Below are 144,179 nucleotides of genomic sequence, written 5' to 3' on the forward strand. Positions count from 1 at the left end.
ACAGTTACGTGCAGGTCTACTCATGAGTCTGTGGAGCCATTTCCTGCATTTACAAAGTATCCTTCACAGCTGAATTGAAGGAAAGCCAATGAGGAATTGAGAACACACATGGGGATAGTCCAGCTATGGCACTGCAGACGTGTTATGAGACTGACAACAGGGCAACCTTGGTGTGCTGACAAAGTTAATGGATCAGGAATTTTAAACTGGCATGTTTCCTCACAACATTTGTAAACAGGTTGGCCTCTAAAATTCCCACTGCATCCAGGAACATCAGTGTCTCTGTGCTGATTGATGTCACAGCTATTCACCACGCAAGCCCCAACAATATGTTGGGGGCAATGTGAATCAGCGTGTGGACTGTCAGGGTCCTAACATGTGTTGACATTTCATGCACTATTCATGTCACTATTTGTCACTCATGCATACATGAAACCCAGACAAGGGATGGGCCATGATTAGGCAATTTGGAGACAAGTTCCACCCCATGGTACGATAAGTAAACTGATTATGCTATACAATGTATTTGAGTATTCATTGTAGACCCACCTGACACAGTACCCCAGGAGGAAGACAATACTAAACAGCAACCTGAGGGTAATAAAAAGCACTGGGAGAAAAAAACAACAGACACCTAAAAAAGAAAGGGGAGAATCTCCGCGTGCAGAGACCCCGCGGACTAGGTATAATCTCAGAAATAGGGATAACTTGAAAACGCCTGATAGATATCAATACACTGATACACGCCAATCTCATTCCTTTCAGGACTCATCGGAAAAGAGAAATGGGAAAGCAACTCTGATACAAATGTAGGCACAGGGAACCTTTATGGTTACGCAAAGACAGGAACCAGTCAGGCTAAGAGGATGCAGGGTCAATCAGTATCAAAAAATTTAACAAGGCAAATACACAGTGAGCAGACTGAGACTGGTCAAAGGTGGAACAACACTGTGGAAAATGAAAACTGTGTTTGTCCTGTGTGTTGGAACGTAACACAATAACCCAAGGCCTGTGTTACACAAGTGATTTATATGGCAATGTATAACAGTGTTATATATAAAATGGCAGCTTCTATGCTGTTCCATGCAGCTGCAAGGTCAGTGCATGTTCAAATGGCTGGTCTGCATGGAGGTGCTCACAGGTGTGTGCAGCTTCAGTCTCTCATAAGTCCTGTAGGTGAGAATCAAGTTCAAAGGGCCAACAGTACCTTTCACATGGGAAGCAATGTACAGGTGATTACAGGTCTTACAGACTACAAGGCAGTGCATTATTTAACCAGAAGTCCATGCAGACAGAAGTACAATGACTGTGGCATACCATATTAAAGAGGGAAGCACACTGGATTCAGAGTGTGAGTCTGGGTGTGTGTAGAGGAGGGATTATCTGGGTACACATATTCCCTTTCCAGGAACCTCTGAAGAAGGGTGGGATGAGACAGGGAACATGGGTGTGGCAGGACTTAAGACCTGGGCTGCCATGTGCAGGGGATGTCTTGTGAGCAATGGTAGTCATACCTGGGGCACTTGTGCGATCCATTTGCTGCTTATATGGAATTCTTGTCACACATACTCCTTGCAAAGATAGCTGATGTAACACTTACTGATGTCAAGGGTCTGGTCATACCTTCTTGTCACCAATGCAATAGCACATCCACTGCCTCATGTATGAGGCATTTTTTTCCATTATTGACTGATGGTGTCTTAGTTGTGTGCCATATGCTGCGATGAACCATGTTGCCAACATGTATGTGTGAAATAGCTGTGGTCCTCTGCTATTGCCCTTCAAATGTGAAATGTACAGGATATATGTCATTTACAGTGTGTGTGAATTTGGCTGTACATTCATACGCATCAAATATGATGTGGATTTTTCTGTATCCTAATCTGTATTTCTGCAATGCTCCATGAAGCTACACTCTGATTCTGATAGTTAGGGATAATGTTATGCAAAAATGATTATCCAGACCATGATATAGCGATTAGAATAGGTGTTTATTGACATATGATAAGACAGTGGTGATGGATGAGTAGAGTTAAAAGAAATTTTGGACAATATGTTGTCTCTGACGCAATCCTGCAGCTGTGTTTGGATGGCCCCCCTCATGTTGTTGGACAGCATACTCATCTTCCTCCTCTTCAGGCATTTGTGGGTGGGTTCATATAGGGGAATGTTCCTTCTTACACATATGTTGTGCAGGATGGCACAGGTCAAAATGATTTTGCACACCATTTCAGGTGAGTATAGGAGGCTGCCTCCGGTGATGTCGAGGCACTTGAATCTTGATTTCAGGATGCCAGAGATCCTCTCACCTATGGTGCGTGTCTTCTAATGTGCCTCATTATAGGTACGCTCTGATGCTGTGCTTGGGTTTGCTAATGGAGTCAGATCCATGGTTGGATCCCATACCCCTGATCAGCTGAAAGAGAAAATGAGTGAGAAAATGTTGATGTTGCTTGCACCATGAGTATCACTTTACATGGCAGTTGTTCTCTTGTGTTGTCTGTGACTCATCTGTGTTTGTGTTATTGTGTGGAATCCTAAGCTTCTAGGATGTACCATCAGCATTGGGTTGTTTCCTTATCTGAACAGGTGTTTGGCTGATTGACCGGATGTCAGCAGTATTTTTGTAGAGTTGCAGTACATTGTGTACTCCCTTGCATTATGTGAAAGAGGTGTCCATGTGTCTTAACTGGGGGTGACATGATACTTCGATACAAAGAATCAATTCCACAGTGGTGATAATACGGTTGCATCTATATGCCCTGGACATCCCATCCAATTTCACATATGCAATTGAATTATTTAAACATCAGTGAGACCCTTAGATTTGGCAAGGTGACAATGTACAACACATCTCCGTACGTTGTCAGCACTGGCGTGTTGACATTTGACTAGGCACAAATTTCACATGTGCGACAATCTCTGCAGACCTATTTCTCTGCCCTTGCCAAGTTGACTCAGGTTGTAACGTGTACCTATACTACTGAACATGTTCTAGTTCAGCTGGCTAACTTGGTTGTAAGGTTGTCATTTGGAGTGTCAGAAGGTCTGTATGCCTGTATATCTGTTGTGTGTGTGTGAAATTGGCTCAATCCGTATGTGTAGGAATGTGCACTTTCAATATTGTCCCATCAATATGTGTTCTTCGCACAGTCCACTTGCTTATTGGTAGTGGGCAATGTGAGAGCAGGAGTGATGTGAGATATTGGTACAGGCTCAATGATTCCATGTCACCTTCATTGTAGTCATCATCATGCTATGTGTCATGGTGTTTGGCCTGCAGCATAACACATTACACACCCCTTACACAGTACGTATTGGTTGGAAGGGTGTTTGATTGAGTGTTATTGATGTGATATTGAAAGATTAATCTTCCAAGTTGTACTGCCAGTTCAGGCCATGTCATTGTCATTGTGTTGTTTTAAATTGTTCCCTTGTGTCTGTGGAGTGGCATCTGTTGTTATTTGGTTCCGTCATTTGTCCATAGGTGTATATCCAAATGGGTCAGGATATCACACATGCCTAGCAGTGTCACAACCTCATTGTCTTCCTGGCCACGTGCCAATGTAGTGGTGTATGTGTTGTTTGTCCTAGAGGGTTGCTGTGCTTTGTGTATATAAGTAGTTTTCTGTACTTACCAACAAGTAGGCCATTTCCATATCGTCCATCCTGGAAGTGTTGATTGATGGTGCAGTGATGGAATATGAATGAATCATGTACACTCCCAGGATACTTTGCCACGATGTTGGTGATCAATCCCCGGTGATAGACAATGGCCTGCACATTGATGGAGTGTGTGTGCTTCCTGTTGCGGTATAGATGTTCGGTTGCAGCAGGTGGCACAAGGCGTACATGTGTGCAGTCAATGGCACCAAAGACATGTGGGAAGCCGTTGATTTGTTAGAAGCCCTGTTTTGTCTCCTGCTGCTTCTGCTGTGTGTTGGGGAAGCTGATGGGCGGGGTGTGAGGGAGATGATGGCATCCAATACCTTGGGTAGGAAGGTGGAGAATGAGGGCTGTGAGATCCCGGCAACCAGGGCACCAGTGGTTTGAAAGGAGCCACTTGCCAACATGTGGAGTACATAGCAGCTTGGTTTCTGGTGGAATGGTGCGGGTGTCTGCAAGCTGGGTGCCAACTGTGGCTCAATGTTGCGCAGCAGCTGCTAAATGGCTTGCCAGTTGAGCCTGTACCTCTGGATGATGTCTTGTTGGCGGAGTCCCAGAAGGGTTGTCCTGGTGCGGAATATCCTCGCCTGCCTTCTGGTTGTCTTTGGGGTCCCTGCTGGTGTTGTGAAAGCTGCTGTTGTTGGTCCTGTGCTCTGTGTCTGTGTGCATGCTGGATAAAAAGTGTCTCCATGTCTTCCTTTTGGAGCTATGCTGTTACTTCTGTGTGTTTTCATTAAGGACAGGTGTGTTTGCCCCATTTTAACTCCTGCCCTGACCCAGGCGTTAATTTTTTACGCAAATTGAGCTGTGCGTCATTTTCCGACTCCGCCTCCCTGCCATGCGGGATTTTTGCACGATTGGATAAATAGGGCGCACTGGTGTTTAAGTCATTTTTTGGACGGGAATGCCTACCTTGCATGTCATTAAGGCAAGGCGGTTTCCCGCATCCAGAAAATGACGCACACGACGGAATTCTGGCGTTCACGGGCGTCAAAGTTTAAATATGGTGCACAGTTTGTGCCGAATGTGCATCAAAACTTTTGACACACATTCGACGCAAACAGAGTATAAATATGCCCCTATATCTGCACCTTTACATAGATGATATCCAAAAATCAACATTTGTTTGAGTTGTATTAATCATGCAATTACCAGTGTTAATTATCGGGATGTCATCTGGATCAAGAACATGTGACATATCACTGCCTAGGAAGATTCAAAGTCAAAGGTTATATAATGTCAGTTCATGTGAATTCATTAAAGTCAAAGCGTATATGATGTCACTGCCCCTACATTTTGGTGAATCGAAGTCTATGTAATTCAAGCATCTCTTTCCTTGAGGGCCATGTCCATGTCCCAAGTAAAGCAGAGTTGAGAATGATCTGACCATGGAATAGCTTCCTCAGTTCAAACTACAGCTACCCTATTCAAAAACATTTGGGTTAATTATGTGCCCAGCTTGATGATTCAGAGTTAACAAATTGATTCAAATTTAGGGATGACAGCTTTTCCAGCCAGGCATTCTCTTGCACATCTGTAGGTTTATCAATATGTTTATTAAAGGCCCCCAGAAGAGTGACATTCAAGAACTGCACTAGTTGATTCTCACTAGCATCATCCAGAGACTTAAGAAAGTATCCTGTGTACCCCAGGGGCCGATAGACCAAGGCTCCTGCAAGGGATAGTTGTGCTGATATAGGTATGCAAAACCATTGGGCCTCAAAAAATCCATTCACCACTTTGGACAAGGGATAACCTTGCATTCTGACTTTTTGTCTCAGCAGTGTTCTACTCAGTTAAACACAATAAATCTTTAACCAGCTTGTTGCCAACTGTGCTGTTAACATATTGGCTACTGAATTGTATTTTATTGTTTTTAACCAATAGATCTCATAAAGTACATTGGCTTCTTTCATTTCTGGCTTGACATGCATCACTTGCAGATACTCTGAAGAATCATCTCTTTGTGGAACCTTTATCAACATCTGCCTGATACCACTCACAAATGTCTTCAAGACCACAACTCTGGCTGTCATATCTAAGCTGAAAACACCCAAATTCACCCCAAAGCTTCCAAGATCCTGGCAGCTGCTTAAATGTCAGTTAATGTGTTGAAAGCACACAAAACTGGATGTATATGAACTGGCTTTGTCTTAACTCCTCAAGACTACTATCCTGCTTCATGGTTGAGGTGAGTGGCACTGATTAACATTTACCACCTTCTCCCCCACAACCCAAGAATTGTTTCTTAGTAATGATCCTTCTACTGAAAATGTGTCTAAAACCCTATATCTGATAGAGACTTCTAGCTGCAGATTCCTTACCTTTAGAATTTCCTGGCACCAGCTTGGAATCCAGAACTTTTGCCGAGCAAAACCCTTGCGCGCACCATCGGGTGGCGTTGTTCGGATCCGTGTGGTGTCGTTGGTGTCATTGGAGCCGTCTGTGATATCACCATCGCTTATAAAGGCACCACCAAGGAGCGCGTATGTCAGTTCTTTTCCTTCCCCATCGGTTAAAGCGCAGATTTGGAATCGAGCTACCCTCTGTCTTTTTTTACAGGCCTTTTTCAACCTTTTAGTCTAGACTTTTTTGCGTCTGTGCAGGAATGGCTTCTAGGAAGACGGGTTCAAGCTGTGTGGCACCTGCCACTGCAACATGTCAGTGACGGACCCCACCAGGTATGTCTCTGGTGCCTAGAAAGAGACCACGACTCAAAGTTGTGTTCGAACTGCCGGGCCATGGCTCCAAAAGCTTTGACGAAGCAGACCCTGATGCTCATGGCGGCCCAGCATTCGACGTCAGCTGATGCAACTCCTCGGAGGTCCCAGTTGAGGAGGAGGTTGCGGACTGATCCAGGAGCTCTAAGTCCTCTTCATCCCATTGGAGGTCCTCTAGGCACTGAGGAAGAGGCACAGAAAGAAGAATAAGTCCAAGCGGACTTCGTCTTCACCTCGTCCGTCGACTGACAAGACAAGTTGGGAACGTCGACGTTACAGGCACAGTTCAGTGAAACCGTTTTCAGGGCCAATTATGAGCCTGCCCCCCTTTCCGGGAGCCGGAGCAACCCCAGCTCAGCTCAAAGAGTTTTATGAGGCCATGGGTCTCGTATTTGAGTGGGCTGGCCCTGCCGGAACACCTTTGGGCCCTGTGGAGTCAACAGAGCCCCATCATGTTCCACTTTGGTGGCTTTGGTATCAAATGGGTCTCTTGGATCCAATATCGGATCCAGAACATTGCCGGGTCAGTGCAGTCAACCTCCTCCAGCGTTGCTCCTGACGTCGACACTCCCGGCACCCACCAGTGGCTCGAGCCCTATTCTAATAATCGATGATCCTGAACGGTCACACGATGCCGATTCCGGGGCCGACAGCGCCCACGGGGCCAGATCATTGCCTGAGCATTTTTACAAACAGCCAGGCACTGGTGAGGAATTGGAGGGGTATCAGGACCTCTAGAGTCCCTGTTAGAGTCTGTGGACTGGAATGAGGAGCTGAGAGAGGCCAGTGGACTGGACACCTCTCCAGATACTGGCATGCTCTCACCTCCTACAGTGGCTACGGAGAAGGGTGCATCATATGCAATGGTGGTATACAGAGCAGCTGAGGTCCAGAGCCTTGAGCTTTCCTTGGTGCAGGTCAAGACTAACATCTTGATGGAGGTGATTCAGCCAGGGGCTTCGTCATTGGGAACCGATGTTGCCCTTTAATGAGGCCTTCATCAATGTCCTGCTGGGGACGTTGTCTAAACCCAGCACAGGACAATTGGCCGATGCCATCGCCCAGCTCCAGGCAACCCTAGCTTCCTCACGCAGCACCCCCCACCCCTAGAGAGCTTGGTGGTCCAGGCTGCTGAATAGGCATTTTAGTAATGTCTTTAGGCATGTTATTTTAGCAACTAGGCCTGCCGCTTGTGCGTTACATTTTATTCTGCTTCATTTTTATTATTTCAGAATAGGCCACATTCATGGTGCTGTTTTTTTTTCTTTATCTAGTTGTTCTTTCACCTAAAAAAGCACTGCGTTTTTTAGCAAGACATTCTTTTCACCTTGTGCTTTCCTCAAGACTGCAGTGAGATAGGGTTGCCGGCAAAGTGGTACACTGTCTCTCCTACATTCACAGAAACACACACATCCTTACCTGGAGACATTTTCTCAGAACATCAGCTGTTTTATTATAAAAATACTTCTCTGTGACATGCACATTAGAGGGAGATTCCAACCAGATGACCACAACTGCATGATGATTGACTTTGCTACAGCTGCTTGCTGAGACTACCGGTCCCATGGCCTACGTGAGGATGGTGTCTCTCTAGACAACAAGCTTCCTGGCTCAGGTATGAGCGATGATGTCTTCCCAGGGGGGAATCCTGAAGGGTGGGTTAGGGCTCACACTGTGCTCTAACATACCTTAGTTAGGAACTACATATATGACGCATAGTGACAGTATGGTGGGACTTTTCTGGTGTTTCACTTTCCTTGTCACCATTTTGCTTCTAGCGTGTTTTTGATCATTCTAATTATTGCAATTCATGCCATTTTATGTAAGACGCAGCTGATTCAATAAACCTTATTGAACCATTTTCTGCCTCTGTTTGTATTTGCATGTGTGAGACTAATGTAGCTGAGAGAAATGGATGAGATCTGATAAACCACAATTACCCTGAGAAGTCATTCTTGTCATGCGCCGGTTGCCACAGATCATTCCTGCTCTTGGGTGGAGGTGAGGCACTACTAGGTGGCTGGAAATGGATTAGGCCGACAATTGTCACATGGTGAGGGACTGGTCTCAGTTCCCCAAAATTCAGGTGATGCTGCCGTCCGAATCCAGCAGCCGCATTAGGATAATGAGAGCCCACGTGACATGTCGCCGCCAACGTTTTGGTCACGCACTACTTTTCGGATCCTCCTGAGTATCTCTGTCTCACTATGTGCTAAAGGCACCTCAGTACTATATACAGAGATGTCTGTGGTATTGAGGATTTCCTCCTCAGCTAGGTAGGTAGTACCTATCCAATGCTGTAAGTTGTTCAAGCTTGAACCTGAAAAGGATCAATCCCCATTCGGTGTCCTTATCTCTAAACAGATATATCTACCTTGGCAAACCCACAACGGGTGATAACTGCATTAAACATGCAACATCCACTAACTGCTCATTTGCTAGCAAATGGGCTCAGAGCCCAGGGGGGTCCTGTAACATTTGTAGTTGTGGCTCGTCCTGACAGAATATTTTTCCAGAACAGAAATATTCTACTCTTGGGTCACCTTTCCAGTAGTTGACAGGAACACTAATACATTTCATCATTACACCTATGCTAACATACCTGCACAATACAGAGCATATGCATACTTAGAGATACCTCTATCTTTTCAAGACTATAATAACTGGCTTGATGGCGCCCTACCATACAAAATATTACACATTAGGTATTCACTTCCCATGGTGCCTTCCCGTCCGAGGCCCCCCCACTCCCGGATAGGGAATACAAGAGGCTGGACCAATTGGGAAAGAAGATTTTTCTTCCTATATCCTGGCATTGAGGTCCATTAACAACTCATGCCTATTGGGCCATTTTTCCCATACTCTGGGATACTGTGGGATACAGTGGCGCAGGTGCTACCTCAGGTCCCGGAGGACGTGAGGGCCACTCTCTCACAGGCAGTTAAAGATGGGAGAGATGCGGCCATGTCTACCATCAGGTGTGGTCTGGATATGAAGGACTCGCTGGGTAGGGCGATTTCCTCGACAGTGGCCCTTCGACGCCACACCTAGCTACGTACCTCTGGCTTTTCAGGGTATGTCCAGGTAAAACTTATGGATATGCCTTTTGATGGGACCTGCCTTTTTGGGGAAAAGGCAGACTTGGTGCTGCAGTGCATCAAGGACTCCGGGCTGCGGCCAAGTCCTTTGACCTCTCAGCAACCCCTCGCCGACAGTCTGCCTGTCACCTCTTTTGAGGCTTCGGAAAGGGTCAGGTACCACGCCATCCACAGACCAGCCACCATCCTCCACCAGGTCAGCATCCTGTGTGGGGAAGAGGTTTGTGGTTCTAAAAATTCTGGACCCATGTAATTTACTTTGCCACAGCAGTACGATTTTAGTATCAAAAGACCGATAATGACTAGTACACTAAGCATGAGCATTTTCGCTCAATTCCAGCAGCGTTTTCACCTCTCAATCGCCATTTTCATCCTGCACTCGTGGCTCCCATTTTATACACAGCAGCCATTTTTAAAAGTTGCCCTCACATAGGCTTATAATACAGTCAGATTTGATTCCAAGGACACGTACACCTTGATTGACTTCTCTCTGGCCTGGGCAAGCTGGAACCATTGCCTCAGGCCAAACCTGTTTGGTCAGTCCCTCTCCCAGTGGCCGAATCAGATAGCATCAAGGCACACCATGCCATAAAACCCTTATTATCGCTCACACACCCTGCCTAATCTTGCTCACACCTGCACCTGCTCTTTTCTTCTTCTTACTTTACGAGGGGGAGGTGCCCGTTTTTATTGGGGGTCCACACTTATCTGATGTAAAATACTAGGCCTTGCCGGGTAATTTATTATGGGTTGGATGACATGAAATATAAGGTTTCATCATGACACTGTTTTTTCCTTTGTAGTGAAAACATGTGAATGACCAACCAAAATGTCAAGAATGTTTGCCTGAAGCTTAAAAAACTGTATATAAGGAAACCTGACTTTGCATTGACACACAGTCTCCTGAGAACATACAAACCGTGCTGTTGTACTTCTAGGACGCTTGTCACTTGGTTGCAGCCAATAAATTCGATCTTTGACTTCACCTAGAAGACTCTGAGTTTCTGTGATCTGAATCAGGAAAGTACCCGAGGTCTTTGGGTGTACCCTGGCACCGCTGGGTTACCGGATCAGTACCGGTTCTGAAAAACCCTGTACCTCAGTTGGCGCCCAACGTGGGGCGATACCAGCGGTACCGGTCCAAGCCTGAGGTCCGTGGGGAGCTTCGTGTGAAAATTCTGGAGGAAGGCCGCCACTTCATCGACCCCTGCATGTCGACGTGGTCCGAAAGTCTTTGCTGCGAGGTTCCCCGCTTCCCGACGGCTATGAAGGACTGCTGCCCTGGCTATCGCCCTGATTTGGACCCTTGATGTTTGGTAGAGCGAAACGATAAGACGAGTCTTCTGGTGACGTCATCGATATTTTCAGTTAAGTATAAGTGGAGCGTCTCCCAGTCCTTAGTTGGACACTTGGTTTGGTCCTTAGTTGGACACTTGGTTTGGTCCTTAGTTGGACATTTGGTTTGGTATCCCTTTGGGATCACTTTGATTTGGAACTTGCAAGTACCAAAGCCGAAGGACTCGTGTATTCACGAGACTATCGTAAACGATAATCCTTTGAAGTTTGAAGCTAGACTAGTGAGCGAAGATGCCTGGTCTTAGCAGACTTGGAAATTTGTTTTGTCTTGGTTGTAAAAGGGACTCCCGGTTGGAGGACTCATGTCCGGTTCCTCCGATTGGAACTCCAACCTATGAACTATATGTGAAGCACGGAGTAGGCCCCATCACGTTTAATAAAGTATGGGTCCGCTGTTCTTGGAAATAATTGAGAAAAGTTTTTTTTTTTTTTCTTGTAAATATGACTTACAACTAGGATCTGCAAACGGTTCTGTAAGTAAATTGCGACGGCGCTATTTATGAAAAATGGCTAAAGCGCGCTGTATTGTGTGTACTGAGTGTTTTCTGTTTATATCTGAAATGAGCTCAATGTGTGTTTGTGGGTCTTCTTGATGTTTACAGTTTGTTAAGTAAAATGTTGGTTAATTAATATTAAGTAGAAACTTAGAAAAAATCCAGAAATGAACCATGTGATGTGCTAACATAGCTATATGTTGCTCTTTAATTTATAGAATGAGCAATTGTGCACATATACAAAACTGCCGTTAAATGCTTAATAAATTAGAAAACACATTCAATAGATATAAATAGGGCCCCCCCAAAAAAAAAAACGAAATTATCTATTTTCAATTCAGCCAGCACTTTCCCAGTTAAACATGGGTGGAATTTTGCATAACCTTCCTTTTAAATGAAAGTGGCGCAAAAATGTGACGCATTTCAAGTTAGGCTTATGCGCTTAGGCTTGTGAGTTAATGTATCCCAAATAATAGGCAAGGGATGCAGCTTGCTTTTATATGTGGAATTATCACACAAAAAAAAAAAATTGGGTTTTTATTTTTTTTTAAAGAAAATTATTAATTATGGAAAAATTATTTAAAAAAATAAGTGCCTTTCAAAATCGTTTTTTAATATTTATAAAGCTTAATACCTATACTATGACCTCCTAACATTAAAATTTAATTTAAGTTATGTTGCACCGCTAAAATGACATTTGTATGTGCAATTTTCCCTTGGCGCAGGAGCAAACAAGCTCATTTCTATAAAGTATAAGTTAATATTTTCAATGGCTGACTCATGGATTGTGTAATAGACATTCTGGTAATGCATATTATGCAAGAAAATTGTAGGATATTGATTTTTTAATGCCTAAAATATCAAAGTCGATTTTGGGCAAAAGCACTGTTTAAACTGCATTTTCTTTCATTCAGAGTACTTTTTAAAGTGTCTCAGGCTTCAGTAAATGCATACATTTAGGTTTGATATATATTTGAAGGTTGTGCCTTCTTATGATTCAATGAGTCAATGTGCCAGTACAAAGGCTTGTTTTAATATCAAGGTTGAAGGTTCTAACTTCAGCTGGGCCTACTGAGACGTTCATTCATTCGAGGTTGATGAAATATGTACCATTGCATGGGATTGCAACAAGCATTTATTCTAACAACTGGTATGTGTGTTATTAAGGTTTGTGAATTATTCACAGTAAATGTAGTTTAATAATCTGGAAATAGAGATAATTTTTTTTAGCGCCTAAAAAGGATTTTTTTTTTTTTTTTAAATAGAGTGAATTATTGCAGGTTAGAAGGAAAATAGAAAGGCCTACTGTCTTTGACAGATTCAGAGTGGCAGAAGCTAGGAGAGCTACAGAGGCTGGCTCAAGTCATGCTGCTAGGATGCTATCTTTAGTTTTCCCATAAACAATGGAGGAGGCTGTTGTGTTGACACTTGTGACCTTTTAAATTAGGGCCTTGTCTCTGTAAAATGCAGAATGACCCTACGGGCCTCTAAAAGTGGGATTTCTGGTTTCTCCAGAAGAACATCAATACAATTAAAGAACTTAATTCCAAAGGGAAAATATAAAAAAAGGGGTTTCTTCGAAAGTCCCAACATCATGTTAAATGCTCTGCAGAACTGATACATTTGTGTCTCCGCTCTAAAAAAATTAAATGATGCCTGCTAGTTGCTTTTATTTGACAGAAAACGAAGTGTTGCATTAAGTCTTAGACAGAAAATAAAATGCAGCCCTTTTCTCAAATTTTGAAGGCTACATGCCTTAATGAGAACGATTTGCTAATTAAGACTTATTTTTCACAGTGGAAATTGTAGGTGCCAAATTAATATGGAGTGTCAGTGTAACAATTTTTACTTTTAGAAAGGTAAAACTAAGGTGGCTTGATGTTGCGAAGTAACTGACAAGAGGGTAACAGTTAAGTAATGGAAATTTATTTTCATGTATTTGGTCCTATCATGAATTGTTCTTGCTGGTCCTGTATGTTAGAAGAGAAACAGTAAAGTTATATTTGACAGCAGATTTCCATTGCCTGGTGATCTACTGTCAAAAGGAGGGTAAGGATTTTAAACCTGACAAATTAAACAGGCCCAAATATTGGGTTTTGGGCTGCAGGTTTACAGTGCATAAAGTACATGACATGGTGTTGTGTGTCACCGCTTATTCACACATGCTATTGTTTTGTCTATGCTTTTTGTGCTTGATACACAGCAAGTATATCTGATGGCTTGACGTTTTGTGCGTTTTTATTATTTTTTTATTTGTTTTTTGCATGTTTGTTGCTGCTTTTGATACTATTACAAGCTCCCCTGTGTTGTGAGGGGATGGTCATGACGATGCCCATCGCTACGCAACAGTTGGTTGAACTTGTTCTGGTTACTAAATTCCACAGATAATGATATTTCATGCTGTGAACATAAAAGACAACACCTCACCAGTGAATGTCTATTTGGCTATAATGGTATTGAAGGAAAATAAAAAGAGATATACAGGATCAAAGTGTGTCACCTGCAGTTAGTCACGTTACTGCCCCTTCCCTTAAAGGAACAGGCAGCCCTACATTTATGTATCCTTGATTGGACCTAAGGATGAAATTATAGATCTGTGACTCAAGGTGGCCTAATTTCTATATTACATTAGTTAATGATGTTCTGTTTCCTAAGTAGCATATGGCTTTCGTTCCTTAAAAGAAAACCAGGTTTTCGTTTTTTCCTGAAGAAGGAACTGAAACATTAGCTAGGAGTACCGTATATGTTGTAGTCGCCAACGGTAGAGTTAAAATTTGTGTAACTTTGGCCTTTGTGTATCACCCGTACTCTCGGTGTTGTGTCACATGCTTGACTATCACCCAAATAATTTTTTTTGTTCTTCCTATAGATTTTTTCTTTTGTTACTTCCCCTGACCAATGTCGCATCATGCTTAGTTATTGAGATTTTAGCTATGTCCTAGTCCCATTTCTCTTTTTCGAATTCCTTTCACCAGTCAGCCCTTTTATTATTATTGATGTATTGTTCAGGTTCACATTTCCAGACTGCAGTGATGTACCAGGGACCCCCATGTTATGTATAATTCCCTTTGGTATGACCAGACTGGTTTTCAAGAATTTGCCTTAGGCCTGCTTCAATGTTTTCCAGCCTGACTGTCAGGGTAGCGATAGACTGGTTAACTGACTCAATATTATAGTAAGACAAGTTTTCCATCTCAATAGGAGATATCTTATGTTTACCTTTTTGAACATGACGAATTTTCAATGTCTATTTTAATTTGGTTTTCGGTTCCCTTCTGTTCCTGCTACTTTAATTTTTGGTGGGATCAGATGTGTCCTAATCATGCAAATATCAGGACCCTCTAGTTCTTGTCTTTTTGTTTGCACATTTGACTATTAGCCTGTGTATTGCATAGTGCACCTGATGCACAGTTTTTAAAGGAAGGTTTCTACATGTCCCTGATAATCGGTATCATGTGATTTCTCTATTGAGATGTTCTAAGGTAAGGAGGAACACCTAGACTTAATCATTGAGGCAAATATGTATTTACCCCATTAGACAATGCCACTGTGTGAGGAAATCCATTCAGATAGAATTCTCATGTAGCTATAGATGGCAGAGAATAATGGAGAGAACCCAATTAAAGATGCTAGAGACCCTGTTTTGCCCTTCTGCCTTTGTCTTTGTATTTTATGCCCATGGTGTATGGCTACTCCTTTGAAGATTGCAAACCACCTGCTTGCAGTCCCCTTGTTAAAAACCATGAACTGTTTTTTTTACTAAATTGAAGGAAACTAACAACTGTGGCACATTTCCTACGTCACTAGATTCTGCGGGTATCAAGTCATAATAACCTGCAGGACATTGATTTAAGCCTAATTCCCATCAGTGACAGCTACAGATGAAAGACGGACGTCTTGGCCCTACAGTCTCAGCACCCAGAAAGTAGCAAAGCTGGACAGCGATCGCCAGCGCATGGTATCGTACTTGCTCCATCAGACGGCGTTGGACATCACAAAACCAAAGTTTCAGTGTAAAAGAGCTAAAGAGAAGGATTCCTGTTGTTGATGGCAGAGCTGTTTTGAGGTTTCATTTCTCTACCTGTCATGTGCTGGTAACCTCTGACAGTGTGCAATCCCTTGAGCCCCTTGGCCTGAGTTTTGGCCACACACCCCCTTTTCTTTGCTCCAACGGAAGAAGGGCAGTGCACCGGAGATTTCAAGTTTGGAAAAAGGCACTATATTGTGGTGCCCATGAAAGAGCAGCTTGAGCGTCCTCTGACACTAAATAATGAGTGTTGGAGTCTAAAAGTGCTGCTGAGCTTGAGCTATTTCCCAATTAATGGTGCTTGCGTCTGCACAAGATGATTTGTGCCCTTGATCAATGAAGAGCACATTGTTTGTAGTGTCTGCCACAGAGGAGAGACACTGGTGCATTGCTTTAAGACATTGAGACTTTCGAGTGAGCTGTGGGTGTTTGCCAGGAGGGCACTCCAACTAAGCAGTATTTTCTCACGAAGAGGCCTGAATTGAGAGGCCCATGCGAAAGAAAGCAACAAAAGAAAATTTGATGGACAATAGAAGCCTGCCAGAGAGGCTTTTTGAACGGACTCTGGGCATAGTTGGTTTCACAAGAGGTTTCCGTGTGATTGTATAGACTAGGTGTTAGGAGACTGATTGTTTTGCTGGCATTGTTTTAAAGTACTATTCTGTTTAGTAAAAGCAGAATAAAGTCCATTTTCTGTGGAAAGAGTACCCCCTTTTCACCTTAGAGCATTGATGAGAGTCACCACTGTTCCACCTGAACATACAAAAATTACTGAAATGCAGAGGAGCCCTAAAAATGTTACTAGATTATTTTAGGATTTGCTTTTTGGTTAGGGTTGTGAAAAATTATTATTTCATAGTGGTCACTACTTTCTCCCGTTGTCTATATGTTCTTAATAACGTGTTTTCTAGTGTCTTTTAAACATGACGTTGTCATTTATGGGTAGGATTGTTTTTCTCTACTCAATTGACTTCTGCACCCCCTTCCCAACCTATGTCTTTTCCTACTATTGTTTCTTTGCACTCTTTTCACCCTTTTCCTGAACATTAGCAGGTTAGAAGATCAGAATTCGTAAGCAATTCTTTTGTACAGCTTCTGCATCAACACTAGTTAGTAGTGAACATCACTAATTGTTGGGTGTGTGATCTTATGCCACCTACTGCAGATAGAGGTATTCCTTATTTTGTCCTGCCATATGTGGCCTTTTTGTGCTACTTCATGTTCGACGAGACCTGTCCAGAGAGAGTTACCAAGTACTAGAATTTTGCTCTAGCAACATCTCCATGGCCTTATAAACATAGACCTGGACTCAGATTAGCATGAGAATAGGTTTATTGCCTATGTAAGGGCAAAAGGAGGGTTTGTGGTTCTAAAAATTCTGGACCCATGTAATTTACTTTGCCACAGCAGTACGATTTTAGTATCAAAAGACCGATAATGACTAGTACACTAAGCATGAGCATTTTCGCTCAATTCCAGCAGCGTTTTCACCTCGAAATCGCCATTTTCGTCCTGCACTCGTGGCTCCCATTTTATACACAGCAGCCATTTTTAAAAGTTGCCCTCACATAGGCTTATAATACAGTCAGATTTGATTCCAAGGACACGTACACCTTGATTGACTTCTCTCTGGCCTGGGCAAGCTGGTACCATTGCATCAGGCCAAACCTGTTTGGTCAGTCCCTCTCCCAGTGGCCGAATCAGATAGCATCAAGGCACACCATGCCATAAAACCCTTATTATCGCTCACACACCCTGCCTAATCTTGCTCACACCTGCACCTGCTCTTTTCTTCTTCTTACTTTACGAGGGGGAGGTGCCCGTTTTTATTGGGGGTCCACACTTATCTGATGTAAAATACTAGGCCTTGCCGGGTAATTTATTATGGGTTGGATGACATGAAATATAAGGTTTCATCATGACACTGTTTTTTCCTTTGTAGTGAAAACATGTGAATGACCAACCAAAATGTCAAGAATGTTTGCCTGAAGCTTAAAAAACTGTATATAAGGAAACCTGACTTTGCATTGACACACAGTCTCCTGAGAACATACAAACCGTGCTGTTGTACTTCTAGGACACTTGTCACTTGGTTGCAGCCAATAAATTCGATCTTTGACTTCACCTAGAAGACTCTGAGTTTCTGTGATCTGAATCAGGAAAGTACCCGAGGTCTTTGGGTGTACCCTGGCACCGCTGGGTTACCGGATCAGTACCGGTTCTGAAAAACCCAGTACCTCAGGTTGTGGTGCCTTAAGACCCAGAGTGTCTGGCCAGAGGTTGTCCACCACACAGCCCCCCTCCTCCACAGTGTCCACGCCCTCCCAATATGATTCTGCAAGACCATGTATATCCAGTTTGACCCGATGCAGTTTCGGGGGTATCCTCCCGAGCAGCGAGTCCAGGATATTCAGGTTATGATTCCTATGTTTTGGCCTCTATCCTGGATTTTGGTGAGACAGGCTCTGCGGGTGCTGGGCCTCATGGCCTCCTGCATCTTGTTAGTAAAACATGCCAGATGGCATATGAGGGTTCTGCAGTGGGACCTGAAGTTCCAATGAGCACAGCATCAGAGAAATCTCACTCACACGGTTCAGATCTCGGAGGGAACTGCAAAAGATCTGCAGTGGTGGTTAGTAAACTGCGATTGGGTCAGAGGCAGATTCTTCTCCCTTCCCCAACTAGATCTCACAGTAGTGACAGATGCGTCTTCAGGTATTCTGGGATGGGACCGCCATCTGGGAGAGGTGGAGATCAGAGGCCTCTGATCTCTGGCGGAATCCAGGCTCCATATCACCTTACTGGAGCTCCGGGTGGCCCGACTAACATTGAAGGCATTTCTTACTGTTGTCAAAGAGAAGATACTGCAGGTGTTCACAGACAAACACCACCGCAATGTGGTAGTGCAACAAGAAAGGTGGTATGGGGTTGTAGACTCTTTGTCAAAAGGTCCTGCGTCTCTGGACATGGCTGGAACAGAAGGGCATAACCTTGGTCGGTCAACACCTGGCAGCTTCTCTAAACACCAGGGCAGACGAACTCAGCCGTCGATGCCCAGAGGATCACGAGTGGCGTCTCCATCCAGAGGTGGCACAAGGACTCCTTCAGCAGTGGGGAGAGCCTTGGTTAGATCTGTTTGTCTCTAAAGAGAACGTGCAATGTCAACAGTATTGCGCATTGGGAGTTTCCAAGGCAGCAATAGCTCGGTGACGCGTTTCATCACGAGTGGAGTTTAGGCTTCCTGTATGCCTTTCCGTCCATGCCACTTCTGCCCAGAGTTCTCAACAAGATCAGGAATGACCAGTACCAGGTAATCCTGGTAGCTCCAGACTGGGCATGGAGAGTTTGGTATCCCGAGCGTCTGAAAATTAGCATCAATCCTCCAATCAGTCTGCCCCTTTGGGAAGATCTTCTGTTGCAGCAACAGGAGAAGGTCCTCCACCCAAATCTGTCAACTCTGCACCTTCATGCGTGGAGATTGAGCGGCAGCAGTTGACAGCCTACGACCTTCCTCCCGAGGCTGCTGCGCACTGGCCAAGAAGTAGCCTCCTGAGGGCTTGAGAGCTCATTCCACCAGGGGCAAAGCTGCTGCCACTGTATTAGCATGGGATGTTCCGGTCCTGGATATCTGTCAGGCAGCAACATGGGCATCCTTTCACACATTCGCAAGACATAACTTCCTGGACAATCAGGTCTGCAGAGACGGGCCCTTTGCTCGTTAGGTCCTGCAGGACTTTTTAGTGTGAAAAGATCTGTCCGCAGCCCACTGCCAAGAGGTTATGGCTTGAGTATATATTCTAAAGGTATGAAATCTTCAGCTAGAAGTCTTTATCAGATTAACAAGTTACTTACCTTTTGTAACAGGTTATCTGGCAGAGACTCTATCTAGCTGCAGATTCCTTATATCCACCTTTGCCTCCCCGCTATGTGGACACGTCTGCTAGGGTTAGGGATTGTCCCTTTCAGGGCCCTAGTTTTTTAGCACAAACTATTAGTTCTTTCCATGGTTCTGCGCTTCTGGCGTGGAAGTTTGTGGAAAAAGAACTGAGGTACACGTGCCTGGGTGGTGCCTTTATAGGCGACTGTGACGTCACATATGACTTCAACAACGACACGATCCAAACGACACCACCCGAAGGCGCACACAAGGGTGTTGCTCTGCAAAAGTTTCGGATTCCAGGCTGACGCCAGGAAATTCTAAAGGTAAGATATCTGCAGCTAGATAGAGTCTCTACCAGATAATGCATTACCGAAGGTAAGTAACACGTTCATCATTAATTATGATGCTCATAGTCAATCCTACCTCTGCTGCTTTTGCATCAAAGGACTCTCCTAGCCTTGCAGCGGTGTTCTCCAAAATGGCTCATGGCAATGGTCTCCTCGACAAAACTACACCATAAATTTCAGCGAGTTCAAAATTTGCCAAACCTACAAAATAGGTCCAGAATTTGACATAGCTACCACATAAACTTAAGTGAGTCCACAATTTGCCAAGCCTACCACATAAACTTCATTGGGTCCAGACTTTGACAAAGCTACCACATAGACTTCAGTGAGTCCAGAATTTGATAAAAACTACCACATACACTCCAGAACTAGATTAATCACCTCTTCCTCAGACTGAAGCACACTGACCACATCATTCCTGTTCTTATGCCAGTTCCTGGGCTCCTGATAAGACAAAAGCTTGAGTCTAAGACCTTATTCCTTGTGTTTTCATGGCAGAGCTTGACACTGACCTAAAGAGTGCTGCCTTACCTACTGACCATACGTCCAGGGTCAGCCAAAATCTTTTCTGCCTTACACCTGTCAAGATACAAATGCTCGATGATGGATGATTCCATACTCTAAGATATTTATTTTGTTACTTGCTTCCTTCATGCTTTCACTCAGAAGTTAATTTCCTCAAGTCCAGAAAATACCAGAAGTCTGAGCACTTCCCTTTGCCTTGAATGGACAGGCACTGGTTGACTGCACCTTTTCAATTTAAAGGTTAGGGTACCTAGAGCACAACTTTTAATGGGAGAGGATGTGCTCTTCTTCTGAGCAAATTCATGTGCTGGGTTACTGAATACTCACACTTTTATATTGCCATGTCATGCACTCCCCTCTTCTGTTCCTCTTAAATCATTTGACTTTCATATCAGCTAATTACCATTCTGCTCGTTTTTTTGTAAGCCCGCCTTTTATTGTGGTTTGAAGTGATGTTCAGGCTGTCCAAATCCCATACAAACAAATGTAATGAAGTAAATGTAAACACGCAAAAAGAAGAGATTATGGACAAATGCTGAGAAGTTTCAAACATTCACTTCCCTTCACAGATCCAGGCCTAAATCCATTGTTTCTTGATTGCCATGACTTTCCTGTTTGGACCCAGTCATATGAAAATCAGTCGTGACTAAGAACAGTCCATCCCGAACTTCCAGGACAGGTCCTCCATGCCCCAGAATCAAGCATCATGAGAATCAAAACATGACCTTATAACTGCACTACATGAATGAAGGAGGCAGATGGTTTTGAGGAAGGTTTCTCGTCTATCTTGCTGGAAACTCCCTTTGACAAATCACTGATGTTTTCTACAGAGCCATTTGGTGTATATAGGTATTTGAACAGCATGGCCCATTATACATACGTGGTGCCTCTTAGTCCAAATGGTAATAAATGCGGTTTGCACTGAACAGTCGCAGCTCAGTATCACGGAAGAGGACACACCTCAAAGGGGTGGGATCATGGGACACATGACCCCCTTCCAAGGGGTGGACAGAGATGCCCATGTGCACACTGATTATGCCATGTGAAAGACAGTCTGTAGATGGGTGTTTATGAGACTGCCACCAGCATGTCAAGACTTCAGACCTCCTTTAAATCACAGGCAATGTTGCGCTAGGTGACCATCCTGAAGGAGTGGGGTGAACTCTGTGGTCTGTGAGAGTACACTGTCCTCTCTTCCGATGCACACACATTCACAGAATACTTTATCACAAGCAGCGGCATGATAGTGGTTTGTACATGCCACTGACTACTAGTATGTTAATTTACGCAACAGTTAATCTGTGTACAGTTAGGACAAAGAGACCTCGAATGGCTAGCAATACCAACAGAATTAATTGTCACTGCTAGAATGTCCTCCGTTGCATTTCAGGTATCGAAACTCCTGCAAATAAATCGAGTATGAACCATTTGTAGTTGGTAAACTAGAATTTCTACCAGAGGAAAACCGTGGGATTATCTCTACATTCTATGGGAATGATAGGGTGTGTTTTTGGAGGTAGGGGTGCAGTGTGTTGTGCCCAGACTCTTAGATTATCTGCACACTCCCTCGCAGGAGGAGCAGCGTGATTTTGTTGGGCAGGGTCACTCAGACGTTATTGAAGGGTAGGTGGTTTTGTAGGCGGGCGCTTTTAGGATTAGTGAGGGAGATGCACTACCGGGTTTTCTAGGTAAGGTTGTATGATCAATGAAAAGCTTTTGCGTGCTGTAGGCCAGCAGCTACTGACGCTGGGAGTGGATTATTCTCTGATTAAGGGCGGGGGTGCAGGTGCAATGCTCAGCCTCTGGTGGGACATTCCACCCTCTTCTCCCTCAGAGACTAATCCCATCCCTGCTGCTCCTGATAGTAGTGCACGGCTCACTTGTGTTTGTGTGGGAGGGGCTTACTGAACATTCTAATGCAATCCCATAATTCGCAGTTGTGGGTTCAGACCTGATCATCATTTACCTCTGCTCAAATATCTCTGTTCCGGATGTGAGAGTTCAGAGTATGCAGGGACCCTTGGGAGATAACACTGGGTCTCCACTGAGCGATGCCTCATCCCGTACAGCCCAGGTGCCACAAAGGCCGTAGGTTGAATACTTACTTGCTCTGTAGTGCAGTATTCGGACACTGAGCATAGTCGCACAGCTTCTAACTGAAACACCCTTGGTTCATACCATACACGTGGCAGATATCCCCATGCCTCGCGGTTTATAATGGTGTGACGTCTTTTGCGGGAAGAGGGGCCCGGGGGTCCTTCGCTGGCGCTGCCTCGGGCCTGGCGCACATCCCGCGGGCACACCTGAGATCTGGGCCTGGTAAACAAGCCGCCCGATGACAATGGTGAGGAATAAGGCAATCAGTGCTCGGTGTTTGCTCAGCCTTATCGAGAGCCCGCGGCCCTGCTCTGTGCTGTCAATGCCGTCAGCCTCCCGGGGTGAATGATGAGATTCCCAGCGCCTAAACGGAGCTGTCCTCGCTTAATAGGGGCTCGATGGATGGGGAGCTCCAGTGCTGGCCAGGTGGGGCTACATGCTGGAGTCTTACCCAAAGACCGGCTCCTCCGCTGGGTAATTTATCCTAATTTATCTAAATCATCCCCTCTGCTTTTTATTTTATGCCCTTAAGTTTTATTCGTCCGTCTACACCTGCTTCAAGGCGCTAGAATTCAATCACGCCGCTCCGTTTGGTTAATGCCCTTGGTTCAGGTTTCTAGCCTTGGTTCCTGCTCATGCTCTTCCCTTGTGTTTGTGCATGTTGGCGGTCCTGGTGGAGTCTGCAGTAGGCTGGACATTTTAGAAGCTTCAGAAATCTTGCATCCATCCCTCAAGGACTTCCCACTCTCCTGACCACCACAACTGGGAAGGTGTCAACAAAGAGCATCCCAGCATAGGCCAGAGGAGAGAACCCGCACGGAGGATCTCCTCTTGATGTCGGCCTCTGGGTCCGGCATGGGCACGTGGCTGCTTTGTGTGTGGCTGGTGGTGTGCAGGCCAGTCCTCATGCTGTGGGTGACCTTGCAGGACCCCAGGAAGGAGTCTGTAAAGAGTTCCTCAGAATCGGGGGTTATTTCTGAGGCCATCCAGATGCTACACGAGGTGTTCTCCATTGGAGAGATGCCCCCCAACACCATACCTCAACGGAAGCCCCCTCAGTTCATGGTAGACCTCTTCAACGCTGTGGCGGACCTCGATGGCATCACCAAAGGCTACGGGCTGCAGCAGGGCAACGTGGTGCGGAGCTTCGAGGACAAAGGTAAGGATCGCTTCTTGGGTTAAGGTACGAGTGAGGGGGTGTCAGGAGCACCTGCCTCATCCTGGGTCGGACTGTGACAGAACACAGGTCCGACACCAATGTAAAAGTGGCCCCTATTGGTGAATCAAACAGATAAAAAAGTGCTCCACATTGGCATATCGGGACAGTTTCGAACTTGAAAAGACTCGTGTTTTGCAAGGTATGGAACAGTACATGCATTTCTTCACTGGCCTCATCTGTCAGCAATCAAGGGCACCTCAGGTTATTGCACGTTGGTTTTCTGGAGTCCCCACTGAAGAGCACTTAAGGTCCAAATATCATGAACTCTGTACCCTGCTTAACGTCCCCCTCCACCATATCAATCAGGGTGGGACTGGGACAGAAAAAAGGCCCGGGCACCAGAATAAAAGTAGTCCTCATTATCGAATCAAATAGCTAAAATATTGCCCCACATTTGCAAATCGCAGCAAGTTCGAACTGACGTGTTTTGCAAGGTATTTGGGACTGTCTGCATTTGTGCTTGCTGCACAAAGCCTTTGTTATGATATCGGGGAAATCTGAAAAAACAGCACACCAGACCATAAAACAGGCCGCAAAGCAGCCATAAATCCGACCCATGCACTGACCTGTCAATCTAGCCCTCGGGGCACTGCCAGATTGCCATACAGATTAGAGCCCCTCTACTCACCATCGAAGAGTTCGACACCAGCAGGTCAATTAGGTTTTGTTTTCTAAATTGGCAACCTGTAGGTACTGGTGAGGATTTATTGACTACAGGATACATTGTGTACCATCTATCACTGTTAGGGTAATGCCGAGTGTGTGCAAGTAATCTCTTAAAATAAAAGGTGATTCCCTTTTATTCACCATATGTCCCACTTCAGATATAGATCTCATAATGCGCTATTCTTTGGTGACATGTCACAACCAGATAACACGGATCCATAGAAGGGTGCGTGGGACCCAAGGTTGACACCTCGCTCCATGCCAGAAGGACGGATGCACGCACAGTCACTCATGTTCGCTCTCACCCTCAGAGAAAGGATGCCCACTGAGAGAAGCACGGCGGTGCTGTACACAGGCGTTCTGCCTAACGCACTTACTTTAGCTGAAAACTATTCACCTTGCCTGGTTTTTATCGTAATGTTTAGATTTTTTCTTCTTGGGGAAATAAGGACTGTCAGTTATAATGCATAGGTTTATTAAGCGCCTGGCCAGTACTGCTGGAGTCACTAATCCCACGGTATTTCCCATACAGGCATGCATATTTGTGATGCGTAACGATAGCCTTTGTTTTGCTCTCACATGAACCCTGGGTCTCCCTGCACTCCGCCCCCTTTAGATGTGAACATTAATGTGAGGCGGCGTCACAGCATTTTAAGTTACGTCACTGCTCTGACCACCTGTGACCTCCTTTCTTCCAGTACGTGCGCAGGACCAGTCCTATTTCTACTTCAACATTTCGTCGGCAGGGAAGGGTGAAAGGATGTTGAAGGCAGAGCTGCGAGTTTTCAAACTGAGACAAGTATCGGGGTCTGGAAGATTCCACCGACATCACTTTTGCAGGGTAAGGACCTCTTCTTCGCTGCATCCTCGTAACATCCAATATTATTGTATTGTACTTGCATACATATAGCACTTCAAACCTCTGACGAGTTGGCAAAGCGCATTAGCACACAAGTAGCTCGAACATCGTTAGATTTCTTGGATGTTGAAATTGCGGGAAGACCAACAGGGAATGTGTTGAAGTGTGCGCGAGTGCCCAGGGTGAGGGGCTTATCTGGTCGCCGTGCCGATTTAACGAGTCGTAAACGATAGAGCGCATGTTTTTTAAAGTTGGTCTGACGTTACCTAAAACCTGCTGATTTGACTACAGTTGAATGTGTAACATACATATGTATAGGGGCTTCAGCAAGCGCCCTTTGTCCGTTGGGTTATTGTGTAATTCATATCTTGGCTGCCTTTGATAAGGTTGACCATGACACCCTAATTCAAAGACTCCACGAAGCCACCATACAAGGGATTGCTCTCGACTGGATTACTTCCTATCTTCAAAAAAGATCGAATATCAGCCACTCGCCCCCTTCTCGTCCGAACCCTACCTCACAAAAGCAGGGGTCCCCAAGGGTCAATCATCTCACCTTTGCTTTTCAACATCTACATGATATCTTTACCAGAACTGATCAATGATTTCCAACTCACATGCTACAACTATGCAGATGACACACAAATACTACTTAAATTAGAATGCCCCTAAAACATTGAAAACTCACAAATCTTCAGTTGCCTCAGAGCCGTTGATCAGTGGATGACCTGGAGCCATCTCAAACTAAATATCTCCAAAACAGAAATACTCATATGTGGTGACTGGAAAAGTTATGACCCTCTGTGCATCTGGCCTGATGATCTCGGACCGCCTCCTCAATTATCCAAGGAAGTTAAAAACCTAGGAATCACAATGGATTCCAAGTTAACTATGAATGCCCAAGTGGACAAATTAGCACGAACAAGCCTCATCACCTTGAAGACTTTACAACGCATCTTCCCCCACCTCGGATTTCCACACAAGGTGCAAGCTACTATCTCGCTTGTACTATCCAAACTGGATTATGCCAATGGCTCTACCATGGATCATCTCTATCTGTTATGAAAAAACTACAACGTATCCAGAATTCCGGAGCCAGGCTACTATTTATTACATGTAAAGCCGCAAGCCCACATCTCCCCTGCCTTGAGAGCACTACACTGGTTACCCGTTGCCAGAAGATGCACTTTCAAGCTGCTTTGTATCACCCACAAAGCTATACATGGAACAGGACCGCTTTTTATTAGAAACGAAATAACCAAATACATCCAACAAAGAAACCTCCGCTCAAGATTGGCATTTCGCCTTAGAACACTACTAGAACACTACCATACAAGAAAAAGACTATAGGTGGTACATCTTTCTCCGTTAAAGCAGCCAAACTATAGAATTCATTACCCCCAACTATAAGAGCCACAGATAACTTTCTTGACTTCAGAAAACTACTCAAGAGTTGGCTCTTTCCTTCATAATCACCATATTCAAACAACTATGAATTGCATATGCCTTTATTGATAAATATTTTTTTCAGATTATGTGTATATTTCTAGTTATGTATAGTTTCTATAGAAAATATGTATCGCTACTATGTCATACCAATAAAATACACACATACTCTTTAAACCTGTTTGACTAAGTATATTTTACCACTATAATGGGTAGTCAGGGTGCAAAGCGGCCGCACTCATGGCGAGTGTACATATGAGTTATAAGTCTTGAAAGTAGGGTGTGGTGCAAGTGATCATATGCCCTACTACCCTTAGGCAACAATACTGTGTAGGGTTGGTACACAATTAATATAATACAAGAGAGATCACAGCACACAGTATACAGTGGTAAAACATCAACAAGATTAAGATATTTTGTCGTTGTATGAAATGGTCAAACAGATAAGAGTTAGAGTCTTGTCTTCAGAGAAAAGTTCATTTATTCGGAACGAAGTAACGTTCAGTGAGACAGAAACCGTTTTTCCAAAAACAGCCAAGCAGCCAACACGTGTTTCGTCACACCAGTGACTTTTTCAAGGCTGTAAATAAACATATATATGTATACCTAATATAAGTATAGTAATTCAGTACAGAACGCAATATAAAGTGTGACTTGATAGTGACATTATATACAGAGAACAGATGCGTGAAAAGTGACAAAATTAAAGGCACTGTAAAAGAAGCAAAACCTTGAACCGTAGGGGACATGGCTTCAGCGTGCACCAGATTATTACTGGAAAAATGTTACAGGGCACCCAAGTCAAAAAGATAGTCCAAAAGAAACAAACGAAGAAAAAGAAAACAGCCCAGGTGACCTAAAAGAATCGAGAAGAGAGTATAGTGAAGACAATTATCCAAATGGAGGTAGTCACAACAACTTTTACTGTAGTGGTGAGAACCCAGCAAACCAAGAGGTGTAGTGATGAGAAAATGTTAAAAAGTATATGTGTACATCTCTAATCATACCCGAGAGTTTGCGGAAAGAGTTTTGCGAGCAAAAAATCCACTGCGTCTTAGAAGCTTTATGAAGTCCAAATAATACTTAGTTTTCTAAAAGGGGGAAAAAATATATAATGAGAAAAAACAAATGGGAAAAAGTAAAAATATATGCTTTCGGTGAGAAATATTGTGATGAGCTCAAAGTATTAGTTTGAGTGGAAGATAAATAGGAAAAAGATACCTTTAAGTAGTTTTTTCAACGCCGAAAATAGGCGATTCAAGGGAAACGTGGGAAATGATCCATCTATGGTAAGGGACCCTGGTAAGTCCGCATGTGATTTTCTATAGGTAGATAAAAGATAACAAATGCACGAGTAAAAACGGGGGAAGAGAAGGAAATTCCATGTAAGCTGAATGGAAATATGAGGCACCGGGCTTGTACCTCTAACGTTAAGCCTTACTTTAAAAAGGGGGGGGGGGGAAGAATGATGAGAAGGTAATTCACCATTCAGTCGGTATACTCTGGGTAAATGTCCAGGTTGTGTAAAGAAACTGGTTATGATATCCCAGTGTGAATTAATCGTGATTTAAAAAAGGTAATGTTTTTAAACTTTGGAAAGGCAGTGATAGTGACATGGGTGGTAGTTGTCAGAAGATGTTAATGCTGTCCGTAATTTCACAAGGGTGTGCGGACACTTATCGTAACTATTCAATAGGACAGAGTCATATAGTCGGCAAATAGCTGCTACACGAAGACACTCTAACAAATAGACTATAAAAATGCCTACAAAGAGGTACTGGGGTTGGAACAGACCGGGGTTCAAATTCCCCGTAGGACAAATGTAAATGTCCAGCCGTGTATCTAATTCACGCGCTAGAGACGTTACAAGTAAAGACAAACAAAAAACTAAACACTAAGAGATGCCCTCAAAAAAAAAAAAAAAAAAATTTTAATATGCGAGTTCAGTAGAAAACGGGGGGCCAATTAACTGTAATGCACATATTAATGTCCGGCCGGATGCCTCGAACATGCGCACACAGGCGTAACGAGGTAACCAAACTAAAGCCGTCAGGATTAGAATAGTTACGAGTTCTGACTTACCAATGGTTGAGAAAGGGGCAGCCGCCCAGTCCGTGTGCCGGTGTTGTGATCTCTGAAGCGAGATCAAACGTGGTGAGTATGTTGAAGTCTCGTGTGAATTAACACGTGACTCACAGCATCAGCGCAATGAAAAGGGGACTACAACCATCAGCGCAATGAAAAAGGACTCCGTAGGCAAACTCAAACGACGGGATGTATAAAACATATTTAAGAATGAAACCATATTATTTTTGTATAATAATTATTATACAAACATACTAAGGTGTAGAACATGGGTAAACTTAGTTGAACATGCAAGTATAATAGTAAAATGAAAATTGTAATATAAGACAGAGTAACAGAAAAAGGGGGGGGGCCCGTGACCCACAAACTGAGGTGTAGAACACGGGTAAAATTAGTTGAACATGCAAGTGTAATAGTCAAATGAAAATTGTAATATAAGGCAGAATGACAGAAAAGGGGGGGCCAGTGACCCAAAAAGGAAAAGGCCATTAGTCCTAAGATTCACCAGGTTTCTTACAGAGAAATGAAAAATATCTTTGAACAAAGGTTAACATTGGCGTAACATATCCACAGGTAGCAACAATGATATTTATACATGTAAAACAGGTCAGGTTGGTAACAAACATCAGTGGTGATTGCTGTTTTATTTCAGAAAAACACATAATTCCCTGTCCACATTAAGACCCATCTCTACCGCCCTAAGTTTCAGTATCCATTTCGCTTCACTTTTTCGTAGGTCCAGTGTCCTATTTCCATACCTAGGTGCAGTAGCGACATGTGTGATACCATGGAATCTGATGTTACGGATGTCATCCTCTCCATGTTGTTGATTGAAATGTGTGGCAAGAGGGTACAACTGATTCTGATTTCTGATGGCCCTAATATGTTCCTGTATGCGTTCCTTCAGAGGGCGGATTGTACTGCCCACGTATATTAGACCACAGACACATATTATGCAGTACACTGTGTATTTGGTGTTGCAATTAATGAATTGTCTGATATGGTAAATGACCCCAGTATTGTAGGAGAAAGTTATGGTTTTGTTGAGGGCCAATGTGCACGAGATGCAGCAGCCACATTTGTAAAAACCCGCTGGTGCATTGGGGAGCCAGGTACTCCGGGCTGGGTTAGTAGGTGAAGTCAGAAAGCTGAAGGAACGCATACAGGAACACATTAGGGCCATCAGAAATCAGAATCAGTTGTACCCTCTTGCCACACATTTCAATCAACAACATGGAGAGGATGACATCCGTAACATCAGATTCCATGGTATCACACATGTCGCTACTGCACCTAGGTATGGAAATAGGACACTGGACCTACGAAAAAGTGAAGCGAAATGGATACTGAAACTTAGGGCGGTAGAGATGGGTCTTAATGTGGACAGGGAATTATGTGTTTTTCTGAAATAAAACAGCAATCACCACTGATGTTTGTTACCAACCTGACCTGTTTTACATGTATAAATATCATTGTTGCTACCTGTGGATATGTTACGCCAATGTTAACCTTTGTTCAAAGATATTTTTCATTTCTCTGTAAGAAACCTGGTGAATCTTAGGACTAATGGCCTTTTCCTTTTTGGGTCACTGGCCCCCCCTTTTCTGTCATTCTGCCTTATATTACAATTTTCATTTGACTATTACACTTGCATGTTCAACTAATTTTACCTGTGTTCTACACCTCAGTTTGTGGGTCACGGGCCCCCCCTTTTTCTGTTACTCTGTCTTATATTACAATTTTCATTTTACTATTATACTTGCATGTTCAACTAAGTTTACCCATGTTCTACACCTTAGTATGTTTGTATAATAATTATTATACAAAAATAATATGGTTTCATTCTTAAATATGTTTTATACATCCCGTCGTTTGAGTTTGCCTACGGAGTCCTTTTTCATTGCGCTGATGGTTGTAGTCCCCTTTTCATTGCGCTGATGCTGTGAGTCACGTGTTAATTCACACGAGACTTCAACGTACTCACCACGTTTGATCTCGCTTCAGAGATCACGACACCGGCACACGGACTGGGCGGCTGCCCCTTTCTCAACCATTGGTAAGTCAGAACTCGTAACTATTCTAATCCTGACGGCTTTAGTTTGGTTACCTCGTTACGCCTGTGTGCGCATGTTCGAGGCATCCGGCCGGACATTAATATGTGCATTACGGTTAATTGGCCCCCCGTTTTCTACTGAACTCGCATATTAAAATTAATTTTTTTTTTTTTTTTTTTTTTAGGGCATCTCTTAGTATTTAGTTTTTTGTTTGTCTTTACTCGTAACGTCTCTAGCGCGTGAATTAGATACACGGCTGGACATTTACATTTGTCCTACGGGGAATTTGAACCCCGGTCTGTTCCAACCCCAGTACCTCTTTGTAGGCATTTTTATAGTCTATTTGTTAGAGTGTCTTCGTGTAGCAGCTATTTGCCGACTATATGACTCTGTCCTATTGAATAGTTACGATAAGTGTCCGCACACCCTTGTGAAATTACGGACAGCATTAACATCTTCTGACAACTACCACCCATGTCACTATCACTGCCTTTCCAAAGTTTAAAAACATTACCTTTTTTAAATCACGATTAATTCACACTGGGATATCTTAACGAGTTTCTTTACACAACCTGGACATTTACCCAGAGTATACCGACTGAATGGTGAATTACCTTCTCATCATTCTTTCCCCCCCCCCCCCCCTTTTTTAAAGTAAGGCTTAACGTTAGAGGTACAAGCCCGGTGCCTCATATTTCCATTCAGCTTACATGGAATTTCCTTCTCTTCCCCCGTTTTTACTCGTGCATTTGTTATCTTTTATCTACCAATAGAAAATCACATGCGGACTTACCAGGGTCCCTTACCATAGATGGATCATTTCCCACGTTTCCCTAGAATCGCCTATTTTCGGCGTTGAAAAAACTACTTAAAGGTATCTTTTTCCTATTTATCTTCCACTCAAACTAATACTTTGAGCTCATCACAATATTTCTCACCGAAAGCATATATTTTTACTTTTTCCCATTTGTTTTTTCTCATTATATATTTTTTCCCCCTTTTAGAAAACTAAGTATTATTTGGACTTCATAAAGCTTCTAAGACGCAGTGGATTTTTTGCTCGCAAAACTCTTTCCGCAAACTCTCGGGTATGATTAGAGATGTACACATATACTTTTTAACATTTTCTCATCACTACACCTCTTGGTTTGCTGGGTTCTCACCACTACAGTAAAAGTTGTTGTGACTACCTCCATTTGGATAATTGTCTTCACTATACTCTCTTCTCGATTCTTTTAGGTCACCTGGGCTGTTTTCTTTTTCTTCGTTTGTTTCTTTTGGACTATCTTTTTGACTTGGGTGCCCTGTAACATTTTTCCAGTAATAATCTGGTGCACGCTGAAGCCATGTCCCCTACGGTTCAAGGTTTTGCTTCTTTTACAGTGCCTTTAATTTTGTCACTTTTCACGCATCTGTTCTCTGTATATAATGTCACTATCAAGTCACACTTTTTATATTGCGTTCTGTACTGAATTACTATACTTATATTAGGTATACATATATATGTTTATTTACAGCCTTGAAAAAGTCACTGGTGTGACGAAACACGTGTTGGCTGCTTGGCTGTTTTTGGAAAAACGGTTTCTGTCTCACTGAACGTTACTTCGTTCCGAATAAATGAACTTTTCTCTGAAGACAAGACTCTAACTCTTATCTGTTTGACCATTTCATACAACGACAAAATATCTTAATCTTGTTGATGTTTTACCACTGTATACTGTGTGCTGTGATCTCTCTTGTATTCTAAGTATATTTTACCCATGGTTCTAATTATGTATTGTATGTGCATATGTGTGTGTATTCGTGTGTGTATGTATATATATATATGTATGTATGTGTATATGTTGTTTCTGTGCTTGGCATGTTCATGGGTCATTGCATGGCTCCTGTGTGGGTTGTTTTACTAGATATCTATGAATTCCTGCTCTCATCTTATCATACTTATCTACCCATCATCATATGTCATGTCTCTATCAATCTATCCTCCATTCTCACTCTGACTCATCCCAAATCCTTTCTACTACTTTCATCTCCTAAATAACTCTGCCTAAGCTCTTCCTTCCGCTTCCACATATAACTCACCAAACCTCACTCTACTACTGTCACCTCCCACAAACCCTACTAAATTCTCCAGCATTTATCTCACCCTGCTTCTATGCTCTCCCTAACCCTTCCACATACTCTTCCCTCCTCCATCCCCCTTTACTCATCCCAAGCCTTTGGGTTGAGTAAATTAAGGAAATACTCCCAATTAACACTTCTGGATTTCTTTCCTCCTCCACCCCTCCATTACTCCAGTCAAACTAACTAACAAACTCTCATATTCGCGGCTCAAATTAACTCAGAATAATACTAAAACTGTACTCATTATTTACCGATACTAATGCATCACTAATTCTTGTTGGGTTCCAGAGTACCGTGCTACTCACCGAAAAGCGCTTCGACGCCTCGTCAGGGGTAGTAAGCGCTATATAAATACCATTACAATACAATACAACAATATTGTTTCCGCCTACAAGTAGCATACAGGATGGGGCAGTGAGTCAGTCAACCTCAGCATTTGGCAAACTTCACTATGAGTAAGAATATTCTGTTGTTCCATAGGGAGCATAGTCACACACATACTATGTATTTAGCCTCAGTGCCTAGGAATATGGCATTATGTGTATTTTGACACCAAAAATATTTATTGCTTTCAGTTGATATTGTTTTACTTTTCCTCTTTTGAGATTGGCAGCTTCCTCAACAATACAGTTTTGCAAAAACAAAAAAGCATTCACAAAACCAAAGTCCGGGAGTCAGCATCCTACTTATTGGTTTTGCCAATGCTTGTTATTACTTTATTGTTGAGTGTGCTTGACTCCGCTCAGAGCCACTGGAATTATACAGCAAGGGAGGACTAAATTATGCAGCAGAGTTTACTGAATTCGGCAGCAAGGACATACTTTTATGCAGCATAATGCTGCACAGTTTGTAATAGTATTAATACATTATTTTCTCATTTTTACACAATAACACTATCTGCGCAAAGGTTTCACCACATTAGTACTAGTTTAACATCCAAATACAGCAATATGCAACTGAAAGGTGAACAGTCTACGTTTTTGCTGAGGGCCCTCTGCTGCGCAGCAACACATGTTGGCACATTTTTAGTAGCGTTTGACCCACTAAAACAATATTTGTTTTTGGGTAGAAATCTGTAAATTATGCATCAGATTATGGATTATGTGGCAATTCCATAATTATGCGAACCCTCCCCCCCCCCCCCCCCCCCCCCCAGCCGCAGAATCACATAATTTCAGTGGCACTATCCTTAAACTCGTGGAAGAAAGGGGAGCTGCCCTTGGTATGGACCGTAAAAAGGCAGTCATTGAGAACGGTCTCTTTAATCCCTTAAGGGCCTCTATGTGAGTTATGGGAATATAGCTGCTGGGGCACTGAAGGGCTGGAATCTGTGATTCCAGGTGATATCCCACCACCTATATCTGGGGGACTACATTTGTTTCATCCGGTTTGGGGAATTACAATTCTGTGTATATTTTTCCCCTTCCAGAGGAAATAACAGGCCTCATCTGTACAGTTGTGCCACACTTGGTGATGGACTGTGGCATCCTGGGGGCTAGGAAGCCTGAAGTAGAAAACTCCTGAGGAGGGAGGAGGGTTTGGTTTCAGCACAGGTGCAAGGAAAGATGTCTAATCATGGAGAATCTCTTTGGGGCAGTCAGAAAGCCAGCACTCACAACACTCCATTGCGGATTACTTTCCAGTAACTGTAGTTACTGAGGAGATCATTGCAACCAGCGGGAAAACTGGCACTGGTGGAGGAGGAGGGAGCAACACCCCTATGGAGACAGGGAGATACCAGGTAACTACCTTCCCTCTGTGGTGGCGGGAGGACACATGAAGGCTGCAAGCCACTGCACTCTGAAACGGGTAAGGAGCTCCAGGATGTCCCGGGAGGTTAGATAGGGATGGTGGAGGGAATGCTGGCTATACGTACTTTAAAGATCTGCGAGGGAGCCACCCACGCACAAGGGTCTAATAGAAGCAGCATGCTGACCCCAACCTGGCATGCGCAGATTTGTTGGTGCCCTATGGTGGCTGGGCTGGAACGTGGAAAGGCCAGTAATCATACTGTAGCAGAACCCAAGTGGACAGAAGGCCAGGTTTTCTGCATGCTCTTGGATGCTCAGAGCCAAGCGATCTCTACACCAAGGGAAGGCGAACCAAGTTATGGTCTGGTCCCTCAGCAGGATTTAGTGGGTTGCTTCCCAGAACATGTGGACAAATTCTTCTCCCTTACGGATGACTCCAAATCTTCTAGTGCAGACCCTAGCGACGTGGATACCAATCTGTTCTCATTTTCCTCTAGAGTTTCGGAAGTCTAAAAAACAAGTTCATATAATAAGGAGGAAGAATCACGCACCGTCGAACGAAAGAAACACCGAGGCAAGAAAGAAGAGCAAATGTAAAACAGTCAAAGGGTGCGCGGAACAGCTCTCTGGTTGCCAGAACGCTGAAATGGGACTATTCTGGCACAAGACACACTTACCCCAAAGACGCCCTGCAGCAAGGAGATTTATCCACTCGGGATCCAGACTATCAGGCTTCTGCAGGCAAAAGGGAACCCAGTCTTAGCCTTATACTAATTTCTATAAGGCAGCTACAAGAAAAGGCTCGCAATGAGAGTCATAGGGCCCGCCTCGACATTAAAAAGTTCAGGGGGCTTTAAGGAAGGTAATAAAAACATGTGCAGAAATTGGTGCTCGGATATCGGCTGTGGAAGAGTGTGCAGAAGTGTTGGAACGTGATGTAGGGAAGCTTCAAGGTGAGGCTAGGTTGGGGACTGGCTTGCGAGGTGGGTAGGGAGGGAGGGGTGGTGGTGGTACATTGAGCAAAGTTCTAAGATTACAATGACCAGGATGGAGAGTTGTTGAAGACTAGTTAAACAAGCAAAACCCATAGGTTTATTATTGCAGAATTCGTTTTGTGTGAAAAAAGACAGGTAAATTATGAATTGCATCTGTCAATATCTGCGTGTTGAATGATAGTAGGAAAAGGAAGAGGGTGGCACATGATCTCAAGGTGTTGCAGGCTAATATTCTCTGTTTGCAAGAGACAGATATTGAAGCATCTAAGAAGCCTGTGCTTAAAACTATAGGCTTTAAGTTTGTTGGGAACACAACGTAGGGAATGTGGACTCGATGTGTTTCCTATTCTTTTAGGCACATGAAAGGCAATAAACTGGGAAGAAGGGTGATCATGGTGTGTGAGGGTGTGGAATGGGCAATTTACAATAGCAACAGTTTAGGGGTCAGTCACTGTTGACTCTGCAGTGTTTGACTAGCTTAATAATGAGCTGGCTCTTTGGCCTACCCTGATAGGACTCTGTGGGGATTTTCATTTTAATGGAAATGAGGGGTGGCTGGAAAAAGGGTCAAGGACATACACCGGCCCGAAACCAAAAGTTGAACAGTCTCTGATTCATCTGATGGATGATCACAGGCTGATAGATGTTTGGCATAGTCTTAAGGCCTCAGATCCGGGGAACACCCATTTCTTTGCACAACGTAGGGCATATGTCCGGCTAGATTTCATGTTAGCTTTTCATACTCTATTACATGGCTCCAGGATTGATACATTTCCAACAGTCCATTAGTATTACAACTAGATGTGGCTGGCATGTGGTTGACAGAGTCAACATGGACCTTTGTTTGTGCTCTCCTGTTTAACAAGGATTACGTGCAACATACGAGGTGCTGGATTCCTGAGTTTTTCTGTGAGATTAATCGGGGTGTGCTTTAGTCTGGGCTGTTTGTGAGGCCTTCATTGCCGGCGTGCTGGGCAAAACAAAAAAAAGAGAAGCAGCAGCAGGCTGAGTTAATCATGGCACTTGGGGAAGCAGAAGCTCAGCTAATTAAAGTAGCCTTCACAGGAGATGACTTAAAGGCTCTAAATAGAGTGGCTCTGACTAAAACTGCAACTATTGACATCTCTAGTAAAATAGCTGTCGCAAACATTTTAGTTTGGAAAACTGAGATACAAGTAAAGTGAATGAGTGGGGCACCAACCGGCCATTCGTGCTAGGCAAATAACTACTCAAAGTGAAATAAGGTATATTCTGGACATTAGCGGGAAGTGGGTTTCTGAAGCCCATGTGATTCCTGAGGTTTTTCCGGGGCTTTTATGAGAGGCTGGATAAAGAGGTTGGAGAAGATTCCTTATGGGAGGATGCAGTGTGTTTTTTGACTTCCATTCCCTTTGGGACACTGGGGGTAGAAGATTGACAAATGCTTGAAGCCCCTCTTTCACTAGAAGAATTATAGGTCACTAATAGGGACCTACCATCGGGAAAAGCGGGTGGCATAGACTAGAGTCCACTGGAGTTCTACAAAACCTTCTTCTCTTATCTAATGACAGATTTGTTGTTTATAGTTTCCCAGATTCAGAAGGGGTACCCCCCCAGATTCTTGGGCATCAGCTAATATTATTATCTTTCCAAGGAAAGACAAACCCCTAGACAACCCAGGATCATGTCGGCCTATAACACTTATAAATAGCGATACAATAATATACTCTAAAATCCTAGCTTCATGATTGAGTTCAGTTATTGATAAGGCAGCACAGGTTTATTCCTGGGAGGAGAACTACAGATCATATTTGCCGTCTCATCGCTCTTTTTGACACTGCTTTGGTTTCTGCGACCCCCATGGCCTTCATTCTGTTAGACACAGAAAAGGCATTTGATAGGGTCTCCTGGGTCTATTTATGGCAATATATCGGCCGATATGGTATCAGACTGGGCTATATCAGGGCCTTGCAGGTACTGTATCAAAATTCTAGCACTAGTATATAATTTGGAGGGGGCAGTCAGGTCTGATTCAAATCCATAGAGGCACAAGGCATGGTGCACTTGTTCCCCTCTATTATTGATCCTTTCTTTCAGAAACTGGAGCTGTCTCCCATGATCGCTCCTATGCAGTTTCAAGGCTGGGATAGTAAAGTGCTTGCTTACATGGACGATGTGGCCTGCCCGGCGGTGGCGTTAGTTCAGATAGAGGGAATAGCACAGGCCTTTGGGCTATTCTCTGCTTATTCGCTCAATCAGAGCAAGACCCAGGTTGTCAGCAGTTGTTTTGTAGGATTGAGTGACAGTAGGGTGGTGAAGAAGGCAGTTTATCTGGGTGTTACTATAATAGCTGAACTGGTTCAGCTGGTTGAATTCAATCTAGCGACAGTGCTGACACAGGCAGATAACGATTTGCACAGGTTGGACTACCTACTTTTATCAATAATGGGCCGTTGTAATATCAAGATGAATTTCTTGCCTACAATACTGTATTTTGTACCTGTCGTAGTTTGGACTCTTGCTCTAGGCAAGACTGCTGGTTTAAGGATGACAGTACTTTTGTTTGTAGGCGACTACGCCTATCCTACAACAAGTCGCAACTGTTGTCCCAACCAAACCGGCTCACTAGCAGCACCTCACCAGAAACACAATAGTAAAAGGTGATTTGTGGCAGCCTTTATGCATGGACTCGAGAATAAGACATCTCAGGGAGTGTCGTGGTTAAATGGAGATTACCCCTTTCTCACACATATATTATGTCTCATACAAACATAGGAAATGACAAAGATGCAGTAAAGTTTTAATCGTTTTTATTTAAAACAACTGCAATTTGCGATATGTTGCATGGGCTGCAATAGCATGTAAAGACATGAGAGGTGTAATATGCCCTAATACCCTAATATGATAGGCCTTGCCTCCTACCTAAATGAGAGCTGGGTTTGTTAAACCTAATCTGCCAATGGCATGTCTATGAGAGAAGCCACCAGCCCTCGTTACCTTGGAATGAGGTCTCTATCTCAGACTCTGCAGGGACACGAACACTGGGTCAGCATCAAGACGACGTGCAGCATCGATATCAGTGATGGTGGCGATGCCCTCTGGTCGGACTCCCTCTTGAATTTAATAACTGCTGGATGGAAGCTGTGAATAGCGTGGTCACAGTTTATATAGGCTTACTCCAAGCCCAGATGGGTGCTCAAGTACTTAATCTACCCAGGTAGAGAGGAGGTTGGGCAGTACCAGATTTTAAACTGTATTACTGGGCTGCCACTCTTCAATATATGGTCCACTCTTTAGGGATCAGGAACAGGGGACCAGTATACCTTCTATTTATGAGGTCCTTCTTAGGAAAGCAGCCAGAGGTCCCTTTTTTGCGACAGTTATTTTAATAAAAAGTTTGGTTTAAGAAGGTCTATGGGACTGATTTGTTTAAAATAAAAACTAGGGCTGGGGTGCTATCACCATTACATCTTGATACCGAGAAACTCATTCCTGCCAGAGATTTGACAGGGTTACCCCCGTCACCAACTGGGTGACGCATGGAATCGAGAGGTTGGGGGATTTTGTTTTCACTTGATGTAATAGACTCATTTGAAGAGCTGCATGATAAGTTTGAGATACCCCAAAAGGATTTTTCTAAGTACTTGCAAATTAGCGATTTTCTGAGTTGCAAAGAGAGATGCTTGTTGCATTCAGAAGTTAGAGCTGTTAGACCATTAGGTCGGGAGGGATTTATGCTCCTTTAGCCAACTTTATGTGGATTTAAATGCTCTCACCTTGGATGACCCAGGGAAGCATGCTGAAAAATGGCACAACAAGTTGGGGGCGACAGAGCGATCTTTTCTTGAGTCATTAGATTTGGCGCGTACAACCTAAATTTCTGCTAATCTTCAGGTGCAACATTACAAGACTATCTTTTGCACAGACAGGTCTAATGTCAAAATATAAATATGGAGTAAAGTTAGCGCTGCTTTAGTGCCAAAATAAATGGTGCTAAGGCGACGGTAAGCTTCCATAAATATGGGCTTAAGTGCATACCATGTACAACACTGGGATTCAGAAACCACAGGGAAAAGAGCACTTTCTAGCTATGCTCCCAGACTCTTGGGCAAGCTACCCCTGAATCCCAAAGACGCCCCAGACCTTGAACAGTTTAAGAAGCATGCAAACAACAATTATTCTGGCTACACCTATCTCTACCAACTGCTTCTAAAAGCCTTCCTCCCTGTGCCCTCTAAACGCCTCGAAAAGTAAACAATCAATGTCTAGCCTCTGTACTGTAATTCTTCGCCTTCATTTAGCCCCACCTTACCCTGTGTCGTGCTACAGCTCAAACTACCTTCACCCACAGATGAGGTGGTATACTGACAAGTGGTTCAACCATCCGTAACACACCCAACATGCTGGCAGCCAGAACATAGGCACAGACTTCCAAAGTAACCGCAGTGCATAAAGTACTCATGCAGTCATAAGATGTAATTACAATCGCCCCCGCAGCGCTCAAGCTTCCTTTATGTACAGATGAGGTAAAATACTGACCAGAGAGGGGCAACCATCCCCAGGAACGAGTCATGTGGGCAGGAGCAGCTGTGTAAAACTTTCTCATACACACAGCAAAGGTACAACAACAGGAGCGCAAGATTCCTTATCCCACAAATGAGGTACATCACTGACAACAGAGGTGCAAACATCTCTTCAAGCACAGAAAATTTATGGGACAGCATCAGTGCACGCTTCTCTTCCACACGGAACAGGTAGCGTTCTTGTAGCAGCGGCCAGTACCTCATTTCACGCGGAAAATGTGCGTCACAAGCAAGAGCAGGCGAAGATTCAACCACGGGCAGCAAGACAAGATTCGAAAGTGACCAACAGGAGACCTTACACTGACTACTATAAAAGACAAAGGCTATGCTGCCAGGCTGATAGACAAACAGTGCAACAAACAAGCCTCCGTAATATTAAAAACAAATAATGTTTATGTCACAACTAAGAACGGGTACCTGGGATTGAACAGGCTTTCTGATATGTGGAAGACTGCGAAGTCTATTCTTTCAGGAGGTGGGACATAATGAACATTTTCATTTTTTCACCGGTGCTTGTGGTTTCCATGTCTCTCCATTTCATTATTTGTATTCTAGAACTTGTTCTCCCTGTTAACAGTAGTCCTAGGAAACACATTGCTTGCTTTGCCCCCACCTACATCTGCATTTCAGCATAGGTTCTGGCAAGATGTTTACACTCTAGCTACTGTCTCCCACTCATTTATTATTCAGAAATCCATGACATGTAAACTGGTAAAACTCGAGCTGAAAAAGGGCTTGAGTATAATGCACAAAGAAAAATCTAGTAGGCATATGTGAGGTCAAACATTCCGGGATTCACTCAATAGTGGAACCATTATCCACATTTTGCGATTGGCTCTTGAGATCCCTTGTAAGTAAAATGCTATCCTTTCTTAAGGACATAAAGGATCATTTGAATATTGACACAGATACTGGCATTCTTACCACCTTGGACACGGAGGTCCTCTACATGAGATTTCCCCAGAGGCGTACCATCGAGGTAGATGAATCTGTTTTAAAGAACACAGAATTGGACTTTATCTCCCTATCTCGCTTGGCCCTCACTGAAAATAACTTTGCATATAATGACACCCTGTCCCAGCAAATACAGAACAGTTCTGTGGGCAGCACTTTTGTTCCCAGTGTGGCATGTCTATATGTACACCAATTGGAATGTGACTTAAAATATTCTGATACTAACCAGCAGCGGCTTGACCGGGGTTACATGGGGCGGGGTGGAGCGTGCGCGGGAATGGGAGGAGTAAAGGGGCGGGGGGGGGGTAAAAGAAATGTAAATTAAAAAAACAAAATAAACTTACCTCTGCACCGCTCCTCTCTTCCATCCTGCAGGCAGGCACAGGCTCCCAGCCTGCCCTGCGCCAATCCTGACGCTGCTTAGAGCAGCGTCAAGATTGGCAGGGAGCACCCAGGCACACTGGGAGCCTGTGCAGGTTCTCTCCAACCCGTCAACTGTGTTGCCGAGCTGGAGACAGCCTTCTGTGCATGTATGTTTCGCTGGCCCGCGACGGCCGGCCAAACCTACATGCGCAGTGAGGGGAGTGCACATTGCAGGAGGAACAGGAGCAGCAACCGGCACCTGCCCCTCCCAGTACCCACTCCTCAGTAGCTGCACTACCCCCGTTTAGTCAGTTGATAGACCCCGCCATGGAAGCACCACACTGGCGCCTCTGGTTAGGCCGTTTGGATAATTACTTTTGTGCTACGAGAGAGACGGATGGGTGGTGCGCAGATCTCTGATGCTACTTATGGGAGGCGACGAACTCTTTGACTCGCTCCCCGACACGGGTGACAAGACGGATTATGATGCCGCTGTGGCAGCGCTCAACAAGTACTTTGAGCCTCAGCTGAACCCCGATTATGAGCATTTCAAACTGCGTCAGGCTCAGCAAACGGATGTTGAGTCAGTCGACATGTTCTTCGCCCGGCTAAGAAAGCTTGCCAGCACGTGTTTGGGCCTAAACCACCACGAGGAGATCAGAGCCCAGATCATCCAGGGGTGCCGGTCCAACATGCTCCGGAAATTGATCATGCGTCAACCAGGTATCTCCCTAGATGAAATCTTAATTCTGGCACGCTCCCATGAACTGTCTGCTGTCCGAGCTGACGCCATGGCCGCAATGAGGGGCAAACCCTATCCGCAGCATCAGTGGCGTGCCGGTCCCCCATGAAGGAGGAACAGGTGGACACCATCCAGCCCCACCAACCTTCTGTGCGTCGTTGGCCCAACTCGAGAACGGGAGAGGGGGCATGTAGCAGCTGTGGCTATGAGCACAAGATGTCGGGTGCCCGGCAAGAGATAAATCGTGCAACAGGTGTAGCAAGAGCAACCACTTTACCAAGATATGCCAGACGGGAAGAGGCAAACAGTGGGAATCCAAGGGGAAAGGCCACAGTGAAAAATTTAAGTACTGAAGACAACTCACCATGTGGGCAGATGGCCATCAAAATGCCAATCTATGAGGAGGACGAGGAAGAGGACATTTTTGTCAACTCGTTTACAGGATGGAGGCAGCACAAGAGGTGACCATCCCCCCATGAGCGCAGTGAAGATAAATGACTCCCCCGCAATGGTGCTCATTGACACCGGGGCATCAGTCAATGTGATGGACGATGCCATGTATCGACAACTATCTCCTAAACCATGCCGGCCCACGAGTAACACCAAGATTTACACGCACGGCGGACCCGCTTCCTCTGCAAGGCACAATCGAGCTATCTGAATCCAATGGACAACTCTCTACTTGTGTGAAATTCTACGTGGTCAAAGGAGATCGAGGCACCCCACTGTGATGCCACACAGCGGAAGACCTAGAACTAGTCCTTTTCATTCGTCAGGTGTATGAATCACACACTGAATCCCTTCTCAGCTAGTTCCCGCAGCTATTTGGAGGATTGGGGAGACTCTGAGGCAAGCGTGTTAAGTTGCACATCGACGCAGAGATAACGACAGTCGCCTAGACACTGTTGGGTGCCTTTTCATGTACGGCCGGCAGTCGAGAGAGAAATTGTTGGAAGACCAAGGGTTGATTGAAAAAGTCGATGGGCCCACCCCATGGGTCTCGCCGTTAGTGATCGCGCCTAAGGCCAAACAACCAGGGGCCATACACCTCTGTGTGGACATGCATCTCTGTAATCGTGCCATCTGGAGGGAGCAGCACATCACGCCTACCATGAACGACATATTAGCGGATCTAAATGGTGCACAGTGGTTTTCAAAGCTGGACCTAAACTCTGGTTACCACCAGCTAGAGCAGGACCTGGACAGCAGAAACATTACTACCTTCTCGATCCATGTGGAGCTAAGACGATTTAAAAGGTTGAGCTTTGGGGTGTCCTCAGCGGCGTAGGTGTTTCTGAATGCCATCAGGGAAACGCTATCTGGTCTGTCTGGGGTTATCAACCTAAGTGATGACATCTTAATCTACTCCGAGACACGTGAGGAGCACCATCACCGCCTGAGAGCCACTCTGCAGAGATTCGCGGACGCGGTTCTCACACTGAACAAACGAAAGTATGCGTTTTACCAAACGTCCATTGAGTTTTTGGGATATATTTTCTCGAAGGAAGGACTGCAGGTGGACCCGCGAAAAGCAGACACCATCCGCCACGCCCCGACTCCCCAGAGTGCCACAGAAGTCAGAAGCTTCTTGGGGATGGAAGTGCACTGTGGCTGATTCATACCTCAGCTAGCCACGATGGCAGAACCACTCAGGCAGCTTACAAAGGTTAATCACCGGTGGGAATGGAGCCCTGCAGCAGACAAGGCATTCCAGGATGTGAAGGCGGCGTTACTCGACAAATTGACCATGGTATACTTCAACCCCTGGAAGCGGACAGAGGTAGTGGTGGATGCTAGTCCAGTAGGACTGGGCGCGGTTCTTTTGCAAGAACAGCATCATCAGGAATGGGCCCCAGTGGCATACACCAGCAGAGCCTTGTCGGCTGTAGAGACCAGCTATGTTCAGATCGAAAGTGAGGCTTTGGCGATTCAATGGGCGTGATTGACTCATACACCAAGTTTCCTGTCACAGAGGTGGTGGTATCCACTTCTTTTGAAAATGTGAGACCAGTACTGGACAAATCTTTTGCGCTCTTTGGGCTTCCCGACGAAGTCAGAACAGACAATGAGCCCCCTTTTCAGGGACAAGAGTTTAAATCATACCTTGACAAGCTCGCCATACTTCTCCGCAAGATCATGCCTTACTGGCCCGGGCTAATGGTGATGTCAAAAGGTTCATGAGGACCCTCAACCGTGCATTGAGAATTGGGGTGGAGCAAAGCGAAGATGGAGAACACTGTATGCACCAGTTCTTGAGAGCATATCGGCAGACACCTCATAGTACGACTGGCTGTGCTCCAGCGGCATTAATGTTTAAGACAGCCCCGCGGGATTGCATCCCAGCTGATCCCTAATGTGAGTCTCCAGAGCTGGACGTGGAGGGCACACAACAGCGCCAGCTGCTAACGAATCAAAAGGCGAATGAGAGGAGGAGAACCAGTCGTTGTGATCGTCAGGTGGGCGATCGTGTGGTCGTGAAAAACCGACGCTCCGGAGGAAAGTTTCAGACACGTTTGAGCTGGAGGCGTGGAAGGTGGTAACGGTCCGAGGGTCCATGGTGACCGCCCGCTGGGAAGAACAAAGGGTGACGAGAAATGCATCACACTTCAAACGAGCTGGTGTCGTGCTGGTAACCGAATGCGAGGAAGAGGAAGAAGAGGGTGCTGTCGCACCACAATGCGGAGCAGATGGACCGTCCGACACCCAAGAGGCGCTGCCCCATGCAGGGGCAAACAGGTCAGGTGAAATGGGCGACGGGGTGTTGATCGGTCAGAGTGAGAGGTATCATCTCCAACCTAATCCTGCGCCCAGCAGACAGCTGAAAGACTTTGTTGATTGAACGACCTTGGGTCAACAAGGTTAACCCTATACAAGGACAGCGAATAGGAACCTCCTGACTTTGAGGACATCCTGAGGGAACAAACCCACTAGGTGAAGTGACTGTTTCAACGGAGGCGTTTTGTTTGTGTAGTTTGTTTCACTGGTGTGTTTTCTTTTGTGTCCTGTTCTCGTTCTTTCTTATTAAAACATGGGAGGGATGTAGAGAGCCACCTGGGCTCTCCCATACTTTGTTGCTCTCGGAGGGCACGTGGGAGGGCGTTTGCCCGCGGTTATAAATTAAACCAGGGGCTGCAGACCCGGCAGTCCCACATGCACCATGACTCGTGTGTGTGTCGTCTGTGCACATTCGGGGGCGGAGGGCCCGTTTACACCCCTGTGATAGATGCTCTGTGTCCATTTACAATCACCACAAAAGAGGTCGAAATTCACAGTGAGAAACCCTGGGAGACAGAGACACACACACAAACTGTAATAGTGAAAATGTGACCTATGTGATTACTTTGCCCTGTAAGTTTAAGTATAGAGGATGATTTTACAAAAAAAATTCCATCTGCATAAGTGGACACCACAGCAACATAAAGATTCATAACAAGCTCAACAAAATTGAGCGGTCACTTTCTACAGAAGTCGACCTGAATGTGTTATCATGTGAGTGTTTCTTAAATAAGCCAAAACTATTTTCTATACATTAGCTAACCATGCTCCACCCTTACAACACTCCATATTTAACAGGGGGGCATAATCCTATCAGAATTACAGTTAAAAAAAGGCCAAAATGATGTCACAAGAATGAAACAACAGGGCCACATTAACATTCAGCACTATTGAGTTCTTTTCCGCCAAATGCAGAATATGTACCCACTGGGATTGTACTAGTGGACTTTTTACACCCCCTTTGTAATAACGCATTGTCTGCTCGGGGATTTAATGACATCAGAACTGGAGTTCCATATGCAAAAAGCATAAGAAATATTATGTTTACATTCATACGTAGCATCATTGTTTCATTAAAATTCAAAATGTACCAGCTCCTTTTGTGACATTCTACATTTCTATAGGGTAAGAATGAAGTTGGCATTTTGGCACTATGTTTTGAAACTCTAGGATCCAGATTTATCATACTGCACTGTGTAAAAGGGAAAGGGCAGGAATGCACCATATATAACATTATAAGCACATTTCTGTACTTACTTTGCACTGGTGCACTTTTGGCTGCCTAGTGCAAACGCAGGCACCCTTGCGTCATGGTGCAAGGGTGCCTGCATTGCAGGCAAGACTGTTTATATGCAGGAAGAGACACCACCTTGTACAAAACAATCCTCAAATGCCTTTTCCTCTTTTTATGTGTACTGTGGAATGCAGCATATGTAGAAAGAGGAAAAACAAGGAGAGATAAAGATATCTCTCCTCCTTATGTCTAACCTACGAAGCCATAGCATTCTGATGCATTTCCAGTTCTACCACTAATAGTAAATCTGTGAATGCCCCAAACTCCATGGGTGCATGCTGGAAACACCCGCATTCCACCCATGGTATGCCTCCATTGGGCAGAGTAATGCAAGGCAGTGATTTGTGCTGCCTTGCGTTACTCCAGATATATCAAGCCATGCACGTCCACTCAAGATAGTCTCACATGTCTTGATAAATCTGACTTTAGTGTTGCAACAGTATTATAAATCTGGCCCTAGACATTTTCTGTCCACTAGCTGTGTTGTTTGCGGTGTACGTTTCATGTGTGGTTTGCAGCAACACCTAAACAAGTGCTTACAGCAAGCAGTCATCTTGCTACTTGCCTTTTATGTTTCTGTTTTGTGTATATATTTATATTTTCCTGAACCCCTTCTAAAAAGACGCAAGAAACTTGACTATAGTCAGCACAAATTGCATGAATATTGAATGACTGCCGGTTGATGCATGAGTGAGACTAAATAGAAACTAGAAATAGTAAATAGAAGCAGAGATCTTAATGCTGATGAAAGCCAGGGACCAAGTTTAGAGGCTATTCTGTAGTTGAAATATAGCAACCTATATGAAGCCAAATGAATAATAATCCTATGCATTCCCAGTTGGTTTTTAATCATCTCTTTTTAATCATATCTTTTGCCCTCATGTAATAAAGAAGTATCTTTTGGAAGGAGCCCAAGATGTTTATCTTGCACACTGGATCCAGCATTCCCCACCTCTTTCGGGAAGGTACACCATGGTAACCAGGGAACTGATTTGTCACTATCACTATATCTGATGAATGTGCTGGCCCGATGATGAAGCATAACACATGGGTTGGTATGGGAGGGATTGACAAATTTTTATTTTTGATTTGTGGGTCCTTCATACATACACACACATACATATGCACTTTAGGGTTTCCCACATCTAGGATAATTTCGTTTTGTGACCCCCTCATATATTGTTGCCAATGTTTTTTTTTACCAGTTACATTATACCCTACCATTTGGAGGTATATGATGCCTTTTAAAGATAGTATTGAAAATGAGCATAAACCTGTAGCTTACAAGTGGGGATGGTAGCAGGAAAAAACAGTACCCCTAAAAGTTGAGGCCATATATAAAAACTATAGAGGACCCTAAAATTTGAGGTCCTGTATATATTAAGAAGATTAGATACCTGCTCAACTGTAACCCCAAATTCTTTGGGGGAGTTCCTACATATGGTTAATACCAAACATGTAATTGGTCCATACCTCACCAGAGATTTTAGAAACCTGGTTAGATAATCCTTTTTCTGTTAACCCTATAGTTACAAGTATCTAAAAATGGTTGATATAGCAGAATAGAGCGTTCTAGTTAACATGACCATTTTTTCTTAAATGTGATGAGTTTTATTTGACAAAATCCAAGTTCTTTGCAAAGTCATGGGTTATGGTACTTTCTGTACTTCTGACAAGTATCATCACTGTAAGGAAATGCCTCCTTGGCATGGTTGCCCCCTGACTTTTTGCCTTTGCTGATGCTATGTTTACAATTGAAAGTGTGCTGAGGCCTGCTAACCAGGCCCCAGCACCAGTGTTCTTTCCCTAACCTGTACTTTTGTATCCACAATTGGCAGACCCTGGCATCCAGATAAGTCCCTTGTAACTGGTACTTCTAGTACCAAGGGCCCTGATGCCAAGGAAGGTCTCTAAGGGCTGCAGCATGTCTTATGCCACCCTGGAGACCTCTCACTCAGCACAGACACACTGCTTGCCAGCTTGTGTGTGCTAGTGAGGACAAAACGAGTAAGTCGACATGGCACTCCCCTCAGGGTGCCATGCCAGCCTCTCACTGCCTATGCAGTATAGGTAAGACACCCCTCTAGCAGGCCTTACAGCCCTAAGGCAGGGTGCACTAACCATAGGTGAGGGTACCAGTGCATGAGCATGGTACCCCTACAGTGTCTAAACAAAACCTTAGACATTGTAAGTGCAGGGTAGCCATAAGAGTATATGGTCTGGGAGTCTGTCAAACACGAACTCCACAGCACCATAATGGCTACACTGAAAACTGGGAAGTTTGGTATCAAACTTCTCAGCACAATAAATGCACACTGATGCCAGTGTACATTTTATTGTAAAATACACCACAGAGGGCACCTTAGAGGTGCCCCCTGAAACTTAACCGACTATCTGTGTAGGCTGACTAGTTCCAGCAGCCTGCCACACTAGAGACATGTTGCTGGCCCCATGGGGAGAGTGCCTTTGTCACTCTGAGGCCAGTAACAAAGCCTGCACTGGGTGGAGATGCTAACACCTCCCCCAGGCAGGAGCTGTAACACCTGGCGGTGAGCCTCAAAGGCTCACCCCTTTGTCACAGCCCAGCAGGGCACTCCAGCTTAGTGGAGTTGCCCGCCCCCTCCGGCCACGGCCCCCACTTTTGGCGGCAAGGCTGGAGGGAACAAAGAAAGCAACAAGGAGGAGTCACTGGCCAGTCAGGACAGCCCCTAAGGTGTCCTGAGCTGAGGTGACTCTAACTTTTAGAAATCCTCCATCTTGCAGATGGAGGATTCCCCCAATAGGGTTAGGATTGTGACCCCCTCCCCTTGGGAGGAGGCACAAAGAGGGTGTACCCACCCTCAGGGCTAGTAGCCATTGGCTACTAACCCCCCAGACCTAAACACGCCCTTAAATTTAGTATTTAAGGGCTACCCTGAACCCTAGAAAATTAGATTCCTGCAACTACAAGAAGAAGGACTGCCTAGCTGAAAACCCCTGCAGAGGAAGACCAGAAGACGACAACTGCCTTGGCTCCAGAAACTCACCGGCCTGTCTCCTGCCTTCCAAAGATCCTGCTCCAGCGACGCCTTCCAAAGGGACCAGCGACCTCGACATCCTCTGAGGACTGCCCCTGCTTCGAAAAGACAAGAAACTCCCGAGGACAGCGGACCTGCTCCAAGAAAGGCTGCAACTTTGTTTCCAGCAGCCTTGAAAGAACCCTGCAAGCTCCCCGCAAGAAGCGTGAGACTTGCAACACTGCACCCGGCGACCCCGACTCGGCTGGTGGAGATCCAACACCTCAGGAGGGACCCCAGGACTACTCTGATACTGTGAGTACCAAAACCTGTCCCCCCTGAGCCCCCACAGCGCCGCCTGCAGAGGGAATCCCGAGGCTTCCCCTGACCGCGACTCTTTGAATCCAAAGTCCCGACGCCTGGGAGAGACCCTGCACCCGCAGCCCCCAGGACCTGAAGGACCGGACTTTCACTGGAGAAGTGACCCCCAGGAGTCCCTCTCCCTTGCCCAAGTGGAGGTTTCCCCGAGGAATCCCCCCCTTGCCTGCCTGCAGCGCTGAAGAGATCCCGAGATCTCTCATAGACTAACATTGCGAACCCGACGCCTGTTTCTACCCTGCACCCGGCCGTCCCCGCGCTGCTGAGGGTGAAATTTCTGTGTGGGCTTGTGTCCCCCCGGTGCCCTACAAAACCCCCCTGGTCTGCCCTCCGAAGACGCGGGTACTTACCTGCAAGCAGACCGGAACCGGGGCACCCCCTTCTCTCCATTCTAGCCTATGTGTTTTGGGCACCACTTTGAACTCTGCACCTGACCGGCCCTGAGCTGCTGGTGTGGTGACTTTGGGGTTGCTCTGAACCCCCAACGGTGGGCTACCTTGGACCAAGAACTGAACCCTGTAAGTGTCTTACTTACCTGGTAAAACTAACAAAAACTTACCTCCCCTAGGAACTGTGAAAATTGCACTAAGTGTCCACTTTTAAAACAGCTATTTGTCAATAACTTGAAAAGTATACATGCAATTTTTATGATTTAAAGTTCCTAAAGTACTTACCTGCAATACCTTTCGAATGAGATATTACATGTAGAATTTGAACCTGTGGTTCTTAAAATAAACTAAGAAAAGATATTTTTCTATACAAAAACCTATTGGCTGGATTTGTCTCTGAGTGTGTGTACCTCATTTATTGTCTATGTGTATGTACAACAAATGCTTAACACTACTCCTTGGATAAGCCTACTGCTCGACCACACTACCACAAAATAGAGCATTAGTATTATCTATTTTTACCACTATTTTACCTCTAAGGGGAACCCTTGGACTCTGTGCATGCTATTCCTTACTTTGAAATAGCACATACAGAGCCAACTTCCTACATTGGTGGATCAGCGGTGGGGTACAAGACTTTGCATTTGCTGGACTACTCAGCCAATACCTGATCACACGACAAATTCCAAAATTGTCATTAGAAATTGATTTTTGCAATTTGAAAAGTTTTCTAAATTCTTAAAAGACCTGCTAGGGCCTTGTGTTAGATCCTGTTTAGCATTTCTTTTAGAGTTTAAAAGTTTGTAAAAGTTTGAATTAGATTCTAGAACCAGTTGTAGATTCTTAAAAAGTATTCCAACTTTTAGAAGCAAAATGTCTAGCACAGATGTGACTGTGGTGGAACTCGACACCACACCTTACCTCCATCTTAAGATGAGGGAGCTAAGGTCACTCTGTAAAATAAAGAAAATAACAATGGGCCCCAAACCTACCAAAATACAGCTCCAGGAGCTTTTGGCAGAGTTTGAAAAGGCCAACCCCTCTGAGGGTGGCAACTCAGAGGAAGAGGATAGTGACTTGGAGGACAATTCCCCCCTACCAATCCTATCTAGGGAGAACAGGGTCCCTCAAACCCTGACTCCAAAAATAATAGTCAGAGATGCTGGTTCCCTCACAGGAGAGACCAACACCTCTGAAATCACTGAGGATAGCCCCAGTGAAGAGGACATCCAGTTAGCCAGGATGGCCAAAAGATTGGCTTTGGAAAGACAGATCCTAGCCATAGAGAGGGAAAGACAAGAGATGGGCCTAGGACCCATCAATGGTGGCAGCAACATAAATAGGGTCAGAGATTCTCCTGACATGTTGAAAATCCCTAAAGGGATTGTAACTAAATATGAAGATGGTGATGACATCACCAAATGGTTCACAGCTTTTGAGAGGGCTTGTGTAACCAGAAAAGTGAACAGATCTCACTGGGGTGCTCTCCTTTGGGAAATGTTCACAGGAAAGTGTAGGGATAGACTCCTCACACTCTCTGGACAAGATGCAGAATCTTATGACCTCATGAAGGGTACCCTGATTGAGGGCTTTGGATTCTCCACTGAGGAGTATAGGATTAGATTCAGGGGGGCTCAAAAATCCTCGAGCCAGACCTGGGTTGACTTTGTAGACTACTCAGTGAAAACACTAGATGGTTGGATTCAAGGCAGTGGTGTAAGTAATTATGATGGGCTGTACAATTTATTTGTGAAAGAACACCTGTTAAGTAATTGTTTCAATGATAAACTGCATCAGCATCTGGTAGACCTAGGACCAATTTCTCCCCAAGAATTGGGAAAGAAGGCGGACCATTGGGTCAAGACAAGGGTGTCCAAAACTTCCACAGGGGGTGACCAAAAGAAAGGGGTCACAAAACCTCCCCAGGGGAAAGGTGGTGAGACAGCCAAAAATAAAAATAGTCAAGAGTCTTCTAAAGGCCCCCAAAAACCTGCACAGGAGGGTGGGCCCAGAGCCTCTTCACAAAACAATCCTGGGTACAAGGGTAAAAACTTTGATCCCAAAAAGGCCTGGTGTCGAAACTGTAGTCAGTCTGGACACCAAACTGGAGACAAGGCCTGTCCCAAGAAAAGTTCCACTCCAAACTCCAATCCAGGTAACACTGGAATGGCTAGTCTCCAAGTGGGATCAACAGTGTGCCCAGAGCAAATCAGGGTCCACACTGAAGCTACTCTAGTCTCTGAGGGTGGGGTGGATTTAGCCACACTAGCTGCCTGGCCCCCTAACATGCAAAAATACAGGCAGCAGCTCTTTATTAATGGGACAAGTGTAGAGGGCCTGAGGGATACAGGTGCTAGTGTCACCATGGTGACAGAGAAACTGGTTTCCCCTGGCCAATACCTGACTGGAAAAACTTATACAGTCACCAATGCTGACAATCAAACTAAAGCACATCCCATGGCAATGGTAACTTTAGAATGGGGAGGGGTCAATGGCCTGAAACAGGTGGTGGTCTCCTCAAACATCCCAGTAGACTGCCTGCTTGGAAATGACCTGGAGTCCTCAGCATGGGCTGAGGTAGAACTAAAAACCCATGCAGCTATGCTGGGTATCCCTGAACTGGTGTGTGTAAAAACAAGAGCACAATGCAAGGCACAGGGTGAAAAAGTAGAGCTGGAGTCTGGAAAAATGGCCCAGCCTACCAAGAGAAAAGGAAAGTCAGTTGGGAAACCAACTGCAACACAGTCAGAAAAAGAGAACCTCTCTTCTCAGGAAGAAGTTCTGCCCTCTGAGGGAACTGAGCCTTTGGAGCTTGAACCTTATCAGGTTGAGCTCTTGGGCCCAGGGGGACCCTCAAGGGAGGAGCTGTGTAAGGGACAAGAAACCTGTCCCTCTCTTGAAGGCCTTAGGCAGCAAGCTGCTGAAGAGTCCAAGGGCAAGAAAATTGGAACACATAGGGTCTATTGGGAAAATGGACTCCTGTACACTGAGGCCAGAGACCCCAAACCTGGTGCCACTAGGAGAGTGGTAGTGCCTCAGTCGTTCAGAGAGTTTATTCTGACCTTAGCCCATGATATTCCCCTTGCTGGGCATTTGGGACAAACCAAGACGTGGGAGAGGTTAGTCAACCACTTCTACTGGCCCAATATGTCCCAGAAGGTTAAGGAGTTTTGCCTCTCCTGCCCCACCTGTCAATCCAGTGGTAAGACAGGTGGGCACCCAAAGGCCCCCCTCATTCCACTTCCAGTGGTGGGGGTCCCCTTTGAAAGAGTGGGTGTGGACATAGTTGGTCCACTGGAACCTCCCACAGCCTCAGGAAATATGTACATCCTAGTAGTAGTGGATCATGCTACTAGGTTTCCTGAAGCTATTCCCCTTAGGTCGACTACTGCCCCTGCAGTAGCCAAGGCCCTCATTGGTATCTTTACCAGAGTGGGTTTCCCTAAGGAGGTGGTGTCTGACAGAGGTACCAACTTCATGTCAGCATACCTAAAACACATGTGGAATGAGTGTGGAGTGACTTACAAATTCACTACACCATACCATCCACAAACTAATGGCTTGGTTGAGAGATTCAACAAGACATTAAAAGGCATGATCATGGGGCTCCCAGAAAAACTCAAAAGGAGATGGGATGTCCTCTTGCCATGTCTGCTTTTTGCTTACAGAGAGGTGCCACAGAAGGGAGTAGGATTCTCACCCTTTGAACTTCTGTTTGGCCACCCTGTAAGGGGACCACTTGCTCTTGTTAAAGAAGGCTGGGAGAGACCTCTTCATGAGCCTAAACAAGACATAGTGGACTATGTACTTGGCCTTCGCTCTAGAATGGCAGAGTACATGGAAAAGGCAACCAAAAACCTTGAGGCCAGCCAACAGCTCCAGAAGTTTTGGTATGACCAAAAGGCTGCACTAGTTGAGTTCCAACCAGGGCAGAAAGTCTGGGTTCTGGAGCCTGTGGCTCCCAGGGCACTCCAGGACAAATGGAGTGGCCCTTACCCAGTGCTAGAAAGGAAGAGTCAGGTCACCTACCAGGTGGACCTGGGCACAAGCAGGAGCCCCAAGAGGGTGATCCATGTGAACCGCCTTAAGCTCTTCCATGACAGGGCTGATGTGAATCTGTTGATGGTAACAGATGAGGATCAGGAGGCAGAGAGTGAACCTCTCCCTGATCTTCTATCATCAGACCCAAAAGATGGCACAGTAGATGGAGTGATCTACTCAGACACCCTCTCTGGCCAACAGCAAGCTGATTGTAGGAGAGTCCTACAACAGTTTCCTGAACTCTTCTCCTTAACCCCTGGTCAGACACACCTGTGTACCCATGATGTGGACACAGGAGACAGCATGCCTGTCAAAAACAAAATCTTTAGACAGTCTGACCATGTTAAGGAAAGCATCAAGGTGGAAGTCCACAAGATGCTGGAATTGGGAGTAATTGAGCGCTCTGACAGCCCCTGGGCTAGCCCAGTGGTCTTAGTCCCCAAACCTCACACCAAAGATGGAAAGAAAGAGATGAGGTTTTGTGTGGACTACAGAGGGCTCAATTCTGTCACCAAGACAGATGCTCATCCAATTCCAAGAGCTGATGAGCTCATAGATAAATTAGGTGCTGCCAAATTCTTAAGTACCTTTGACTTGACAGCAGGGTACTGGCAAATAAAAATGGCACCTGGAGCAAAAGAGAAAACAGCATTCTCCACACCTGATGGGCATTATCAGTTTACTGTTATGCCCTTTGGTTTAAAGAATGCCCCTGCCACCTTCCAAAGGTTGGTGAATCAAGTCCTTGCTGGCTTGGAGTCCTTTAGCACAGCTTATCTTGATGATATTGCTGTCTTTAGCTCCACCTGGCAGGATCACCTGGTCCACCTGAAGAAGGTTTTGAAGGCTCTGCAATCTGCAGGCCTCTCTATCAAGGCATCCAAATGCCAGATAGGGCAGGGAACTGTGGTTTACTTGGGCCACCTTGTAGGTGGAGGCCAAGTTCAGCCACTCCAACCCAAGATCCAGACTATTCTGGACTGGGTAGCTCCAAAAACCCAGACTCAAGTCAGGGCATTCCTTGGCTTGACTGGGTATTACAGGAGGTTTGTGAAGGGATATGGATCCATTGTGACAGCCCTCACTGAACTCACCTCCAAGAAAATGCCCAAGAAAGTGAACTGGACTGTGGAATGCCAATAGGCCTTTGACACCCTGAAACAAGCAATGTGCTCAGCACCAGTTCTAAAAGCTCCAGATTATTCTAAGCAGTTCATTGTGCAGACTGATGCCTCTGAACATGGGATAGGGGCAGTTTTGTCCCAAACAAATGATGATGGCCTTGACCAGCCTGTTGCTTTCATTAGCAGGAGGTTACTCCCCAGGGAGCAGCGTTGGAGTGCCATTGAGAGGGAGGCCTTTGCTGTGGTTTGGTCCCTGAAGAAGCTGAGACCATACCTCTTTGGGACTCACTTCCTAGTTCAAACTGACCACAGACCTCTCAAATGGCTGATGCAAATGAAAGGTGAAAATCCTAAACTGTTGAGGTGGTCCATCTCCCTACAGGGAATGGACTTTATAGTGGAACACAGACCTGGGACTGCCCATGCCAATGCAGATGGCCTTTCCAGGTTCTTCCACTTAGAAAATGAAGACTCTCTTGGGAAAGGTTAGTCTCATCCTCTTTCGTTTGGGGGGGGGGTTGTGTAAGGAAATGCCTCCTTGGCATGGTTGCCCCCTGACTTTTTGCCTTTGCTGATGCTATGTTTACAATTGAAAGTGTGCTGAGGCCTGCTAACCAGGCCCCAGCACCAGTGTTCTTTCCCTAACCTGTACTTTTGTATCCACAATTGGCAGACCCTGGCATCCAGATAAGTCCCTTGTAACTGGTACTTCTAGTACCAAGGGCCCTGATGCCAAGGAAGGTCTCTAAGGGCTGCAGCATGTCTTATGCCACCCTGGAGACCTCTCACTCAGCACAGACACACTGCTTGCCAGCTTGTGTGTGCTAGTGAGGACAAAACGAGTAAGTCGACATGGCACTCCCCTCAGGGTGCCATGCCAGCCTCTCACTGCCTATGCAGTATAGGTAAGACACCCCTCTAGCAGGCCTTACAGCCCTAAGGCAGGGTGCACTATACCATAGGTGAGGGTACCAGTGCATGAGCATGGTACCCCTACAGTGTCTAAACAAAACCTTAGACATTGTAAGTGCAGGGTAGCCATAAGAGTATATGGTCTGGGAGTCTGTCAAACACGAACTCCACAGCACCATAATGGCTACACTGAAAACTGGGAAGTTTGGTATCAAACTTCTCAGCACAATAAATGCACACTGATGCCAGTGTACATTTTATTGTAAAATACACCACAGAGGGCACCTTAGAGGTGCCCCCTGAAACTTAACCGACTATCTGTGTAGGCTGACTAGTTCCAGCAGCCTGCCACACTAGAGACATGTTGCTGGCCCCATGGGGAGAGTGCCTTTGTCACTCTGAGGCCAGTAACAAAGCCTGCACTGGGTGGAGATGCTAACACCTCCCCCAGGCAGGAGCTGTAACACCTGGCGGTGAGCCTCAAAGGCTCACCCCTTTGTCACAGCCCAGCAGGGCACTCCAGCTTAGTGGAGTTGCCCGCCCCCTCCGGCCACGGCCCCCACTTTTGGCGGCAAGGCTGGAGGGAACAAAGAAAGCAACTAGGAGGAGTCACTGGCCAGTCAGGACAGCCCCTAAGGTGTCCTGAGCTGAGGTGACTCTAACTTTTAGAAATCCTCCATCTTGCAGATGGAGGATTCCCCCAATAGGGTTAGGATTGTGACCCCCTCCCCTTGGGAGGAGGCACAAAGAGGGTGTACCCACCCTCAGGGCTAGTAGCCATTGGCTACTAACCCCCCAGACCTAAACACGCCCTTAAATTTAGTATTTAAGGGCTACCCTGAACCCTAGAAAATTAGATTCCTGCAACTACAAGAAGAAGGACTGCCTAGCTGAAAACCCCTGCAGAGGAAGACCAGAAGACGACAACTGCCTTGGCTCCAGAAACTCACCGGCCTGTCTCCTGCCTTCCAAAGATCCTGCTCCAGCGACGCCTTCCAAAGGGACCAGCGACCTCGACATCCTCTGAGGACTGCCCCTGCTTCGAAAAGACAAGAAACTCCCGAGGACAGCGGACCTGCTCCAAGAAAGGCTGCAACTTTGTTTCCAGCAGCTTTGAAAGAACCCTGCAAGCTCCCCGCAAGAAGCGTGAGACTTGCAACACTGCACCCGGCGACCCCGACTCGGCTGGTGGAGATCCAACACCTCAGGAGGGACCCCAGGACTACTCTGATACTGTGAGTACCAAAACCTGTCCCCCCTGAGCCCCCACAGCGCCGCCTGCAGAGGGAATCCCGAGGCTTCCCCTGACCGCGACTCTTTGAATCCAAAGTCCCGACGCCTGGGAGAGACCCTGCACCCGCAGCCCCCAGGACCTGAAGGACCGGACTTTCACTGGAGAAGTGACCCCCAGGAGTCCCTCTCCCTTGCCCAAGTGGAGGTTTCCCCGAGGAATCCCCCCCTTGCCTGCCTGCAGCGCTGAAGAGATCCCGAGATCTCTCATAGACTAACATTGCGAACCCGACGCCTGTTTCTACCCTGCACCCGGCCGCCCCCGCGCTGCTGAGGGTGAAATTTCTGTGTGGGCTTGTGTCCCCCCCGGTGCCCTACAAAACCCCCCTGGTCTGCCCTCCGAAGACGCGGGTACTTACCTGCAAGCAGACCGGAACCGGGGCACCCCCTTCTCTCCATTCTAGCCTATGTGTTTTGGGCACCACTTTGAACTCTGCACCTGACCGGCCCTGAGCTGCTGGTGTGGTGACTTTGGGGTTGCTCTGAACCCCCAACGGTGGGCTACCTTGGACCAAGAACTGAACCCTGTAAGTGTCTTACTTACCTGGTAAAACTAACAAAAACTTACCTCCCCTAGGAACTGTGAAAATTGCAGTGTCCACTTTTAAAACAGCTATTTGTCAATAACTTGAAAAGTATACATGCAATTTTTATGATTTAAAGTTCCTAAAGTACTTACCTGCAATACCTTTCAAATGAGATATTACATGTAGAATTTGAACCTGTGGTTCTTAAAATAAACTAAGAAAAGATATTTTTCTATACAAAAACCTATTGGCTGGATTTGTCTCTGAGTGTGTGTACCTCATTTATTGTCTATGTGTATGTACAACAAATGCTTAACACTACTCCTTGGATAAGCCTACTGCTCGACCACACTACCACAAAATAGAGCATTAGTATTATCTATTTTTACCACTATTTTACCTCTAAGGGGAACCCTTGGACTCTGTGCATGCTATTCCTTACTTTGAAATAGCACATACAGAGCCAACTTCCTACAATCACATACCTGTGCTCACAGCTGATTTCACTGTCATACCAGCAACTAGTATCACTAGGTTTTATTTAACCGTTGGTCTGAAGTAAACACCTGCTAACTTGTAAACTGTATAAAACAAAGAATTATAATAAACTGCTGTGTTAGTGTGTGAGGATAATTCTAAAAACTATGATTTCAAATACCAGCCACACTGGTGTTACTCATCATCCTGTCAACAATCCTGGTTGTGTTGCTATAGTTGCTCTAAGAGGGAAGGGTATGCCCAGACATGGGTCCCGTGCTCATTGTGCCAATGGATTCAAGCTAGCCTGGCTGATGAAGGGTGATACCCTGTAACCGGCCCTAGGATGCTTGTTTCCAGTCCAGGGAGGACGTTGGCTTGGCAGTTCGGGCTGGACTGTTCGCATGAGGAACCGGGTCAAGACTGATTTGCATATGGCTAGGTCCAAACTGGGGTGGCATGGTGAGCAAAAGAACAATGGATTTAACCCAGATCTGTGACTGGGGATGAGTGTTTGCATTGTCCAGCACTCCGTCCATCATCCTTTTGTGTTGCTAAAGTTGCCCTAAGTGGAAAGGGTATGCCCAGACGTGGGTCCCGTGCTCACTGGGCCACTGGATTCAAGCTAGCCTGGCTGATGAAGGGTGATACCCTGAAACCAGTCCGAGGATGCTTGTTTCCGGTCCAGGGAGGACCTGGCTTGGCAATTAGGGCTGGACTGTTCTCATGAGGAACAGGGTCGAGACTGATTTGCATATGGCTAGGTCCAAACTGGGGTGGCATGGTGAGCAAAAGAACAATGGGTTAAACCCAGATCTGTGACTGGGGGTGAGTGTTTCCATTGTCCAGCACCCTGTCCATCATCCTTTTGTGTTGCTAGTGATGATTTGGGGAACATATTGGGGGCAAACCATGAGTTTCCTTGAATGAGTCCCAAAGGAACTTTCGCAATTTGGGCTGTTGACTGTTTGACCCAGGTTCCAATTAGGCGCATTGGGCTGTCCTTGCTGACACTTACACATAATCATCAGTCACCCCGGCTGGTTTTTGAGATTGAAGGAGTGGCGCATTCTTGGAGTCAGTCAGGGGAAAGTGATAACTCTTGTTGGAATACTATGCTACTCTTGAGCAACTCTTTTCCCAAAGCTACTTGAGGTTTACCAGGAGGTGCATCTTCATGGCATCCTCCCCGGCTCCCTGCGAGAGGCCTTCATTGTAGTTCTACCTAAATATGTTTGGAATACCCTGGAAGTAGGCTTCTATCGCCTGTTATCAATGCTAAACATTGATTATTAAATATTAAGCAAGATCCTTGCCAACAGACTGCTCCCTTTACCTCTGTCACTGGTCCACCCAGACCAGTGTGGGGTTTCCCCCCAAAGGGTTACTTCCTCTAATACTCGGCGTTTATGTCATGTCATGGACGCCCTTGAGGGGACTGCTGACCCACCAGTGGCGGTCTCCTTAGACTTTAAGAAGGCTTTCAACACCGTGGGGTGGTCATACTTGATGTTGGAGGCTCTGGGGATGGGCACGGAGTTCCTTAAGTGGGTCAAACTACTCTATATGAAGCCACAAGCCAGAGTGCAGAATGGATGCCAGATTTTGTACCTGTTTTGCCAAATTATTACGTGCCTGGAGTCCAGATGGGGGTGTGAAGGTGGGCGCAGACTGGCATACGGTCTCTCTGTATGCAGACAACATGTTAGTGTATATACACAATCATGTGCAGACACTGCCGACCCTCTACAACTTAATAGAAATGTTCGGCGCAGCCACACACCTCTGAATTTATTGGGGGCAAATCCTGTGTCTTTCCCTTAAGTAAAGTTGAGCACAATGAGCAGATGGGGCTGGAACCAAGACGTTGCTTTGGTGTTTTGAGACCTCCCATTCAGGGGAGTAGCTCCAGGGGGTTGGGCTGCGGGGTGTTAGATCCCCCTAATAAAGGTCTTGTTTAATAAACAGTTGGGTAGAGAAGCTTTCAGTTGGGTATGATAAGGTGTCTGTCGGATTTCCTCTGGGATTTTTAAGCACTCACTCAGACAAAAACATACACACATACACTCCCATCTATGTATATGTTGAAGGTCTTAAAACATGGTTATTTGACAAAATACTGTGTTTTAAGAACCCTTCACAATCCGTACTCTTTTCCTTTTTCACTGGCCCGTAAGCCCCTCCCCCCCATGCACTGTTTCTTATATAATGATTAACATGATATTCCGGTGTGTTTGACTGAAAATTTGAACCGCACACCCCCTCAGTCTTACAGATCAAGCTACGCTCCTGCTCCCCGTACCTTTGTGTGAATGTTTATCACTCTGACAAAGATCCCCTGGATGGTCATCATGGTAGGGTCTTAACGACGATGCTTCAGTTTTTGGGTTTTTGGACATGTTTGCCTCTGTTTCCTATGGGCCAGGCCTCTATAGCTAGATGATCATTCTCCTGCTGCTTTTATATTTTTTTGCAGCCATGCCAGCGATACTGCTTAGGTCCTAATTCACGGAGCTGAAGGGGTTGATCTCTGATCTGATCTTGGGCGGCGCCCAGAAATGGGTGTCTATACATATATTTTAGCTGCCTTTATTGGAGGGAGGCCTGAATGTGCCTGACCTCTAGCTCTATTTTGCGGCTTCACAATTACAGTGGCCTGTGTAGTGGCTGGCTGTAGAAGTATTGGGCAAAGATAGAACCATGCGACGGAGCTAGGAGAACTGGGTTTGATGGACTGGCTACTGTTATCTGGAGGCCTGTTCAGCAGACTGGGCAGACTAGCGTGAAAAGCTAAGTTCTGAATAGATACACCTTGCTCAGGTGGGGATGAATGCCTTATGCTCTGCAGTTGCCATTATGGAGTGCATTTACGATGAAAGCCCAGCTGATGGTGCATGATCTGACTCTGTGGCATGAAGCAGGGGAGAACCAACTGGGCAACTTATATGGCAAGAGACCTGTGGATTCCTTTTTTGGCCTACAAGAGCTTTTGGCCTGGTGGCCGATGTTTTCCAGGGGTTGGGCAGGCAAGCAATCATTGTTCTCTACACGCCGCTGACACGAGCCAGGCACAGCACAGTAAGCCCCGGTGGGAAGCATGCTTGGGGACGGCTCAGACTGCCAAACAGCTAGCACAGGTGAAAGCATTTTGAGGAATGCCCGCCTGCAGTTCACACAGTCAGCTACCTGCACCAAACAAACATATCTTACACCTCATCAGCTCCATAGAATGTTCCCGGGTGTGGCTCAGCTGTGCCCGCGGTGTTGATGTAGGCACCTGGATTCCACTTTTCTACACATATTATGAGAGTATTCCATGTTGGCAAGGGTATAGGTATAGGTGATGGAGCATATCTTAACTTTTGTCGTTGTCCACTTGTCTCCTGATCCTTTACTGTGCATTCTGGTAATTGCTCTAATGACAAAGCGCACCAAATGTTACGTGTAACTAGTTGATCTGGAAATTACCTTGTTCAAACGATTAATTGTAATGTCCGGGAAGTCAACAGAGCCCCTCCGCCGTTCCTTATTGGCTCTGCGTAGGACATGTGGTCAGTGGTGGAGGCCGACACCATGTCTCATGACCTGCAGCTCAGTGGGGGCGGTTCAGCTGCCACACTTTGGAATACATATGTGCTCAAAATGGCTGACAAGCTGGACCCCCCAGCCCCATGATTAATTTCCCATGCAAGGCTGGGAATTGTTGTTGTTCCAGGCCGCAGCTTGGAGGGGAGTGAGGGGTAAGTTGGTACATCTCCCCGTGCTCTGCTTCACTGGGGTCCTACGGTCTACCTCGACTGCTTCCTTCCAGATCCCCACCCTCTGTCACATACCTTGCTCCAACTGTATGCCTATGCATTGACACATTTGAGACCCTTTTGTTGTACATTTCGTGTTGCCTCTTCTAACCGGGCCTGTTGTTTGTCGTTTTTGCTGTTATCTATTTAAAGTCCTCTTTCTATTATTTTTTTGGGCAACACTCTTACACAGTGTAATGAGGTTGTTTATTTGTTGCATTCTTTGCATTACTGACAAAACTCTTGTTCGTGTCCACAGAAATAATATCTATTAAGCCTCCTCTTTTTCCTCTTGCATTGCTGTTCATATTGCACCTCTGAGTGCTTATATTTTATATTGCCATACATGCCCTATGATGTGTTACTTTGAGAAATGCCAATAAAGACATACATTTTTTTTTTAAAAAGCAATAAGCCAAGTATCCAGTAGGATCTCGGTGGTGGTAAGCATGCAAGATCTTCCTTTATGAGCCCAGTGTGGCAACCATAAAGGTCACATAAGGTGATTTGAGAATATTGTTGTTCTACCTGTACCCAACCTTTGTTTTCTGGGTTGTTGCACCAGTCCAAAGCTGGTCGTATTTGAGCCACCTGAAGTTATGACCGCATGTTCAGAAAACCCAGAGCCGTTTAGTTGTACGTTGATTCAGGGTGGCCCTGACGATCCTAGACTATTGGTTTAGCCAGACAAATTAAAGTAATCACGTCTGGCGTTGTACTATTGTAGCATGTGCGAAGCCTAGAAGCGGGGTTTGTGCTATATATAGCATACGTGACAAAAAGTTAATCTTGACTGTTGTCATTCAGTCAAATCAGGAAATTTCAAGACTGTTTCATTTATACATTGTAGAACACTCGAAGCATTGGGAGAATATTATGCAGACACAAGTGTGTTATAGAGTAAGGAAGGTAGATGCACATATATTTACTAGGTCCTGGGGTGCAAGCAAAGCTGTAACATTCTAGGGCTGTTTATGAAATATTAAGATTGGTTGATAACCACATGCTGCAGGATTTAGAATAATTTATCATGAAGCCACCTGCTTGTCTGAGGCTATCTAATTCCTGTTTCAAGCCTGGGAGGGAATGTTATAGGTCTGTTAAGAAACAGATTATATCAAAGGGATATAGAGCCAACTTGTGTTCCTGTGTCCCTACTTTGAGGACTTTTACGTGTGGGTTATGTTGCACCCTTTAGATGAATGGCTCCATGGTGAGCGAGTATATCAGTGGGACAGTGGGCATCCCTGTTGGTTGACCCTTGTAATTAATAGTTGCACGCAATATTCTTCATTAATCTTGAGGTTTGTCACAGGACGGTGAAAGTTTGCAGGATTATTTTGTTTCATTCAGGGGCCCATGGGAATTTTGTTCCACAATTTAATGAGGAAAGGCCAGTTAACCCTATTGAAATTTTTCTCTGCATCAAGTGGTAGGAGAGTCATAGGGGTGTGAGTGTGTTCCGCCGTTTCCAGTAGTGGGATTGCAGTCTGATATAGTCACCTGTATGGTGGTTGTGACTGTTGGGGGGAAGTGAGTACAGACCACACTGTTTGAAGGCAAGCCACCAGGAATTATGTGAAGATTCTCAGGTCCATGTTTAGGAGGCCTGTGGGTTGGTGTGATTGACATCTGGTAGGATCTTTGTCAGGTTTCAAGAGAAGGTTTTTTGGGGGATTTGGGCATTTTGTCAGTGACTACACCTCAAGCCAAAATCTCGTTGAAGGTGTATGCCAGTGTTACTGCAGGGATATCCCTGTAGGCTTTGTAGAAGGGTGTCGGGAAGCATCATGGCCCGGGGCTTTCTGCCCCGGCATATAAGTGATGGCTACTCAAACCTCCTTGACTGAGATTTCTCCCTCAAGGGGAAGCAGAGCTTCGCTAGTTACACCGGGCTCATAACCACTAAGATAAGTGTCTTGCCTTTCAGGCGATACGTCATCACCCGTCAGCAGACATTCATAATATTCTTTGCAGAAGTGGTGTATGGCGGTAAAGTCATATGAAAGAATCCATGCCTATCGCTAATTTTTGGTTTTGCATGCAGGACTGGCAAAATTTGTAGGCAAATAAATGGTCTGCTTTATCTCCTCTTTCATCATACTGATGTTGTATGTACAACAGTTTTTTTATACTGTATCCTACATTAACAATTGTTCTAGCTTGCCTCACACTTTATGCAGGCAATGTTGTAAGGGGAAGGAGCAGTTGTGTTTATGCTGAGATTTTAACCTATGCAGTTCTTCTTTTAAGTCACTTCTCCTCTGCCTTTCTAATTGTAAGTTGGTCATATTGGATATATGTTCTATTCTTATCTCTGCTTTGCATCATCCCATAAGTAACTTGCCCGTTGTGGTTTTCGGAGAAATAGTGGTCTAGAGTCTCCTGTATATGTTTCCTAACCACCATGTCTCGTAGTGATATCTCGTTCATTAACCAGGGTAGGGATCGCTTGTGATAGGGTTCCAAAATGTCTAAGTGCAACCACACTGAGGTGTGGTCCAACAGGACAGTCAGGTGGATGTCAGTGTGGATGATTTGCGACTTGAGGTTACAGGATATAAGAAGGAAGTTGATGCATGTGTAAGATCTTTGTATATTGGAGTAAACTGTGTAGACCCTTTCCCCTTGATGGTGCATTATCCAGATGTCCTCTACATTGAGGTCAATTATTCCTTGAAATAGGGATCTTGGAGACTTGAGGGTAGAGGGACTGGAGTGGGGTGTTGTCTGTCTTAGGCCAAGTGGAGAATTGTGTTAAAGTCTCCACCCTTGATTAACCTCCCTTTGATTATGTGAGCGACAGACAGGAATGGGTTGGCATAAAAGTCATGTTTGTCATCATTAGGGGGCACATATGGTGTAGAGCGTCAGGAGAAGGTTGCAAAGTGTAGGAAGTTGGCTCTGTATGCACTATTTCAAAGTAAGGAATAGTATGCACAGAGTCCAAGGATTCCCCTTAGAGGTAAGATAGTGGCAAAAAGAGATAATACTAATGCACTATTTTGTGGTAGTGTGGTTAAGCAGTAGGCTTATCAAAGGAGTAGTGTTAAGCATTTGTTATACACACACAGGCAATAAATGAGGAACACACACTGAGACAATTCCAGGCCAATAGGTTTTTGTATAGAAAAATATCTTCTCTTAGTTTATTTTAAGAACCACAGGTTCAAATTTTACATGTAATACTTTAAATGAAAGGTATTGCAGGTAGGTACTTTAGGAACTTTGAATAATCAAAATAGCATATACAGTCTTTACATAAATCACATATAGCTATTTTAAAACTAGACACTTAGTGCAATTTTCAACAGTTCCTCGGGGGAGTAAGAGTTAGTTAGTTTTTGCAGGTAAGTAAACCACCTACGGGGTTCAAGTTTGGGTCCAAGGTAGCCCACCGTTGGGGGTTCAGAGCAACCCCAAAGTTACCACACCAGCAGCTCAGGGCCGGTCAGGTGCAGAGTTCAAAGTGGTGCCCAAAACGCATAGGCTTCAATGGAGAAGGGGGTGCCCCGGTTCTAGTCTGCCAGCAGGTAAGTGCCCGCGTCTTTGGAGGGCAGACCAGGGGGGTTTTGTAGGGCACTGGGGGGGGACACAAGTTAGCACAGAAAGTACACCCTCAGCAGCACGGGGGCGGCCGGGTGCAGTGTGCCAACACACGTCGGGTTTCCAATGGAAATCAATGGGAGACCAAGGGGTCTCCTCAGCGATGCAGGCAGGCAAGGGGGGGGCTCCTCGGGGTAGCCACCACCTGGGCAAGGGAGAGGCCTCCTGGAGGTCACTCCTGCACTGTAGTTCCGATCTTTCAGGTCCTGGGGCTGCGGGTGCAGAGTCTTTTCCAGGCGTCGGGATCTGGGAGTAAGGCAGTTGCGGTCAGGGGGAGCCTCGGGATTCCCTCTGCAGGCGTCGCTGCGGGGGCTCAGGGGGGGGCAACTCTGGCTACTCACGGTCTTGCAGTCGCCGGGGAGTCCTCCCTGAAGTGTTGTTTCTCCACAAGTCGAGCCGGGGGCGTCGGGTGCAGAGTAGCAAGTCTCACGCTTCCGGCGGGAAACGCAGTTGTCTTGAAGTTGCTCCTTTGAAACAAAGTTGCAGTCTTGGGTGAACAGAGCCGCTGTCCTCAGGAGTTTCTTGATCCTTCTAGAGCAGGGCAGTCCTCTGAGGATTCAGAGGTCGCTGGTCCCTGGGAAAAGCGTCGCTGGAGCAGTGTCTTTAGAAGTGGGGAGACAGGCCGGTAGAGCTGGGGCCAAAGCAGTTGGTGTCTCTGTCTTCTCTGCAGGGGTTTTCAGCTTAGCAGTCCTCTTTTTCTTAGGTTGCAGGAATCTGAGTTCCTAGGTTCAGGGGAGCCCCTAAATACAGAATTTAGGGGTGTGTTTAGGTCAGGGAGGGCAGTAGCCAATGGCTACTAGCCCTGAGGGTGGCTACACCCTCTTTGTGCCTCCTCCCAAGGGGAGGGGGCCACATTCCTATCCCTATTGGGGGGATCCTCCATCTGCAAGATGGAGGATTCCTAAAAGTCAGAGTCACTTCAGCTCAGGTTGCCTTAGGGGCTGTCCTGACTGGTCAGTGACTCCTCCTTGTTTTTCTCATTATCTCCTCCGGCCTTGCCGCCAAAAGTGGGGCCGTGGCCGGAGGGGGCGGGCAACTCCACTAGCTGGAATGCCCTGTGGTGCTGTAACAAAGGGGGTGAGCCTTTGAGGCTCACCGCCAGGTGTTACAGTCCTGCAAAGGGGAGGTGATAAGCATCTCCACCCAGTACAGGCTTTGTTACTAGCCACAGAGTGACAAAGGCACTCTCCCCATGTGGCCAGCAACATGTCTCGAGTGTGGCAGGCTGCTAAAACCAGTCAGCCTACACGGGTAGTTGGTTAAGGTTTCAGGGGGCACCTCTAAGGTGCCCTCCGGGGTGTATGTTACAATAAAATGTACACTGGCATCAGTGTGCATTTATTGTGCTGAGAAGTTTGATACCAAACTTCCTAGTTTTCAGTGTAGCCATTATGGTGCTGTGGAGTTCGTGTATGACAGACTCCCAGACCATATACTCTTATGGCTACCCTGCACTTACAATGTCTAAGGTTTTGCTTAGACACTGTAGGGGCCCAGTGCTCATGCACTGGTGCCCTCACCTATGGTATAGTGCACCCTGCCTTAGGGCTGTAAGGCCTGCTAGAGGGGTGACTTATCTATACTGCATAGGCAGTGTGAGGTTGGCATGGCACCCTGAGGGGAGTGCCATGTCGACTTACTCGTTTTGTCCTCACCAGCACACACAAGCTGGCAAGCAGTGTGTCTGTGCTGAGTGAGGGGTCCCCAGGGTGGCATAAGACATGCTGCAGCCCTTAGAGACCTTCCCTGGCATCAGGGCCCTTGGTACCAGGGGTACCAGTTACAAGGGACATACCTGGATGCCAGGGTGTGCCAATTGTGAAAACAAAAGTACAGGTTAGGGAAAGAACACTGGTGCTGGGGCCTGGTTAGCAGGCCTCAGCATACTTTCAAATCAAAACTTAGCATCAGCAAAGGCAAAAAGTCAGGGGGTAACCATCCCAAGGAGGCATTTCCTTACACAACACCCCCCCCCCCCCCAAACGAAAGAGGATGAGACTAACCTTTCCCAAGAGAGTCTTCATTTTCTAAGTGGAAGAACCTGGAAAGGCCATCTGCATTGGCATGGGCAGTCCCAGGTCTGTGTTCCACTATAAAGTCCATTCCCTGTAGGGAGATGGACCACCTCAAAAGTTTTGGATTTTCACCTTTCATTTGCATCAGCCATCTGAGAGGTCTGTGGTCAGTTTGAACTACAAAGTGAGTACCAACGAGGTATGGTCTCAGCTTCTTCAGGGACCAAACCACAGCAAAGGCCTCCCTCTCAATGGCACTCCAACGCTGCTCCCTGGGGAGTAACCTCCTGCTAATGAAAGCAACAGGCTGGTCAAGGCCATCATCATTTGTTTGGGACAAAACTGCCCCTATCCCATGTTCAGAGGCATCTGTCTGCACAATGAACTGCTTGGAGTAATCTGGAGCTTTTAGAACTGGTGCTGTGCACATTGCTTGTTTCAGGGTGTCAAAGGCCTGTTGGCATTCTACAGTCCAGTTTACCTTCTTGGGCATTTTCTTGGAGGTGAGTTCTGTGAGGGCTGTCACTATGGATCCATATCCCTTCACAAACCTCCTGTAATACCCAGTCAAGCCAAGGAATGCCCTGACTTGAGTCTGGGTTTTTGGAGCTGCCCAGTCCAGAATAGTCTGGATCTTAGGCTGGAGTGGCTGAACTTGGCCTCCACCTACAAGGTGTCCCAAGTAAACCACAGCCCTATCTGGCATTTGGATGCCTTAATAGAGAGGCCTGCTGATTGCAGAGCCTTCGAAACCTTCTTCAGGTGGACCAGGTGATCCTGCCAGCTGGAGCTAAAGACAGCAATATCGTCAAGATAAGCTGCACTAAACGACTCTAAACCAGCAAGGACTTGATTCACCAACCTTTGGAAGGTGGCAGGGGCATTCTTTAAACCAAAGGGCATAACAGTAAACTGATAATGCCCATCAGGTGTGGAGAATGCTGTCTTTTCTTTTGCTCCAGGTGCCATTTTGATTTGCCAGTACCCTGCTGTTAAGTCAAAGGTACTTAAGAATTTGGCAGTACCTAATTTATCAATCAGTTCATCAGCCCTTGGAATGGGATGGGCATCTGTCTTGGTGACAGAATTAAGTCCTCTGTAATCCACACAAAACCTCATCTCTCTCTCTCCATCTTTGGTGTGAGGTTTGGGGACTAAGACCACTGGGCTAGCCCAGGGGCTGTCAGAGTGCTCAATTACTCCCAATTCCAGCATCTTGTGGACTTCCACCTTGATGCTTTCCTTAACTTGGTCAGACTGTCTGAATATTTTGTTTTTGACAGGCATGCTGTCTCCTGTGTCCACATCATGGGTACACAGGTGTGTCTGACCAGGGGTTAGGGAAAAGAGCTCAGCAAACTGTTGCAGGACCTTCCTACAATCAGATTGCTGTTGGCTAGAGAGGGTGTCTGAATAGATCACTCCATCTACGGAACCATCTTTAGGGTTTGATGAGAGGAGATCAGGGAGAGGTTCACTCTCAGCTTCCTGGTCCTCATCTGTTACCATCAACAGATTCACATCAGCCCTATCATGGAAGAGCTTAAGGCGGTTCACATGGATCACCCTCTTAGGGCTCCTGCTAGTGCCTAGGTCCACCAGGTAGGTGACCTGACTCTTCTTCTCTAGCACTGGGCAAGGGCCACTCCGTTTGTCCTGAAGTGCCCTGGGAGCCACAGGCTCCAAAACCCAGACTTTCTGCCCTGGTTGAAATTCAACCATTGCAGCCTTTTGGTCATACCAAAACCTCTGGAGCTGTTGGCTGGCCTCAAGTTTTTTACTTGCCTTTTCCATGTACTCTGCCATGCTTGAACGCTGGCCAAGTACATAGTCCACTATGGCCCTCATTCTGACCTTGGCGGTCTTTTCGCAAGACCGCCGAGTTACCGCCGCGGTGAAGACCGCCGACCGCGGCGGTATGCCGCTGTGCGCATTCTGACCGCTGGGAGCGTTCCGCCGGAAAACCGCCAGCAGCCACACTGGCGGTCGGCGGGAAAGTGGAGACTGGTCAACCTCCACCGCCACGCCAGCAGAACACCGCCCACAGAATTACGACCCACATTTCTGTGTGGCGGTCTTCTGTTGGCGGTGTTCTGTTGGCGGTCACCTCCCCATGGCTCCCGTCGCCTCCCGGAGGACCAACGCACAAGGTAAGTTGACCGTCCGTGAGGGGAGGGGGAGGGGGGGTGTTGTGTGATGTGGGCGTGCATGGGGGTGTGCGTGTGAGTGTGTAGAGGGGGTGTGTGAGTGCGTGTATGCGGGCGGGGGGTGCTGCTGTGTCTATGGGTAATGTGTGCTGTTCGGCAGGTGCGCATGTCTGCATGTATGTGTGCGGGTATGTGTCCCCGTTGTGTATGTGTGTGTAGGGGGTGTGTATATGTGCATGTTGGGGGTGTGTGCATGTCGGGGTGCATGTATGTGCATGTCGGGGTGGGGGTGGGGAGGGGGTTCGTACCACCTCTGGGGGGTGGCAGGGGGGTGGAGGGTGTGGGGGGAGGACTCGGTGGGTAGTGGGGGGTGGGGGAGACCCCTATCAGTGCCAGGGAAGGAATTCCCTGGCCCCGATAGTGCCTACCGCCATGGTTCGCACGGCGGTTCCCGCCCGCAAGAAACCGCGGCGGTAGGCAGGGTCATAATACCCTTGGCGGTCTTGGGACGACCGCCGGGCCGGAGTGCGCAAACTCCAGCCCGGCGGTCATGACCGCCGTGGCGGTCGGAGTGGAGAAGTGGCGGTCGGTCGCGGCGGGGACCGCCGCGGTCAGAATGCCATTTTTAATACCGCCGGTCTGTTCGCGGTCCGACCGCCGTCTCTCCGCCGACCGCCAGGGTCAGAATGAGGGCCTATGTCTTGTTTAGGCTCACGAAGAGGTCTCTCCCAGCCTTCTTTCACAAGAGCTAGTGGTCCCCTTACAGGGTGGCCAAACAGAAGTTCAAAGGGTGAGAACCCTACTCCCTTCTGAGGCACCTCTCTGTAAGCGAAACGCAGACATGGCAAGAGGACATCCCATCTCCTTTTGAGTTTTTCAGGGAGCCCCATGATCATGCCTTTTAATGTCTTGTTGAATCTCTCAACAAGGCCATTAGTTTGTGGATGGTAGGGTGTAGTGAATTTATAAGTCACTCCACACTCATTCCACATGTGTTTCAGGTATGCTGACATGAAGTTGGTACCTCTGTCAGACACCACCTCCTTAGGAAAACCCACTCTGGTAAAAATACCAATGAGGGCCTTGGCTACTGCAGGGGCAGTAGTCGACCTAAGGGGAATAGCTTCAGGGTATTTAGTAGCATGATCCACTACTACTAGTATGTACATATTCCCTGAGGCTGTGGGAGGTTCAAGTGGACCCACTATGTCCACACCCACTCTTTCAAAGGGGACCCCACCACTGGAAGTGGAATGAGGGGGGCCTTTGGATGTCCACCTGTCTTACCACTGGCTTGACAGGTGGTACAGGAGACACAAAACTCCTTGACTTTCTGGGACATGTTGGGCCAGTAGAAGTGGTTGACTAGTCTCCCCCACGTCTTGGTTTGTCCCAAATGCCCAGCAAGAGGAATATCATGGGCTAAGGTCAGTATGAATTCTCTAAACTCCTGAGGCACTACCACTCTCCTAGTGGCACCAGGTTTGGGATCTCTTGCCTCAGTGTAAAGGAGTCCATCTTCCCAATAGACCCTATGTGTTCCAGTTTTCTTGCCATTGGACTCTTCAGCAGCTTGCTGCCTAAGGCCTTCAAGAGAGGGACAGGTTTCCTGCCCCTTACACAACTGCTCCCTTGAGGGCCCCCCTGGGCCTAAGAGCTCAACCTGATAAGGTTCTAACTGCATAGGCTCAGTTCCCTCAGAGGGCAGAACTTCTTCCTGAGAAGAGAGGTTCTCTTTTTGTTGTTGTGTTGCAGCTGGTTTCCCAGTTGTCTTTCCTTTTCTCTTGGTAGGCTGGGCCCTTTTTCCAGAATCCAGCTCTACTTTTTCACCCTGAGCCTTGCACTGTGCCCTTGTCTTGACACACACCAGTTCAGGGAGACCCAGCATGGCTGCATGGGTTTTCAGTTCTACCTCAGCCCATGCTGAGGACTCCAGGTCATTTCCAAGCAAACAGTCTACTGGGATATTTGAGGAGACCACCACCTGTTTCAGGCCATTGACCCCTCCCCACTCTAAAGTTACCATAGCCATGGGATGTACTTTAGTCTGATTGTCAGCGTTGGTGACTGGATAAGTTTGTCCAGCCAGGTATTGACCAGGGGAAACCAGTTTCTCTGTCACCATGGTGACACTGGCACCTGTATCCCTCAGGCCTTCTACACTTGTCCCATTAATTAAGAGCTGCTGCCTGTATTTTTGCATGTTAGGAGGCCAGGCAGCCAGTGTGGCTAAATCCACCCCTCCCTCAGAGACTAATGTAGCTTCAGTGTGACACCTGATTGCCTCTGGGCACACTGTTGATACCACTTGGAGACTAGCCATTCCAGTGTTAGCTGGAGTGGAGTTAGAAGTGGTACTTTTCTTGGGACAGGCCTTGTCTCCAGTTTGGTGTCCAGGCTGATTACAGCTACGACACCAGGCCTTTTTGGGATCAACGTTTTTACCCTTGTACCCAAAATTGTTTTGCGAAGAGGCTCTGGGCCCACCCTCCTGTGCCGGTTTTTTGGGGGCCTGAAGAAGACTCTTTACTATTTTTGTTTTTGGATGTCTCAACACTCTTCCCCTGGGGGGGCTTTGTGACCCCTTTCTTTTGGTCACCCCCTGTGGAAGTCTTGGTCACCCTAGTCTTGACCCAATGGTCCGCCTTCTTTCCCAATTCTTGGGGAGAAATTGGTCCTAGCTCTACCAGATGCTGATGCAGTTTATCATTTGAACAATTACTCAATAGGTGTTCTTTCACAAATAAATTGTACAGCCCATCATAATCATTTACACCACTGCCTGGAATCCAACCATCCAGTGTTTTCACTGAGTAGTCCACAAAATCAACCCAGGTCTGGCTCGAGGTTTTTTGAGCCCCCCTGAATCTAATTCTATACTCCTCAGTGGAGAATCCAAAGCCCTCAATCAGGGTTCCCTTCATGAGGTCATAAGATTCTGCATCTTTTCCAGAGAGTGTGAGGAGTCTATCCCTACACTTTCCAGTGAACATTTCCCAAAGGAGAGCATCCCCAGTGAGATCTGTTTACTTTTCTGGTTGCACAAGCCCTCTCAAAAGCTGTGAACCATTTGGTGATGTCATCACCATCTTCATATTTAGTCACAATCCCTTTAGGGATTTTCAACATGTCAGGAGAATCTCTGACCCTATTTAAGTTGCTGCCACCATTGATGGGACCTAGGCCCATCTCTTGTCTTTCCCTTTCTATGGCTAGGAGCTGTCTCTCCAAAGCCAATCTTTTGGCCATCCTGGCTAACAGGAGGTCATCTTCGCTGAGGCTATTCTCAGTGATTTCAGAGGTGCTGGCCCCTCCTGTGAGGGAAGCAGCATCTCTGACCAACACAGTTGGAATCAGGGATTGAGGGTCCCTGGGTTCCCTAGTTAGGACTGGAAGGTGGGAATTCTCCTCCAGTTTACTATCCTCATCCTCTGGGTTGTCATCCTCAGAGGGGTTGGCTTTTTCAAACTCTGCCAAAAGCTCCTGGAGCTGTTGTTTGGAGGGTCTTAAGCCAATTGGGATTTTCTTTATTTTGCAGAGAGACCTTAGCTCCCTCATCTTAAGATGGAGGTAAGGTGTGAGGTCGAGTTCCACCACATTCTCATCTGCACCAGGCATTATGTTTCTAAAAGTTGGAATACTTTTTAAGAATCTAAAACTAGTTCTAGAACCTAATTCAAACTTTCACAAAACTTTTAAACTCTAAAAGAAATGCTAACAGGGACTAACACAAGGCCCTAGCAGGACTTTTAAAAATTTAGAAAAATAGCACAAATTGCAAAAATCAATTTCTAATGACAATTTTGGGAATTTGTTGTGTGATCAGGTATTGGCTGAGTAGTCCAGCAAATGCAAAGTCTTGTGCCCCACCGCTGATCCACCAATGTAGGAAGTTGGCTCTGTATGCACTATTTCAAAGTAAGGAATAGTATGCACAGAGTCCAAGGGTTCCCCGTAGAGTTAAGATAGTGACAAAAAGAGATAATACTAATGCTCTATTTTGTGGTAGTGTGGTCGAGCAGTAGGCTTATCAAAGGAGTAGTGTTAAGCATTTGTTGTACACACACAGGCAATAAATGAGGAACACACACTCAGAGACAATTCCAGGCCAATAGGTTTTTGTATAGAAAAATATCTTCTCTTAGTTTATTTTAAGAACCACAGGTTCAAATTTTACATGTAATACTTTAAATTAAAGGTATTGCAGGTAGGTACTTTAGGAACTTTGAATAATCAAAATAGCCTATACAGTCTTTACATAAATCACATATAGCTATTTTAAAACTAGACACAGTGCAATTTTCAATAGTTCCTGGGGGTAGTAAGAGTTAGTTAGTTTTTGCAGGTAAGTAAACCCCCTACGGGGTTCAAGTTTAGGTCCAAGGTAGCCCACCGTTGGGGGTTCAGAGCAACCCCAAAGTTACCACACCAGCAGCTCAGGGCCGGTCAGGTACAGAGTTCAAAGTGGTGCCCAAAACGCATAGGCTTCAATGGAGAAAGGGGTGCCCCGGTTCCAGTCTGCCAGCAGTTAAGTACCCGCGTCTTCGGAGGGCAGACCAGGGGGGTTTTGTAGGGCACCGGGGGGGACACAAGTTAGCACAGAAAGTACACCCTCAGCAGCACGGGGGCGGCCGGGTGCAGTGTGCCAACACACGTCTGGTTTCCAATGGAAATCAATGGGAGACCAAGGGGTCTCTTCAGCGGTGCAGGCAGGCAAGGGGGGGGGCTCCTCGGGGTAGCCACCACCTGGGCAAGGGAGAGGGCCTCCTGGGGGTCACTCCTGCACTGGAGTTCCGATCGTTCAGGTCCTGGGGGCTGCGGGTGCAGGGTCTTTTCTAGGCGTCGGGATCTGGGAGTAAGGCAGTCGCGGTCAGGGGGAGCCTCGGGATTCCCTCTGCAGGCGTTGCTGTGGGGGCTCAGGGGGGTCAACTCTGGCTACTCACGGTCTCGCAGTCACCGGGGAGTCCTCCCTGAAGTGTTGTTTCTCCACAAGTCGAGCCGGGGGCGTCGGGTGCAGAATAGCAAGTCTCACGCTTCCGGCGGGAAACGCAGTTGTCTTGAAGTTGCTCCTTTGAAACAAAGTTGCAGTCTTGGGTGAACAGAGCCGCTGTCCTCAGGAGTTTCTTGGTCCTTCTAGAGCAGGGCAGTCCTCTGAGGATTCAGAGGTCGCTGGTCCCTGGGGAAAGCGTCGCTGCAGCAGAGTCTTTAGAAGTGGGGAGACAGGATGGTAGAGCTGGGGCCAAAGCAGTTGGTGTCTCCGTCTTCTCTGCAGGGTTTTTCAGCTTAGCAGTCCTCTTCTTCTTAGGTTGCAGGAATCTGAGTTCCTAGGTTCAGGGGAGCCCCTAAATACAGAATTTAGGGGTGTGTTTAGGTCAGAGAGGGCAGTAGCCAATGGCTACTAGCCCTGAGGGTGGCTACACCCTCTTTGTGCCTCCTCCCAAGGGGAGGGGGCCACATTCCTATCCCTATTGTGGGGATCCTCCATCTGCAAGATGGAGGATTCCTAAAAGTCAGAGTCACTTCAGCTCAGGTTGCCTTAGGGGCTGTCCTGACTGGTCAGTGACTCCTCCTTGTTTTTCTCATTATCTCCTCCGGCCTTGCCGCCAAAAGTGGGGCCGTGGCCGGAGGGGGCGGGCAACTCCACTAGCTGGAATGCCCTGTGGTGCTGTAACAAAGGGGGTGAGCCTTTGAGGCTCACCGCCAGGTGTTACAGTCCTGCAAGGGGGAGGTGATAAGCATCTCCACCCAGTACAGGCTTTGTTACTAGCCACAGAGTGACAAAGGCACTCTCCCCATGTGGCCAGCAACATGTCTCGAGTGTGGCAGGCTGCTAAAACCAGTCAGCCTACACGGGTAGTTGGTTAAGGTTTCAGGGGGCACCTCTAAGGTGCCCTCTGGGGTGTATGTTACAATAAAATGTACACTGGCATCAGTGTGCATTTATTGTGCTGAGAAGTTTGATACCAAACTTCCCAGTTTTCAGTGTAGCCATTATGGTGCTGTGGAGTTCGTGTATGACAGACTCCCAGACCATAAACTCTTATGGCTACCCTGCACTTACAATGTCTAAGGTTTTGCTTAGACACTGTAGGGGCCCAGTGCTCATGCACTGGTGCCCTCACCTATGGTATAGTGCACCCTGCCTTAGGGCTGTAAGGCCTGCTAGAGGGGTGACTTATCTATACTGCATAGGCAGTGTGAGGTTGGCATGGCACCCTGAGGGGAGTGCCATGTCGACTTACTCGTTTTGTCCTCACCAGCACACACAAGCTGGCAAGCAGTGTGTCTGTGCTGAGTGAGGGGTCCCCAGGGTGGCATAAGACATGCTGCAGCCCTTAGAGACCTTCCCTGGCATCAGGGCCCTTGGTACCAGGGGTACCAGTTACAAGGGACTTACCTGGATGCCAGGGTGTGCCAATTGTGAAAACAAAAGTACAGGTTAGGGAAAGAACACTGGTGCTGGGGCCTGGTTAGCAGGCCTCAGCACACTTTCAAATCAAAACTTAGCATCAGCAAAGGCAAAAAGTCAGGGGGTAACCATGCCAAGGAGGCATTTCCTTACAAAAAGTCTGCGTCTTATCCTCTCCCAGTGACCCCTTACAGTGGCCTGTTTCAAGTCTAGCTTGGAGGTAATGCCCCTGCGTATTAGAATGGCCATGCCATTCATTTTGGATACACCTGGGGCATAGAATTGGGATGGGAACCTGTGGGGTCCAAGCCCAAGAGTGTCCCAGGATGATAATTGGGTCTCTTATAACATAGGCATATTCACTTCTTGTGGTCAAGCTATTGTAGCAGGGCCTTTCGCTTGATGGGAGAGTTGATGTCTTGTATATTAAGTGTTAACAATAATGACATTTGTCATCACTTGGTGATGTATAGGCCGAGCAAGTTGGCAACCAAACGTAAGTGGGGGGGGGGGTGTAGTTTGCCCCCACATTGTTGTGAGCAGTAAGGCAATGCCGCGGTTGATTCCAGATGGTGACCATATGAGCAGCAGATGTGTGTGATTGCGGGGAAGTGACAGAGCTACCAAAGGAAATCATTGCAATTTTAAGTTTGGCAAATGCCTTAAACAACTTTAAATAAACAAGCAAAAAATGCATTGTAGTACCATATAAGTGTTTTGTTTGAAAGGCAGTTCATGTGAGAAGATGTTGGGGGCTAGCTCCAGTTAATCGTGATCTGGCAGCAGTAACAGAGATGGTCTGTCGGCATGACAGTACAGGAGGGGGGCACTGGAAGTATGGAAGCTCCTATAGACAAGGCCAGGTGAAGATAGTCTTTTGAGGTTCAAGAGAGTGTGGTGGCAGGAGGCCAAGGTTCTGCAGGCAGCAACCACCAGCAGGGGTATAAATTGAATGCAAGTACTGATCAATCGTCTTCTGAGTTATTCATGTGGTCCACACTTTCCTTCATCTATCTCTGGCGTCTCAGTTCCTCCCTGGAGTTAAACATGGTGGAAGTGCACCAGGCCACATTGTCTGCATTCTAGGGGGTCAGGTTGGGTTGTGAATCTTTTGGCAGTTGTGGAAGGCCTTTTATGGTGCATGCTGCTGACACCTCCCTGGTGGAATGCTGCTTGCCCATATGAGTGAACAGAAGGCAGCATGAGTATCCCAATTGGAATGGTGCCTTTTCTCGACAGAGATACATAGTAACCTGGGCAAACACCTTGTGGCATGCAAGGATAGCTGGAGGGATATCTTGGAAGAGTGCGATGGGAGAGTCACAGAAAGAGAGGATTGCTTCCTTTTCTTTGAAGAAGTGCACTGCAGTGAGGAAGTCCGGTGTGGGGTCTTTTTCTGATGAAATGCGGAGAAAACCCTGTGGGTGCCACCTAGGCTGATTGGTTCTCGGTTTGCATCTTGCAGGATATGTAGATCGAAGGCTTGGACATAGTCCTCTAAAACCTTGGAGTGTAAGTGTTTAGGAACCCCACTGATGTAAATGTTATTTTGCCTGGAATGATTCTCCAGGTCCTTCAGTTTATCAGTGATTTCTCTATGTTGTGTTTCCAAGGCAGACATCCACCGGGTGACGTCATTTTGATTGTGTGCCATGGTGGCAATATCATTTTGACTTTTTGAAGGTGAGTCTCAACTGTGAACGGAATGGTAGAGTTTTGCGATGTTGCCATAGCCCTGCGGGATTCCTGTAGGAGTTAGTGAATGTCTGCTGCGGAGCTAGCATGTCCGTCTCTAAGAGCAGAGATGGGCTGCACAAGGGGGTTTCCCTGGTAACTCAGGGGTATGATTGTTGCTCAGTTTTTAGGGGTGAAGGAGGTCCTTGATGGAAGACGTCTTGGTTGCTTTGTTTTTGCCCATGGCCATCGTGGATATCTGATGAAAAAGACGGAATGGCATCTAGAAGGTTGCCCATGTACCAGGATCAAAAAGACTATGACAAAGTCGCTCTGTAGCTGTGGGATAAAAGGGGGCAAATGTGCTGGCATGCAAAATTACTTTCATGCTGATCCGGGCAGCCCATGTGGACAAGTATTCGTCTGGCATGGGGGCGTTAGAAAGATTACTGAGGCCAGGGAAGGTGTCAGGGTGGGCTCCCCAATACTGAGGCCAACGGCCCCCATCCCTATCATGCAGCACAGCCAGAGCACGTGTTTCAGAATAGTATGTTGCAGCAGGTTTTAGCCTTTGCTAGTGGTATAAGGGCAGGCCTGATGTCTTACCTTGGTGGAGTTAATTGGGAGTGCTGTGGAAGAGACGAAGCCTTGAGGGAGGGTGAGTGGCATTTGTTGAATGAGGGGTAGCTCCACGGAACCACAGGGCCTATCCACCTGCACCACATGCAGTAGTAGTAATTACGACCGTGGGGGCACTGGTGGGGGGCAAAGCTCTTACTCTTACATCCTTACATCCTCACAGCCTTCCTCCCCCTTCAGGAATGGACTTTTTGCTGCATTGTAGGCCCCACTCCTTGTCACAGAACTCCAGTGCTTATGTTGAAGCTGGTGGCCGCCATCTTGATTTCTGCACTGGAGGAGTTGGGAGCAGCCAGTGGAGAAGTGTACAGCTGCGGGTCCACCAGCTCCCTCCGTGGAGCCAGTGGTAAGGAGGCAGATACCTCCATCAGAGCGTCGGTCCACCACCCCTGAGCCTCATGATTGTTTGCAGTGGGGCCCGTGTGTTGGAACTTAGGCAAGATGTGTCTTCCTGGGTCGATGCCTTGGCCAAACCCCCATGTAGTGGCTTCTTAACTAACCTAAATCAATCAACCAATACTCACACAGCTCGCCTGGTCAACCTCTTGGGCTAGTGAAATGCCTAGTCATGAAGGGACTATTCTGGAATTTGGGCACGCTTAGGGTCATGGTGGACAAGTCTTTGCAACTGAACATACACTTGCTCCAGTGTGAAGATACTGTATGTATTTAAAATCTGGGGGGTAATTTATTGTTTGGTGGGTGGGATACTGTGTCACAAATGTGAAGGATGTCCCGTACAGTGTATTACAAGTGCATTATAACCTGTGTCACTTGTTGTACAGTGGACTGGATATCCAACATGTTTTGATGGAGTATCCTATTCGCCAACATATAAATGAGGCCCATTGTACAAAAACAAAAATAAACTCCACAAAGCCCAATTCATAAAACTTCCATAAGTGTATGGTACTGATAGAAATTCAGGAGTGAGTCGCACATATTTCCAAAGTACAATAGAATTACCAAAACGTTTTTTTGAATCAGGTGTAGAGAGAAGCAAAGGTGGAAATAGGACAGTCTTTCAATCTTTTTCCAGATGCCTAACCCTAAAAAAAAAGAAACATTGCCACAATTACTCAAGCCTAAAGATTTAATGCAGGTAGACTCTAACAGAAGTGTCTAAGGAAGAATATAGTTCCACCTGCAGAGGTGTCCAATCAAAAGTGATCTATAAAGAGATATTGAATAAAGGTGCACGTTGCAGAGCTTTCTTTGCAAATAATGTCCACTGGTGGTAGCTTACCAAAAAGAGCAATCTATAGTATTATTACAAAATGTTGACTCTGTAACCAGAGGAAAACTCGGTACACCAACGCCATACCTATTTGTTGAGTCCTACCTCGTTTTTCATTCTTAAACTTCCTGCAATCAAGTCGGGATCTCACTTGAATGATCAGTCAATGAAATGCATCCATTTGAAATCTGGCAACAAAGGACGTCAACATTAAAGTACATTTATTACAAATATTGTTTTAAAATGTCATGTCATCATATTCATGAGAGAGATATCGTTATTGTAAATCGTAGTGATCCCATTCTCTTGACTGTTTTCCCCACACCCTTAAACAACTCACACGCTACACATTTAAACTCGGTCTTGTGGCACATATCACACTTGTTTTATTCATGACTCTTCTGTAGATATCAAGAACCCAATAGTTAATCAGTCCAACATCATTAAAATGTATGTCTGATTTTCCAACATAGACAATTCAAAGTATATCTTCTGTATGAGCATTATGGGCCTAGCTGTAAAATACTATTTACACAGCCTTTTTTTAAGATTATCAAAAATTGTAGGATTTTTAGAAATTATATTTCCATCATTTATTGGTTGAACAATTATAACTGGATTCTCTCTCAATTATAATTAAGCTCAAAATGTCAAAGGCTGTCATTTTTGATACTTCAGTATCTATGTTTCTGTTGTAACTCTTCACATTCAGAAGGATATATGTAGTAATTCTTAATGTCATTCACATTTTAGTTCTCAATGTCAAAAGTTGAATATGCTCATTTCCACTGATATATTTCACATACATTGAGTTTGAATATTTTTTTGGAATATCTGAGGATAAGCACAAGGATGAACACTTAGGGCCAGATGTATCAAGCTCCAGGTTTGTATTTCTTAAATGGCAAATTTTAAGAAATCGCCATTTTAGAAATGCAAAATGGGATGCATCAAAATTGCGAGTCGGTATTTGCGATTTCTTAAAATTCACAAACGCAATTTGTGATTAGCAAATACCAAATCACAAATCATTTGCAATTCGGTATGTGAAACTCGCAAATTGTGAAAACGTCAACCCGGAACAGCCTGATGACATCACAACCAGGAAGTGAGTCAGCCCATGCTGTTTCCAGGAGCCACACCCACAGGTGTAGGCAGGGAGACACAGCCCAGCACCAGGGAGCCAGCTTTGTGAACCAGCTAGGACCAAATTGCAACATGGCAACTGATGGGAAGGTGAAGGACAAGGGAGACAGGAAGCGCAAGCTCAAATTCAGTGAGCAGGAATTGGAGGTGCTCACTGAGGAGCTTGTCAGGAACCATGACAAACTCTTCAGGGAAGAACTCACTACAGGTCCCTGAAAGTGAGAAAAGGTAACTCTGGTCGGAAATCCAGACAAAAATCTGTGCAGTGGGTGTTGCGTAGCGCTGTGTGGAGGAAATTCGCAAGAGATGGTATGACCTGCGTTCCCTGGCCAAAGCAAGGGTAGCCACCAGGCTAACAGAGGCAATGAGCACCGGAGGAGGACCACCCATACTGACACCGTCCACACCAATGGAAGACATGATGGAGTCCACACTGCTTCCGGAAGCCGTCAGTGGTGTCGCTGACATCGACACCTCAGGGACACCCAGCACCAGCAAAGGTAAGGCCAACAATGATGCGTATCCCCATACGTGCATGTACAAATGTCCCCTAAAAATAGCTATTAGCTCGATGCAGCTTGATAAGTAGTCCATGCCACATCTTACATACAACACAACAATGCCTTATGGGAGTGATAGGCCACAATCCTAAGGTCAATAAACCACATTTTTTAAATTTTTTTATTTATGCATAAGATAAACACATACAACTATGTACTACATTATAGCATAGTGCTTTAGGGGGGGAATATCAGTCCAGTCGCACATTCTATGCCAATAACAGTTTAAAGACTCCAAGTCCATACATCTGCTCTATCTGAGCGTGCATAAAGAAATAAGGCATTTGTGATACTATATTAGGGCGACCCAACCAACAGGACTTCCACAAGCAGACCGATAGAGCAGTGCCCACCCCTACAGAGGCAGTGCAGTACATTGTAACACATTAACCAACAACAGTACACTGTAAGTATAGTAATGACTGTCATTCATCTAGTGCAACAGGCAGATACGACCGGGAGGGGGGGGCACCCAGTTGGGTGGGCACCTGGGGATGGATCACAGCAGCATCGTCACCTGCACTCTCTCAGCCATCACCTCCCTCAGCATCTTCACCACTTGATGCCAATAAGCTTGGACAGAGCCACAGACCCACGCCATGTGATCAAATGAAGCTGACGGCTCTCCACAACTGTTACAACTGTGAGGCTTTGAGGGAAATATTCTATTTAAGCGTTGAGGTGTTAGGTATGCTCTATGTAAGTAATAGAAGTGCGTCAACTTAAGCCTAGCATTGCTAGTTGCATCTTGCACCAGAGAACAGGCCCTACTCCATTCCCCATCTGTGAGTGCTGTTCCGAGACTAGTGTCCCATCGGTCTCTAGTCCCCTGAGAGACAATCAGCCTGTCACCCTTGAGAGCTTTGTAAGTTCAGGATAGCAGACCACGGTCACCTCCAGGATCAAGTATTGACGCCAGGAGGCGCGATTCAACTGGCTCCTCCGGAAAAGACGTCCAAATGCCTCTGACCGTCTGCGAGACATTCGCATATTGTAAAAATAGCCTTCGACCTATTCCAAACAAGGATTCTGCCTCATCCCTCGTAATGAACATGCCATTATGAAATAAGTCACCAGCATTATTGCAACCCCCTGCACGCCACTGTGCAAAATCCATTATCTCAGCAGCCTTAGCGAAAGGGCGGACCCACCGCAGGGGAAACAGGCGCGCATATGGGGCCTTACGCAGGACTCGTACCACCGCCCTCTCCCAAGCTCTCGACACCTGCTCCATCAGACAGGGGGTGCCTTACGGAACCCCAGAGCCACCCATTAGTATATACGGGAGGTGCTCCACACAGACAGAACCAGCTAACAAATCCTTCTCCCAATTGGGCGCATCCTCACACCACCGGGCTGCGTACTGTAGCAACCCGGCTAAGTCGTATAAGCCTGGCAGTCCCAAGCCACCATCAGCCAGGTCCAATTTCAAAACTTCCATGCGGACTCGACATCTTTTGCCTGCCCAGACTAAGGATAAGAACAATTTATCAAGCTGTCAGAATATCGAAAGAGGGAGCTCACAGAGTGAAATCTGCATAACATATGGGCAGCGAGGTAGCAAGATCATTTTGCTGAGTGCGATTCTACCCATAACCGATAGTGGGAGAGGGGTCCGAAACTGAACAGAGGTACGGAGGCCCTCCAGTACTCTTCCCATGTTTAAATTGAATTACAATTGCGGCGAGTGTGCAAGCCGGATGCCTAAATATGAAATCGACAGGCCTGCCATCTGGTATAACACAGTTTTGTGTCTGTTAACGCAGAGGCCCGACACCTGCCCAAAATTATCCATCTTCCCCAACAAGAGCAAGAGGGGGACCACCCGTTCAGGTTCTGTGACGTACACCAGAGCATGATCTGCATACAATGAAATTATGTGTGTTCCCGTCCCCACACGGATGCCCCATCTATCCAAGCCAGTCCATAATTGAATAGGTAGCGGCTCCATGGCCAACGCGAACAGCAGTGGCGACAAGGGGCAACCCTGGCATGTGCCGCATTCGATAATAAAGGAGTCTGACACAATCGTACGCACTCTCGCCCAGGGTGCTGAGTACAAAAGACGCACCCAGGATGAGAAGACTAGACCAATGCCCATCCTGTGCATCACCTCCCATAGGTAGTCCCAGGACAAGGTGTTGAATGCTTTCTCCAAATCTAGTGCCACTAGCGCTGCGGGAGACTCAGAGCTGTGAGTCTCGAGAAGTATATGCGAAAAGCGCCGTATATTCATATCAGTCCCCCTCCCCGGCATAAAACCGCATTGATCTCCCTGCACTAAATGCATTACCACTCAACTCAAACGAGAGGCCAAAACTTTAACTAGTAATTTAACATCAAAATTCAGCAAGGATAACGGCCTATACAAGCCTGGGTCGTCAACCTCCTTTCCTGGCTTTGGTAGCATAACTATCAAAGCTTCTCGCATATGCTCCGGTAGCAGACCCTCACTTCGCGCCTCACGGAGTATTTCCAACAATCGTGGAAGAAGCACAGCAGAATATGTACGATAAAATTAGACTGGTAGCCCATCCGGACCAGGCGCTTTCCCGGTTGCCATAACACTCAACGCCGCTCCCAATGAAACCTCTCCCTCCAATTCTTCCACCTGGGATGCCGTAAGGCGAGGCAACCAGAGACCATCCAAGTACTCCTGATTCTGGGTCTCGCCCACTCTCCATGGTGAGGTATAGATAACTTGCAAGTGCTCACGCAGGTGCTCATTCACCCTCGACTGCCCTAAAATGCTTTCCTCAGAAGAGCCGCAGAGCATCTGGAAAATGGGGCTGGGCCTCTCTCGCCGGAGGAGCAAAGCCAGCATACGCCCGGAGCGGTCTCCTTCCTGGAATAGCCACTGCCTATAGTTCCGGCGGACATAACTTTCTAGTCTATCCCAGAGGTCCACAATTCTACCACTCACCTCAAGGCAATCCGCCTCCAAAGCGTTGCCACTATCAACTTGGCGCTGTATGGCTGCCAACACTTTTCCTGCCGTGTGAGCTCCCGGTCCAGGCGCTGCCTGATTCCATATGTTTTACTAAGGCTTTCCCCTCTAATAACTACTTTCAGCGCCTCCCATTCTAAGCCTCGAGTCCCTGCCGTACCCCAATTCGTATGAAAGTATCCAACTAGCACATCCTGGAGATCTTTTTTGTATTCCGGATCGCCTAGTAAGTCTGGGCGCAACTCCCACAAGGGGATCGCAGGTCTGGGCATGTGCGTTTCACACTCCAGAAGGAGGGGGGCATGGTCTGACAAAAACTGGGCCTGGTAGACAACTTGGCGAACGCCCAGGGAGCCATCATTGGGTCAGAGAAATCTATCCAAACGGCTGTAAGCCCATGGGTGGGCGTGTAACACGAAAATACTCTAGACGAGGGGTACATTTCTCTCCACACATCTACAAAGTGGAGATTCCTCATAACGTTCTGCAGTTTGGCAGTCATATGTGTTTTCGTATTCATCTTTGGGGGTCCCTATCTGGTGCTCCATCGAGGGCGCAATTAAAGTCACCAGCCCACAGGATGGGTATCCCAGTATAAGATATGAATTCCTGTTGGAGTTGATGATAGAACCCCGCATCATCGGTATTAGGGGCATAGATATTCACCAGACAGATCTTACGGCTATCTAGTGTGCCATGCAGAAATATATAACGCCCCTGCACATCTGCTTTTAGGATTTGTAATATAAAGGGAGTCCCAGGGGCCACCCAGACAGAAAACCCTCTAGCGTAGGAGGAATAGGTCGCCGAATATAGCTGCTCTTCCCACTTTTTCTGCACTTTTTGTGCTTCATTCCCTACCACATGAGTCTCCTGCAGGAGAGCAATATTTACGCCAAGCTGCCTAAGATACGCATGTACTCTATAGCGCTTCACAAAGGAGTTTAACCCCCTAACGTTCCACGTAACTATGCATGTCAAGGTATCCCCCATAGTCTAATCCATCCCACACACCCCACCACAACTCCGCCCCCCCCCCCCCACCCACACGCAGCTCCCACAACACAATCCCCCGGTTCAGCTCATGCGCAACCAGGTAAGTCGATGCCCCTAAGCAGAAGAACACCCACAGTGCTTACACTGTCAAATACAGAACTCCAAATCAAACAAGAACCCACATAAAAGTTACCCATCCCACCCTGGGTAAACACCTCTCACAACTAGTGTCTGCCCAATCGTGTGTATACCCAGCTATCACTTCTATAATCCAGAAGTGGGAGGCGATCGCCGTTCCCGCTCGATAGCTACATTCAGGTCCAGACTGCGCTCCGCCACTCCGCCACACACCAATCGTCCGGCCCGCACACACACTGTACCCAAAATATAGCCAACAACAACAGGGGGGGTTAGCTCAGTTCCACCACTCCGCAGCAACCCCCGGAACAATCATCGACCCGGACCACCGTCACTTCTCATCCAAAGGCAGCAGCAAGAGGAGAGGGGAGGGTCAGAGAGAGAAGGAGTCTTCAACAGTGGGAAGACCTCAAAGAATTATCCAAAACCAAAGTACGTGGCTCCAGCCACAACAGAAGGGCCAATGAAGTATTCAGGTGTCCTCAGGTCCCACTTCCGGAGACAGTCTGCCAGCAACACAGGGGGACCCGGAGCGAGAGGACGCCTCCGACGTGACAGTTTGAACCAACAGTTTAGCCTCCTCTCGCTCCTGTCTCTGACGTTCAAGACTCAGGGTGCCGTCTGAACAATCACTCGGCTTCCTTGGCCGGCGCGGTGGCGTCGGGTGCTCCTGCGGGCCGCAGTATGCACCTCTGCTGTCCCTCGGGGTCTCCTGTCACTCTCTCCAAACAGGGAGTCCGGCGTTCCCAACACAGCATTCCGATCCAACCAGTCCCAAGCCGCTTCCGGAGATTGAAAGAAATTCGAGCAACCTGCGTGGAGAACTTTCAACTTGGCTGGATACTGCCGCATTTAAGTATAGCCCAGTTCTTTTAGCTTACGTTTAACACCAGTAAATGATTGTCTCTGGAGGTGCACCATCCTGGTGTAGTCAGGGAAAAAACGGATCGTGTGCTTTTCAAATGTAGGATCTCCATGTTTGCGCACCTCCTGCAAAATTACATCACGGTCTCTATAGTTAAGGACCTTGGCTATAATCGTTCATGGAGGGGCTCCCGGCGGCGCTGCTAAGGCCCTGTGCACATGTTCCACCATAAATACAGCTGATAAGGGGGCTTCAGGCAATGTTTTACGGATCCAGTCTTCCAGGAAAGCCTCCACATTCACCCCCTCCATCCCTTCGGGAAAGCCCACTATACGGAGGTTACACCACCTCACCCTACCTTCTGCATTTTCAACCCTCGCTTCCAGTTTGTGCATTTTAGCTTCAAGGATGGCACCCGAGGCCTTCAGCGTGTCGATCTCAGACTGCAGGCACGTCACTTGTTTCTCAGTGGCCACCGAGCATTCCGCCACTACTCTTAGATCCGCTCATAGCAGGTTGACATCAACCGCCATGGTCGCAATCTGAGTTTGCATTGCATGCCGCGAGGGCTCAATGGCAGCCAGGATTTGCACCCTGGTGGGTTCCGCACCCTTCTCCAAAGGGGCCTGGGGGATCTTTTTGTAGACCCGCACCCGAACTTTGCGCCGTGCATTGGTCCATCCGAGTTTGCTGCGTACCCTTATACGTTCTATCCTTGCCCATGGTATCCACCTGATGAAGCGGCAGTTACGAAGGAACACACCTAATGTCAGGCTCAATCCTTCCAGGCGCAAGCAGGAAGTCGCGCTCCGTATCCTTGCCACCCAACACCGCTCAGTCCCTAACCCCCTACTTCCCCACCGGAGCGGGGTGCCGGCACATGTAGGAGCAGCGCAAGCGTCGCACTCGATCCAACGTATCTAACTCACAGCTTGCTAGTTTTGCACTCCAGAGCTGGACAACAGGATCACTAGTCAGGGGATTGTACCCTCAAAAATCAGTCCAGCGACGACTCCAGCTGCCACTGTATGCCCAAAGCAGCGCTGTAAGCCCCAAACGTCCAAGGCCTGAGCGCCCGCCGCAGGAGGCAAACAACCGCACTCCACCGCTGCCCCAACCACCGCAACGAGCCCCCAATCCAGCAGGGAGGCCCAACTCCAGCCCTGCATCCACTTTCAGGGGGAAATGGGGAGTGAGGGGGGGTGCGGTGCCAAAATCCAATCAACACCTCACCTTGAGGGTCCCCCCTTCAGGATCATCCTCCTCAAAATCGCACCGCTCCACTGCCTCATACGGCCGATTTTTGCCGCATTTCACATCGCGCCCGCCATCTTGGAGTCAGGCGCTCTTCCCCCACGCTCCCCTGCTACCCGATTCCAGCGTCTGGCTCCTTTTTATTTTCTCCCCTGCTGCTCTCCGCGTCCTCTCCTCTGCTCCAGAGGATTCGTGGGTCCGAGGTAACAGGATCATGTAGGATTAATTAGCCGGGGTCGGGAGCACTTGGCCATCTTGCCGGCAACGCCCCCCAATAAACCACATTAAAAACAACTTGGTGTTAAGCCACATAGAGAAACAACACACACAAGTCACAGTGATACGATGTCAGAGTTAGAAAATGTACTATTGTGCTACTTATTGTGAGATATAAAGAAATTACATGCTGCACATTGTCGTTGCAGATGTCCCGGGCCCTGCTGCAACAGAAAGTGGAAATGTGGGGGATGTTGAAACACAGCTACAGTCCGACTCCAACACAAGTGAGTCTCTCAGTATTGCACCAACCAGACGCAGGACATGGGTGTAACCTCTCCCAGAGTACAACCTGGACTCAGATGAGATGCCGGATGAACTCCCCACACCTCCCCTAGAGGTTAGATCCACAGGAAAACAGCAGTCCCTGCCCCAGCGTCAATCAACTCCCCTCAGGAGGTGTCACGATGCAGGCAGACAGTGCACAGAGGAAAGAGAGGGCCAATCAATCTTTGGCGGACTTGAAGCTTCCATGCTGAAAATGCAGTGCCTGCAATGCAACCACATGAGGTCAATGCACAGGCAGTTTGTGTCATTCAATCAGAACATGGGCGCAATGAACAAGCATTTGGAGTCACTGCATGAGGGACAGCAAACCGCAGCCGAAAACACAAAGGACTTGATAAATGCCATTAGGGACCTCTGCACTGAGATTCAGCAGGAGCGTGTCAGCCACCGTTGACGCCATCACCAATTTATGAGAAGGTTTGATGGGTTCTGCAGATCGGTCAATCGGCTTGCTAGCTCAACTGCCATGATTTCATGACGTGCTGTGGGTGTACAGGTGGAGATGGCACACTGCAGTCGGGACGTTGAACAGGGCTTGGTGCAAATAACCAATGTCCTGGATGCAATGCAGACAGCACGCAGTTCTACAAACAGCAAACTGGGTGGTGGAGTTAGTGAGGAGTTCTCTAGCCTCAGCAGTCCTAAAGTCCCTTTGATGGATCCTAGGCGTCGCAGTACCAGACACAGTACTTCCAGTGAACCCACTACAAGAGGTGCCAGTGAGGCCACTGAGCACTCATGTGGAGTGCGTGGACGTAGGAAGTAATGTTAAAGCCTACAGGGGACTACCGTAACATGTAGCTGTACAGTTATACTATGATGCTAATAGTGTGACACTGTTATTTGCACATGGTAGCCTATGCTTCCTGGCTATGTCCTATTGACACATACGTTATCTGAAGTCAAGGTAATAAAGTTGCTAACTACAGAAAGACATAAAATTGCAGTGGTGTTGTCATTACTTACATTAGAAATAGTTGCGCGTAATGTCAGCAAGTCTTTGCCTGCCCTCTGCTGCACTGGTCCTGTCTACTGGGTGATGGGGAGGTAAGGGATCACCATCTTCTTCTGACTCAGGCTCCATTGGTTCAACAGGTATGCCCCTTCTCGTTGCTACGTTGTGCCACATTGCACATGTGGCCACTATTTTACATGTCGTCTCTGGGCTGTACTGTAGTGCACCTCCACTCTTATGGATGCACCTGAAGCGGCTCTTCAGGAGACCGAAAGTCCGCTCCACTACACTGCGTGTTGCCTTGTGTGCAGCATTGTACTGGTGAAATCTGACGTCACTATTACTTCAATGCAACATAGTCATCTATTACTTTACCCAGTAGGTTTCCTTTGCCAAACTCTCCAGCTAGTGGTCTTGTATGAATCCCGCTGTGACGAAAGATGTGGAAGTCATGTGTGCTACCTGGGTATCTGGCCACAAGATTGGTGATGATGTTAGAGGCATTGCTAATCACCTGTATGTTCATGGAATGATGGTTTTTACGGTTCCCATGAACATACTCGGTGGCTGATGGTGGATAGATTGCTACATGTGTCCCATTGATGGCACCTATGACATGAGGGAATTGTGCAATCTGATCAAAATTGATTTTCATTTGTTGTATTTCCTGTGTGATGTTGGGGAATCTTATGTGCTCTTGTATTTTGCTCAGCATGGCATTTAGAAATGCTTTGAAGAATCGTGAGAGAGCACTCTGTGAGACTCCTCCTGCTGCTTCTATGACCCCTTGATAGCTCCCTGAGGCTAATAGGTGCACAATACCTGCACATGGGTGGGTATGCTATTGGTCCTTTGTGTGTTTTTCCAACGTTTGCGAATGCAAAAAAGCTTAATACATATGGCCCATAAGGTGTTAAAAGTAACTATTTCTCAAATGTTATACTTTGCTTTGCTTTGAAGCGAATAATATTTAGCTTAGTGTTTATTGTTCCTTTGTAAGTCTTTAGTTTTTTATTATTCATCGTCACTATTTACACTATTGAAATCATAATAGATGTCTTGGATAGAGTTATTGAGCTAAACTGATCTCCCATATTGAACTTGAGGAAAGATGCCCACTAGAGAGATGTCAAACATAATCCCTCTGATGGAGGCCTGCAAAGTATCTGTACCTTCTGTACAGAATTATTTGATGGAAGGTATCTGCTGCAGATATAGCTGGGTAAAAACCCACCACCACTAGTGCCGATCTTGTGCAAAAACATACCCATCTGAGTAAAAATGCCTGCCCTAACGAGGAATCCAAGCTGAAATTCCAACTAAAAGGATTGGCAAAAATATGTCTTGTTGCAGAACTATTTGGGCAAAGATAACCACTTAAAATAACTATCTGAGCAAACACCCAATTTCGGCAGACTAGTTTGAGCAAATATATCTCATAGAGAAATATTTAGCAAAAATGCTCCCACACATGAAAAAGAACTTCATGTACAAAATTCCCCATCTCTGCAGAGCAGCTGTCTACCTAGAGGTACCACTTTTACTGAGGTATGTTAGTTTGTACCGTGCCACAGACTGGTAGTGAGCAGGCAGCATGTTTCTATATCATGGAGACCTAGTGTTGGTGTGTTCAAGTGTGTGTGACAGAGTGCTAGGGCCCATGTGTGAAAAAGCTCTGGATTTGGCATTGCATCATGCATGTTACATGTGATATCAGACACCCTAATATGCAATAAGGGCATTTGCTAGGCATAGTATGAAACCTTCCCAAAACCTATCTAATTTTACTAATTTCTTCACTGGGTAGAATGTCCAGTCTTTATGGTATGACTTTGCTTACTCGTGTACAAAGGCCACATAATTGAATATTAGAAGTATCCCATTCAAAGCTTATCATGAATGTTGAGTCTAACATGCTCTGTTTCAGGCGGATGTCTATGAACTTCTGGACAGTCGCGTCAAGCCTTGGAGAGGGAACCTGATCTCATCTAGACTTCTTCCGTTGCACTCGCAGGGGTGGGAGGTGTTTAACGTCACTCAGGTGGTGAGTCTTCTTCCAGTTGATGCATGTCTATGAGGGCAGAGTAGGTCGTTCCTACTCAGTGATATCCCCACTCAGCATAAAATCTGTTACTCCTGCACACAATGCAAAATCATTACCCTTCGGTCCTAAAATCGTATCTACTACAGCCAGTGTTCAGTCCTACGCGCTGCTTGGCACCAGATTCTCACCACGCACCAGAGTGCCTGTTCATTCTTCTATTCACTTCTGAGAAATGACCTTTCTATTCCAGGACAAGTGACATTATTGTGACATATCTTCAATTCTATGATCAGAGGTTGATATAAGGAAATTAGCCTCCAGATACCAAGAGCTCACCTGTCTCCATTGCATGTCTCCATTCTTATAATCCTCACTGAGATAAAATGTTTCACTTTTACTTCTAGGTCCTATACGATACAAATGGTGCCAATCTAAAAACAATCACAATAATTGCCCACACTAGACAAAGCACACATGTTTAGTGCATGACTTACATTGTATTTTGAGACTGTGTGCTTTTGACATGCTGAGGACCCAACCAATAAGCTGTTCTCATGCAAAAGACTTACCTTCCATTTTGCTCTTCATCAAAAAATTGTAGAAGCAGTGGTTCTGTTATTCTAACTAACATGTAGGCATGAGAATGAAATAGTGCCTTCTGGTATCCAAATGAGTATCTATTACTAGTAAGTTGTTCCATACACTTGGCCCATGCCATTTGACCAGCTACTTCTCTTTCTCTCCTTCTGTGAAAAGGTTTCCAGGTGGCTCCAGGATGCCAGTTCAAACTATGGGTTCCTGATCATATCCACCCTGCCATCAGGCAACTCCCTGGATGACCACTTCATGAGCTTCTCCCGTAGCACCCCCAGGAAGGGGAGTAGGACTTCACCATTCCTTGTGCTCTTCAGTGATGACGGGAGGCGGCGGGCCTCCAATCCCTCACCAGAGCCAGGTACAGAGCCACCAAGGGTACTGGAAAGGGATTTATGTATGCAATTTTGAGTCTTTTCGTAGTGCTTAGTCCAGAAAAATGGCTGAGGTCAGAACATGACTATTGTGAGTTCTTAGCACTCCACAGTTGTAAGAAACGTTGCATGCATTATAGGATCACTGTCCACTTTTCAAGACTCTTGTAATTCATCCTCCCAATCTGTGATTCTTCGTCTCTCCATGATCACTGGAACCTTTCAGCACCCACAGGGCCATGGACTGTCAGCATTCCATGGGTGTAAACTGATAGCACCCTAAATAAGTGACCTGTCAGTATGCCAAGCCTCTAACTGCCAGAACGACCACTGTTTGAACTGCCAGCCACCTAGCCTGTGATTGTCATCAAGTAAAAATTGTGACCTATCAAAGCTGTAGGACTGTGACCTGTCGGCTCAAAATAAGGAACTGGTCATGCATCAGGGCCGTGACCTGTAAAATTCTTCAATATAATCTGGCAGTATTCCAAGACTTACCTGTTACTTTTTTTAATCCACGGTGACAGGCCAGCACTCCAAGACTGTTCTTCGAAAACTACTTAATTGTCACGATCGCTTGAAGATTTGAAATTGTTACGAGATGTCAAACTTTGATCATAAATGCCCAATTCTATATTATTTCTTCAGTTTTATCACCTACTCTAGTGCTGATCAGTTAAATTATATTTACTATTTGTATGCCAACTTTTGTGCGCTTCTTAAATTCCTTATCATATAGTACGACTGTTGATACTTGCATCCCCCAGCAGGTGTAGTTAACCTATCTGTGGCACTTGAGGTTTATTCCCGTCCTACTCTACTTGGTGACATTCAATGTGTGATGTGTTCTTGATCAGTATTACTAAACTGTGTCTCTCTTTAGCTGGCCACATGCACAAAATACAAAAACACTTCCAATTCCTGAACACTATAAAAATATGGTTATTGCCCTACCTTCTCACATTTATTGGAATATCACCTGCCTCCACACCACCAGTATCCCCCGGGCCACCCTCTAGTCCTTCTAAATACACTCATTCTCTAGCTTTTCATTCTTTGTCCTCGGCCATGAAACTGACCACATACGGGCGTCAAGCTCTATCTCTTGATACCTGCATGCCTGTTTCCTGCATTAATTCTGCTGTTGCACAATCAGAACATGTTTCTGCCCTTACACATGAATGCCCAATCCCGGACCCTTCAACTACAAATTCATGCTTCCAATCCACTGGACAGACAACAACGTTGCTTTAAAAGTTTTCCTTTATTTGTATAGCACGCTTTTGCCATTGGTATGACTATTCAGTGTGGCTTGACACAGGAAGTACACTATTGTGAGTCACAAATAAGGAGGAAATGTGTACATGCAACGTCCGGTAAAGTTCTGCACCTGAGACCTGATGTAGAGTTCAGTGCACCCACAAGTTTCCTGCTAGGTTGGGCCAGCCATTCAGAGCCTTGCTTTTCCCTATGAACTATGGATCCCCTGTGAGTGTAACCGTGAATAATCCACGTCCCTAGATATCTGTGTTTTTATTTCTTTAATAACTCCCCGACTACTGAACTGATCTACACAAAATTGTGATGCTTTTTCAAACGGTGGGAAAGTTATTAGCAAAACAATAAACGCTTCGTCTATGTGAAAAGTTGGTCCTAACTATAACCACCTACTGGCTATCGCCAGTAGAATATACATATATAAATATATATACACACACACACACACACTCGAGAGAGAACTCTGGGTAGTTCCCTACTTTAGGTGGAGAGCAGCTCAAGTAAGGAGCACCCTGAAACACTCTAGATTTGTTCACCTCAAATGCCTGTTTTTCTAGCAAGGTTTTTAAGCGTAGTATTGGCACAGTGCCATACATGCCGATCTAGAAAGTGTCAGTCTTTTGTCATTTATACAGCAAAATCTTCAAGCATAGGATTGACCCAGTTTCATCCTTGGCTAGCTGTAAAATGCCAAAAGCCTTTCACCTTTCCAGGCACAGTATTACAGTTTTGGGCTGGTAAAATACCATACAAGCCAAACTGGAATGAGCGCAACCAACCCCTGACACATATTTCAATGTCATTACTTCTCTTCAGAGAGGTTTACCTTTGTCCATACACAAGGGAGCACCCAGTATAAGTCAAAACAACACCCTTTCAGGGTTAGAGTGATGCATAAATTATGCAAAACAGAAGAGAGAACTCTGGGTGTGTGTGTGTATATATAGATATTATTATTTTTGCTGGAAAAAAACAAAAGTTGAAGTGCTGCTATAGTTAGGTGATAATTTCAGTAACAATGGAACATTTTAAAGTTTAAAAAAAAAGACACAAACCCAGTGGAATTCGCCAGCTATAGTTATCTCTAGAAACTATAACTTGTGCCCTAAGGTAACTTTAACTCATGCCTCCGCCATGCAACATTTTGTTATCATTGATGTCATAGCAAATGTTAAAGTGATATTATCAATGATGTCATAGAACATGTCATGAATGAAGTAATGTGTTGGGTAATTAGAAGTGCATCGCGAGAGCATGAGCTATAGTAACCTTAGGGCACTTTATAGGGGGAGGGGGCAAGCTACGCCCCTCCCCCTGGCCTTTATGGCCCTGGGGACCCTACCCCTGACCAAAACAAACATTTAGAGGTGGGGAAGAGACACCCCCTTTCCCAAGCTGTCATGGGCACAAGGGACCCCATCCCCAGAGGCTTTCTTTTTTTTAACAAAAAAAAGGGAGGATACAGCACCCCTCCCCAAGCCTATAGTGGCTTCAGGGACCCCTTCCATCAGAGCCTTGTGTGCTCCTGACTGGGTGCCCCGGTGCCAACCCAAGGCACCCACTAAACAATGGGTGTTTAGGGCATATGTTGAGGGCAGTGGAGTGGGAGCCCCTCCGTGCCCCCATCTCAGGTTGGTTCCCCAGGCAGCACTGTACTGGGTGGTGGCAGGAGCCGTCACCTTTCCTTTCTTCCTTTGCATTTTTCTATTGCTTCTGCCGAGCACAAGCAAAGTGCAAATACAGGCCCAGGAGAAGCCCGTGCTCTCCTGGGAAGGGAACCAGAGTGTCCCAGGCATGGGCCCTCCAGGACACTGTGTATTATAGTGCCCATGGGAATGGGGTCCCTGAGCTCATTGTCAGCAAAGAGAGGGGTCACACAGCCCCCTCCTTTTTGTTGGGTTTTGGTTCTGGTTGAAGGGGTCCCTGGGGGCTTTGACCTATAACTAGCCATTGGCTACCCAGCTAACATATCTTTTTTATTTACATCCTCTTCTTTTCCTGGTTCAGATAAAGACCAACGAATCTCATTCATCTCTTTCTCTGCCAGTGCAGGGTAATCCCTTTGTCCTTTCTTATTTCCTTCAATTATCATAGTTTTGAAGTTTTGATTACCTATAAATTCTACTACATTTATTTATTGAATAGAAACAGCTTGTTAGTGCTAACTCTAGTGTATCAATCACTTACCCAGTTTCTGAAGACAGCTTAGTTAATCTGTGTCCCACAATTAAAACACCATCTCTGACAAGAACGGATTATTCCTTTAATAAACATTTGTACCCAAAACCCCATCATGTTTGTCTGACAATATCTCATCACTAGTCTCGAGATCTTAAGTCACTGATACTCATTCCAAAACCCCAAATAGCCCTTTTTAGTATCGAGCCTGTGAATGCATGTGCCAGCATATGCATCTCACTTGCGAGACACTGTTGTTTATAGAAAAGGCCTTGGAGCCCGCCCATGCTTACCATTTGCCTGCTCTTGCATCACTCTTCTCTGCAACTGTTTTAATTTGGCTGTGCAGCCAAAACGTCCTTTCTGCTTCTTGCTATGGAGCAGGGACCAAGCATAAAAGAAAATATTTTAATCAGTGCCTGTCTGCTGCTCCATACTGTCTTGTTTGTTTCAAGTTCTTGTGAAACTTCTTCACTTCCCTAAATATGAGCTTGGATCCAGCTGCCGGGCCAATATGTTTTTTAAAAATATATATTTCTGAAGCACTGCTTCTACACATCCCCCCATGGCAGACCTTGCTCGTCCTCGTCCCACACAATCTCACATGTTCTCCAAATTGAGAGCATAGAGACTTGCACAATTTATTTTTCCTTCTTGTGCATTTTCATTGTTTCTTGCTCATCATCGGATGTACAACTATGCTGAGGGTCCACCCGGCCCCCCGAAGATTTTTCTTGCCTGAACTGAAGCACACAGAGGAATCACATCACATCATTTAGTTTAGTTGGTGAGCTGGGACTAGGAGCACAACTACTAAAGATGGACTTCCCAAACAGTCCACCATTATCGCAATACATTCTGTAACAAGCTTCTGGGAGCAGTAGCATTCACTCTCAGGTTACAGAATGTGCGGGAGGGGGCTGCAGCAGCCTGTGCGGTCCCTATCACATGAAAGCAATTTTGGTAGTTTGTTTTGTTTGCATGGGTGTTATAGGCACTGCCAATCACTGGCTCATTTTCAGAAGCCGAGGTTCTCCGATGTCTTCAATGCCCCTGACTTGTGACATGCAAACAGGAGGTTCACAGGTTCATGTGCCAGCGGGATTTACATGCCATATTTGTTCTCTCTGAGAGACTTGGACATCCCTACACTGTGGTGGGGGGAGGCCCCACATGTGAGCTGAGAAGCCTATGCCGTAGCCGCTGTGATAGAACCCAGGGAACAAACCATACATACCCTTTCCTGTGAAGTAGTGACAAGAATCACAGGTAACTGAGTAAATGCTGGTTGTGGAAACAAGATAACACTCTGTAGCATTTAACACATCTAAAATATTGCCAGATGTATTTTAAAGGTAGGAGTTAAAGTCCTGTGTTCTGGCTCTCATGGCCCGTCTTCTGTTTCACTGGCACACTGCCCATAATTGGGACCCTTTCCGGTGATGTGCCTCCCACAAATGTGAAGAAATGTAGGCACTCATTATAAGTCTGGCGGTCCTGGGACCGCCACCAAAGCAGAGGACCGGCCTCCATATTATGACCTTGTCAGAGCCACCACGGTCTGACCACCGGCTGCCAGGTTGCCGCTGGTCGACAGCCTAGCAGTGCCGGCGGTCTGCAAGCATCGCTGCCCTGGGGATTACGAATCCCCTCTCCGACAGCTTTTGTATAGCGGTTCCACTGCCATGCAAAGGCTGGCAGAGACAGGGTGTCGGGGGCCCCTGCACTGCCCATGCACTTAGCATGGGTAGTGCAGGGGTCCCCATGGACAGCCATGTTGCGCTATTCACTGCCTGAATTACAGGCAGTGAAAGACAGCACCCGACGCAAAGCAACATTGCTGCCAGCTTGATTAGGAGCCGGTGTCAACTTTGTGACCTATTTCCCATTGGGCCAGTGGGTGGACTGGGCCATTCGGTAGAAACACTGTTTCCGTCCACTGGCCCAGCAGGCAACTCATAATAGGGCCAGCGGGCAGAAAACGGGAGATGTAGTTTACTGTTCTAAAGAGTTTGGCGGGCAGCCTCTGCTGCCCGCCAAACTCAAAATGAGGGCCTCAGTTTCTACTCGTTTAAAGCAACGCCTCTGATGAAAACTTTCTGTAAATATATTTTATAGAAATGTTTTATGGTGCACAGCCTGCCGGTAGTAGTGTCTTGCAGCGCTGCGATTCACCAGTGGTACCTAGACCAATGAGTATTTAATAATTAGAATAATTAAGAGAGCTATAATGAAGAAATACAACAATGAGAAATATAACATAAACAAGTCAGAATGACTTACATTTCATTTTACAGTAGGTTGACAGAACCATGAAATCCTTTTTAAAAATGTCACATTGATGAAAATATGGCATTAAACTTGGCAATTACTGAGACCAGTGGAAAATAGTATGGTGCTGTTTTATACTATCTGCTGTTAAATTTACAGAACAAAATATTTTATAGATCAAGTGATTAGAAAGTTAATAATTATGCAGCAGGGAGGGCCAAATTGTGCAGTAAGGTTGAGTAAAGTATGCTGCTTTAAAAAGCAAATTATGTGGTGTAATGCAACACATTTAGTGATGTAATACTTGGGTGAAGACATTTCCACACATTATTGTTTGTGCACTGTATGCTTCAATCAGTAAAACTGTATGTGAGTGCAAATGCAATGGTCATTTCAATTGAAGATGTGTTGCCTGTAACGCTGTAGCAGTAGCAGTATGCTACCATACCATGCATACTTCACTTTACCCCACTCTATTCTGCGCCTCTCCACACCACTGCACTCTACTCTGAACCACCCCACACTATGCCACTCCACTCTACACTGTCTCTGCACTCTTCCCTACACCACTCAACTCTAAGCCTTCTACTCTACGCCACTCCACTGTAGGCAAATGCACTCTACCCAACACTACTCGGCATCACTTTGCTCTTCGCCACTGCACTCTACATCACTCAGTGCAACACCAATCCATGCCACCCTACTCTGCAACACGACCCTCTATCCCACTGCACTCTACTCAGCGCCACTGCACTCTGCGCTAATGCACTTCATACCACTCTACTATACACCACTGCACTGTTTGGTAATATACTCTGTACCACTCTACTCTACTCTGCACGCTGCGCCCCGGCTCTCTGCACGTCTGAGTGACTAAACTCAATGACCCTGCACTCTGCATGACTGCACTCTGCTCCAATCAACTCTACTGCACTCTGCGCCACAAATTCAGTAAACTGTGCCAAATTATGCGGCATAATGCAGCACATTTTTCTAGTTGTATTACTTCATTATTTTGCCATTTTTACTCTTTTCAAGACTGTTTGGGAATTGGTTGCACATCAATTAGTACTAGTTTAATACCTAGATATATCAATAAGCAACAGAAAGGTGACTAGTCAAACTTTGCAAATAGCTTTCCATTTACAGCTCTCATCCCTCCCTCACACTCCCTGTCTTAGCTCTATACTGCCTGCTCACACATGCTACCTTCCTGCACCTCCTTGTGCTGTGCACTGGACTACCTTTCAAGTCCCTCCGCGCCACCCCGGTTGCCCCTCCCACTCGTTCCTCTCTCTCGTACACCTCTCTCTCGCTCTCTCACACACTCTTCCCGGCTCTCTCATATTAGTTCACTTCAGGTCTTCGAGGACGGTTTCTTTCCCATGCCTATTCAAAATTTTCGGCCCTCAAGCTCACTCTCTCATCCTCTTCTTGGAGTGTCTTCTTGTTACACAGGTGCACTCTCTATATGCGGCTGTGGCTTGCTCTCCCCTTTCGCTCTTCCTCACACATTCTTTCTGCTCCTCTGTCTGGAATCCATTCAGCACTTTGTGCACAAACTACCTATCCATCTCTCTTTTGCTGCCCATCTATTCTGTTTAGCTCTCGCCTCTATTTATTCATCATGCTGCATAACTCCACTACAGAAATACGCTATACATTATACATTTTCACCCCACACAATTCCACAACTAACAATTCCAATCCAACCCACATAATTCCACTACACCCAACATACACCCACTCCACTCCAGACCAAAATTCATAGGTAAAAGACTGTAATTTACAGCTCCGATAGCTCTAACTCTCTCAAATGTGTCTGGTAAATACTTGTTTATCATGTAGAGCCTGCCTTCTCTCTCTCAAGTTCTAAATATTAGAAAACCAATAGACCGTGGCCCAAAAAACAGCCGCTGAGATCTTGCAATGAATACAGATGACAAAAAAACATGCCTGCTTCCAGGCAGTAGGACTCTGTCTCCAAAACCCCAAGCACACATTACAATATGACACACTGCATCATCAAGCAAAGCCCATCCACCTCTCTCCAGGAATGAGGAAAATGTGCGAGGAAAGCATGCTTTGCAGAACTTGACCTCACATGGTGGGTGATGTAGTGCACATTTACCTTATAATATTTGATACAAAGTTAGGAGTAAGAGAAATATATATATGAGTGGGATATAACTACTGCTCTGCTATCTGAATTAGCGGAATTTTGGCCACTCTACATTACGCTTGTAATGCGGAGTTCCAGACATATTCCCCCAACTGCTGCGTGTGGAGTTTTTCTCGCATGTGGCTCAGCAACGGTAAGTTGGCCAGCGTGAGTGAGAATTGGCATTTCCTAGTGGGATTTTCAGGAGCTTGAGAGGCACCTGGCAGAATTTTCTCACAGGGAACTTTGGAAGCGGTAGCGGCTGTTTGCTGTGAAAAAGATGCTGCTCAATTATGAAATCTACTCGAGAGCCAGAAAAATAAACTCGAGCAGCAGCACCCTTTGTCACGCTGCGTTGTGTAGTTTGTGCTGAGTTTTCAGTGTAGAATGAACTCTCAGCAAGAGCAGTGTGACGTGTCAATTTCCACCCGTCAGCGAAACTCCACTGATTCTCCCAGAGTTTTCATGTAACTCCAATTCCAAGGAGTGAAGCTCCACGAGTTACACCCACCCCTAAGATATATATATATATATATATGTATATATGTGTGTGTATATATATATATATATATACACACACACACACACACACACATATATATATATATATATACATATATATACAGGGAGTGCAGAATTATTAGGCAAATGAGTATTTTGACCACATCATCCTCTTTATGCATGTTGTCTTACTCCAAGCTGTATAGGCTCGAAAGCCTACTACCAATTAAGCATATTAGGTGATGTGCATCTCTGTAATGAGAAGGGGTGTGGTCTAATGACATCAACACCCTATATCAGGTGTGCATAATTATTAGGCAACTTCCTTTCCTTTGGCAAAATGGGTCAAAAGAAGGACTTGACAGGCTCAGAAAAGTCAAAAATAGTGAGATATCTTGCAGAGGGATGCAGCACTCTTAAAATTGCAAAGCTTCTGAAGCGTGATCATCGAACAATCAAGCGTTTCATTCAAAATAGTCAACAGTGTCGCAAGAAGCGTGTGGAAAAACCAAGGCGCAAAATAACTGCCCATGAACTGAGAAAAGTCAAGCGTGCAGCTGCCACGATGCCACTTGCCACCAGTTTGGCCATATTTCAGAGCTGCAACATCACTGGAGTGCCCAAAAGCACAAGGTGTGCAATACTCAGAGACATGGCCAAGGTAAGAAAGGCTGAAAGACGACCACCACTGAACAAGACACACAAGCTGAAACGTCAAGACTGGGCCAAGAAATATCTCAAGACTGATTTTTCTAAGGTTTTATGGACTGATGAAATGAGAGTGAGTCTTGATGGGCCAGATGGATGGGCCCGTGGCTGGATTGGTAAAGGGCAGAGAGCTCCAGTCCGACTCAGACGCCAGCAAGGTGGAGGTGGAGTACTGGTTTGGGCTGGTATCATCAAAGATGAGCTTGTGGGGCCTTTTCGGGTTGAGGATGGAGTCAAGCTCAACTCCCAGTCCTACTGCCAGTTCCTGGAAGACACCTTCTTCAAGCAGTGGTACAGGAAGAAGTCTGCATCCTTCAAGAAAAACATGATTTTCATGCAGGACAATGCTCCATCACACGCGTCCAAGTACTCCACAGCGTGGCTGGCAAGAAAGGGTATAAAAGAAGGAAATCTAATGACATGGCCTCCTTGTTCACCTGATCTGAACCCCATTGAGAACCTGTGGTCCATCATCAAATGTGAGATTTACAAGGAGGGAAAACAGTACACCTCTCTGAACAGTGTCTGGGAGGCTGTGGTTGCTGCTGCACGCAATGTTGATGGTGAACAGATCAAAACACTGACAGAATCCATGGATGGCAGGCTTTTGAGTGTCCTTGCAAAGAAAGGTGGCTATATTGGTCACTGATTTGTTTTTGTTTTGTTTTTGAATGTCAGAAATGTATATTTGTGAATGTTGAGATGTTATATTGGTTTCACTGGTAATAATAAATAATTGAAATGGGTATATATTTTTTTTTGTTAAGTTGCCTAATAATTATGCACAGTAATAGTCACCTGCACACACAGATATCCCCCTAACATAGCTAAAACTAAAAACAAACTAAAAACTACTTCCAAAAATATTCAGCTTTGATATTAATGAGTTTTTTGGGTTCATTGAGAACATGGTTGTTGTTCAATAATAAAATTAATCCTCAAAAATACAACTTGCCTAATAATTCTGCACTCCCTGTATGTGTGTGTGTGTATATATATGTATATATATAAATGTTTATATGTGCATGTATATATCCCCCAGTAGCTCTCTCCAGACCCTGCACTATCCCTGTTAGGTAGGAGGGCTTCCCTTTGACTACAGACCACGTTGTCAACCGTTAAATGATATATTAACAGATAAATAAATAAACCAAAATTAGTACTTAACTGTTCGGATGAGGTGCAATCAAAAGAGACCGGTGACAGTTAGAACCTTTATTTGTGTAGAATGTTCGAGTATTCTACATTTGTTTGTATCCTGCTGTTTGAAGGCGACAAATCAAAGAGCAAATTTAATAATACAGGTCATGTCATCCAATATTGTAAATAACATTTGTGGTTGACCATATTGGTCACCATGTCAAATGTTGAGCATTGTTTGATTCTCTGACTCGTTTGGAGTCAATGTAAATGGATACTGTGCTTTAAACTTAAATTGTTGCTCTTTTCCTCACAGGCTTTCCACCTTCACCGGCGGACCTTCCACCACTTCTGCCAAACCAGAACATTGACCTGAAGAAAATCAGACAGATACGAGACCTTTCGATGGCTGCCCAGCACCATCACGTATCCTGCCAGCGGGTACCCCTCTATGTGGACTTTGAGGAGATTGGCTGGGAAGGGTGGATCATCTCACCTCGAGGATACAATGCCTACCACTGCCGCGGGGCCTGCATCTTTCCATTGGGGCAAGGACTAGGTGCAACAAATCATGCCACAGTGCAGTCCATTGCCCATGCCCTGAAGCTCTCCAAGGACATTGACACTCCCTGCTGTGTGCCTGATAAGCTTCACTCCATCAACCTGCTCTACTTCGATGATGAGGAAAACGTGGTCCTTAAACAGTATGATGAAATGGTGGCGGTGAGCTGTGGTTGCCACTGACCACAGTCCATTTTCCTGTATTGCTTCCCACCTCCTGCTTGAAGCCATGCTGTTTTTTGTAGCACCTAGGGGAAAATAAAATGCTGCCCTCTTACTTGATCCTTGCTGTCCCATGACCTGATCATTACTGTCCCATGAGCATGTTAACAATGTCCCACGAGCTCATCATAATGGACCCATTATCTCATGAACACAGACTTGTGCGCTTGTCAGCACTGAATTTGAATGGGTAAACCATGTCGTGAAAACTCAATTAAAACAATTAGATGTCCTATGAGCTTGCTAACACCATCCTGTGTGTTGATCACTATATTGCAACTAGCACATAAAACACCATTCCATAAGTTCGTCAACATTACTCCATCAGCACATCAGTGCCATACCATAAGCTTGTGAACACTGCTCAATTGTCACACCACCTCCTTTCCCCGAGTTTATCAATGTGAAAAGACCACTATTCTATGAGCACATCAACAACTTCCAACATGCTCATAAGCCTCAGCCCTTTAAAATATTATTTACTTGTAATGAGAAAATCTAAAATGTTCCATGTATGCATGTAGCCATCTCGCGAACAACTCACTGCCATCCCAGGAGTTCATAAGTGTCAACCTAGTATCTTGTTACTGCCATTCTCTGAGCTCATCAAACACAGGTTCATGATTTCAATGCTTTTGCATGATTTCATCCAGCCCTAACAGGTATGTCCCTCATAGGTGCTCCTCGAATGCGTGACCGAGGGACACACCTAACGTTTATCTGACTCAGCCCCAAACCTACCGGCTTTCTATGGAGAATGATCTGATATGAGTGACTTCGATGTTGTCTGTGGGCCTTCCAGAAGGACAGCTTTTACCTTGTTGCTTAACTTATTTTTATTTCTAGTATTTAAATGTAGCCTTTTAATGACGAGATCTGTTGATTTGCTTGTAATTGCGCAATATCATGTTACCTTTTGTCTTACACCAACTTAGACATTTCTTGAGAGTGCTGGCTGGAGCCTAACACCTACTGTGTGTGAGCCACGAACGTTACAGAGCCTTGTTTTGTCTCTGTTCGTGTTTAGGTGTAAGGAAGTATATGTCCTTCCCTTGTTACAGCCTGGGAAACTCATGCCGCGATGGACATGACATTAATGAAAATAAATAAATAAAAATTTTGCAAAGCCAATAGGTCTGGTGTTGGCAAGTCTGCCAGGATTGATTGATTGATTCACTTCTGTTTTGTGCTGGCATATGCAAAATGCAAAGACATTTGCCATAACTGATATAACATAAAAATAAAGGAGTGGCCCAGCACACCGGGCACACCTACTACAGTATAGAAGTGTACTACTGTTTAGGAGCTTAATGTGCACATGCGGTCTTAAATGTGAATTCAGTGTAACCGACCGATGGATGAAGATGCTGTAATGTACTAACAAAATCAAATTAAAGTGGGTGAGTACATACTTGGGGAAGGATTTCTGAAGTAATATTTAATATTTTGATATCACAGTACTATAGGCTATGAAGGGCAACTCGACCCTTTTTGTTTTGTCATTTCACGATACCAAGAAAGGGCCTCTAGGAGACAGATCTGGCATATGTTTCTTTCATTTGAGTAAACAAATCTTTAGCAATACTTTCAATTTGAATAATTAAGGTGAGGAAGAGCATTGAGAGTTTGGATCTAGTATGTGAGATGGAATTTCCTTAACTTTCACCTGTAAAACCACGTTTCTTTCCAGTAGCAACACATTGTTTGAGTGATAAATATTCCCTCTGGGTTAGTGAGAAGAACATCAGCCAACAATCCTTTTTTTTTCAGTCACTCAACTCAGGAATTTCCCCAATATCACTATTGGTTAAACCAGGTGTCGAACCTGATTTATTAATAGCACACCTTATTAGAGTGTCCTGAAAACTGACCCGATGAAAGAGATTTTGGGAGAAACTTGAAAGTCCCAAACTTGAAGGGAACCCAACAAGAATATAAAGAATAAAGACGATATAACTAACCTTCCACTATTCAGGAAGAGGAGTGAGACAGGCACAGCCTCACTTTAGGTGGGGAGGCAGTCTGGAGGGTGCCTAACCAATAAGATGATTGAGGGATATGTATATGTCACATCATGAGAGTCGATGGACATGATTGCCACAAAAAGGGCAGAACTGTTAACCAAACTACCTGAGGAGACTGCGCACCCAGACTGCCACTGTGGAATGCCCTATCGGGGTACTGCCCACTGGAAACAAGCATACTAATGGCTGATGAAGGTTGATACCCTGAAACCGGTCCCGGGATGCTTGTTTCTGGTCCAGAGAGGACCTGACCTGGCAATTTGGGCTGGACTGTTCCCATGAGAAACAGGGTTGAGACTGATTCGCATATGGCTGAGTCCAAAGTGGGGTGGGGTGATGAGCAACAAAAATTGATGGATTAAACCAGATCTGTGACTGGGGGTGAATGTTTGATTGGCTCTGCATTCAGTCTATCCTTTGTATTTATTTGCATCAGTAAAAGTCCAGCTCCAGAATATAAGTTAATTTTCTTTGTTGGTTTCTCTGAATATTACTCCACATTTATAGAAAACAAATTGCCACGGTAACAGAGCCACTGCGCAGACTTGTGTAAAATGGTGAATTTGATTGGGGAGAAGATCAACAGGAGGCCTTCGAGTTCATCAAAAATCAAATCATCAAGGCACAACCTTTTAATTGTGACAAACATTGTATCATTTCTGTGGATACCAGCACATACACTTTAAGTACTGGCATGTGTTCAGGGCCTGGAAAAAATCAGTAGACTGTTGCATATGTCTCCAAGACACTTAGGGCCTGATTTAGATCTTGGTGGTAACAGTCCCACCACTGATTTTCCAACTAAATACCCAAGTCCGCCCAGCAGATTTAGATGTTAGTGGTCCCGTAGGTAATAGCCTCCCGAGTCCCGCTGACTCTGCCAAGGATTCACGTCCGATAGTGGCATAGGAAGTAGTGGCTGACAGGAGGACTCCAGCCACCTTTACTGCCGTGCAGATTAGATTTGGATGTGCCTTACCGTCAAGCCAACTGTGGCGGTTCAACCTCCACAACTAAGTTGGCAGATTGGGGGGAAATGGGGTAAAAGCTCACCTTCACCCCCTCCCTCTCCCTCTCCCCACCCCGATTCTGTTTTTGACTGGACTTGACTGGACAAAACGTTCAGTTGCTGCTGCCACTGGACCAGAGAGAAAGCACAACCCTCCCAAATCACCAAACTCGAAGGTAGGTAACCCACATTGCCTGTGTATGTTGTGTGGGCACCACATATGAGCCTGGGGCCACTGCAGTCATATACATGTCACAGTAATTTTTATTTCATTGTTGTGACATGCATATGTTGGAGACACAATTGGGTCAGGCATGGATGGGGACACACTAGTAAATCTAACATATCACACACATGCAGAGCTCTCATTGTAGTGTCAGTATTCATTGCCAATTATGGTACAATCACACTTGTCAACTGTGTCCATGTGTGCAGATGGCAAAGGGACCTGTACTTGTCATGCTTCCAGACAGTTGTGTATGTGAGTCAGTATGTGTGTTTGTGTGATGCAATTGGCTGGTTGAGGTGGAGGGAGCCGGAGTGGGTGGTGTGGTTGTGTCCCACTTGCACATGGCTTTGATTTTGTTGTGTTGCTGCATGCAACATTCAGGTGGGTGTTGTTGCATTGCGGTCACTGTCGGGGTGTGTGTATTTGTGCTTGTGTGTATGTTTGTGTAGATCTGTCGTTTGTGGGTGCAGTGTCAATAGTGTGTAAATGTTGTGTCATGGATGTAGGGCAATGTGTGTTTTCAGCATGTTTGTGTTGTGGTGGAATGGCAATGGCAGTCGATACTAGGGTGTCGAGCAGGGGGACACATATGGCCGAGAAATACTGTGTGTGTGTGTCTTACCTGTATTACAGAGCCACTGCCATTGTCTGATGTCCATTGGGTCCATCGATGACCTCCCTCCATTAGCAACCCGCCGGCAGCACACCGCCTGTAGGACTGTAACATATAATTAAGGTCGTCGAAAACCCACCAGTCTGCCTGCTAAGAAAAGCTCTCCATCATGCAGCTCATCCGCAATACATCTAAATACGGCGGGTAGATCACCATCAACTTAACAGTGTTTTTGGGTCCACTGCCACCATGGATTGGTGGTTAGATAGCCAAGAACTAACTCAGGTCCTTAGTCTTGCAAAGAGAGAATATTCTGTCATTGAACAAGAATTACTTGCGTGTTTGTGGGGGGGGTTTAACCATTTCATACATTTTATATGGGGAAGTCGATTTACAGTAGACACAGATTCGATGCCCCTTGCACTAATATTATCACGAGACAGGGACGGGGACGGTTTAAATCCAATGCATGCATAGTAAGGTTATGTTTCAAACTTCAAGAGTATAGTTTGGACATCATGCATGTGCCGGGTTACTCTAATCAATCTGCTGATTATCTTTTGAGGTTACCTGATGTTCACTGTGACTAATATGATAACCTTGACTAATTTGCCACAGGCGGATGATGATTATTGACATTTTTGTCATACATGGGTAGAGGGTGGATGAAGGCAAATGGTTTGCAGATTGAACTAAAGAATCAGAGCTTGCTCATGTTTTTAAATAAATCTGTGAGGATTGGCCTAATCTCATAAATGTTAAAAGCTCTCTACATTCCTTTTCTGAAGTTGCTCCAGAATTGATTGTAGTAGAAGACGCGTTTTTTGCAATGACAGATGTGTTCCTCCAAGTGTATGAAGAAGATTCTCCTGAGTGAATGAATGCCACCAAGAACGCAAGGACATGTCCTCCTTTAAACAAACGTTTGAGAAATTATTATTGAGGCAAAGAATGGATGTTGAAGTTCAGTGATTGATCTGACAAAGTAAGAGATGCTCTGTCTCTGATAAAACCTGCAAAACCATTATTCCTCTCATGAATAATGGTCAATATCTGCTTGGCAGAAAGTGAGGTTATATAGTTGAGGCCTATTCAAGAGTCTTCCTATGAACATGCAGTATGCTATACTCCTTAAGGACTACCACTCAAAATGGCTAGAAGTGATGATTACTGATAGTCTCCACCACTGTGGTTCTAAATGTTCCAATGGACATGCTTATTACGGAGTGTTTTCACGAACGTATACCAGTGTACAATTTACATCTGTGGAAATTACTGATTTTCTCAAGGCACATGACATCAAAAACATTTGGGCTTCACTATACGACCCCCAGTGTAATGGCCAAGATCATCTTTAAGAAGATATGTCAAAGATAGGTTTTGCTCATTAGAAAAAGATAAAGGGAATATATAATCACTCAAAATTCTGTCACTTTTTATATTGAAGGATATAGAACCCCTTACATTTTGTCTTGCTGGCAGAGATCCAGGTTTCAAACCAGAAGTGACACTATTTCTAGCAAAACCCAGAGTAAAGTAGTATATCACCAGCGTAAGTCCAAGGTACATTATGATAAGAGTCACGGAGTGGGTGGCACAAAAATGTATGTGGGTGACTGTGCCAGATCGCATTCCAAGGTATGTGTAGAAATGAAGGAGTACGTTTTTCAGATCCAGGGTAGTGGTCAATGTCAACAAGGGTAGTGTCATCACAAGGGAGGCCCAGTGTTGAGGTTTGAAAAGTCTTTATTTATTCTGAGGACTTTGTACCTCTTTACCAAGAGGAGAATGACACCAATTACCTACCCCACATATAGCCAGAAATTACTTCCCACCAAACAGTTAACTGATCAGTCTCAAAGTAGTATTCGTCACCAACCCAACCGGCATGCCCCCACTTTTCCAATGTTCTTTCAAATCTGAAATTAGCCAAAAGGGCTTCAGCTCCTTAGCTGGCTGGGTGAGAATCTACACAGGACCAGAATTCCTTTTTCAATAGTCCATCAAGATTATTAATGTTTTTATTCCTGTCTAAAGGAGGAAGATGTGTTATATTATTTCTTCATGCTTCTTTCTATTTGTTACTTTTACTTTTCTGTTCCTCTTTCCTCCTCTCCCACCCACCCACACCCTCCACCCCATTTCCTTTGCCCAGCCGATTGTCCTCTAGAAGGTTGACTGTGCATTTTTATGTGTAGTCAGTTTAACAACATTCTCTGATGCAGATCTTTACTGTATGGAATTAACAAATGCTCCACATATCTACTCTTAATGCATTGGATTTTCATTAGATTAACACAAAGCACTTTACGTAACACATCCCTACAACCTGTAAACAATTAGTCTAATATCTACTTATTGTATATGTGTTTGGGTCTATACCTATTACACAGCAGCGGTCATCACTGTGTAGTTACAGTTAGGTCAGAATTTTTATAAGACTATTTTTTGATTTTCTAATAACTTTGGTGCCATTTGATAAATCGTCAGAAAACTTTAAAAGGAAAAGTTCATCCACGTCAGCTCCTTCCTGTAAATTTTCGGGGTGATCTTTCAAGCAGAGCCTGGGAAAAATTAGGGTGTCTCTAGGTGCAATTTCCCCCTGCAATTTCCATAGGGGATTTGAAAGAACGCAGAAGCCAAAATGACTGAACGAAATTACAACAAATTAGTCAGAAAGCTATATCATTACCCAGAAAATTAGATTTTGGGGTTGATTGTAAATCTTTTCAGTAGTTCTGAGGAATTAAGGTTCAACATTTATGGATGTATTAACTATTGAGCCTGAATTAAAAATGCAAGCGTTCTGATTAGCTGAGAGGGCATTTTTGGAATGAGTGCTCTGATTTGCTGGCCGCAACATGAAAAGAAATGTTGCGCTTGTCATTATAGGACTTGGGAACTTGGTCCCTGTTTCTTGAAAATATTCAATAAAAGGATGTAAGGGGACAGGATAGGCATTCTCTGACCCCATAGCCCTTGTAGGGGGTCCCTCTGACCCAAAATGAAACAAATAATTGAGGTTGCTACAATCCCACAGGGTTTTCGAGGGACTCAAGAAGGTAACCCAAGGGAGTCCACAAGCCCTCCCAAGGGACCAGAAAAATGAATTAATAAAATGTGGGGTGTGTGTCTGTGGGTGGTTGGCTGCTCACTGGAGTCTGGACACAGGGTCTGGCCACAAGCTATCTGCACCCCCACATGCAGCACATGGCTGAAGACTGTGTGCAGCAGAGCCAGGCACTAGAGCGGGTGTGGGTGAAGGGCCTGGCCCCAAGGTCAAGCACTGCACCCACCCAATGCAGGCCACTGACGAAGCCTGTGCATGGTGGGGGTTGGCTCCATGCAGGGGGTTGGGTATGGTAGTAAGATCTTGATCTTACTTTGCATCAAAAACATGGATATTCATTGAAAAAATGCAGGTTAAAGTGATGTTATAGTTAGATGTGGTAATAGTATCTTGCTTTACATTTAGAAAAAGCTTCAGAAGTTCACTAAAAATATAAAGGCAAAAGTGACGTTAGAGTTAGGTGAAACGCTCAGCTAAAAAAAATCTTAAACTAAAAAAAAAACACAGAAATTCACCATTTCTAGTTTATTGTGCTAACTAGAATGTGTGCCTCCACCATGCTCTGCTTATGGTATCACAGATTGCACCACGCATGACATTTCAAATAACATAATTGATGGCAATACTGGGCATGGGGGTGGCACAAGTTCTAGTTCACCTAGTAAATTGCATGCTGCCTAAACTCCAGCAACAAAGTATGACTCCAATGCATCATGGTAAATGCAGTTGAATTCGTAGTCCGTTCAAAGAGTAATAAAGTCTTTAACCTCCTTAGGTGCAAAAAGTGCTATATATCCCTGTACACTTGTTTCTGGGTTTAGCCCGTCATCAGCAGGGAGCAGCATGATATAGGGGCTTGCTTGAAATGCCACCAAATGTCTTCTCTGGTTTAAGTACCACTCATGGCGCACAGTTGCCTCCCTGGGCTCATCAGCCATGGCTCAAGGGTGCTGTCAAGACTGTTTCAAAGAAAGGGAGCACACTGCCTATACTCCAGCAACGAAGTATGACCCCAATGTATCATGGTAAATGCAGTTGAACTCATAGTCCGTTCAAAGAGTGATAAAGTATTTCACTTCCGTAGGTGCAGCAAGTGCTATGTGCACAGGTGCCTCCCAAGGCTCGTCAGCCATGGCTCAAGGGAGCTGTCAATAAGACAGTTTCAAAGAATGGGAGCACACTGCCTACAATCCAGCAACAAAGTATGCATCATGGTAAATGCAGTCGAATTCGTAGTCCATTCACCTAGTTACTTCAGCCTCCTCATCAGGAAGGCTTTAATGTAACCGCCTCTGTTCCAGCAAAATGGTGTTCACTTTTACTTTGAATACAAAATGTTAGCACTCTAGTTGCTCATTAGAACTCTGTAGCAAAGCTACAGTTGACCACTTGGGAGTTAACTGAAAGACTGCTGCTGGTGCCAAAGGTATATCTTTCAGTCTGCCTGTTAGAATATTTTACTAACTAGGATGAGGAAGATATTTGAGACCTCATAGAAATGTGTTCTCATTTTAGCTTGCTGGACACTAACCATATTTTCTATGACAAGTTACCCCCTCATTTAAATAATTTCTACAGGAAATGCTATCAGTTTTACAGCTTTGAGCCCATCAAAATAATGTTCAGGTGTGGCATACTTTTGTCATAAAAACAGAATGTTAGTGCTCTAGTTACTCATTAGAAGACGGTGGGAAGCTGCAGTAGAACATTGGGGAATCAAGCTACAAACTGATGCTGCTTTTGAAAATACATGTTTCACTTAGCGTATTCTCAGATGGCTGAGGAGGATAGTGTGAATTTACAGAACTGCTCTCAGTTTAGTTTCTGGACTGCCTTCCGTAAACACTATGAGAAAAACATGAGCAAAAAACAGATTTCTACCAAACATACTTAATCAAATATCAGCAGATGGTCTGTGTTTTTCACAGGGTAAAATCATCTAAGAGCTCTCCAGAATTCCTAAACTGAGTACAGCAGCACCAAAAATGATTTATACTGTGACTACAATCTGTTATGGTTTTTTTATGTGCTCCTTTGTGTGGCCTGGCATGGAGAGATCCACGGCACTACACAGGAGACCACAGCAAACCCAAACTTTTTTTTGCTTTTGAGGACCGAGTCCAGAGTCCTAAAATGGTGACAGCAACGTGTTTCTTTATGTTGCGGCTGTCAATCACATTGCACAGTCCCCCCAGGTCTCCCAGGGACCTGACCAATCATTTTTTGTTGTTTTTTCCAGGGAAGTCCAGTGTCAGTGCTGCCGCAACTTATATCTATACGTTTTCAACCTTAATATCTATAAGGCATCTGAACAGAATTACACAAATTCACAAAAAACATGCTTTCCTAATAAATATCTAGCTTTGTGCCACATTTGGTGTATTTCTTTTCAGCTCTTTTTCTACATCCTTGTCTAATTTTTCCTATGGAAATCGCATGGGGGAAAACTGTTTTGGGACCCCCCCCCCTTTTCATAGTTCCCCAAATCAAAGACTAATGCTTTTGAAGTAGGAGCCAGGTATAAGAAGAGACGTTTTCTCCAGTCAAAAGGCAATCATACTAAGAATAACTTTATACAGTTATGTTCTAGATGTATATGCACACATATCAGTATGTGGGAAGCAAGGCTATCATGGTCCACAATTCGTGTCAATGAGAGTCACAACAAGAGAGTTGATCCTTTTTGGTCACCAAAATTACATGCTATATTGGATGAGACTAGCAGGAAAATGAGGGAGGGTAGAATATTTGATTCTTAACTGATGAGGTGTATGAATTTTTACTATGACAATAAAAAAATGTGTTAAGAGAATATTTTTTTTTAAACCTGTTGATACCTGGGAAGTAAGAGGTAATCATAAAATGATATAAGTCCTGATAAAAGGTTATTGGAAGGATGTAGCTCACACAAGATTAATGGTCGTAGCTAGAGAGTAGAGGTAGGAGTTAAGCGTAAAAAATTAGTCAAGTGAGGAATTGAGATGGCAAGAACTGTTAGACATGTAAACAAATTGGTTAAAGCAATGACGCCTGTAGTGTAGGAACCAACCACACGGGATAGGGAGGTGCATGTAAGTGCTTATGAGTAAGTCATGTCTGAAGTCTGCTCTTTTGTGGTCGAAGAAAAGCAATCTCTGTCAAAATCCATGACTGGTCTGGCTCTAAAGGTGGGGTATAACCGTGCATCTCTTATAGGCAGTTTATTGATCTGTGCCATTAATCAAGAAGGGGGTAAGGAGTGAAGTTTGGTGGCCATATTAAGATGGTGTGAGGAAGTGTGTGAAATGTGTCAAAGGGAAGAAAAAAGACTAAAAGATTCCATGGGTGGTAAGCTGTATAAATGGATGAGTTACAGGCGAGAAAAATGGCAAAATTGTTGGATGGGACACCCATGGTTTGACTCTGGGTGGTCAGGAAAAACAGGAGTATGGTGGTGTCCATGTTGGATTGGTAAATTCTCCAAAGAGTTTACAAAGCCCAGTCGGGCACATCATTGAGATCAAGTTTCAAGTGTATTGTAAAATACATGGTCCAAAAAGGTAATGGTAGTGGTCGCCATATAGCAATAGTCTGAACTCCCAAAAACGTTTGTCGAGCCAAATCGAGAGGAGCACATCAAAAATATGTTTATGAAATATATGTATCAAGGAGGTTCGTGTTGGGTTTGTATCTTGGCAATAGGGAAAGAAGATAGGAAAAACTAGGAGTTTCAAACGATAAAAAATAATTAAGAACAAGAATACTTCGATATTATGACTGTGGCAGATGGGCCACAGTCCAACTGCCGGCACCGCCAGATTGCAGCCTATCGACAGCCTGGCGGTCTCAGTGGTCACAATCCGTCAGGGCAGCGCTGCAAGCAGTGCTGCCCTAGGAATTGAGTCCCTTTTCCGCCAGCCTTTGCATGGCTGTTCCAGCAGAAAACTCCTAATAAGGCGGGCAGCAGACCGCCAGCACTGGCTGTATGCTGGCTGCAGCGGCTTCAGTGATGTTTTAAAAAGACCACCGAAGTCGTAATGAGGGCCTTCGTTTCCACCGGTCAGCCCAGTGGAAAACTCGTAATGGGGCCGGTATGCAGCTCACCAGCACTGTGGCAGTCGCTTCATCAGGATTTTGGCGGTCGGGTGTTTCAGATCGCCAAACTTGTAATTAGGCCCTATGTTTTTTGGGGGTGAATTGTTTGGTTAGTAGGGAGAGAAGTGTATTTATTTTATATATATATATTTTTTTGGTTGTATTTGTTAAATTTGTTGTAATAATATGTTTTACATGTACTTTTGTTTATGTAGTATGCTTTTTATTTTGAATATATTTTAATAATTTATTATGGTCAGGAGATGGAATGATCTATGAAACCCTTCCTAAATCCTAATCTTCCATGTAATTGGGTACATTGAAGTAAAAATAGTAAATTTAGCCCTTTCGAGGTGAAACATTTCCTCTACTGTTGCTTAGAATGGAGGAGGATTTTAAAATCTAGCCCTTCCAAAGTCTAACACTTTCCCTACTGTTTCTTAGGTTGGAGTGAAAATAGTAAATCTAACCCCTCCAAAATTCAACACTGTGGGGGTCATTCTGACCCTGGCGGCCAGTGTTAAAGCGGCGGCCAATCCGCCAACAGGCTGGCGGTCCAAAAAATTGAATTCTGACCCTGGCGGGAACCGCCAACACAGGCCGCCGCTTTAACACTCCGACCGCCACGGCGGCACAAACAAACAGCGCAGCGGTCACCGCCAACAGCCAGGCGGCAGACAATGTACCGCCCACCCTATCACGACTCACCAATCCGCCACCTTTTCCGGGGCGGGAGCCCCGCCGATAAAAACACGGCGGAAACAGACATTTCCAATGAAAAACGCTCACCTCGACACACTCCACGTGGAATCGGGACAGCATGGAACCGGAACTCCACATCCTCCCAGCCATTGCCTTCCTGCTCTTCTTCCAGGATCACGAACGTCGCCGCAGACGACAATGGTGAGTACTGCACCTACGACACAGGGGAGGGGGGAGGAGGAAAGGTCACGGGCACACACATACGCCACACACCCACCCCTACCCTCACCCCCACCGAAATACCTGCACACCAATGCAGATTAAAAAGTCAGAGTGACACCCCCAAAACAAAAATGCAAAGACAAAAGGCAATGATTGTAAAAATAGAACTATATTATAGCAATAATTAAGTATAGCGAACTTAGCAATATATAAAGAATCATTACACATCTAGAACTATATATATACAAGTAGCAAAAGTCCGGCACAGTTTTGCAAAGTTCAAATGTCCGTGGGCCAATGTGCAGCAACACATGGGCAAAGCCCACACACGAGATCGAGTCCATTGGAGAGAACACTGCTGGGGCATCACAAAAATAAAATACTGGCACCTCAGGGGGAAGGGAAGGGGGGGCACCTCAGCCACATGAGTCCACGACGCAAGATCCACGAAGGGCCTCCATGCCCACTGTGCCATCCTGGGGAGTGCAAAGCCACAGTCTCTCAAGTCTCTACAGTGGGTGGATTGCCCACTGTGCCATCCTGGGGAGTGCAAAGCCACAGTCTCTCAAGTCTCTACAGTGGGTGGATTGCCCACTGTGCCATCCTGGGGAGTGCAAAGCCACAGTCTCTCAAGTCTCTACAGTGGGTGGATTGCCCACTGTGCCATCCTGGGGGGTGCAAAGCCACAGTCCATCAGGTGGATTACAGAGTCCACTGGTCATGGAGGAGGCATGGTGGGCAGAGTGCCTCGTGAAGCCCTGCCCGACACAGAACCGGGCCTGCCAATGGGCCAGCGGTGCTTGACAGGAGGGCCCAGCAGAGCGGTGCTTGACAGGAGGGCCCAGCGGAGCGGTGCTTGAGATGAGGGCCCAGCGGAGCGGTGCTTGACAGGAGGGCCCAGCGGAGCGGTGCTTGACAGGAGGGCCCAGCGGAGCGGTGCTTGAGATGAGGGCCCAGCGGAGCGGTGCTTGACAGGAGGGCCCAGCGGAACGGTGCTTGACAGGAGGGCCCAGCGGAGCGGTGCTTGACAGTAGGGCCCAGCGGAGCAGTGCTTGAGTTGAGGGCCCAGCGGAGCGGTGCTTGACAGGAGGGCCCAGCGGAGCGGTGCTTGAGATGAGGGCCCAGCGGAGCGGTGCTTGACAGGAGGGCCCAGCTGAGCGGTGCTTGAGATGAGGGCCCAGCGGAGCGGTGCTTGACAGGAGGGCCCTGTTCAGCGGTGCCTGTCTTGGCGGGGCCCTGTTCAGCGGTGCTTCTCACGGCGGGGCCCTGTTCAGCGGTGCTCCTCACGGCGGGGCCCTGTTCAGCGGTGCCTGTCTTGGCGGGGCCCTGTTCAGCGGTGCTTCTCACGGCGGGGCCCTGTTCAGCGGTGCTCCTCACGGCGGGTCCCTGTTCAGCGGTGCCTGTCTTGGCGGGGCCCTGTTCAGCGGTGCTTCTCACTGCGGGGCCCTGTTCAGCGGTGCTTCTCACGGCGGGGCCCTGTTCAGCGGTGCTCCTCACGGCGGGGCCCTGTTCAGCAGTGCTCCTCACAGCGGGGCCCTGTTCAGCGGTGCCTGTCTTGTGTTTCGAGTGAACCACACCTGGCCAATACTTCCCGCTCAGTCAGCATCGGACCTTTCCGTTGCGGGGCCCTCCTGTGATGGAGTCCTGGGGTACTGGGTCTCCTCCGATACCCCCGGAATGGGGCTGGTGGGGCCCTCATGGCCAGGTCGGCTGCTCCCTGCCTTTTGCGCTTTGCTGCCCTTGCCCTCCTTGGCAGACTCTCCGTGGCCCTTGGCTCCCTTACCCGATATGGCAGGTGACGGTGCAAGGCTACCCTCCTTGGGGGCAGGCGTATCAGGCCTGTTGCGCCTGCCCTTCAGTTTTTTGCTCCTCTTCCCAGGGGGGGGGGCTGGCTGTGCCTTTGCTGCTGGCCGATGTCCCTGCCCAAGGAAAGGGCGGACTCCAAAAACCAGGCACGACGTTCTTGGGAGTTGCTGGGCTGGTGGTGGCTGAGGTGTTTTTGGAACTCTTACGAGATGGAGGGGGTGGGTCAGGTGAGGAAAAGAGGTCCAGTTTATAGAGGAATAGTTTTTTAGGAGCAATGGGAAGGGTAGCTGGAGTGGGTATGGGAGTGGAGGAAGAGGATGTGGTTGTAGGAGAGTCAAGTCTGGTGTCTTTGGGTGCAGGTGCTTGGGCTGGAGGCTGACGTGAGGTGGATGGCTGTTGGTTGGGTGCCTGCCTGCGTTTGTGTGGTTTGGAAGCGGGGGTGACAGACACACTGGGAGAGGACACAGGGGACGTGTACATGGCAGTGGGGGTGGTGACTGCACGTGTGCGGACTGGTCTGGAGGGTGTGCTGGTGATGGGTGTACTGGCTGATGGTGGTGTGCATGCAGGTGTGAGTGTAGACGTCACAGGGAGGGAGAAGGGAGACGAGGAGGTGGGGGACACAGAGGAGGTAGTGGCTGTTGGCATGTCTGCATCTGTATGTTGCTTGTGTGAATGCTTGTGTGTTCTGTGGTGCTTATGTCTGGATGAGCTTCCCTTGGGTGTTGAGGTGTGTGCAGGCTGGTCTGTAGGTGTGGATGGGATAGGCAGAGGAACAGGGGAGTGGGACTGGGTGGAGGGAGTTAGAAGAGAGAGGCTGGAGACAGGGACAATCGCTGCCGTCAGTGCTGAGGCCAGAGCGTTGAACGATCGCTGCTGGGCAGCCTGACCCGAATGAAGGCCCTCCAGGTATGCATTGCTTTGATGCACCTCCCTCTCCACACCCTGGATGGCATTCAAAAGGGTAGACTGCCCAACAATGATGGTCCTCAGGAGGTCAATGACCTCCTCACTGAGGGCAGCAGGGGTGACTGGGGCAGGGCCTGAGGTGCCTGGGGCGAAGGAGATGGCCGCCTTCCTGGCCGTGCGGGCAAGGGCCGAAGGCCGAGGGGCTGCTGGGAGGGCGGAGCAGGTGCGCTGGGTGGCGGCTGTACCTGTAGTATCGGTGGGCACGGATGTTGCCGCCACCGCAAGGGAGCTCCCATCCGAGGACGTGTCGGTGTCACTGACGTCTGCACAGGTCCCCGTGGTGGAGCCCCCCTCGCCCTCCGTCTCACTGGTCATGTCGGAGTCCGTTGCATGGCCCTCCGGGGCCATGTGAGATGCAGCTCCCTCTTGCGCCGATGCCACTTCTCCTCCGCCTGGTGATGCTAATGCACACATTCACAGAAAAACAAAGAAAATGGGGGGGGGGTGTGGAGAAATAAAGACAAGTTGAGTGCATGCATTGGGGACACCGTTGGCGGAGAGGACAGACACAGAAGCCCCCTGCACTACGCTGCGCACTTGGGGTACACTACTCATTCACTGGGACATGCCCTACAAGCCTATGGGCGACAACTGCCCACACAGAATACACAGGTCCATGAATAGCGTTACTAGGCACCCTACAGAGGTGGGGGGCGGGGGCACAGGACCATACCTCACGGAGGGGCCTAGCCTACAGAAATCGCCCTGGCCTAGGGATACCCACAGCCCTCCTCCCCCACCCAGGCACCTCCACTGCGCGCAAATATAGCTGAATGTGCTGGTACTCACTCCCTTGTGTCTGCTGTGATGTCCTCAAGCGCCCATCTAAATCGGGGTAGGCCACCGCCAGGATCCGGGACATCAGGGGGGTCAAGGTACGACTGGCACCCCTCCTAGGTTGGGAGGCCATCCCCAGCAGAGCCTCGGCGGTCTTCCTGCTCCCGCGGCGGATGTCCTCCCACCTCTTGCGGCAGTGGGTGCCCCGTCTGTTGTGGACCCCCAGGGCCCGGACGTCCTTGGCGATGGCACGCCAAATATCGATCTTCTGATGGGCGCTGACCTATGTGACATGTACAGGGGGGGAAAAGAAACATCATCACTTTTCTGCATGCTCGATGTGAGTGGCCCCCCCTCCCCAAACTTGCCATGTGGCACATGCTCTCATCTGTCGTGCCATGCATTCGTAATTCGCTCCCCTCCCCTCCATCGTACATCCACCCCACTCATCACAGGCATTGCCCACTATGCATTGGCCCCCGTGTACTCACCTGTTGGTCTGGAGGACCGTAGAGTAGCGCATACTGGGGGAGGACCCCGTCCACGAGCTTCTCCAACTCTTCGGAACTGAAGGCGGGGGCCCTTTCCCCAGTCGCAGCAGCCATTGTCACTTCCAGACCGAGGTCACAGCAGCACTTGCAGTATAGGTCCTCTCCTGTGGATGCTCAGGTCTCGTGTGATTAAGCAGAGAGAAAATGGCGGTCACGCCCGCGGCGGTGCGTACCGCGACCGCCGGCGCACATCGTCATTGGCTCCTGAAACCCATAGGGTTCAATGCTAACCAATGCTGCTTTGCGCCGCGGTCTTCGACCGCCTACCGCCACGGCGTGCCACGTCAGCACAATGACCTCATTTCACATTGTCACACTTCACAGGTCAGGCAGCCGCCATTTCAAGGGCCCACAAGGCTTAATTCCTACTGCGTCACACATGGCTAGGCCTTGCATCGACACTCATACAAGCCATTCAATCCAGAGAGATTTGTGTACTGTGCAGGCTGTGGGAACTTACCTGTGGGTTGATTGACTCTGTGCTCCATGTTGTCCTTCCTAGGCACGCCCACTGGGACTTGCGAGGAGACGGAGGAATGTTCCCGTGTACAGACCGCTGGTGGACCTGTCGACAATGGAAGAACGACATGTCATACTCACCTACAGACTCAACGGTGCCACTATACAGGAACTGTGTGCCCAGCTGGAGCCAGACCTGATGTCACCCATCCGCCAACCCACAGGGATTCCGCTTCTAGTGCAGGTGCTGTCAGTACTCCATTTTTTGGCTAGTGGATCATTTCAAACTACAGTGGCCATTTCATCTGGGATGTCTCAGCCTATGTTTTCAAGGGTAGTGTCCAGAGTGTTGTCTGCCCTGATGAAATACATGCGGAGCTACATCATTTTCCCTGAGGTGGGTGACTTGCCTACAGTGAAGGGTGATTTCTATGCCCTTGGACACATTCCCAATATCATTGGTGCCATTGATGGTACCCATGTGGCTTTGGTCCCCCCAAAAGACAATGAACAGGTGTACAGGAACCGAAAAAGTTATCATTCGATGAATGTCCAGGTGGTCTGTTTGGCTGACCAGTACATCTCCCATTTAAATGCCAAGTTCCCAGGGTCAGTGCATGACGCGTACGTCATGCGAAATAGCAGCATCCCTTATGTGATGGAACAGCTACAGAGACAGCGTGTGTGGCTAATTGGTTACTCTGGTTACCCCAACCTGCCTTGGCTATTGACCCCAGTGAGGAATCCCAGGACAAGGGCAGAGGAACGGTACAATGAGGCCCATGGGCGTACTAGGAGGGTGATCGAGCGGACCTTCGGCCTCCTGAAGGCCAGGTTTAGGTGCCTGCATATGACAGGTGGATCCCTAATGTACTCACCAAAGAAGGTGTGTCATATCATCGTGGCCTGCTGCATGCTTCACAACCTGGCTTTGCGACGCCAGGTGCCTTTCCTGCAGGAGGATGGTCCAGATGGTGGTGTTGTGGCCGCTGTGGAGCCAGCGGAGAGTGAAGAGGAGGAAGACGAAGAGGACAACACAGACAACAGGGACAGAGTGATACTGCAGTATTTCCAGTAACACACAGGTAAAAATCTACTCCTGCATTTTATTATATCTGTAACAGTACTGGCTCTCTACTGTCTGACCTTTCACCCCAATGTATGGTAACGTAGTTGTGAATTTGCCTTCCTATTTCAGTGATCTGGTCCCCACGGAGTGCCCTCTGGTTTATTTCCCCATGGACTACCGCTGTGTGACACTGGTATGTTGTCATCACAATGTATTTGGACATTTTTGGTTGGTTATATCGAATACATTTGGTTTAAAAAAATAAATAGCAGACTCCAGATGGTTTTTGTGCAATAATTGTGTTTATTGAAGTGCAAAAATTGGTGTATAGTTCCAAAAGGGTGATGGGTGATGGTGGAGGCATGTCCATGGCAGAGTCCAGACTCTCGTTCGCACAGGTGCATTGTCCATATGCCTGTGGAAGGTGGAGCAGGGGCAGTTCAAGGTTGGACAGGGTGAACAAGTGGGACAGTGGGATGACATCCGGGGGGATCCGTGCATGGCGGGGGTCTTGACATCCTACTCTGTCTTCTTCCTAGATCTCAGGCCTTTCTTGCGGGGTGGTTCATGTTCTGCAGGGGGTGGGGTCTGGGTGTCCCGTTGCTGTTGTGTCGGGGCCTCCTGACCACTAGCGCCGGCGGAGGTGGTGGGCTGTTCTTCCTCCATGCTAGTGGCAGGGGCCCTTTGGGGGGCCACATGGTCCCGCAATGTGGTGACAATCTGGTTGAGTGCCACCACGATTGTACCCATTGCGGAACTGATGCTGCGCAGTTCTTCCCGGAACCCCATGTACTGGCCCTCCTGCATGGCCTGGATCTCCTGGAACCTGGCCAGGACCGTCGCCATCGTCTCTTGGGAGTGGTGGTACGCTCCCATGATGGTGGTGAGGGCCTCTTGGACAGTGGGTTCCCTAGGCCTGTCCTCCCTCTGTCGCACAGCAGCCCTCCCAGTTCCCCTTTGTTCCTGGGCCACTGTCCCCTGGACGGTGTGCCCACTACCACTGCCCCCAGGTCCCTGTTGTTGTTGGGGTGGTGGGTTGCCCTGGGTGCTCTGTAGTGGTAGACACACCGCTGCTTGACCTGTCCTGGAGACAGAGGCATGGGCCCGCTGGGTGGGTGCTGTGCTGGGGTTTCCAGAGGGGGGTAGGTCTGCTGGGGCCTGTGGCTGCCTGAGGGGAACCGACTGTCTAGAGGTCCCCGATGGTCCGGGCTGGTCATCAGGTTCTAGGTCGACAGAGCTGCTGTCATCACTGGGGGCCTGTTCTGGGGGTGGGATGGACATTTCTGGACCCTCCGGGCCGGTGTGTTAGCGTTCGGGCCCTGCAGGGGTAAAAGAGTATGGTTATTGCTTCTGTGTGTGCCATGGCGTGCGATTTGTGGGTGCCCTTGTCCCCCAGTGCTGGCATTCCCTTGTGGGAGGAGTTGTGAGGGTAGTTTGGGGGGGGGATGGGTATGTGCAGTGGTCATGCTTAGGTGATGGGTGTCCATGGTTTGTGTTGGCATTCAGGGGTTGGTGTTGGTTTGGGTGGGTTGTGCTGGTGAGACATTAGCAGGGAGGATATGTGCTGGGGGGTTGGGGGTGAGGGTGGGGGTGGGGGTTGGCATGCTGGTGGTTGGGGGGGTGAAGTAGTTGAGATTAGACTTACCAGAGTCCATTCCTCCGCCTACTCCAGTGAGGCCCTCAGGATGCAGGATGTTCAAGACCTCTTGCTCCCATGCTGTGAATTCGGGTGGAGTGGGTGGGGGTCCGCCGCCAGTCTTCTGCACAGCGATGTTGTGTCTTGACACCATCGTCCGCACCTTCCCCCGTAGGTCGTTCCAGCGCTTTCGGATGTCTTCCCGATTTCTGGGATGCTGTCCCACAGCGTTGACCCTGTCGACGATCCTTTGCCATAGCTCCGCCTTCCTGGCTATTGTGGTGTGCTGCACCTGTGTGCCGAAGAGCTGGGGCTCTACCCTAATTATTTCCTCCACCATGACCCAGAGTTCTTGGTCCGAGAACCTGGGGTGTCTTTGGGGTGCCATGGGGTGGTGTGGATGAGGTGTGGGGTGGTGTTTGTGGTGATGAGTGTAGTGGTGTGTGGTGTTTTGTGCGTAGATGTAGTGTGGGGGATGATGTTGGGTTCCTGTGTGTGTTGTGGTTTGCGTTCCCTGTGCTCTCTCTCTGTGTATTGCGCCTTGTCTCTGAATTTCTGGGGGTTTGTGGGTGATGTGGGTGTGTGTTTTATATCGTATTGATTGTGTGGGAGTGGTGTTTGTATGTGTATCAGGTGTGTGTATTTGTAATTGTCCAATGTGGCAGTGTTTTGTAGATGTGTGTGTATTTTGAGTGCAGCGGTGTGTACCGCCAATAGGATACCGCGGTTGAAAGACCACCGCGTGGATTCATGGGTCGTAATGGCATGGGCGTATTTCTGTTGGCGTGACGGTGGAGGTTTGGTCATCTCCAGTTTATCGCTGACCGCTGATGTGGCGGCCTTCAGTGGAGGTCGGGTTTTTGGCGGTTTGGCAGTTGTGGGTCAGAATGACCCTGGCGGGTTACCGCGGCGGTGTTATGGCGATCTTCTGACCGGCGGTAACTGCCTTTTACCGCCAGGGTCAGAATGACCCCCTGTTTCTGTTTCTGATTACGGTGGAGTGGGAATAGTAAATGTAACAGCACTTGAGTCCAACACTTTCATGCTTTTGATTACATTTGAGTGGGAATAGTAAGCAAACCCCTCCATAGCCCAACACTTTCCATGCCTTTGCTTACTTTGGAGTGAGAATTGTTAATCTAACCCCTTCATAGTCCAGCACTTTTCCTACTTTTCCTTAAATTGGAGTTATATTAATAATTCATACTTCTTTGAAGTCCAACAATTTTGTTAGTATTGTTTTATTTTGATTGTATTATATATTGTTTCTTTAATGTATGTATTTTTTTTAAAGTATGTGTTTTTCTTGAAATTTTACTTTTGAATATGAATTTTACTTTTTAAATTATTTGTGATGTATGTTATTATTAATATACGCTTGTTAATTGTAATCTTTTACTTACTGTTAATATTATGCATGAGTTTTTTTATAAAACAAATCTATAATTTATTTAGTTCATTGTCATTGTATAGATTAAAACTTTATTATTTTAGTTTTAACATTTAAAATAGGTTGGTTTATATATATGTTAGTTAATTTTTACGTTTAAGATATGGTGTACATATTTAAGTTAATGTATTTTTAAAATTAAGTCTTTTTTAAATAGTTTTCAAACACTATGGCCCTCATTATGACATTGGCGGTCAGGTGACCAGGCTGGCGGTATTGACTGCCAAACTATGACCATGGTGGTGATCCCTCCTATAGACAGCCAATGCACCACCTCAACCACCAGTGCGGTACGGCCACTGACCACGGTGGTAGCCACCTACAGGCTGGCAGTAGACAATGATAAGCCCACCATATTTTGAAATAGCCGACCGCCAGGATTTCTGGGGTATTAGCATCGCCACCAAAAGCCTGACGGAAACGCATCATATAAAAGGAGACTCTCACCTCCAGGGACACGGAGGAGTCTGCGGGCACCATGGAACCCAAACTGGATGTCTTCCCAATGCTGTACCACACAATAGCTGTCCAGGAGCACCAAAGCCACCGACGACCGTGAGTACAGCCGCTTAACACAAAAGTGAGGGAGGGGAGAGTGACACACACACATGCACAACACACACCAAACACACATGCCACACAGCCAGAACAATCTGCAGAGTAAATCAACAGAAACATAACCCAGGAGCAAAGAAAGCCAGGACACTTACCTGTTGTCTATCCACTGTAATTAGGTGGAAACAGCGACCTCAGTTGTTAAAATTGATATGTAAATATGCACAGAAAGTGCCATTGGCCAGTTCAAAGTTTTTAAAGGCCACAGGGCAACGTAGAAGGCCCAACTTGACTTCTGACAGCCTAGGCACGCCACGGGGCAGGGACATCATGGAGATGGCAGGCAGGCATTTCAGGGGGAGGGGGGCGGGGTGTTTTCCTTGGGAGGGGGGTCCTTGGGCTTGGGTTTGGGAGGGTGCCGGTCCTTGCCCTTCTGTGTTGGGGGAAGAGGAGTGGCCTTGGGATGGTGGGGCTGGAGTGCCACTTTTGTTCCCGGGGAACTCTTAGGGGGAAGAACAGGAGTTGAATGGGTGCTGGAGGGACTGGGCTAGGGGGACTTTCCTCATACCGGCAGGACGGGGGTGGGGTAGGGAAGAGGTCAAGGTGGGAAAGGAAAAGCTTGTTAGGACCGGTGGGGCAAGGTGTGGGAGAAGGAATGGGAGTGGAGGTACAGGGAGTGGTTGTAGGAGGAGGAGGTGTGCTGGACTTGGGTGCATGTGCATGGACAGTGTGCTTGTGTGAGGTGGATGGCTGTTGGGTGTCTAAGTGGGAGCGTTTATGTGTCTCTGGGGGGGCAGGCAGAGTGGGGGAGGACACGCAGGACGTGTGGATGTATGTTGTGGTTGTGTCTGCAAGTGAGGTGGGTGTGCTGCATGAGGTGATGGTGGTGGTGGTGACTGCATGTGATGTGTGGGGTGTATGTCTGCATGTCTGCTGTTGTGGTGACTGTGGGCAAGGCTGTACAGGTGGCAGGATCTGGGACTGATGATGCAGTGCATGCAGGTGTGAGTGCTGATGTGACTGTGAAGGAGGAGGGGTGACAGTGGAGGCAGTGGCTGTTGTGTGTGCATCTGGTTGTTGGCTGTGTGTGTGCTTGTGGAGTGAAGTGTGGTGCCTGTGTTTGTCTGTGCAAGTCCTGTCTATTCTGTGTGTGTGCTTGTCAGATTGGATGGGTCATGGGAGGGGGCTATGGGACTGGGTACAAGTAGTTGGAGGGGGGGACGGAAGAAACAGGGACACTGGCTGCCATCAGAGAGGAGGCCAGAGCCTGAAATGATCTCTGTAGGGCCGCTAAGCCACCATGAATGCCCTCCAGGAAGGCATTGCACTGCTGTATCTGGGATGCCAGCCACTGGATGGCATTCACATGGTTGACTGCCCTACAGAGATGGATCTCAGGAGGTCAATAGACTCCTTACTGAGGGCAGCAGGGGTGACTGTGGCAGGGCCTGAGGTGCCTGGAGTGAAGGAGACTACCACCTTCTGGGTGAGCGGGCACTGGCAACTGGGTGGGGGGCTTCTGGCAGGGTGGTGCTTGTGCGGGGGTGGCATCGGAGGAGGAATCAGAGTCTAGTCGTTGCTCCTGTCTCCCCTGTGGTGCTCCCCTCATTCTCCAACCCACTGGTCCCCACGGCATCGGTGGACTCTGCCTCCTGGGTCCCCTGGGCTGAAGCTCCCTCACTCGCCGGTGCCCCTGCTCCTTCACCAGATGACGCTAATGCACACATGGACAGGATGACAAAAGGAATGAGGGTGGGAGAGAAAGAAAGGGATCACAGGGTTAATTACAGAATGAACGGCACACATGGCATGCACATCACAATCACTCCCTGGGACTACCATTGGGCATTATGGACCACAGTGACAAACAATTGCCTAGGTTCTACAGCAGGAAGGAACCCAAACACTACCATCTGCACACAAACTGGGACCAGCTAAGCCCTATCTGGCATGGTATGAGAGATACCTAGTGTTACCAAAAATTCATACCACCGTGCATAGCTAAGCAGGACCACACAGGAATGGCTAAACCAGCATACTGGGGCATCCACTGACTAGAACCTTCACCCAAACCCGATGGCAGGCAACATATGCAAAATACCACACAGTTTTTACTCACCCCATTGTGGCTGCTGTGCTGCCCTCAAGTGCCCATCCAACTCAGGATTGGTCACCGCCAGTATGCAAGCCATTTGGTGGGCCAGGCTCCAACAGGCACCCCTCCCAAGGTGGGAGGCTGTCGCCATCTGGGCCTCCGCGGTCTTCCAGGCCCAGCGTCTCAGGTCCTCCCATCATTTCCTGCAGTGAGTGCTCCGCCGGCTATGGACCCCCAGGGTCTCACGTCCTCGGCAATGGCATGTCACAGCCCCTTCTTCTGATGGGCGCTGACCTGCAGAGGAAATAGAGACAGAAGACACGAGGAACCATACATCCAGCCTGTCACACAAATGTCTTACATACTGCATTTGCCCCTCACCAAGCACACACATGACCCGTACCTCTGCATTCACATTGCCTGCAGCCATACCCCCCCAAATGATACACTGCTAGCGCACACATACATATACATGCAGCCATGTCACATGCTTCGTACTGATGATGCACTCACCTGTTGGTCTGGAGGCCCATACAACTGGCCACACATGGGTAGGACCCCATCCACAAGCTTCTCCAACTCCTCCGACGTGAAGGCTGGGGCCCTTTCCCTTGTGGCATGGGCCATGGCAGGTTCCAGACACAGGTCACAGCAGAACACCCAGTGGAGATGTCATTGAGTGTTTAGTCAGGAATCAAGTGATAGAAAGAAAATGGCAGTCACGTCCACGGAGGTGAACACCGTCACCGATGGTGTTGATCATCATTGGTTCCTGTACACCATAGAGCCCCATGTTAGCCAATGCTGAATAGCACAGTGGTGCATACCACCTTCCTCCATGACACCTAATGCCGGCAGAGTGAGGTCACTTCCACCTGACCCTGCATACAGGGCAGGCGGTTGCCATTTCCTACTGCTAGTACTCGTGATTTGAATTTATATGTGCGTCATTGGTGCTGACTGTACACACCTAGACAATTCTAGTGTCCTACATACATACATGCTCTGTGTACTGTGGTGTTGTGTGTCCATTGGCCCTGTTGTTACACCCATTTCACTTTTGGCTCACTTAGATACCAAACACTGTGGAGGAATAGAAGGAGGAGGCAAGCACCCATTTACAGACACCTTGTTGACTTGGCTACACTAGAGGCCCGGCACATCCTACTCACCTATCATCTGGAGAGGGCCACAATCCCAGAGCTGTGTGAACAATTGGAACCTGATCTGAGACCTGCTATCCGTAGCACAAAAGCAATTCCCCCTCTTGTGCAGGTACTGTCAGTGCTCCATTTTCTGGCAACTGGCTCTTTCTAGGTGACTGTGGGCCTGTCTGCTGGAATGTCACAGCCAATGTTCTTGATTGTGCTTGGTAGGGTTTTGGCTGCCTTGCTCAAACACAAGAGCAGCTCAATCGCATTCCCCCAGGTTGATGATTTGCCCTCTGTGAAGGCTGGATTCTACGCATTGGGACATATACCACATGTGATTGGGACCATTGACGGGACCCATATTGCCTTAATCCCTCCCAGGGCAAATGAACAGATGTACAGGAATAGGAAGAGTTTCTACTCTCTCAATGTCCAGATGGTGTGCCTTGCTGACCGGTATATTTCCCACGTCACTGACGGGCATCCTGGATCTGTGCATGATACCTATATCTTGAGGGATAGCAGCATTCCACAGGTGATGGCATGACTACAGAGGCACAGAGTGTGGCTTATAGGTGAGCTTGAGTCCCCACCCAATGTATGCCAGTGTATGCCTACTGGAGTCATGCCTCATGCCATCGTGCATGGCTAATGTGTGTCCCTCACTTCTTCCAGGTGACTCCAGCTACCCAAACCTGTCCTGGCTGTTGAACCCTGTTAGGAATCTGAGAACAGGGGTTAACAATCTATACAATGATGCACATGGGCGTACAAGGAGGATTGTGGAACGCACTTTCGGTCTCCTGAAAGCCAGGTTCAGGTGCCTCTATTTAACAGGTGGATTCCTATGCTACTCCCCTAAGAAGGTCTGCCAGATTGTGGTGGTCTGCTGCATGCTGCACAATTTGGCCCTCAGACGCCATGTGCCCTATCTGCAGGAGGACGGGGATGACAATGCACCATCCACTCAGGCTCTCCCACGGACCCATGCCCACATCACGCATTCAAAAAAGCCGACGCCACCATCGCCCCCATACTCCGCAAGATCATCAACCTCTCCTTCAACACCGCCACCTTCCCGGACAGCTGGAAGCACGCAGAAATCCAACCCCTCCTCAAGAAACCCAAGGCTGACCCCAACGATCTCATAAACTTCCGACCGATCTCTCTCCTCCCTTTTCCAGCGAAAGTCATCGAGAAGATCGTCAACGCACAGCTCGCCCACTTCCTAGAAGTCAACTCCATCCTAGACCCCTCTCAATCTGGATTCAGACGAAACCACAGTACCGAGACCGCACTCCTCGCCGCCACTGATGACATCAGACAACAAATAGACAACGGCGAAACCTCAGCCCTTATCCTCCTCGACCTATCAGCCGCCTTCGACACAGTCTGCCACCACACCCTACTGGCCCGTCTCCACGAAGCCGGCATCCAAGACAAAGCCCTCAACTGGATCTCATCCTTCCTCTCCGACAGAACCCAGAGAGTCCAGCTCTCCCCCTTCCGCTCCAAGGCCACCAACCTCATCTGCGGCGTCCCCCAAGGCTCCTCTCTCAGTCCAACGTTGTTCAACGTCTACATGGCCCCCCTTGCAAAAGTGGCCCGTCAACACAACCTCAGCATCATCTCCTACGCCGACGACACCCAGCTCGTCCTCTCCCTGACCAAAGACCCTCTCACCGCCAAAACCAACCTCCACGAGGGACTAAAATCCATCGCCGAGTGGATGAACAACAGCCGCCTGAAGCTCAACTCCGACAAGACGGAAGTCCTCATGCTCGGACGCTCCCCCTCGGCCTGGAACGACTCCTGGTGGCCCACTGCACTCGGACCCCCACCCACCCCAGCCAACCACGCAAGAAACCTCGGATTCATCCTCGACTCCGCTCTCACCATGTCCAAACAGGTCAACGCCGTCTCCTCTTCCTGTTTCAACACCCTCCGAATGCTCCGCAGAATCTTCAAGTGGATTCCAATAGGAACCAGAAAGACGGTAACTCAAGCCCTCGTCAGTAGCCGACTTGACTACGGCAACGCACTCTACACAGGCATCCCAACAAAAGACATCAAACGACTCCAGCGCATCCAGAACGCATCCGCCCGCCTGATCCTCGACATACCCCGCCGATGCCACATCTCCCCCCACCTGAAAGACCTCCACTGGCTCCCCGTGGAAAAAAGGATCACCTTCAAACTCCTCATCCACGCTCACAAGGCTCTACACAACACCGGACCCACTTACCTCAACACCAGACTCAACTTTTACGTCCCCACACGTCAACTCCGCTCTGCCAACCTCGCCCTCGCCATCGTCCCCCGAATCCAGCGCAAGACCTCTGGCGGCAGATCCTTCTCCAGACCCAGGACCTCCTCACCTCCAGGAGACTCCTCAAGACTTGGCTCTTCGAACGCTAGCAGCTCCCTCCCCCCCCCCCCAGCGCCTCGAAACCCTGACGGGTACATAGTGCACTTAATAAGTTCTCTGATTGATTAATTGATTGATTGTAGCTTCAGTGGACACTGAGGACAATGAGGAGGAGGAGGAAGACGAGGAGGATGTGGACAACCGGACACATCTCATTCAGCAGTACTTCCAATGACACTCAGGTAAGACTGTTGATCTATACATGACTCCATTTTAGTACAGTTCTGTGTGCCAGTCACTACCTTTGCATCACAAATGACTGTCACCTATGCCTTCCCTTATTGCAGATGTTGGTGTGGTTACAACAGTATACTGTGATGTCTACAGACTGCTGTGACACAATTGTTGGATGGATTCATACATTACAGGACATTTGCACAGGATAATGCAGTTCAATACATTGCACCTTTCTTTCTGATAAAGCACTATTACTCAACTTGTGTTCAAGGGTGTTTATTTGAATAACAAGAAAAAGTGCAATAGAGTTGTGTGATGCTTGGGAAAAGTTCAGTGCAGTGGCCCAGTCTGTTTGTGGCACAGGCCCAGTGTCCATGGGGCCATAGGAAGAGGGGCAATGGCAGTCAAAAGTGAACAAGGTGAATCAGTGGAACACAAGGGGGGCCTTCTGGAGGGTGCTCATTTACTGGCGGTGGTCTTGGTCTTGGCAACTGTCTCTGGTGTCTGTCTGGGTCTCAGGGAACGTTTGCGGGGTGGCTCACCTTCTGCAGGGGGAGGGGTGCTGGTGGCCTGTGAGTCCTGTGGCAGGGCCTCCTGTCCACTAGCTGCAGCAGATGTGGAGGGCTGGTCAGTACACTGGCTAATGGAACGGGCCCGCTGGTGTGTTGTGTACTCATGCATGATGTTTGCCGTGTCACTCAGCACCCCTACAATGGTGGCCATTGTGGTATTCAAGGCCTGCAATTGTTGTATGACCTCCTGGTAGTGTTCCCCCTACAGCTGCTGATTCTCCTGCATGATGTTGATCACCTGTCCTGGGATTGTTGGTATGCCCCTAAGACATTTGTGAGTGCCTCCTTGGCAGTCGGTTCCCTGGGCCTGGCCTCCCCCTTGCGCACAGCTGTCCCTGGCCCCCTGTGCCTGTGTCCCCTGAACGGTGTGCCCACTCCTACTTACACCAGGACATTCATTGTCTTGCCTGTGTGGTGTCGACTCAGGTCCCTGTAGAGGTGGGCACACTACTAATTGAAGTGTCCTGGGTTCAGAGGTTTGGGGGCATTGGCTGGCTGTTGTGGTGTTTGAGTTTGAGGAGAGGAGCCCTGTGGTGGACTGGCTGTGGGATGTGGTAGCCGACTGACCAGTGGTCCCAGATGTGCCAGGGTGTTCATCCAGATCAAGACCTCCAGAGTAGCTGTCATCACTGAGGGCATCTTCTGGCAGGAGACTGGGTTGCCATGGCACCTCCTTGCCGCCGACATTGGCTGGGGAACCTGTGGGGAAATAAGTGATTTGTTAGGGTAATTGTCTGTCACACTTTTCTGCATTTCTACCTTTCCCAGTGATATTGGTGTTGTCCTCCCATCTTTGGTAGTGTATGGTGATGAATTGTGGGATTGGTAGTTCAACATGCTGTCCATGCATTGCTGGTGGGTGTGCATGCAGAGCTGGGAAGGATGTGCTTGCAGTGGGTATGGCAGGCAGGGGCAGACATTTAGGTGTGGTAATTTTGGCGGTGCACTGTGTGGGAAGGAGTGGGGTGAAGGGAGTCAGGGTAAGGGGGTGACATGGCAAGCAGGTATGGTTGGTGGTAGATTGGTAATGGTGACTCACCTATGTCCAGTCCTCCGTCTTCTCCAGTGAGGCCCTCAGGATGCAGTATTGCCAAGACTTGCTCCTCCCATGTTGTCAATTGTGGGGGAGAAGGTGGGGGTCTACCGCCAGTCCTCCTGATGGCGAGCTGGTGCCTTGCTGCAGTGGAGCACACCTTCGCCCATAGGTCGTTCCACCTCTTCCAAAGTCATCCCTTGTGCGTGGGTATTGTCCCACGCCGTTCACACTGTCCACGATCCTCCGCCATAGCTCCATCTCCCTGGCAATGGAGATCTGCTGTACCTGTGCTCCAAACAGCTATGGCTCTACCCTGACTATTTCCTCCACCATCACCTGCAACTCCTCATCAGTGAAACAGGGGGGCCTTTGTGGGGACATGGGTGTTGTGTGGTGTGTGTGTAGTGCAGAGGGTGTTGAGTAATGTGGTGGGATGTGTGTGGTACATGACCGATGAATGGGTAGTTGTGGTGTGTGTGTGCAGTTATCTCTGGGATTGGCCTGGCAAGGTGTAGCGGTCTTCTCATGTTTACGAAGGATTGTGGGTGATCTGGGGGGAGTGTGTATTTGTGTCAGGTGTGGGTTGTTTGGCCTGGCCAATGTTGGCTTGTTTTGGTTTTGGGTGGCCATTTCTTCCACAGCAGTGATTCTTGGGTCATTATTTAGAGGGCGTTGTTTTGCTGACGTATCGGTATGGGTGCTAGTTCTGACAGTTTTTCGCATTTGTTGGGTCTGGCGGATTTGTGGTTGTGGCTGGTTTCTGTCGGTTTTGTGTGTGTGTGATAATCTGGCAGGCGGATGTTCGCCTCCGCAGCGATATGTTGGTGGCCAGCACCACGGCGGTATTCGAAAAATATCACCAATGTCATAATGAGGGCCAATATATGTATATTTCTATTCACATTATTTATTAAAACTATTTTAATTTTGTTTATTTCTCTAGCTTGATGTTTTAAATAAATTTCTTATTTAAAACATTTCTTTCTTATAATAGTATATAGATATGAAAAATTTCATATTCATCTTTTTTTACAACATTCGGTTTCACTGTATTTTTGATGCACAATTTGGGTGGTTTACATACAAAGTATGTAAACAAGATATTTTTGTAGATATTCTTGTTGTCAATATTTTGTCATGCAGCCCAATAAAGGCCTGCAATGCATTTTTAACATTTGTATTTGGATATCTGATAGAGCGCATTTCGACAAGTGGTATCAAAGCACTTTGCCGGTAATAAAGGGCTTATGTTAATTCAGAGATCTAAAGTGAAAACAACCAGGTATTTAACTGCTTACGAAACAGAAGCAGAAGAGGAATACCTATGATTTTGAATGGGAGAGAATTCCATAGTTTCGCAGCAGCTGTTGAGAATGCCCTATCTCCCCATTTTACTTGTTCACTAATCGAGGGTGCCATTTTGAGATCTGATGATCTTAATGGGCGACTGGGAATGAAGCACTTGATTGCTGCTTGTAAATATCGTGAGGCTTTTGTGGAGGGCCTTGTGAGCCAGACATAGCACCTTGAAAGTGATGTGCTTCCTAATTGGAAGCCAGTGCAACTCCTTCATGCCCTCCTTGGCTGATGTAGACTTGGTAACCCAAGTACTAGCCGGACGCCATGATTCTGAATAAGTTGTAGCTTGTTCAGCGATTGTTGATTAATATTAAGGTAAAGGGCATTACAGTAGTTGTCAACGCAGATATAATAGAGCTGCATGTTATACCACTGTCTTGTTTAAAATTGCTACCTGACCATTTTAGATGATTCAGCTTACCAAATGAATAACATTCAGCTCTGTTTTAATGTAAAACATTATGTAGGCATGAGCCTATGAAAAATTGGTAACGAATGGTTTACTTTGTAATCATGACTACTGCAACACAAAACTGCTTTCTCATGTTGGCCAATCTGTATTTCCTGTAGTTTGTACTAATCTCCAATGAAATGTTCCCTAGGGTTTAGAGTACTACGTTGGTGTTACAGGTTGCATCTGTACAGCTGTTTACTGCCTATAAAACAGCAAGCCTCCAAACAAAGCTTGTGACTTTTATGATTTGAGAAATGATTGCTGAAGCAAGCTGCTCTCCTGCAAAGCTCACATTGTGAAATTAATTATTGGTCTCCTAGTAGCATTCTGGTGGACCTCAAACACATCTAGTAATCATATATTTTGTTATTTAAGATAGGGACCTATTCCCAATGTATTGGAAGCATATCAAAAAGTGCTTAGACTATAAATGTATAAAGGTGGAAAGGTTGTCTGTAGTATTCTGCAGAGGTTAGCTGTGTGTTTTATTTCCATAATAGTGGCACTATGCCTGAAAATGTGTCAAGCTTTGCATACAAGAATGTGTTAATTTTAAAACAATGCACGGCTGATTGTTTTCTGTGTCTGTGATAAAAAAACATAACTTATCAGAAGGAAGACTGCTTACCTGTTATTCTTGAAACTGGGAGGAGCGACGAGGAATCCCACCAAACCACAGCTCAGGAATGCCCCCCCCAGATATTATACCTGGGTACCGATGTTGCAAAGCCCTCAAGGTCACCTGACGCAAAAATGACACAATGAGTAACATAACTTCCTACGTTTATATCTATTTAACAACTTGCAATTCATTTCTAAAACATAATCTTGATCACTTGTGCATAGCTGCAACCATTTCTACTTTTTGCCCAGTGAAGCCTGGTGATTGTTCTGCTGATTGTGATTGGCTCTGTTAACACTGTTTTACAAGCGGATTACCTTTCCCTATTCCCAAAAATGATTCACTCTGTTCGGATTTTGTCACAATTCGAGTCAGTACCTTAGGAGCTTAACATACACAGGTACTATCTTTCACATTTATAATGTCATAGTTTCTTTGACTGTGATTGGAAATATCAAATAATGAATATTGACGTGACAGAATACAATTATATTATTATCGAGGACCAAAATACTGACTGGTGAGTACACAGAGAGAGATAAAGATTACTATGCTTAACTCCACATCTACGTACCTTGGAGTATGTATCAGTGGAGTTAGATATAGAAAATAAATAGAAATTTACCTTATGATATTACATATACATATTATGTTGTTACAGCAATACTATGTTCTGCCGATATCCTGGATCTAACATTCCCAATGTTAGAAATTAGGGGCCATATTTATACTTTTTGACGCACAACTGCGCCAACGCAGTTGTGCGCTAAAAATTTTAACGCCGGCTAACGCCATTCCAAAGTGCCATGCGGGCGCCTTATTTATGGAATGACGTTAGCCGGCGCAGCTGACTGGTGTGCGTAAAAAAAAATGACCCACACCAGGCAGCGCCGGCGTAGGGGAAAATGGAGCTTGGGCGTCAAAAAATGGGGCAAGTCAGGTCTGAGGCAAAATATTGGCCTCAACCCGATTTGCGCCATTTTGTTTTACTCCCAACCCCCATTGAAATGACTCCTGTCTTAGCACAGACAGGAGTCATGCCCCCTTGCCCAATGGCCATGCCCAGGGGACTTATGTCCCCTGGGCATGGTCATTGGGCATAGTGGCATGTAGGGGGGCACAAATCAGGCCCCCCTATGCCACCAAAAAAAAAAAAACTTACCTGAACTTACCTTAAGTTCCCTGGGATGGGTCCCTCCATCCTTGGGCGTCCTCCTGGGGTGCGCAAGGGTGGCAGGGGGTGTCCCTGGGGGCATGGGAGGGCACCTCTGGGCTCCTTCCGAGCCCACAGGTCCCTTAACGCCTGCCCTGACCAGGCGTTAAAAAATGACGCAAAAGCGGCTGGACGTCATTTTTTGGACCCGCCCACTCCAGTGCGTCATTTCTGCACGGGAGTTTAAATAAGGCGCACATGCCTTGGAGTCATTTTTTAGACGGGAACGCCTACCTTGCATATCATTAACGCAAGGTAGGTGTCCACGCTAAAAAATTACGCAAACTCCAAGGGCCATATTTATACTTTTTGACGCACAACTGCGCCAACGCAGTTGTGCGTCAAAAATTTTAACGCCGGCTAACGCCATTCCAAAGCACCATGCGGGCGCCTTATTTATGGAATGACGTTAGCCGGCGGAGCTGACTGGTGTGCGTCAAAAAAAATGACCCACACCAGGCAGCGCCGGCGTAGGGGAAAATGGAGCTTGGGCGTTAAAAATGGGGCAAGTCGGTCTGAGGCAAAAAATCTGCCTCAACCCGATTAGCGCCATTTTTTTTGACTCCCACCCTCCATTGACATGACTCCTGTCTTAGCAAAGACAGGAGTCATGCCCCCTTGCCCAATGGCCATGCCAGGGGACTTCTGTCCCCTGGGCATGGTCATTGGGCATAGTGGCATGTAGGGGGGCACAAATCAGGCCCCCCTATGCCACAATAAAAATTAAAAAAAAATACTTACCTGAACTTACCTTAAATTCCATGGGATGGGTCCCTCCATCCTTGGGCGTCCTCCTGGGGTGGGCAAGGGTGGCAGGGGGTGTCCCTGGGGGCATGGGAGGGCACCTCTGGGCTCCTTCCGAGCCCACAGGTCCCTTAACGCCTGCCCTGACCAGGCGTTAAGAAATGACGCAAAAGCAGCTGGACATCATTTTTTTTGACCCGTCCACTCCTGTGCGCCATTTTTGCACGGGAGTTTAAATAAGGCGCACATGCCTTGGAATAATTTTTTAGACGGGAACGCCTACCTTGCATATCATTAACGCAAGGTAGGTGTCCACGCTAAAAAATGACGCAAACTCCAAGATCTTTGGCGCTAGACGGGTCTAACCCCAAAGTATAAATATGGAGTTAGCTTTGCGTAAAAAAAACCAACGCAATTCCGGCGCAAACAGAGTATAAATATGCCCCCAAGATCTTTGGCGCTGGACGGGTCGAACGCCAAAGTATAAATATGGAGTTAGCTTTGCGTCGGATTTGTGTAAAAAAAAACGACGCAATTCCGGCGCTAGGTCTCTAGTTGGCAGCCATCTGCACCTTTTTCAAGTAGGGACCACAATCCTAGTCAGGGTAAGGAAGATACACTTCCTAAATTAACCTATGCTCACCCTCTGGTAGCTTGGCACAGAGCAGTCAGATTTAACTTAAGAGGAAATGTGTAAAGAATCAGTGCAACACTTGAATCACAGTGACATAGTGACGACACAACAAAAAGACTCCACAGCAGTTTATGAAAATAAAGAATATTTGTCTGATTAAATTTAGGCCCAAATGACAAAGATCCAATTACATTTGTATAGTATTGAAACTCACAGGCCCATATTTATACTTTTTGACGCTAAACTGCGTCACAAATCAGGCCCCCCTATGCCAAAAAAATATATTAAAAAAAAAAATAATTATACTTACCTGAACTTACCTGAATGTCCCTGGGATGGGTCCCTCCATCCTTGGGTGTCCTCCTGGGGTGGGCAAGGGTGGCAGGGGGGGTCCCTGGGGGCATGGGAGGGCAGCTGTGGGCTCATTTTGAGCCCACAGGTCCCTTAACGCCTGCCCTGACCCAGGCGCTAAAATCCGGCGCAAATGCGGGGTTTTTTGCCCCGCCCACTCCCGGGCGTCATTTTTGCCCGGGAGTATAAATACGACGCATTTGCGGCGCAGTCATTTTTTTAGACGGGAACGCCTACCTTGCATCTCATTAACGCAAGGAAGGCGTTCACGCAAAAAAATGACGCTCTTTCATCATACTTTGGCGCTAGACGCGTCTAACGCCAAAGTATAAATATGGCGTTAGTTTTGCGCCGAATTTGCGTCGAAAAAAACGACGCTAATTCGGCGCAAACGGAGTATAAATATGCCCCACAGTGCTTAAAAAGATGCTGGCGCTCCTTTTCAGCGAGTTAAGAGTACTAGGAAAGCAATTGCAGTGAAAGTTTCAATGCTGTCTCCTGACCGGAATGGTGTGCAGGAGATCTCGGTTTCCCTGGCCCCTGGAGAATGGAAGTCAATTCAGAGCAAAAACGCACAACAGACGTTCTTGGCAAACGAAGAATCGATCAACACGCGGTGACTTTGGTGAACAGAGAAGCTCTCAACATGGGCTGTCTGGTGAACAAAGAAACGCTGAACATGCGCTGACTTTGGTGAATGAAGAGGCGCTCGATGCACTGGTCAGAAGGAGCGTGTCGCATTCAGAGACATGGTTCCTCACCGAGGTGCGCTGCTACCAAACTCACAGGTCACAGATTCCCACGGCAGTGGTGTGCAGTTAAAATGTTTGATGGCCCTGAGATTTCCAATAGGGGCAAGCCAACAATCCCTTGGAGATACTAAGATGTCCTTTGAGGTTGTAGAGCAGGAATAATCCTTCTCACTGCAAGAGGCAGCAGGCCAATACAGCAGAGCAAGTTGCAAAGCGACAGTCCCTCCAGAAGTACAGCTCCTCTTTTTGGAAGGGTCTTCTCAGGACCCAAAAGTAAACAGATTTGATGGGGTTTGGGGTCCAGGATTTATACCAAAAGGTGTCTTTGAAGTGAGGGGGCTTCGAAAGAGGCTTTTGAAGATCACAAGGTCCCTTCCTTCCCTGGCTCCATTCACTCTGTAAGGGGGTATGTGGTCCTTTGAGTGAGGAGCACAGCTCTCTTCAAGTGTAGGTGTCACCTCCTCCCTCCCATCTAGCCCAGGAAGACCCCTCAGTCAGGTGATGACACATAAGGATGCAAATGTCACAGCCAGGTTCCCTTTGTGTGTGGCTGTCTAGAGGAGATGCACAAAGCCCAACTGTCATCTACTCCAGACACATATTCAGAGACAGACAGAGGCACAGAATGGTTATAATAAGTAAATGCCAATTTTCTAAAAGTGGCATTTTCAGACCTACAATTTAGAACCTGACTTCACCATAAGGTGTCATTTTAAATTGTGAGTCTGGAGACATCTAACTCCATATTTCTATCTCTTACCATTTGGAATTTACACTTAAAAGATGTTTTAAGGCAATCCCACTATTAACCTAGGGGAGATATAGGCCTTGCAGCAATGAAAAACAAATGTAAGGGTTTCTCACTACCTTGACATGTGAAACTCAAAAATACATGCCCAACTTTTTCAATACACTGCACCATGCCTTGGGGGAACTAGGTACCTACCTTAGGGGGACGTATGTAATAAAACTGAAGGTTTGAGCCTGCAAGTGTGTAAATTTGCTAGGTCGAAATGGCAGTTTAAAACTTAACATACAGGCTCTGTAGTGGCAGGCATGAGATAGGTTTGAAAGGCTACTGTAGTGGCTGGCACAATCAGTGCTGCAGGCCCACTAGTAGCATTTGGTGTACAAGCCCTGAGCACACATGGTGCACTTTACTAGGGACTTAAAAGTAAATTAAATATGCCAATTGTGGCTAGCCAATGTTTCCATGTTTAGAGTACAGAGCACCTGTACTTTAGCACTGGTTAGCAGTGGTAAAGCCCCCCGAATCCTTAAAGCCAGCAAAAAATTAGTCAGAGGGCAAAAGGTTCGGGAAAACCATGCCAAGGATGCCAGGTCTAAAACCCAACATACACAGTTTCTTTGGTTAAAATATGCTCAACTTTTCCTTCACATACTAATACATATGTTGACATGTTGTCTTTCATTGATCGCATCCAGTTTGCCCTTTCTTTCTTTGAGTTAGTGATATGTTGACGAACGTTTTATCAATTGATCTAACTGTATTTCTTTTCCCTTTCAGGTTTCATCTGGTAACCAGAACCTCAAAAAACAACAACTGTGAATGTGCCTCAAATTGCCTTATGAACAGATATCAGATAAGTCACACTGTCTTTTCTTTCTTAAAGTACATTATCTTGTTTTTTTTGGATGTCAACTCTTTCCTAATTTGTCCTTAGTCTTTTCCCTTTCAGATTCAAATTGTCACATGAACACATATCATATAAATATCACTGTCTTTGCTTTCTTAAATGTAGAGTTGTGCTCCGACCTGAATGGCATTTATTTTCTGTTTCATTCTTTTTATTTTGTCCCATCACGGGTACCTGGATATTTTCTCCTGGGAAAATTTGACGTGGGAAACACAAGGAGCAAAGATCGGATGCCAGCTAAACTGGTACTACTCTTAGGTAAGTATGAAGCATAGGGGTTTATATCTTGAGGGCCTTTCTTGGTAGGAGCCAAGGACATAAAGCTACTCATTTGAAGTCTCTGTAGGATACTGGTTGGCTGTGCAGGTGGCTTGGCCTTTAAACAAATCGTATTCAAGATAGACGCAGAGACTTATGAAAGCTTGCAAGACCTCATGCAGGATCTTGCGAAATCTCTGAGATAATGGTCATCATTCCATAGCAGTCAGGAGAGGTGCTATGGGTTGATCTCCTCGTGGATGGCTGGGGGGGGTGTTTGACCAGTGAGGACCCTCTACAGTCCTGACATAACTACAACATTAAATTTGTTCATTAACCGGTCCAATGTAAATGAAGAATGCTTTCAAGTAGCAGCATAATCCTGCTAGACATACCAGGTAGAAAGCATTTTTCAAGAGTGTGTAAACCTCAGCAACTACTGGGCTTGGTATTGCAGTTTTTGAATATTTATTTTTTGTAACAGTGAATGTGCCTGATGGGCTATTACACTCTTTATCACTTTTACAGTCTGGTAATTTACCTTGTAATGTAAATCATACACCATTTTCCTCAAGTGAAACATAGTAATATTTACAAAGATAGTGTACAATCCCATCACCTTTAGCTGTGAGTAGCCCTTAAATATATCTGCATTTACAGGCAAAGACATAATTCCATTTATGAACCGTGACGTTCTACCCAAATTAACAAATACACTGCATCTCTTGTATTTATTGCTCCTAGCTTAGAATGTAAACCATACGCCAGGAACAGTATTGTGTCTTAAGAAAATTCCAAGATACATGGTGTGTCGTCAGTGCCTGTAAAGCATATTGTAAAGCAAAAGATTGTCTTGGACTGACCCTGTTTGTGTTCATGTGAATTCAAAGCTTTCTTTACAATTTAAATGCCACAAGGATCCAGAATAGCTGTGCCTTCCCCTTGGCCTCACACAGTATTGCTCTTAGTTCTTTGTGTTTCTTGGACAACCTGTAGTTTCGTCTTCTAGCCAGTGTCCTCCTACAGTTGTATACTGTATTTCCAGTACAGCACTGTAGCATTGCACTGCAGTGTGAGTAGATCTTGTCCTTCAAGATAGATGCAGACGTTCCAGTAGGGTGGGGATCCAGGTCTCATGCACAGTTCCTAGTCAACAGGCAGTTTAGTTGATGACTTCACGAAATAGGTGCTTCTGTGGTAGCTGCAGTCACACAATCCCTTGCAGACATGTTCTCTTTCTCCAGTCAGCCTTTAGCTCTCATTGTAGAGCCATGCCTCATGTTTGTACCCATCCTAAAAAAGAAGCTGGCAATCAAAGACTGGAGCTCTAGCACACACATTGCTGTGTGGGTCAGAGCACTGGCCAATAAGAATCCTTGGCACGCTAAGCACAGCAACTGCCCTGTATTTATTCTTCTTTTTACCAATCAGTTCTCTGCTGTGTTCAAATCTTGGTAGACTCCTCCAGTCTGATTGTGCATCTTCCCTTCATGGCCATTGCATAATGAGGGCATACCAAGGACCTCTTCCGCAAGAGCTTTTTCCAAACGGTTTCCAGAAAGTTCAGCTACACCCTTTGTCACCAAATCCAGCAGGAGGTGTGGAGAATGGGGTCCACTAACAGGAAGCAGGAGGCTTAACTATAAGAGGAAGGAAAATACACTGCCCCCCCTTAGCTGCTGTAACCTGAGTACAGAAACATTCTTCGAGTAGGGGCAGGAAGGTTTCAGTGCTTACTCCAAGTGAGACAAGAGAAAGAATATCCCTCTCCCATGAGCCCGAGAGGTCAGCCTCACTAAACATCTCTGGGGAAGGTTCAGGAAACTATTAAGCCTCCCCTCAGATAAAACAAAGGGACGTGGAGCGTCTTACCTAATTTTCCTTTTTATATAACAAACCACAAAAAAGTAATCCCAGTATGAATTCGTGTACCCCTAGAGTTAAGCATAAACACACCCTTGATATAATCACCCTACCTCATATATACACTTTGAACACACACTCTGCACTGATGATCCACACAGATCGAGTGAAAGTCCGGTCAAGGAAAGCTGGTATACTAGTTAACAGAAGAAGCCTGTAGGTATCTCCCCGTGAAAGCGACTTGAAAAAAAGGGCCTTTTCTTTCTACCAGCCAACGCCGCCTCCATTTCTCTTATATTAAATCCATTACCAACAGGCCTATGTGGACAAACGTTTGAGAGATTTCAAATTCGTAGTGATAGAATTGATAGCAGAGAAGAATAAAAGCTAAAACGATTTCATATCCATAAATGATAATGGGATATAAGAATTGAGGGTTTAACTATAACAATTTCATAGGGGAGAGGAACGTCAGTTTGAGAAATTTGTGAAACGTTTTCGCAAACAGCAGACCAAAAGTTACAAATAATTGGACAATAAAATAACATATGGTTCAATGTACCAGGTTTCTTTTTACAATGCCAGCTCTCTGATTTCTCGCATATTTGTGCACTATGCAGTTTAAAAGACCAATAACGATTATTTAATATGAATGTGTTGGACTGACATATAGATGCAGGTAGCCAATTAGAAACATTACAAAATCAATTGTTTCACTTTTGTATCATATAATTAGCACGCACAATAGGATTCCAACGTTCATATATTTTTAATAAATTGTAAAAAAATAGTAGAAACAGGTTTTATAAGTTTTAAAAGAATGTGACTGGAAGATATGTAAATATTAAAGAAAAGCTCTATGTCGGAACTTTGAGGGTGCAGAACAAAACAACTGTAAGAAATAAGAATTGTATCACATAATATAACGTAATTGAGATATTGAAAAGGGTAATCAAAATGTAACTTCTATATCAGAAAACAATAACAACATACAGCTTTGACAAATATCAGAGATGTCAAATATACCAGCACCGATCCATCTATCTCAACAAGAAATGTGTGTCTTTAAAAAGAAGAAATATGTGTCTTTAGTTTAATTGTAGGATTACACCACAAGCATACTATTTTTTAGAAGACGCAATTTTGTTACCAAATAGTGCATCAAGACTGGATAATGCAGTTTTGGTTGTATTTAGAATTGAAGAACAAACCCCCATTTTTTAAGATTCAAAGTGAAGATTACTGGTAATAGGAATGCTACAATAATATTTTTCTCAATTAAAACACAATTAGTGTAAGACAACATTCAGGCCCTCATTACGACTTTGGCAGTCTTTTCAGAAGTCTGCCATTGTGGCGGCCACCAAAAGAACGACTGCTGTATTATGAATCACAGACAGAAGTCTGTACAAAAACCATAAAAAATCCGACATCGGCAGGCCAGCCGAGGGCGGAAGAGAGGCGGTCCTACCACCAGCACCGCCACGCTGAGAACATACCGCCCTCCAAATAATGAATGACCCACGAATCAGCACAGCGGTCCTTCCATGGCGATGCGACCCGCTGCACTAAAAAAAACACCTCCAGAACAACACAAAGCCACATTGGACAGTACGAACACCCCACACCTGAGACACATATGGATATCAGACACACACACCACTACAAAACACCCCACCCCACACATCCCACAATCCTTTGCAAAAGTAATGATTTGGACAGACCCGGAGATACTGCCAAAACCAATAGATAGCACATATACCCCATTGGCCCACACACACAAAAGTCCCACAAACACCACAACCCACCACCAAACCAATGGAAACACCCCATCAAGCACCGTTGTCCACAACACCCCCCCCCCTCCACAATCCGCTTAATTACCATCATGTCCCCTCAAAATCAACCACAATTCACAGACGAAGAGTTGAGAGACATGGTCAATTAAATTGTCAGAGTAGGGCCACAACTGTTCAGAGCACACGTCCAGCATACATCCATTGCCAGGAAAATTGAGTTATGGCGGAGGATCGTCCACAGGGTCAATTCAGTGGACAACCAAAGGAGGATATCATGAAGAGGTGGACCGACCTACCAGGGAAGGTGCGTTCCATGGTATCACAATACCAAATTGCCATCAGCAAGACTGGCGGTGGGCCCCCACCTACTCCCCCTGAGTTTACATTGTGGGAGGAGAGGGTCTTGGACATATTGCATTGAAAAGGCCTGACTGGAAAATCCGAGGACTGGAGTCCGGTAAGTCACTAGCACTTCCCTGCCACCAATGACTCCTGTACAGCATGCGTCCCCACCACCCTATCACTCCGTAATGCAACCCACCTCACATACCACACCCCACTCAATCACCCAACACCACTCCCGT

General features: G+C 46.5%; 1 protein-coding gene across 3 annotated transcripts; it reads left to right on the forward strand.

The window, feature by feature from the left end:
- Positions 1 to 22,589: 22,589 nt before the first annotated feature.
- On the forward strand, positions 22,590 to 104,696 carry LOC138300945 (bone morphogenetic protein 2-like). Of its 3 annotated transcripts, none has more exons than XM_069240873.1 (5): positions 22,591 to 23,369; positions 24,794 to 24,936; positions 91,110 to 91,223; positions 91,983 to 92,181; positions 102,748 to 104,696. In XM_069240873.1, the coding sequence occupies exons 1-5, from the start codon at positions 23,045 to 23,047 to the stop codon at positions 103,173 to 103,175; spliced, it is 1,209 nt and encodes a 402-aa protein (XP_069096974.1). In that variant the 5' UTR covers positions 22,591 to 23,044; the 3' UTR covers positions 103,176 to 104,696. The 3 variants fall into 3 exon arrangements, with proteins under 3 accessions (XP_069096976.1, XP_069096974.1, XP_069096973.1); XM_069240872.1 differs by having other exon boundaries at positions 22,592 to 23,369; positions 91,110 to 91,226; XM_069240875.1 differs by lacking the exon at positions 91,110 to 91,223 and having other exon boundaries at positions 22,590 to 23,369.
- The last annotated feature ends 39,483 nt before the right edge of the window (positions 104,697 to 144,179 follow it).

This window comes from Pleurodeles waltl, chromosome 6 (assembly GCF_031143425.1).
Source record: "Pleurodeles waltl isolate 20211129_DDA chromosome 6, aPleWal1.hap1.20221129, whole genome shotgun sequence".
NCBI lineage: Eukaryota > Metazoa > Chordata > Amphibia > Caudata > Salamandridae > Pleurodeles > Pleurodeles waltl.

Coding starts and splice junctions, on each gene's coding strand:
- LOC138300945 (XM_069240872.1), top strand. CDS start 23,045: ATGTCGGCCTCTGGGTCCGGCATGGGCACGTGGCTGCTTTGTGTGTGG. Junction 91,227..91,982: donor TGTTTAACGTCACTCAGGTG/GTGAGTCTTCTT, acceptor TTCTGTGAAAAG/GTTTCCAGGTGGCTCCAGGA. Junction 92,182..102,747: donor CAATCCCTCACCAGAGCCAG/GTACAGAGCCAC, acceptor TTTTCCTCACAG/GCTTTCCACCTTCACCGGCG.